This window comes from Nicotiana sylvestris, chromosome 2 (genome assembly GCF_000393655.2).
Source record: "Nicotiana sylvestris chromosome 2, ASM39365v2, whole genome shotgun sequence".
Lineage (NCBI taxonomy): Eukaryota > Viridiplantae > Streptophyta > Magnoliopsida > Solanales > Solanaceae > Nicotiana > Nicotiana sylvestris.
The window spans coordinates 216,523,402-216,665,880 of NC_091058.1; the positions used below are offsets into that span (position 1 = coordinate 216,523,402).

General features: G+C 37.8%; 13 protein-coding genes, 1 non-coding gene and 1 pseudogene across 21 annotated transcripts; 6 read left to right on the top strand and 9 right to left on the bottom strand.

Moving 5' to 3' along the window:
• Positions 1–83: 83 nt before the first annotated feature.
• Positions 84–512, top strand: LOC138886284 (uncharacterized). The gene has a single exon (XM_070167354.1). The coding sequence runs from the start codon at positions 84–86 to the stop codon at positions 510–512; it is 429 nt and encodes a 142-aa protein (XP_070023455.1).
• An 8,549-nt stretch (positions 513–9,061) lies between these two features.
• LOC104212485 (two-pore potassium channel 5) lies at positions 9,062–13,639 on the top strand. Of its 4 annotated transcripts, none has more exons than XR_011405611.1 (3): positions 9,062–10,206; positions 11,533–13,110; positions 13,220–13,639. XR_011405611.1 is itself a non-coding variant. In XM_009761764.2 (3 exons), the coding sequence occupies exons 1-2, from the start codon at positions 9,269–9,271 to the stop codon at positions 11,678–11,680; spliced, it is 1,086 nt and encodes a 361-aa protein (XP_009760066.1). In that variant the 5' UTR covers positions 9,062–9,268; the 3' UTR covers positions 11,681–11,729; positions 13,004–13,639. The 4 variants fall into 4 exon arrangements, 3 of the variants coding, with proteins under 3 accessions (XP_009760066.1, XP_009760068.1, XP_009760065.1); XM_009761764.2 differs by having other exon boundaries at positions 11,533–11,729; positions 13,004–13,639; XM_009761766.2 differs by having other exon boundaries at positions 11,533–11,729.
• A 3,999-nt stretch (positions 13,640–17,638) lies between these two features.
• LOC104212487 (uncharacterized) lies at positions 17,639–25,192 on the top strand. Of its 2 annotated transcripts, none has more exons than XM_009761768.2 (7): positions 17,639–17,823; positions 18,173–18,257; positions 20,129–20,221; positions 21,056–21,086; positions 24,227–24,253; positions 24,366–24,492; positions 24,593–25,192. In XM_009761768.2, exons 2-7 carry the CDS (start codon positions 18,192–18,194, stop codon positions 24,645–24,647), a joined length of 399 nt encoding a protein of 132 aa, XP_009760070.1. In that variant the 5' UTR covers positions 17,639–17,823; positions 18,173–18,191; the 3' UTR covers positions 24,648–25,192. The 2 variants fall into 2 exon arrangements, with proteins under 2 accessions (XP_009760070.1, XP_009760069.1); XM_009761767.2 differs by having other exon boundaries at positions 17,698–17,823; positions 24,218–24,253.
• A 7,530-nt stretch (positions 25,193–32,722) lies between these two features.
• On the top strand, positions 32,723–39,264 carry LOC104223341 (squamosa promoter-binding-like protein 1). The gene is made up of 10 exons (XM_009774765.2): positions 32,723–33,570; positions 34,344–34,525; positions 34,655–35,250; positions 36,151–36,225; positions 36,326–36,433; positions 36,520–36,637; positions 36,788–36,929; positions 37,061–37,208; positions 37,744–38,370; positions 38,492–39,264. Exons 1-10 carry the CDS (start codon positions 33,098–33,100, stop codon positions 38,924–38,926), a joined length of 2,904 nt encoding a protein of 967 aa, XP_009773067.1. The 5' UTR covers positions 32,723–33,097; the 3' UTR covers positions 38,927–39,264.
• A 210-nt stretch (positions 39,265–39,474) lies between these two features.
• Positions 39,475–39,547, bottom strand: TRNAF-GAA (transfer RNA phenylalanine (anticodon GAA)). Its single transcript has one exon. It is a non-coding gene; the product is annotated as a tRNA-Phe (tRNA).
• Positions 39,548–40,215: 668 nt separating this feature from the next.
• On the bottom strand, positions 40,216–42,708 carry LOC104223342 (uncharacterized). Its single transcript, XM_009774766.2, has one exon. It carries the CDS (start codon positions 42,424–42,426, stop codon positions 40,435–40,437), a length of 1,992 nt encoding a protein of 663 aa, XP_009773068.1. The 5' UTR covers positions 42,427–42,708; the 3' UTR covers positions 40,216–40,434.
• A 3,963-nt stretch (positions 42,709–46,671) lies between these two features.
• On the bottom strand, positions 46,672–47,405 carry LOC104223343 (ubiquitin-ribosomal protein eS31 fusion protein). Its single transcript, XM_009774767.2, has one exon. The coding sequence runs from the start codon at positions 47,290–47,292 to the stop codon at positions 46,822–46,824; it is 471 nt and encodes a 156-aa protein (XP_009773069.1). The 5' UTR covers positions 47,293–47,405; the 3' UTR covers positions 46,672–46,821.
• A 4,752-nt stretch (positions 47,406–52,157) lies between these two features.
• On the top strand, positions 52,158–53,057 carry LOC104223344 (mitochondrial import inner membrane translocase subunit TIM17-2-like). The gene has a single exon (XM_009774768.2). The coding sequence runs from the start codon at positions 52,215–52,217 to the stop codon at positions 52,872–52,874; it is 660 nt and encodes a 219-aa protein (XP_009773070.1). The 5' UTR covers positions 52,158–52,214; the 3' UTR covers positions 52,875–53,057.
• Positions 53,058–53,263: 206 nt separating this feature from the next.
• LOC104223345 (uncharacterized) lies at positions 53,264–58,089 on the bottom strand. Of its 3 annotated transcripts, none has more exons than XM_009774771.2 (9): positions 57,936–58,089; positions 57,201–57,234; positions 56,699–56,872; positions 56,092–56,181; positions 54,215–54,280; positions 53,995–54,086; positions 53,861–53,908; positions 53,676–53,783; positions 53,264–53,472 (listed from the first exon to the last, which is right to left on the bottom strand). In XM_009774771.2, exons 1-9 carry the CDS (start codon positions 57,986–57,988, stop codon positions 53,439–53,441), a joined length of 699 nt encoding a protein of 232 aa, XP_009773073.1. In that variant the 5' UTR covers positions 57,989–58,089; the 3' UTR covers positions 53,264–53,438. The 3 variants fall into 3 exon arrangements, with proteins under 3 accessions (XP_009773073.1, XP_009773072.1, XP_009773071.1); XM_009774770.2 differs by lacking the exon at positions 57,936–58,089 and adding an exon at positions 57,363–57,899 and having other exon boundaries at positions 53,264–53,594; XM_009774769.2 differs by lacking the exon at positions 57,936–58,089 and adding an exon at positions 57,363–57,897.
• A 1,436-nt stretch (positions 58,090–59,525) lies between these two features.
• Positions 59,526–66,500, bottom strand: LOC104223346 (uncharacterized). Of its 2 annotated transcripts, none has more exons than XM_009774772.2 (8): positions 65,815–66,500; positions 65,651–65,684; positions 65,154–65,327; positions 63,950–64,039; positions 60,526–60,591; positions 60,306–60,397; positions 60,171–60,218; positions 59,526–60,085 (listed from the first exon to the last, which is right to left on the bottom strand). In XM_009774772.2, the coding sequence occupies exons 1-8, from the start codon at positions 66,099–66,101 to the stop codon at positions 59,965–59,967; spliced, it is 912 nt and encodes a 303-aa protein (XP_009773074.1). In that variant the 5' UTR covers positions 66,102–66,500; the 3' UTR covers positions 59,526–59,964. The 2 variants fall into 2 exon arrangements, with proteins under 2 accessions (XP_009773074.1, XP_070024605.1); XM_070168504.1 differs by having other exon boundaries at positions 65,804–66,070.
• Positions 66,501–94,172: 27,672 nt separating this feature from the next.
• On the bottom strand, positions 94,173–102,051 carry LOC104237007 (SNW/SKI-interacting protein A-like; annotated as a pseudogene).
• Positions 102,052–103,331: 1,280 nt separating this feature from the next.
• On the bottom strand, positions 103,332–106,736 carry LOC104237006 (uncharacterized). Its single transcript, XM_009791064.2, has 8 exons — positions 106,292–106,736; positions 106,164–106,197; positions 105,765–105,971; positions 104,673–104,762; positions 104,332–104,397; positions 104,158–104,249; positions 103,812–103,859; positions 103,332–103,728 (listed from the first exon to the last, which is right to left on the bottom strand). Exons 1-8 carry the CDS (start codon positions 106,648–106,650, stop codon positions 103,608–103,610), a joined length of 1,017 nt encoding a protein of 338 aa, XP_009789366.1. The 5' UTR covers positions 106,651–106,736; the 3' UTR covers positions 103,332–103,607.
• A 439-nt stretch (positions 106,737–107,175) lies between these two features.
• Positions 107,176–111,516, bottom strand: LOC104237005 (probable protein phosphatase 2C 2). Its single transcript, XM_009791061.2, has 4 exons — positions 111,131–111,516; positions 108,654–108,827; positions 108,341–108,576; positions 107,176–107,980 (listed from the first exon to the last, which is right to left on the bottom strand). The coding sequence occupies exons 1-4, from the start codon at positions 111,209–111,211 to the stop codon at positions 107,410–107,412; spliced, it is 1,062 nt and encodes a 353-aa protein (XP_009789363.1). The 5' UTR covers positions 111,212–111,516; the 3' UTR covers positions 107,176–107,409.
• Positions 111,517–114,129: 2,613 nt separating this feature from the next.
• Positions 114,130–114,612, top strand: LOC138886285 (uncharacterized). The gene has a single exon (XM_070167355.1). The coding sequence runs from the start codon at positions 114,130–114,132 to the stop codon at positions 114,610–114,612; it is 483 nt and encodes a 160-aa protein (XP_070023456.1).
• A 24,011-nt stretch (positions 114,613–138,623) lies between these two features.
• LOC138886286 (uncharacterized) lies at positions 138,624–139,997 on the bottom strand. Its single transcript, XM_070167356.1, has 3 exons — positions 139,573–139,997; positions 139,224–139,362; positions 138,624–139,016 (listed from the first exon to the last, which is right to left on the bottom strand). Exons 1-3 carry the CDS (start codon positions 139,995–139,997, stop codon positions 138,624–138,626), a joined length of 957 nt encoding a protein of 318 aa, XP_070023457.1.
• Between the last annotated feature and the right edge of the window lie 2,482 nt (positions 139,998–142,479).

Genomic DNA, 142,479 nt, shown 5'->3' on the forward strand with positions numbered 1-142,479 from the left:
ACAATATATGGTATGCATACTATAAAAGATAGATTGGATATGTGACAGAAATTGAGGCAGATAAATAGCTTGCAGCAAGGACCATGACTAGTAATGGGAGAGATTTTAATGCAGTATTGACTAGTCAGGATCAATTGCATGGTACTATAATGCAAGATATGGAAACAAAGGATTTTAGGGAATGCATGAGTGATACAGGAATAAATGAATTACCTGCTGTGGGAAGGGATTATACATGGACAAATAACCATACATATAGCAGAATAGATAGAGGATTGGTAAACATGGACTGGATGATAACAATTCCTAGTAAGAGTATACAAATCCTAGAGCCATCTTTCTCTGATCATTCCCCACTTAAGCTGACGATTTCACAAATGTATGGGAAGAAAACCAGTTCATTTATATTTTTCAATTGCATTGCTGAGCATCCTCAATTTATACAAGAAGTAGATCAAGCATGGAACTCAATTGGAGAAGATAGGAAGCTACTGAGAGATGGAACAAACTAAAAAGAGTTAAGCAAGCTGTGAGCACGCGATTTTTGCCTCACAAGAATTACTCCAAAAAGAATTCCCAAAATTAGATTTTTATCTAATTATTTGCTAAAATTAGGAATTACTGTGCAATTTGCTTGAGTGTTTGCATATTTTGTGCATATTTAATTAATGCATTGAAAATACAAAAAATATAGCATCTGCATTTAGAATTTAGTTTTGCATTTTTAGATTAATTAAGTAAATTGTTGCTTTACAAAAAATGAAAAAAAATAGTTTTTTGCTTTTAATTTTAGTCTTGAATTTTAGTAATTTTTCCTTTAATTGATACTTAATTTAATCGTGGTAATTATAATTTGAAGTCTAGTTAATTTAATAAGATAATTTAATCAGGGATTAATTTAGGTTTGTATTTTAATTTTAGTTTAAAAATATTTTTTTTTTAAAAATCAGAAAATGAAAAAAAAAAGAATAAGAAATCCATTTGGGGCCACATTTAATTAAAAAATTCCAGGCCCAAGTCGTTTTACCCCAGTCCAGCCCAAAACCCAGCCAAACAAAGCCAAAAAACCAGCTCAGACCCGTCCCAACCCGATCTGCCCCCTTTATAATTCAAACGACGTCGTTTTACCACTCATTCATCTGAGCCGTTGATTTGATTTCATCCTACGGCTACGATTTTGCCCCTAACCCGCCTCACCTGAATCCGACCCGTTTCATCTGAGACCGATCCGGTCTCTAACCCATTCAAACGACGTCGTTCCTATTAAGTGATTGATCCAAGCCGTTGATCTCATTTGATCAAACGGCCTGGATCCAATTCCACCCCAGTATATATATATATATATCCCAAATAGACCCCCGCCCCCTCAGAACCCCCCATCTCGTCTGTCGTCTCCCTCACCCCAAACCCTAGATACCAGCCACCACCATTCCCCACCGCCTTCCGGTGGCGGCGCCGGCTCCTACCCACATGAAAATAACACCCCAAGACCCTCTACGTCTCCTCATCCCCAATCTATAGTTAGTTTCCCTTGAATCACCCTAGTATTTCTCGAATCTTCAATCGAAGCAGTCCGGTCCTAAAATCCCCGAACTCTAGCTCACCCAATCGGCCCCAAATTCACACCGTAGAACCCCCTCACTCCCATATTCCCTAATCCATAACCAGTTTCTTTCGAATGGGGACCAATCTGCTAGAATCTTAAATCCAAGAGCCAAACCCGAACTCAAGACTGATGATAATTTTAGAACCGAGTTCGTCACAAAATAGTGTTACTCACTTGTTTTGACAAAGAACAATTGACTAACATTATTTGGCGATGGAATCGGAAAGTCAGGATACCAAGCTTTTCCAGTTTAATCGGTAAGTTCTTGCATGTTTCTGTGTTTGTTTGATTAATTTTATTCCAATGGTCATTTCCTTCTTCTCATTTTCTTTGCTCAATTGAAATTCGATCAGTACTCTGGTATAAATTATTTCTGTTCACGGTTTGTTTTTTTAGATTGGTTTTTTTGGATTTGTTTCGTATAATTGGTATATCAGTAGACTTTGAAATCGTATTTCGTTTAATCACTTAGTCAGAATAATTAGGATTAGTTCAATAGTTTGGTTTAACTTCTTGTTTAATTATGTTGATAAGAATTGATTAAGATAAGTATAATTCAAGTGTTTACCTACTTAAAAAGCTTTTAATAGTGGTAGGGTTGGGATTGCAATAGCTGTTTAAATTAAGAAAGCACTAAGCTAGTGGGTAGTTAAAAATGAAAAGGTGAATTGATAATGGAGGAAACACTAAAATGAATGCCTATAAAAGGCTGAACTTGAGAGGTGTAGGAGGGCGGACAAGAGAACATTCTGAAAATACTGAAAAATACAGAGTGGAAAGAAAGGAAGAATTTCTGAAAATATTGAAAAAGACAGAGATTTTAAGATTGAAACATACAGAGATAGATATAAAGAGAAATTCTGAAAAAAATACCAGGCAGCTGTAGAAATTACTGTTTCATTAAGTTACCTTGGCGATTTCTTAGATTTCGAATTCCTGAAATGAATCCTAGTTTACTATTTCATTGATCTCTCTTGTTTCGATTTTTAAATTTTCAATCTGTCAAATCTATTTTGGTTCATTTGAGTGTTTGAAGTGGATTGGATTTAGTTTTGAGTGGGGGTGTGAATTTTGCTGAACAAGTCAATACTCTACTGGTTTCTGGGTTGATCTCAATACTTGGTTGTTTGAATCTGAGGCTTATTTGTTGTACTGCTGTCGCTTGAGCTTGCTGAATCTCATTTCTTCTTTGTTTATCCTCTTTTCCAGGTATATGATCCTCAACTCTATTGTTTTTGTGGAGTAAATTTGAAGAAATGAAATGAGAATGAGGTCTAAAGCATGGCTCTCATTTAGTTATTTAACAACATTATTTCAATTTGTCTCTTTTCAATAGGTTCTTCTTTTAACCATAGTTTGAATAAGTTAATTTTTCATTCGGTATCAGCTTTGGGACTGTTACAAAGCTTGAAAAATAAATTGTCAATTGAATTAGACCTTAGATTGTGTGTTTGAATATAAGTAAACTTGTATTGTGAATGGTATTGGGTCTTGTTAATTCGGTAGTTCACTCGAGCTTTGATAACATGATTAGTTATCTGGGATGATTATATATTCATGTGATGGTTTGAGTTGAATGTGTACTAACCATGGCAAGAATGAATGAACTCCAATAGAATAGGGTGAAGGCAGTTAAGGTTTGCTTTGTGTTTGTAAATGGTCCTTAAGGTAATTGTTAAACTTGCTGTCAAGAATACTTAGAATTGATATGGTTTGGGTGTTTGCCTTTATTCTTACTTGAAATGGTATTTTGAGTGTACAGTAGTACTAACTTCTGGAATTTGCTAGTATAAGAACTAGAATGGGGTTGAATCAAACTATGGTTCAAATGGATTATGGAATCTGTCTTTGATGTAATAGGAAATTCAGGCTAGGTTACGTATATCTCTTATATTATGGAATCGGTGTTTGCATTTCCTGTTTTGTGTTAAATTTGTTGGAATTATTGTCCAAGCATGTAATCAGAATGGTCTTGTGGGGATATCTATATTAGCAAAGGCTTGTCCTTTACTTGGGGAATCCTGATTACTGTGGTGTCCTTTGCTAGATTCCAGGAGTTAAAATCATTGTGTTAAAATGGATGTGATTAAGAATTGCATTAGATAAATTTAACACCATGAATAGACTTGTTTGAAATTGTAATTATATTGTTAAACATGTTGATCAGCAAATTTTTTTTAAAGGTGATTTGGACTCATTTACTAAAGTTGGGCTGTGGTTTCAGCCCAGTTATTAAAGGTCGTTGTGTGCTATGGGATGGTTTAGGCTTCACTCGAGCCCAATGGTTTATTCCAAGGTTAAGATGTTAAGTGCCCCATGTAGGCAGTTGGATCAATTTTGTGGTTTGTTCACTCGCATATATAAGCTAAAAATTTCATTCTCTTAGACTCCTCCGCTAAAATTTCATAAAATTGGAATTGAGGAGCCTCTTAGATAAGTCACCAATCTTGGGATTTTCCTTTATTTCTATGCAAATGTTGTCATGGGCCCAAGTCATTTTCTTTAAGCATTAAAAATAAAAAAAATAAAAAAAATTCGAATTCCGCTTAAGGTTCAAGTAATTAGATTCCTTAAAATAAGTTGGATGTGCACCATGTTAGATCATATAAATAGTTTACGGTCCTCCGGAGCTTAGTTTGAATACCCTTTTATATTATAATTGATTTGTGTCATGCCAAAATCACAATTGCATGACCTTCATTTAATTAATTTTAGTCTTATCCTTAGAACTCAGAGCGAGCCATTCAGTGAAATTTCCCTGGCCTTCAAAGATGTAGTTTTTTTTATGAATCAAATAATCATAGTTTGTTTTTAGGCGCGCCTCTAATAATTTATTTTCCTTAATTCGGGTGCACATTTATGTGACCCAAATCCAAATCTCAACCGAGTCGAGATATATCGATAGCCACGGGTGCATTGATGTAACGTGGTTCGAGATATGTTTTCACGACGTTGCAATTCTTGTAAAATAATAATAACGACAAAAGCGGTTAAAAGTTAAAATTTGCACATATGTTCAATTTGTATAAAATCAGATAATCAAGCCGAATATAACAGTTGAGCGACCGTGCTAGAACCACGGAATTCGGGAATGCCTAACACCTTCTCCCGGGTTAACAGAATTCCTTATCCGGATTTCTGGTACGCAGACTGTAATATAGAGTCATTATTTTCCTCGATTCGGGATTAAAATTGGTGACTTGGGACACCCTAAATCTCCCAAGTGGCGACTCTGAAATAAATAAACCAATCCCGTTTCGATTGTCCTTTAATTGGAAAAACTCTCTTGCACCCTCTCGGGTGCGTAAAAAGGAGGTGTGACAGGGTTGAGGAGCTAAAATGGGCAGAAAACTGGACAAGAAGTAAGAATGCAAAAACAGAGCTGTTCAAGAGTCTATTAGCAAGATGTGTATACTTTGTATGGCAGGAAACGAACGCAGGACTATTTCAAGCCAAAGCGAGGAACTGGGAGATAATTAGTAAGCTAATTGTACAAGAAGTACATTGTATAAGTAACAGTAAAATAAGAAAAGCTCTAAGTAGATTGAATTACTATCCAACATAATAGATAGAGTAACAGACGGATAGCAATAACGTACAAGGGAGGGAGGAGAAGAATAGGAATATCTGTAAGGGTTTTGTATTGATTGTAAATACTTTCCCTAGTATATAAAAGTTAATTACAAAAAAAAAAAGAATCCTAATTTCTCCCTTTCTTCTTTCTTAAAACTTGAAGCTACCACTGCATGGAGCAACAAGCTCCACCATTTTTAAATAAATAAAAAATTAATTATTTCAATATAAGAAATATTATCTTTCTCGCTTTCTTGACGGTGACAAAAAAAAATTGAATCCTCTGCTCCTCTTTTGGGAGAGAGAGAACCTTGGTTTCTTCTTCTTCTTCTTCTTCTTCTTCTTCTTCTTCTCCCCTTCAAAGTCGCCGCCAACCACCATTGTTGGAGCACCAAGCTCTGTTTTAAAAATAAATAAATTATTATTAGAGAAAAAATCTGAATTAAAGACTTAGAGAGAGAAACTCTAGTCTCTCTCCTCCCTCTTTTCTTTACATCACTGCCGCCGCTAGTTTTGTGGAAGAAGAAGAAATAAAATTTTCTATTCTATTCTTTGCCATGACTATTGGAGTAGTAAACACCAATTTTGTTTGGTTATCTGTGAAAAAGTGAGAAGTTTTTCTTCTCTTAATTTCTTTTTCTAGATTGGCAATATCTTCTAAAAGTAGTCACAGTCAGATTAACATGCAATAATAATTTTCTGGCGGCAATTGGGGATGGGGCTGCTAATCAATTTTGATAATAATTGGATTATAAATTGATTCAAAACTTATTTTAGGTCAGTATTTAATGAAACTTGTTGTTTTCTCTTATTTATTTATCAAATCTAAAAACTAATTTCAAATTAAACTGATAAAAAAATATTACAAGTTGGTTAAACAAATTAACCATACTCAATTACACAGTAAACATAAAAAAAATACATGAACTTGAAGTTCTAGATTCACATAGAAATTTAGACCTATCATATATATATATATATATATATATATATATATATATATATATATATATATATATATATATATATTTCTCGGACCAGAAGGGCTCTGATACCAATGAAGGAACGCGATAAATCTAAACACATTAGATAGCGCATAAATCATAAAACGAGAACTTACTTGTTCTTCGTGAAGTGGAAGCAAAAATCTGACGAGCTGGAATCACTAGTCGATGGTGGTTGTCACGATGTGTTGGAGCAACTCCCTATTCCGCAGTCTAAACCCTAGTCTGACTTTAGGAGAAGACTAGTACTGCAAAGTGTGATCCTTTATTGGACACAACGAGTTTACTTATATAGCGAATACTAGAGTTACAGTAAGTACTAAAATTATTGTGTTTTGCCCTAGTGGGCCCTAAGAGCACCCCTTATGGTTGAACTCTATTTCCTACAGGAGAAAAATGAGTTCATGAAGAAAATATTTTCCAAAACATTTAAGTCAACCAAACATCAGACAATAGAAAAATATTTTCTGAGAAAATATTTTCCTTTTATTATTAATTAAACAAAAATCATTTTAGGAGGTTCCCTCAAGAATTCACTTTTCTCCTTTTTGAAGTTTAGAGAAGAGTTATGAAGTGTTATGAATTATGTGACAAACGAATTGGAACTGTTGAATGGAGTATAAGATATTTTCCTAATAATCAGTATGACCAGCATCCTCTGTAAATTTTTGTTGTGTACATTTAGCCAGATTAACTCAATTTTTTTACAATTAGCTCAACCCCCTCCCGTTGCTGCAAGCTGCTCTAACTAGTATTCTAAAACTAAATAAAAGTTGAAGAAATCTATTTTTCTTACCTTAAATTTCTTTTTTTTCCCCGGACAAATAAATAATACGGAATATCATTTGCTTGTTCTAAACCAAATCAAATATTAGCTAGTCCACTTTTGCAAGAAAGGGTTTGGTTCAATAACTTATATCTAGTTTTGCAGTATTTGACTAATCAATTTGAGAAATATTTTTGAACAGTAATTAGTATTTGGCAAACATTTAAAAAGTGCTTCTAATAGGTTATTTGACCAAGCTTCTAAAATTAACTTATTTTGAAAAGTATTTTTCTCAAAAATACTTTTACAAAAAAGTACTTTTCCTGAGAAGTAGTTTGTGTTTAGCTAATTAATTTAAAAATACTTATGAGCACCAGTTAGTATTTAGCCAAACTTTTAAAAAGTGTTTTAAGTGTACTTTTCTGAAAAAAAAAATACTTTTCAAAAAGTAATTTTGGGAAGAATCTATTTTTTTTGTTTCTCAAAAACTACTTATGCTTTTACTTAAAAGCACGTTTTTCTTCTAAAAGTTTGGCCTAATATCTTAACTTTGGAAAAACGTACTTTTGGCTGAAAAGAAGTTTGACAAAATATGTCATATGTTTATTTTCTTAAAGTATTTTTCAAAAAAATATTTTTGGGGAATAACTAGTTTTTTGCTTCTCAAAAGGTATTTATGTTTTTACTCAAGAGTAATTATTGTTCTTTCTAAAAGTTTGACCAAACTGTTTAACTTTGAAAAATTACTCCACACTTCACTTTTATTTGACATGTATACTAAAAATAAATTTTTAATTTTACTTGTCACTTTAAGCATATTAAGAGAAGACAATTTTTTTTTTCCTATTATACCTAGAATATTTATTATTTATTTTAAATTATTTTTTTAAATCCAATAAAATATGCATTAGTTAATATAAATATCATAATAAATTATATACTTTATTTATTATTTTTTAAAGAAAATAAAAAATTAAAACGTGTCAAGTAAAATTGAACGGGAGAATTATTTTGATAAAAAAGAAGTACTTTTGGTTCAAAGTACATTTAGAACCAAAAAAATAAGAAAAGATCAAAGTCATTTAGTGGGGTCCGACCAATGATCTTTTTGAAATTACCAAATAGAGGTGTCTCAATCCAATCCAGTCAGCTCCTCTCTCTCCGCCGCTCGGTCCACGCTGTATTCTCATGTCCTCACTTCTCTACTTCCCTCTTCAATTTGGTAGGGCTACTGAATCAGTTCAACCGCTACTACAACAACGACAACGTCCCAGTATAAATTTTATAAGTGAGATTTGGGGAGAGTAATATGTACGCAGATCTTACCCCTACCCCGAAGGGTAGAGAGGCTGTTTCCAGGAGACTCTCGGCTCAAAAAAGCAACATGAGCCGATATATTAGTACCATAAAAATGCATAATAAAATAACAGCAATATAAGAGATATGAAATACAGAATACGAAATACGAAATAGATGGTTGGTATAGTAAAACTAGCAGGTAAAGCCCTGCATCAAAAGACGACCAATGACATTCTTAGTCTAACTCCTAACTAGGTTGTCTCACTCTATTGTGTTGTAGAAATATTCACAACTTTCTCCTAACCTACAACCTTAATGCTCGACCTCCATAATTCCCTGTCAAGGACCATGTCCTCAGTAATCCTAAGTCGCGCCATGTCCTGTCTGATCACCTTTCCCCAATACTTCTTAGGTCGCTCTCTACCTCTCTGCGTGCCCACTACAGCCAGTCGCTCACACCTCCTCACCGGTGCATCAGTGCTCCTCCTCTGAATGTGCCCGAACCATCTGAGTCTTACTTCCCGTATCTTGTCCTCCATGGGGCCACGTCCACCTTCTCTCGAATATCTTCATTCCTAATCTTATCCATCCTTGTATGCCCGCACATCCACCTCAACATTCTCATCTCTGCTACTTTCATCTTTTGGATGTGTGAGTTCTTTACCGGCCAACATTCAGTTCCATATAACATGGCAGGCCTAACCACTGCTCTATAAAACTTACCTTTTAGTAACGGTGGCACTTTCTTGTTACACAAGACTCCCGACGCTAACCTCCACTTCATCCACCCCACCCCTATACGGTGTATGACATCCTCGTCAATCTCCTCGATCCCCTGAATAATCGATCTACGTTACTTGAAACTACCCCTCAATTACTTGAGAGTCGAGCCTCACTTCAACTCCCCGCTTCCTTCAGCTCAACTCCAGTCAGCCTCGTCAACCGTTACTCTCTCCCAAAAACTAACCATCTATTCCTCCGCTGTACAGCAACATCGACACTCCGACCAATTTTGAGGACATGGAAGCTTCGTCCTCATCCTCCGATTCCGATGATGACTTTTTTGCTCCGTCTTCTTGGCCTTCTACTTCAGCTGTCTACAGCTTATTGCCTTCCAATAAGAAATTGCGCCGATCCAGAACTGCTCCGGCTATGGTCTCTATGGAGGACCTCTTTAAATCACCCACTCAATCTGTCCACCAATTTGGCCCTACTTCTCTCGTCAGACAGGCCGCTTTTCTGCTTGTAGTTTACCTCTCTCTTGGTGTCGTCGTTTATTCCTTTAACCGTGACCACTTCTCTGGAGTTGAGACCCACCCGGTTGTTGACGCCCTTTACTTTTGCATCGTCACTATGTGTACCATTGGCTACGGCGACATTGCTCCGATTACTCCCTTGACTAAAGTCTTTGCTTGTATATTTGTGCTTGTGGGATTTGGGTTCATTGACATTTTGCTGAGTGGGGTCGTCAATTACGTACTTGATTTGCAGGAGAACTTGTTATTGGCCGGCTTTAAAGTACAAGGGCAACGGCAATTCGATAATGGGCATGGGCATGGTGGCGGACTCTCCGCCTATATCGTCGACGTAGCCAAAGGCAGAATGAGAATCAGAATGAAAGTGGGTTTGGCTCTGGGAGTTGTGCTTTTATGCATTGGTTTGGGGTCAATGGTGTTGTATTTCCAGGAGAATTTGGATTGGATCGATTCATTTTACTTATCAGTAATGTCTGTTACCACTGTGGGATATGGTGATAGGGCTTTCAAGACCCTGCCGGGAAGGTTGTTCGCGTCAATTTGGCTTTTATTCTCCACCCTCGCGGTGGCACGTGCTTTCTTGTATTTGGCAGAGGCCAGGATTGACAAGAGGCACAGGAGGATTGCCAATTGGGTATTGCAGCGCGAAATCACCATTGAAGATCTGCTTGCCGCTGACATTAACAATAATGGTTTCATTCGGTAAAAAGCTTTTTTCCTTTCTTTCTTTCTTTCTTTGTTTCTTCCAAACCATATTTCACAGCACATTATCTTCTTACTACAAGTGTCTGCCATAAATTTTGTCACCTTTGAGTTCATTATTGACATTTGTCTTCCTCCTGCAAGAATATAGGTAGGATTCTAGAGTTAACAATTTATAAACTCAAACGAGAAGATGAAATATGAGTGTCAATCTTTAATCTCTTCCTCTCTTTAATGTTTGTGTAATATGATGGGACCAACACCCCTTTATATAGTGTTTGGAATGTCTCTTGATATGGTCTGTTCATCGATAGCCAAAATCAATAAGCCAATGAATACATCCTCTTAGTTAAAGGAACTAACATTTAAATACACAATTCAGTTATGTATTTGTATCTTGCAGGTGGACACAATGATCAAAATGGTCCTTAATGTATGAGGGTCGGACTATTTTGATCCTTAATATACAATGTAAGGGAACGGCGTCATTGGGTTTGTCTTGAGTTAACTTCTGTTGTAAGGGAGCAAGTATTAGTATTACTTGCTTCTTCCGAGATTCTTTGCTGACTATGAGCCATTATGTTAGACATTTTGACGATATTATTTTGCCTCACTGCTAAGCTAGAGATTGAACCATCATGGGTCACACGATAAAGTAGTATTGCAACGGAAGGATACATGTTAACAAAAATCCATTTTATATGCTATAAGCTAAGACCTGAAGATCACAAATCAGATAATCAAGGTAAACCAATGGCTTTTTCTCCATGAGAATACAATGGTACTTGACCATCTTGGAATGATTAGTCTTTCACTGAACTCAAACTTTCCACCATCAACTTCTTGGCTTGTGGGAGAACTAGTTGTGTGCACCTTAACTATTCCACTGGTACTTGCTACCTCCCACTACATAGGTATCCGGTAACTCTGTCCACCAAACCTTAGGCAAATGTGAAGAAATCACTTAGCTTTTTTGGTTTATGTTGAATTTGAACCCCGGTCTCCAAGGTTTCACTCACCTCATTGACCCCTAAGCCACTCTCTTGGGTGCCATATAATTTTTATAACATAAATATCTTTGTCTTATTTTATGACGGTTTTGTTTGTCATGAAAATAATAAGTCAATTTGACATACATGTTTTATTAGTATCACAAAAGAAAACATTAAATTAACCGTTAAGAAGTTGTTTTGATAGTAAAAAGCACTTCCTTGAATACCCTAAATTCTTAAATGAATTTGAATTTGAGTTTGAATTTTTGAAACACATGAAAGACATAATTGGCATGGAGGGATTAAAAGCCTCTTCTTTTGCAATGTATTACAGGAAATCAGAATATGTCATCTACAAGCTCAAGGAAATGGGAAAGATCAGGGAGAAAGATGTAATGCAGATATGCAATCAGTTCAACAAGCTCGATGAAAACAATTCTGGGAAGATAACATTACCCAGTCTCCTGCAGAGTCATTTGTAGCAAATATTCTTTTGCTACCATGAAGTATCTGCTAATTTCCAAGAAAAAGGTTAGTTGTTGCAAACGTTTGATTTCAAACTTTTGCTTTTCAACTTTTCTTTTCTTGGAAGACGGCGTTGTTCAATATGTATATTGTACATAAATTTGGCCCCAATGAAAAGGATTTGAATACCCTATAGAAGGATTCTGAAAGATGTGGATTTGTCGAGAAAACTTTGTTGAAGCTAGATGGTCTCCCAATTTCTGTTTCATAGGATATGAGACTCTCAAAGGTGAATCCTCAAGGGTTTGTCTTTATATTGTTCATATGAAAGCAATTAGTTCAAAATGAAAAGGCCAAGGGAAAGATTGAACTAGACTAAGATTTTTATTGCTTTTAGGTGATTCTTGTATGCTTTTGTTGTAGATTTTAGTAATATGAGAAGCAAGTAGAGGTTTCCTTTATCAAAAGAAGCTATATGTCAAATGATGAGAGAGTGACTGCTCAAGAATGCACCAATAGAACCAGGCCCCAACTCCTCGTGAGAGACGAAAAGGGAGGGAGAAAAGGAACGGGAAGGGCATAAGTATAACTTCTAGCATGCTGCACATAAGTGAACATTCATGATACACTTGTTACCTTCTCAAAGTTATAAGCTACGACAAAAGCAGCTCTTGTCCAAACTTAGGGTTTGTAGTTGAATTCCCTGATCTAAAGTTTCAACAGATGGATAGTTTCAATACAAATCCGCTGAGTTGTCATGTCCTCTCGTGAAATGAATGTCAGTTGACTGACAACTTGAATGTTGTGGCAAATATTGCACGAATATGCTCTCTTTTTCCTGCTTGGTCTGATCACTCTCCTCTTTTAAAAAAGAAAACAATTTAATAAGCGTGTCAGACATAACCTAGCTGATTTTCAAGAACATCTCGTCTCTTTTGGGTGGAATGTGGTTTACCTTTTATTCTGAGCATTAGTGGTTTGCATGGGTCTTAAAGGTCATGTTTAAAGGGGTTGGCTTTTTATGAGCCCCCAGAGCATTTTTCTTTCGCTTGATATCTCATGCTTCTATGTGTTCCCAAAATCATATGTTGAGAAATAGTTATCTTCCAATGTTTTAACTTTGAAAAGATAAACACCCCAAAGTGCTCACTCAAAAGGGCTAGTCTGCAAGAGTTGAAAGCAATATAAGATATCTGCTTCTCTCATATGTTAGCCATCATTCAAAAGTTTTTATATTTAGGTTTATACATATTTCCTGGCTCTATTTACCCGTTCGTTTGAAGATTCAGAAAGTGACAATAGATAATAGTAGCTTTTTGCATCCTTTTGTTCGAGAACAGAATCTTAACCTGTCCGGATCAAATGCATCACTTTACTGTTTGAATAATGAACCTTTTGCGGTTTCAACATGTATAACGATGAAATCCTCCCCTTTCGGGAGAATCAGGTACAAAAAATTTGGTGACTTATTTCTTTTCGGTATTATTTTTCTTATTGTTATCCTCACCTGGTCTTAAGTGTATATTTGTCTTGGCCCTTGTTTGGTTACATTCAAGTCAGCAAGAGAAGAACAGTAAATCTATAAGAAGTTTATGTATGGTTAGTTGGTACTCATTCCTCAATGAACTTATGATTGATATGGTCCGGCCTGCCACCATTGGACAAAAAAAAGGAGAGCAAACGAGTTCAAAAAAGAGAGAAAAAAGTGAAAGAGAAGACTCTTTGCCATAAAATAAATGGCTTGTAAGATAAAACAGCATACAGAATGGAGTACTAGAAGATGCATTTATAAATGTAGTGGATTGGGCTGCCCCTTATATGTATTCATAAATGACTATATATCCTGCAAATTCATAGTATTGACATGTCTAATGTGATACAATTGGAGTTGGTGACCAATAACAACTACTCTACTACTGCACCTCAATTTCAAATTATTTCAGGTGGATTTTAATTATATGAATCTTCACTATCCACTTTGTTGCATTTGGATCACCTAGTGTAATGTGTGCCTAGGTGAGCATGTTTCAACGCATTTTGTATATCGTGGATTAGGAGTAGGAGTATACAATTGAAACCGATAATTCAAGTCAAATCGGGGGAAAAAATCTGATTGTGGTTTGGTATTAGAAAAAAAATCCAATTATAATTGGTTTGGTTTGGTTTTAACTAAAAAAAGTTAAACCGAAACTAAACCTACTCGATAGTACATTTATACAAAATTTTAAAATATTTTATACATATAAATATTTCTTAAACTTTTTCATAATTTTATTTTTTAACGTATTATTTCAATTTGGACTTAACATTCTTGAATGGTAAATAAATTTTATAGTCCATAATGTAGTAACTCAAACAAAGTTCAAATCAATATTAATGCTAACAAAAGAAATACAATCTAACACTACGAATGATGATAGTATTGAATATTTATTTTTTTAGTTTTATGTTGGTTTACAACGAAAATGCACGATTTAGTTTATCTTTTTCTTTAGTGCTTAGTTATGTAATTAATAGTACTTATTAGCTATACTTATTTTAGCAGGATCTATATAGTATTTTTAGATTATGTTAATTTTCATTATGGCTTATTAATTAGCAATCTACTTTATGCAATTTTATTATCTTTGTTATTGAATATTTTAGTATAATGCTATGAGTTATCTCATATTATTGTGTTATTTTCTTGGAAAATAAATTATGTAGTCGTATTTTACTAGGACTAAAGAAATATTTGGAGCACAAGTTACGTATTTTGTGCTATGAAGACTTTACCGGAAAAAATCCGAAAACGTGAAAAATCCGAGAAAAACCGAGATTGAAAAACCCGACTTTGTTGGTTTGGTTTGGTTTATAGATTTAAAAATCCGACACTATTGATTTGGTTTAGTAATTGAAAAATTCGAACCAACCCAACCTATGTACACCCTTAGCGAGGATTCATTGTGAATTCACTAATTTTACACTGATTGACAACCTATTACATCCTCCTCTTTTATTCACCAATTACTTAAATTATCTTAATCGATGTATCTCATAGTATTGACATGTCTGCTGCTGTGCTGGAGTGCATGAAATGTTCGTAGGCTTTTCAGATTAAGTTGCGGGATAATTTCACATAAATACAACTCACACATATGACTTGCAACATAATAGCCCAGTTATAAATTTACAAATCTGTAGCCCAAAAATAGTCGGCTAATATTTGTAAAAAGAGTATTTTCTAGATTTTTTATTCGGCAACGGAGTTTAATCAGGATAATTATCTTATTTAGATGAAGTCATGAGATTTTCTAATTCTTTTGTCGTATAATTTCTCCCCCAATTTGTCTTTACTGCTGCAAGTTGTCCCCCAATTTTTCGTTGATTCTACTTATATGGTAAAATTTAGAAACAATTGCTGCAAGTTCGTGATTTGGCTGAGAATCAACAAGAAAAGTAGATTTATACATGAATTATTCCAAAAAAAGAAGAAAACATGAAAAAAAATTAATTTGATTATACATATGCGGTACATGTATAATGATGTATAACTATGTATAAACTTGTATATGGAATGTATAATAATGTATATCAAAAGAATAAGAGAAAGAGAAGAAGAAGATAAGTGATGTTATGAACATATATACACATTTATATATATTTATACACATTTATACACAATTATACAATAATGTATAAGTGTGTATAAATAGTGGTTATACAATATTTATACCAGAACACATCTAATATTCAATATTACACCTCTATTTCAGTATCAAAATATCAAAAGAGAGTTTTTCAGAGGAAGTTAGATCTGAAAATTAAAGAGGAGAGAAGATGGAGATGAAATTGTTTTATAAAAGAAGATAAAACTGGAACATCATCTGAAGAACTTGAAAAATGTCTGAATACAACACAAGACCTCTTTTTCATTCTTCGGTGACTTTACTGACTTCATCGTCGACCTATTTACCTTGAAAATTGAAGGAAAAAAATAGAGGATGTCTGCAACTCTTCAACCTCTTTCCAGCAATTTGAGAAGAAACAAAAAATTATTAATGAAGGATAAACGCATTTTGTCTTAAAAAAATTCACATTGCACAAAAAAAAAAAAGAGGACTGTGGTTATTACAGTATAGAAATAGCGATTTAGTCTCCTTGAGGAGATGTTTATTACAGTAATGGAAAAGGCCTTCCTGTTAGGTTGAATGAGAGAATGATTGTTGCTTCTAAAAGAGGAAGAAGCATTTGGATATAGGTTTTGGTGAAAAGTTGAAGAAATACAAAAGAAGGATAAAGAAGGCTAGGTTAACCAATGAAAATGGGCTATGCATTATTTGCAAAATGGGGTATGTCGGGTAAAGTTCCAAAATATGGGCTATTTTTTGTTCTGAAATTGGGTCAAATGACGTAGAGTGTAATTCTGTCTTAAGTTGCAAGCTTGAAGTTCACATTCCTTGCCATTAGCAACGTCAGTGTTAAACTGGTTGTCCAACGCCTTAGACTCTATACAATTGCAATTGAACTAATACAACCCAAACATATACCTTAATTAATTATTCATTTATTTATCAAGGTTTCTTTATTTTCTTGTTCCAGAACTTAGCGTGGGATGCATTGTGAATAAATACTTACATCGGATTACAAAGTGTCATTTTTTTAACCAAAACAAGTGACTAGTGTAAATAGTCTTCAAAACAAGTGATTTGTGGGATAATACTGGGTCGTTGTTGTTGTTGTTGTTGTTGTTTGTATTAACTCTCTACCCTTCGGGATAGGGGTAAGGTCTGCGTACATATTACCCTCCCCAGACTTCACTTGTGGGATAATACTGGGTCGTCGTTGTTGTTGTTGTTTGTATTAATAAAGTCCATTATTTCTCCAATCTGTTATCGCCAACCCAAAATCAATCGATTTAGGAAAAAGGAAAGAGAAAGAAAAGGCAATGAGAAGAAAATAGGATAAATAAAAAAGAGCTTGAAAAGAATAGAACAAATCTTATCTTATGATTAAATTATCTTCCATAAATATCTCTTTATTCTTGTTCTTGATGTGAGGATTTTCCCTCTACATCTCAAAACTCAAACACGTATGCAATTCTTATTCATTTAAAACACACACTATTTTATTTCTATTTTATTACAGAAGTATCTTTAAAATTGATATTCTCTTAAACACTAAATTATTTGTCCCTTGGATTTTTTGCTCTCAAGCGCAACTCACCTTGAGAAATTAACAAATACTTAACCCACAATCTGACAATAGTTTAGCTAAAAGAAGGCCAGTATTTTTATGAAATACAGAAACTATTAATTCCTATAATTTGAAATAATATATGTATAAACAAATTAGTCAAATCAATTCCAATGGGAACTTATGCTAACAAGAACCAATTCAACTTTTTTGTATCAAAAGAAACTCTAAAAGGAGGTAAATCAAAATAAAATTAATTTTTAAAAAATCGTTTTGTATCAAAAGTAACAAACAACAAACATGGGAACAAATATAGAAATTGAAAAAAGAGATAGAGAAAGAATCAAACATGTGATAAAAGGAATGAATTAGCAGAGTTGAATTAATCAATGTTGGTGGTAAATTCAGGCAAAAGCAAAAAAGATTGATTTTCAATATTTGCGAAAAATTGAAAAGAAATATCTTTTTCCACCAGACCTATTAAAAAAAGTTTTTAGTTTTTGTAAAACTGAAAAGGGTCTTCCGTTTGATTTTAAACAGGGAAAAACCACTCAGATTCTGCATACAAACGGGAAAATTTTATTTTGTGTCTTATACAACTGACACTAGTTATATCAGCCAACATTTTTGTGTCACAGTTTTGTCGATCCAGATTTTTGTGGACCCAGAAATATAAGATTGGGTCCACAAATTTATGAGACAAAAAAAAATCACATACAACTAGTGTCACTGGTACGAGACACAAAATAAAAGTTCTCGTACAAACGTGTACCACTATAATTTATAACTTGAGGTGGTATAGGATGTTACGTGTTCTGAAGCCGTAATAAACAAAAAAACGGCGTCGTTTCGCCGATTTTCGGTGTTCTCCAATATCCCCTGATTTATGTCTTTTGGTTGATTTTATTCCGATAATTCTTTTTCTTTTCTTTTCCCAATTGCAGTGGCTGTATTGTATCTCTTCATCTCTTTGAGCTTGTCGCTGGTAAATGATACATATAATGTCTTTTCTGCTTTTTCTCAGGATTTTAAAGCTCTGTCTTTTTCCCCTTTATTTTGATTGCTGATTCTCCTTCGCTTTTCTTCTGTAATAAATATGTGTAGTATTGAATTATTATGGCTTGAACCAATTAAGTCTCAAAAAAAAAATGAAGAAAAAGTTCCAACTGCTGTTATGTAGTTTCTCAAATGAGTTATAACTACTGAAATAAAGAGAGTTGATGTTTTTAATTCAAGTAATGTAGAAGGTGTCCTATAAATTCCCTGCATCATGATTGTGTTTCTAACTTGAATCCGCAAACCTGATTGGTTGTTTTTGCCTCAACATTTTGCAGGCACAGTTAGATACTTGAGATGCTGGTGGACGAGGCAAAAATCTTGCTAGGCTTTTCCACTAATTCTTGCCCCACTCCTTGTCAGGTATATATTTTTATGTCTATTGTATACATAAAAAGGTGTGTGGCATGCTTGTTTCTTATACTTCCTCCGTTTCAATTTATGTGAACCCATTTGACTGGGCACGGAATTTAAGAAAAGAGAGAAACTTTTGATCTTGTGGTGTAAAATGAGGCACATATATTTTGTGTGGCTATAAATCATTGTGTAAAGGTAAATTGTTTCCAAACAAGGAAAGGGGTCATTCTTTTTGGCACTGACTAAAAAGAAAATAGGTTCACATAAATTGAAACGGAGGGAGTATTATTTAGCATACTACATAAATACCAACACGAGGTGAATGTAGTACCGGGACAGTAAAACAATAACAACTGAGTAAGCGAATTACCATTCAACCAATAATTCAAGAATATTTTTTGAGAAGGTTTGCCCGGCCATTCAACCAATATTTTTACAAGGTAATAGAATTCTGTTCCCTTTCAACTACGAATGCTTCCTTTTATGGAGGAAAACCTTTAGACACTGTTAAATGTGATATAACCAGCATCAAGTTCAAAGGGCATCTCATGTGAAATGATCTATCTCATTTATCCGGTCACCTTCCACTGGAACTCTCACTCAGCAACCTCCTCTTTCCGTCAACGTACTTCAGTAGCTTAGCTCAATTATCTTTGTTCTTTGTTTTTCTACTATGCCATCATCCATGTATTTACCGAAGATTTGGGACGGCCCACTGATTATGACTCTTACTGCTTCCTACTATCTCAATCTATTGTTTTCTTGATTTTGTTTATCTTAATATTACATTTATATTATTATCCCAAACTGTCATCGCCTTTTTCAGCAGTCGTGCGACTTATTTAAAATTGGTTCCCCATCTCTTGAACTTTTTTTCTTATTTAGGTCATTTTGTAAATTCTTACTTCGAATTGCCAAAGGAAGAAACTTTTCTAAAATTTCTTGTCTAATTGCTGATACATCTTAACCAAATTATATAATATATCCATTAGAGGAGAGATGGTATAGTGAGCAGAATGAGGAAACTAAAAATTCTTGTCTAATTGCTGATACATCTTAACCAAATTATATAATATATCCATTAGAGGAGAGCTGGTATAGTGAGCAGAATGAGGAACTAGAGAAAAGCAGAGTGAATACCCCCCCCCCCCCCCAGGGTTTACAATGAGGGTTTTGTTTCCTTTTTCTCCCTTTGATTTTATTTATCATTTGGAATAAGTGGAGAATTAAACTGAGGATACTTGCAAATTATCAATTGTAAATATATTTAATTGCTTATCATTAGTGAATGGCAATAGACCCTTGGGTCACCCTTCTCTGGACCCCGCGCATTGGAGCTTAGTGCACCGGGCTGCCCTTATTATTAATGAATGGAAATTTTCTCCACAAACAAGTTTTATTTACGAATGGATAAGCGTAAAAAGGAGTGAATATATGCTCCCTCTGTATGTGCGTGTTTTTTTTTTCATTTCTTTATCTTATTTGCTACATTGATCACCCAATGCTAGTTCCAATTTGTTTGAAAAACATAAATGTTTTCATGAACTCAGAGGACTATTTTGTGGTCGGTTCAGTAATAGTTTAGTATCATTTATGAGTTCTGTAACTTGTTTCTAGAAGAATTAAGCTTAGGGCTATTTGAATGTGGTTGATGTTTGGGCACGAAACCAAAAATGATGCTTAAGCAACAATTTTCCTCAGATTTGTAACATATATTTGTTACTTTTTATTTCATTTTATTTTCTTTTTCGTTGTTTTGTCTTTATTAGGATTCTGAAAAACTTATGCAGGTAGTGATTTTTTGTAAAAGATATATTACTGCCTGTGTGCCGCCATTTATGAAACTAATCATAGTGCCACATTTCAAACAAATGTAGGTCAAAGCTGCTTATAGAAGGAAGGTATGGGAGACTCATCCAGATTGCTTTCCAGTTCATCTCAAACCTGATGCAGAACTCAAATTTAAGATGGTAAGCTTTCCACTTTGTTGGCACAACGACCCCCACCCCCATGCCTTTTCTCCCTTGAAACAACTACTTTATCGAATTTCATATTTTTCCAGTGTTTATTTTCGTCATTTCTACTTATGATACCTGGTGATCTTTTTCTTTGAAACTTCATTTTCATCAATATTGGAGCATCACAAAATAATGTTGCCCTTGGGACTAAGTTATATACTATGTAATGTGGTCTTACACGCTCTATGTTATAGTAAACAGAAAAAGCTATTGGCTCGTTCAACATTTTCTCCATTATAAACTTGCCTTAATAAGTGTGTTATCCCAAAACCAAGGTAGTCTTTTGGAACCATTTAGTAGAGCGAAGAAATAATTTTTGCTATGAGAACCAGTATCTTCATTGATCCTTCTGGTAACTCTCGTGCTGTATGAATTTCTCCCCTCTTTCTTCAACTACACACTTTCTTTTTTGATAACCATGGTGTCCGGGCCAACTTGTGCGCACCTCTACTAATTCCACGGGATACGGGCTACCTCCCACCAGCAACAGGTACCAGGTAACTCTATCCATAAGGCTTGGATAGAAGGAAAGAAATCACCTAGTGTTTTTCGGATTTGAACCTGAGACATCAAGTTCTCAACCCACTTCATTGACTACTAGGCCACACCCTTGGGTGCCAACTACACACTTTCTTAATCTAATAGTGTGGGCAAAAGCGTAATTCTTTGTCCTTCACCTTTCCTCTATCTGAATGATGAAGGTTCAGTTTATGTGTGTCATTTCTTTTCTATAAGCTTTATTTGATTGGTCATTGTTACTGAAGTTTAAAATGTGTGTGGATGCAGATTTCAGAAGCATACACTTGCCTGCTTTCTGGTAATTCTCATGTCTTAGCACATCTGCAATATGTGACAAGCTAAATAGATTCATTTTGAAACCTTTACTGATGAAATGGCAAATTAATATGATTTTCAACTAAAGAAAGAACCTCCTTCCACTTTCCGCTTACAATATTGTTTCTTTCTCCACTCATCTTGTCCCTTTTAAAAACATGTAGTGTATAATTCTCCATTATATATTCCTGCGAGAACTACTGTTAGATCTTCCTTATATTCCTTTGATGTTACAAGCTTTGATCCAGTTCCTGTTCTTTAAAGCATTGACAGAAAGCTAAATGTTCCATTTAGCCCCTGTGTCTTTAGTCTAGTGGAAAGAGTAGTACACGTGATGTGTAGTGTCAGGTGCACGTGACAAGTTCGGACTTGTCGCATGGCAAGGACTGGTATTTAAGTGGAAAAGGTGAGAGACATTATCCTCTGGTGGGATGAGATAAGGTATTTGCTCCTTTAGAAGTGTGAGCTTCTAAGGACCCTTAATTTGTCTTAAACTATTGATGCTTTGTGATGGACTAGTTTATTCATGGTTAGAAATGGAAATGGAATTCGTTTTTTGCTGGATATCCACTATGGGAATACCACTCTGAAAAAATGACTTCCCCCAAAACCTTTTTTACACAACTGATAAGAGTGTTAAAATAGCGGATCATCTTGTGAGAAACAGATGCCAAGTATCATCAGATATATCACTCACGAGGCTCAAGACTAGAAATGTGGCTGTGTTGCTGAATTTTCTTTCCCAACATTTCGTTGCGCAAATGGATGTAAGTTCCAGTTGAGTTATATGAATTATTTGTAATTGTGTCAAAAGAAGCCAAAAAATTCCAGAAGAAATATCCGAGCATATAATATCATATTTGCTTTCACGTCTTTTGGAGTTAAGCTTCATAAGAAATGGCATTTTCAAGGAAAGAAGTTTCTACTTTTAAGGCATATGGATAAAATATATCACGATCTTTCATCATCAGTCCCACGAGTTGTGCAACAGGGTGTCAAAATTCCAAGAAGCAAACTTATCAGATGAAGTGATAGAAATCCATATACACAATTCTTTCTCCTACTATAAGATTATTCGACATTTCGAAATGTACAAATTTGAACTGCTGCTAATGCTTCTTTAGATCGTGTGTATAACATCCTCAGTAGATTAAGTTGCTGCAATTTGAATAGATGGAAATAATGAACATTTAGACAACAAATATCGAGTAAAATACTATTATGGCTGTTATGACACGCTACCATTCGTGTTGATGGTTGCAACTTCATCTATGTAATGCTGCTTTTTGAATTGCGACATTTCCTTATTCTTTGATGCCGACCGCCTTCACCTTTCGAAAAAAGTAAAGGATATTGTAGCGGGTCATAATAACCATACTAATGTATTACTCTATGTTTGTTGCATGAATGTTCATGGATGGTAATATCTCTTTCGAGCACAATATTTGGATTGTTGTAGTCTATCCAAATTGCAGTAACTTGATCTATTGAGTGTGTTATACATATATTGATCTAAAGAAGCATTAATAACAATTCAAATTTATATATTTGAAAATATACGAATGATTTTTTGGCTGGCAAAGAATTGTGCATAAGGATTTCCATCTATTATTGGCCCGATTTCGCCCACCAGTTCCTCTGATGAGTTTGCTTCTTGTAGTTTTGACATCCTATTGCACAAATCATTATTTGTATTATAAAGTTGAAAGTAACATGGATCATCATTACGTGGGACCAATAATAGAAGATCGTTACCTGTGCCTTTATAGTGTAAACACCTTTCCAGAATATGTCATTTTTTTATCAAACTTAACTCCAAAAGACATAATTGTAAAGATGCTATTATATGCTTGGATATTTTTGCAAAATTCATTGTCTTCTTCTGGTCAGCTAACACTAGTTCATACAACTCAGCTGGAACTTTGGTGGTTACTAGTTTGATACATCAACTTGTGCAACAAATTGTTGGAGGCTTTTATTGAAACTTCTTAGCATGACAAAAGGTCCATTCAGGAGCTTTTTGCTACTTATTATTATATGATGATAATAACTGGTAAGTAGTATCTCCTAATTTCACATAGGAAAATATTATATAGTATTAAGAGTCTAAGACAAATATTTTCTAAAATGTCATAAAAACAAAGAAAGTCAATCTAGCTATTGCACTAGAAGTACCTCCATTCAGTACTCTTATGATAAATCCTCAAGTAACCAGCTTATTTTTGGCCTTTTCAGTTGTGCTTCTTCAAAGTGTACATCTTGTTGGTTGAGTTGATGATGCAACCAGCTTATTTTTGGCTTTTCAATTCATCTCACCTCCCTTCATAATCAGCACTCTATGTTACAATTGGTACAAGTTGCACTGTTATTCATAATGTTCACTCTCCTGTAGCATTTTTGGCAAGAAGAATACTACGGCTGAGTCTTTGTTCTATCAGATCCTAAAAACCAAAAGAACTATAATATCCGCGCAATTCCAAGCCTGCTCATGTTTTCCAATGCCTTTATGTGTGATGTGTAAGAGTGAGGAAGTTAGAACTTTTCACGCAAATCTCTTATATATCCTCTAAGAAGAACCCTTACCACTTTGAATAACTTGTTGGATATTTTTCTTGTGTAGCTTTACACAATGATCCCAGTACCACTTGTCTACAAAGCAAAATAGACAGTTTTAGGATAGCAATCAAATTTTGAATCCAGTAGCATTAAACCGGCCATTTTCCATCATCAATTGTCTCTGTCCCTAATATTTCAATAATTGAAATTAGGGAAACCAAATATGCAGTAACTGTATGGCCTATAGTTTAAGGGTTCGAGTCGTGGAATTAACCACTGATGCTTGCATTAAGGTATGTTGCTTATATCACACCTCCTTGGGGTGTGACCCTTCCTCATGCCGTACGTGAACGCGGGATGCTTCGTGCACTTGGCTGCCCATTTGCCAAATGTGCAGTAACCCAAATTTCTAGGGCTCACTAAATTTTACCCCAAGATAAATATGGTGTGTGCATTTTGTTGTTTAGAGCTCTATCAATGTACACTTATTTGTTATTACTTGCTGTTTTTATTTGTTCCTTGCTCTCTTAGTTGGGTTCATCGTCTCACTTTGAATAGCAATTACAGGTACAAGACACGAAGGTCAACACGGTGGTAAGTTACTCTAGAGCTCCATAATTGTGTCCATATACATGTGTGTGTTTATGTGCACATATAACATGGGATTAACCCCTGATCTAATGGAAAGATAATGTTTTGTTATCAGTTGGATATTCACGTGTTGTAAGAAGTGGAGTTCCTAGAGGAGGGAGGAAAAATCATCCACTGATTGGGCTTCCCTTTATTTTTATTATTTTGGGAACTGTAACATTGGGAGGAACAAATATTGCCAGGTAATTTGTCATGTTGATTGTGAGATGTTGTTTTGTTGCTTGAGGAAAAGATTAATGAGATGATCTGAATATATGCCTTTTATACCTTTTCCACTATCAGGGCCTACAGAAAACAGAGGGCGGATTGTCCTTCTCATAATCCTTTTCTCCCTTGATTTTTCCAAGTTTCTGCAACATTATGTACGTAGTGGCATGGTATGTACAAATATGGTGCGGCGTTAGTCCTCTATGAAAATGTAGCTGATCCAATAAGCTTCAATGAGTCTCATTCGCGGCACATTTATTAAGTTGTGTTTGTGAACTTTCAATTGTAATTCTGAAGTTGTTCATTATGTAAATTAGACGCTAGTTTAGGTGAAGGATGGTAAAGTTGCTGCCATGTGACTAGGAGGTCACGAGTTTGAGCCGTGGAAACAGTCTCTTGCAGAAATGCAGTATAAGGCTGCGTACGATAGACCCATGTGGTCCAGCCCTTTCCCGGACCCCGCGCATAGCGGAAGCTTAGTGCACTGAATTGCCCTTTTATTTTTTAGCTGAAGGATGCTTTCAAAATGAAAAATGTAAGCCCTTGCTCCAATTTGTCTCTATATCACATGAAAGGAGGAAGAGCAACTAAAAAGAACAGCATGACATGTAATAATCCCATAATATGGTCCAGATTGCCATTACTTTATCAATTTCCATTACTCATTTATATTCATGTGCCAAATTTTAGTACAATGTATGTGCATATTTCGTGAAAAGCTGTGGAAACGGCCAAAACCTTATAAATAAGTGTATCAGATGTACGATTATGAAATAGTATTATAGCACCACTTTTTTAATATTTAACGGACTTCAGATTCATTAAAAAGTGAAGTCCACTTTGATTCCATTGAAGCAATCTAATCTCTTATATATTTGTACTCCTAAATTAAATGTTTATGTTTCATTTTATTTTCTTATACAGTTTTTTGAAAACATTCACTTTTCTTAAGATAATCTTTAGTCGATCATTAATTTCCTCGCGCACTCTTAATTTTCTCGTTCTTACTACCAAAAGAGAATGAAACAACACACGACTGTCGCATGTTGCATATTTGATATGATTCGCTCCCTTCTTCTAACAACATTTGACTTTCAATTTTAACGTAAAAATAGCACGGTATAGCTTGTTTTCGGACCGGTCATTCAAAAATAGTTAGCGTTTATTAAGTCAATAAAAAATAGCCACTATTTTGTTACAACAGAGACCGATCCAGCATAATATACTGGAGTTCGGTGCACCTTTGTATGAACTCCAGCATATTATGCTGGATCGGTATACTTTATTGGCTCCAGTATAATATACTGGAGACTAGAGCACCGGTGCTCCAAACTCCAGTATATTATGCTGGACCGGTATACTTGCTGGAACTCCAGTATATTATGCTGGAGTTCTAGTGTACTTATGCTGGAACTCCATCATATTATGCTAGAGTTCCAGCATACTTATCATGGAACTCCAGTATAATATGTTGGAGTTTAAGTATACTTATGCTGGAACTCCAGCATAATATACTGGCGTATTTTCCGGGTTTTGAACAGTATTTTCGCTTAGATTTATCTTTACATAAAAAGTAGCTAAATTTCGATTACTTTTGAAACTGGGCTATTTTTGAACGACCTGTTGTAAATCTGGTTATTTTGAATTTCTCCCAATTTTAACTTGTGCTTTACTTAACTAAAGATTGGATATATATTTGGTTGATAACTTGAAAAAATGAAATTTTATAGATGAGATGAAAATGATTTTTGAAAGTTGAAATTGTGTTTGAACATGCATTTTATTTGAAAATAATTTGAAGTTTTTTGCGAGTAAAAACAAAAGCTTCAAAAACTACTCTAGAGCTGTTTTTGGGATTAGAAGAATTTGTTTTCAAATCTACTAAGAGCCCGTTTGGACATTAAAAAAAATTACTTTTTTTTTTTCTAAATTTTTTCACTATTTTTAAAATTTTTAATTTTCACTTGAAGATGAATTATGGAATTTTTGAAAAATTTGAAAAACCCCAAAAGTGTTATAAAATAAAGACTATAAAGTAAAGACAAGTATAGAGAGAAACTGATATATTATTCGAATTCAAACTGATGTACATAATGAATTGAAATCTCTTCTATTTATAGAAGAAAGGAAGCTGCTCTGTAAGCTGCTACTACAAGCTGCTGTGTAAGCTGCTACTACAAGCTGCAGTGTAAGCTACTATAAGCTGCCACTACAAGTTGCTGTGTAAGCTGCTGCTTTACCAGATATGGATAATCTTCTACTGAGAGCAATATTTATCCATAACGGAGTACTGAATGGATAAGCTTATTATACCCGGTATGGATAATCTTCTACCGGGGGTAATGTTTATCCATAACTGGGTACTGAAAAGATAAGCTTATTATACCCGATATGGATAAACTTCTACTGGGGGTAATGTTTATCCATAACCGGGTACCGAAGTGATAAGCTTCTTCAGGAAGCTTATTTCCAATATAGTACTAAATAGATAAATATATTTACGGTGGAGTCCCATATGGATAAGCTTCTTCAGGAAGCTTATTTACAACGGAGTACTAAATGAACATCCATAATATAATATATTTATAACACCCCCCTTGGATGTTCATTAAAAGATAATGTGTCTCATTAAAACCTCACTAGGAAAAACCACGTGGGAAAAAAAATTCTAGTGAAGGAAAAAGAGTACACATATTTAGTAATACGCATTGTTAGGTGCCTCATTAAAAACCTTATAAGGAAAACCCCATGGGAAAAAACCTTAGTAAGGGAAAAAGAGTGCATCGCGTATTTTACTCCCCCTGATGAAAACCTTGTTTCAAATATTTGAGTCTCCGCATTCCAATCTTGTATACCATCTTCTCAAAAGTTGAAGTTGGCAAAGATTTAGTGAATAAATCTGCTGGATTATCACTTGAACGGATTTGTTGCACATCAATGTCACCATTTTTCTGAAGATCGTGTGTGTAGAATAATTTTGGTGAAATGTGCTTCGTTCTATCTCCTTTTATAAATCCTCCCTTCAATTGGGCTATGCATGCAGCATTGTCTTCGTATAAAATTGTGGGTCTTTTCTCACATTCCAAACCACATTTTTCTCGAATAAAATGAATTATTGATCTCAACCATACGCATTCCCTACTTGCTTCATGAATAGCTATTATCTCAGCGTGATTTGAAGAAGTAGCAACAATAGATTGCTTTGTGGAGCGCCATGATATGATAGTACCTCCATATGTAAATACGTAGCCGGTTTGAGATCGAGCTTTATGGGGATCAGATAAATAACCTGCATCTGCATAACCAACAAGGTCTGCACTATCTTTGTTAGCATAAAACAAACCCATATCAAGAGTTCCCTTTAAATATCGCAATATATGCTTAATCCCGTTCCAATGTCTCCGTGTAGGAGAAGAACTATATCTTGCTAGTAAATTAACAGAAAATGCTATGTCAGGCCTTGTAGCATTAGCAAGATACATTAGTGCACCAATTGCACTAAGATAGGGTACTTCGGGACCAAGGAATTCCTCGTCCTCTTCTGGAGGTTGGAACAAATCCTTATTCACTTCAAGTGATCGAACAACCATTGGTGTACTCAATGGGTGCGCTTTGTCCATGTAAAAGCGTTTTAAGACCCTTTCTGTATAGGCAGATTGATGGATAAAGATCCCATCTGCTAAATATTCAATTTGCAGACCAAGACAAAGTTTTGTCTTTCCAAGATCTTTCATCTCAAATTCTTTCTTAAGATATTCAATTGCCTTTTGAAGCTCTTCTGGAGTTCCAACAAGATTTATGTCATCAACATAAACAGCAAGTATAACAAATTCTGATGCCATTTTCTTTATAAAAATACATGGACAAATAACATCATTTATGTAACCTTCTTTCAGCAAATATTCACTAAGGCGATTATACCACATGCGCCCAGATTGCTTTAAACCGTACAAAGATCTTTGTAATCTGATTGAATACATTTCCTGAGATTTTGCTTCAGGCATTTTAAATCCTTCAGGAATTTTCATATAAATTTCATTATCAAGTGAACCGTACAGATAAGCTGTAACTACATCCATTAGATGTATTTCAAGCTTTTCATGTAGTGCTAAACTGATGAGATATCGAAATGTTATGGCATCCATAACAGGTGAATATGTTTCATCAAAATCGACTCCAGGTCGTTGTGAGAATCCTTGTGCAACAAGGCGAGCTTTGTATCTTTCAACTTCATTTTTATCATTCTTTTTTCGCACAAAAACTCATTTATGACCAACTGGTTTTATACCAGCAGGTGTTTGGACTACTGGTCCAAAGACCTCTCTTTTAGCAAGTGACTTCAATTCCGATTGAATTGCCTCTTGCCATTTTGGCCAATCAGATCTTTGTCGACATTCTTCGACAGATCGAGGTTCAAGATCCTCACTATCTTGCATAATATTAAGTGCAACATTATATGCAAAAATATTATCCACCACTATTTCAAATCGATTTAAATTAATCCCATCACCGTTCGAACTTATTAAAAGTTCCTCACTCACATGAGCTTCGGGTTCATTGATTTCTTCAGGAATCTCAGAACTAATCAGATTTTGGGTCTCTTCAGGAGATCCCTTCATAGTATCGTTTTGATCATTTGTCGATTTTCTTTTTCGAGGATTTCGATCCTTAGAACCCAAAGGCCTACCACGCTTCAGGCGTGCTTTAGGTTCACTAGCTCTCATGCTAGTAGATGGTCCTACTGGGACATCAATTCGGATAGGCACATTCTCTGCTGGGATATGTGACTTAGTTATCCTTTTCAAATCAGTAAATGCGTCTGGCATTTGATTTGCTATATTCTGTAAATGGATGATCTTCTGGACCTCCTGATTACATATAGGGGTACGGGGATCAAAGTGAGATAATGATGAAACTTTCCACACAATTTCTCTTTTGATTTCCTTTTTCTCTCCCCCTAATTGTGGGAAATTTGTTTCATCAAACCGACAATCTGCAAATCGAGCAGTAAATAAATCTCCTGTCAATGGTTCAAGATAGCGAATAATAGAGGGTGATTCAAACCCAACATATATTCCTATCCTTCTCTGTGGTCCCATCTTACTACGTTGTGGTGGTGCTACTGGCACATATACAGCACATCCGAAAATTCGTAGATGGGCAATATTTGGTTCATGACCAAAAACTAATTGTGACGGAGAATATTTATTATAATGTGTCGGTCTAAGACGGATAAGTGATGTTGCATGCAAGATAGCATGGCCCCAAACAGTAGTGGGCAATTTTGTTTTCATAAGTAGTGGTCTTGCTATCAATTGCAAACGTTTAATAAATGACTCTACAAGGCCATTTTGAGTATGAACATAAGCTACAGGATGTTCAACTTTTATCCCAACGGATAGACAATAATCATCAAAAGCTTGAGATGAGAATTCTCCAGCATTATCAAGGCGAATAGCCTTTATAGGATAATCTGGGAATTGTGCCCTTAATCGAATTATTTGGGCTAATAGCTTTGCAAACGCCAGGTTGCGAGATGATAGTAGACACACATGAGACCATCTTGAAGATGCATCTATTAGGACCATAAAATATCTAAACAACCCACTTGGTGGGTGAATAGGTCCACATATATCCCCATGTATACGCTCTAAAAAGGCAGGGGATTCAATATCAACCTTCATTGGTGATGGTCTAGTGATCATTTTTCCTTGATAACAAGCATCACAAGAAAATTCGTCATTTGTAAGAATCTTCAGGTTCTTTAATGGATGCCCACTCGAATTTTCAGTAATTCGTCTCATCATTATTGATCCGGGATGGCCCAAACGGCCATGCCAAAGCACAAAAGTATTTGAATCCGTAAACTTCTGGTTTACGATAGAGTGTGCTTCAATTGTACTAATTTTTGAATAGTATAAGCCAGAAGATAAAGTTGGTAACTTTTCTACAATGCATTTCTGGCCAGAAATATTCTTTGTAATACAAAGATATTCCCTGTTCATTTCATCTATTGTCTCTACATGATACCCATTTCGGCGGATATCTATAAAACTCAACAAGTTTCTTCGGGACTTGGAGGAGAACAATGCATTGTCTATAATAAGTTTTGTTCCCTTAGACAGAAATATTATGGCTCTTCCGGAGCCTTCAATCAAACTTATATTACCAGAAATTGTTGAAACATTTGCTTTTTCCTTATGCAAATAAGAAAAGTATTTCTGATCGTTGAATATGGCATGAGTTGTTCCACTATCAATAACACACATATCTTCATGATTTGTCTTTGATCCAAACATAATTTGAGGGTTATCCATATTCTTCAAAATAACATAAATAAAATATATTATAGTAAATATCATTATCAAAACATAACTTTTATTTATGTACAATAATTACATAACCATACTATTTATTACAAACAACAAAAATTAAAATATTTACATTTCTACAGATTCACTACCGATTACATGACTTATTTCTCCTTCTGGGAGTGCAAAGTAATCAGCTACATCCAAATGCATGAAGTCTAAATTATCTTCAGAAATAAAATTTGCTTCAGCATTTTTCTCTGTCTTCTTCAGGGAGGCTTGATAAAGCTCAACCAGGTGCTTTGGCGTACGACAAGTACGTGACCAGTGCCCTTTTCCTCCACATCTATAGCATGCATTTTCTGCATTTGGCGCTTGCACCGCTTCATGCTTTTGTTCCTTCCTTTTCCACTGCTGGTGGTGAGGAGGCTTCTTTGGTGCATTATTATTACCATGATTGGGGTTTCTTCCCCGACCACGGCCATGACCACGACTGGGGCCACGACCTCTTCCACGTTTAGCTTGGTGGAAGTTCGTCTCATTCACTTCAGGGAATGGACAAGAACCAATAGGTCGGCTTTCATGATTTTTCATTAATAGCCCATTATGTTGCTCTGCTATAAGAAGATGTGAGATAAGTTCAGAATACTTTTTAAATCCCATCTCTCGATATTGCTGCTGCAGGAGCATATTCGAGGCATGAAAAGTGGTGAAAGTTTTCTCCAACATATCATGATCAGTAATATTATCACCACATAATTTTAATTGGGAAATAATTCTGAACATAGCAGAATTATACTCACTGATAGATTTAAAATCTTGTAGCCTTAGATGAGTCCAATCATAACGTGCCTGTGGAAGAACGACCATCTTCAGGTGGTCATATCTATCTTTCAAATTATTCCACAGTATGACTGGATCTTTAATAGTGAGATATTCCATTTTCAGGCCCTCATCAAGGTGATGGCGTAGGAATATCATTGCTTTGGCACGGTCTTGGTTTGATGCCTGATTTTTATCCTTGATGGTGTCTGCCAGACCCATCGCATCAAGATGAATTTCAGCATCAAGCACCCAAGACATGTAGCTTTTGCCCGATATATCCAGGGCTACAAATTCAAGTTTAGAAAGATTTGACATTATTTAGGAAAAGAAAGTTCTTACCTCAGATACTTTCAAAATATTTGCTCGAGATGGTAGAGCTTCGTGCTGATAACGTGTTATAAAATAAAGACTATAAAGTAAAGACAAGTATAGAGAGAAACTGATATATTATTCGAATTCAAATTGATGTACATAATGAACTGAAATCTCTTCTATTTATAGAAGAAAGGAAGCTGCTCTGTAAGCTGCTACTACAAGCTGTTGTGTAAGCTGCTACAAGCTGCTGTGTAAGCTGCTGCTGTACCAGATATGGATAATCTTCTACTGAGAGCAATATTTATCCATAACGGAGTACTGAATGGATAAGCTTATTATATCCGGTATGGATAATCTTCTACCGGGGGTAATGTTTATCCATAACCGGGTACTGAAAAGATAAGCTTATTATACCCGGTATGGATAAACTTCTACTGGGGGTAATGTTTATCCATAACCGGGTACCGAAGTGATAAGCTTCTTCAGGAAGCTTATTTCCAATATAGTACTAAATAGATAAATATATTTACGGTGGAGTCCCATATGGATAAGCTTCTTCAGGAAGCTTATTTACAACGGAGTACTAAATGAACATCCATAATATAATATATTTATAACAAAAAGCTATTTTTCTTAGAGCGATTTGAGTGAATTTTAAAAAAATAGCTTTTTTAAAAGGCACTTCACCCCAAAAACAAAATGAAAAGGCACTTCACCCCACCACTCACCCGACAATACAATACAATACAGCTCAGGTCGTTACTGTTTCTTCCCGCATTTACATTCTCTATCTTATCATTCATTCATTCATCCCTACCTTTCTGTGCCCAACTTTTGTCCTTTCTTCTTTCCTCTTCCGACCCCCTTTTTCCATTCTCCAGTTGTAGTCTTCGTTAACTAAGTGGGGGCTGTTTGTTGTTTTGGGGGTGGGTGGGTGGTGGGTGTCCATGTGGCTTACTCTTCCTAAGAATTATGCTTGTCTCACCCTACTCTTTTGTCATTTTTGGTGCCGAACTGAAGCTCTTTACTTAAATTTCTAGGATACTGATCATCAATTCATCTGTACTGACTTACCTTCATATTCCGGTCCTCTGTATTTTGATCTTCTAGCTACCTGTTACATACAAAAATGGAAGCGAGAATGGGAGGTGAAACTCAACTTTTCAAGAAAAGCTTAGAGTGGGATCCCAATGATTGGAAATGGGATGGTGATCTTTTCATTGCCAGGCCTAAGATTCCTTCTTCTAATTACCAGTTTTTTCCTCTCGAAACCGGTAACAGTTCCTCCTCGTGCTCCGATGAAGTAAATCATGGGGAATTTGAGAAGAGGAGGAGGAGGGAAACCGATGAAAATGTGGAATATGATTCTGCTTCTCTTTCACTGAAGTTAGGTGAACAACGAGCGCATCCGAGGGAATTTGGGAAAAGGACCAAACTAAATACTACTTCGAGCAGAGCAATGTGTCAGGTTGACGATTGTGGGGTGGATCTCAGAAATGCCAAAGACTACCACAGACGACATAAGGTTTGTGAGATGCACTCCAAATCCAGTAGGGCACTCGTTTCGAATCTTATGCAGCGTTTCTGCCAGCAGTGCAGCAGGTCAGTATCCACCAATTCCCTCTTCCTTTTACTTGTTTCTTGAACTACTCTATCTCTTCTTTCCATTTCATTTTGTAGCTTTATGCTTTACCTTGCTTCCCTGCTGCTCCCTCCGTCCCATCCTATATGGCATCATTTGAGAACGGAGTTTAACAACAACAACAACCCAGTATAATTCCACAAGTAGGGTCTGGGAGGGTAGTGTGTGCGCAAACCTTACCCCTACCCTAGGGTAGAGAGGCTGTTTCCAATAGACCCTCGGCATCCTTGCCTCCAAGAACTCCCCACCTTGCTCTTGGGGTACGAACTCACAACCTCTTGGTTGGAAGTGGAGGGTGCTTACCATCAGAGCAACCCACCTTGTCTTGAGAACGGAGTTTAAGAAAGAAAAAAAAAAATTGGAACTTTTGATCTAAAACAAGTCATAGACATTTGTATGGTTATAAATCTATCTCGTTAGGGGTAAAATGAGAAGTTTAAAGTTAAATTAATTCTAAATATAGAAAAGTTTCATTCTTTTTGAGACGGACCGAAAAGAAAGGTGAGCCACATAAATTGGGACAGAGGGAGTATTAAATAGCGTACTAGAGTGATATTTTGATCTATAAAGATAGCGCAAGTTGCAGGCTTTACCTTAGTACAGCATGTCTTGTGAATCCTAACAAAAATGTCTGTACCTTTTCTAAGTTTGATTGTTTCTGTTTGCTTCATTGGGGTTATTATCTTCGAATGATTCTTTGGTTTGATGTCAAGGATTATGCTATTACATGCAGATTTCATGCACTTGAAGAGTTTGATGAAGGGAAACGAAGCTGTCGCAGGCGTCTAGCTGGTCATAATAAAAGGAGGAGGAAGACACAAGCTGACTCGGGTGATAACAACAAAACTCTGAATGATGTCCAGGCTAGTGGTTATTCATTGATGAGCCTGCTAAAGATACTCTCCAACATACATTGTGAGTATTTCCTAGTTCTTCTGATTAGACAAATTACATATATGATAAATTTCTTGACAAATGTTTTGGTGCACCAGAGAATATCCTTATTGTATTCTAGAATAACTGCAATATCTCCATAAATTGCAGCCAACAGAACAAATCACATAGAAGATCAGAACCTGTTGTCTCATCTTCTGAGAAGCCTTGCCAGCCAGGGTATCCCGTATGGAGATAATAATTTATCTGGACTTCTGCAAGCATCTTCAAACTTGCTGAATAATAGGTCACCCTCCCGAAATTCAGATATAGTTTCACTGGTCTCAAATGGTTCTCGACGCCCTCCCATACCGAAAGAACAGCACTTTGCTACTACTTTGGCAGCTCAGGTGCCTCAGATAAGTTCAGATGTACATGATGTCAGGCTTGAAGATGTGCAAACAGAGTCTTATCAAAGTCCAGGCACTTCGTTTCCAATCCAGAACAGTTCTCCAGCTTATGCACAAGCCAGGGAGAGTTCTGCCGGGAGGAGAAATTTGATTAACTTTGATTTGAATGATGTGTATGATGGTTCAGATGACAGCAGAGAAAATCTAGACAGATCACCTTTGCCTGCAGATAGGGGGATTGGTCCTCTTGAGTGCCGTTCTTGGTTACAACAGGACTCTCAGCAGTCAAGTCCACCTAGTAGGAACTCAGATTCTGCTTCTACACAGTCACCTTCCAGTTCCAGTAGTGATGCTCAGGTACTCATAACTAGCATGAGAAACATGGTTTTACACATTAGTTTTTGTCTGTGACATAAATACTAAGTCAATCACTATCTTCATCGTAATTTCTACAACCATGTTGATCCCTTTTTCTAAGATTGAACTTTGACATTCTAAATTCTGTTTTTCTGTTCATCTTCCTCTTTGAAGGTCTGAGCTGGCTCAGGTGTATTTAGTGTCTCGAACTGTCTCTGGATTTGGCTTGTATTTCTTCCCCTAGTGGCTATTTTTCAGTTGCCTTCATCCCAATTCTTGGGGACCAAATTGTGATGATTAAAAATCCGAGCTTACCATAATCACCAGCTTGCCTAAGCTTTTGACATATTCCTACTTATAGCATGATTGCTATGTAATGTTACTTTGGTTTTAGAAAATGGTCACCTGTTGGTATTGATATCTCTTGTTTCTGCAAACGTTGATGCTACTCGATGCTAGTTTCATCATTCATGTGACCTAGCTCTTTTTCATTTTATCAAAGAAGCTTCAACATGGCCTAGCTAGCTTGAAGCACGCTATTTGTAGCTGTTACAGATATTAGAAATGTGTGTTTGTATAGAATGCGCTAATTCCTGAATATAACAAAAATCTTATTTGATGATAGCGTTCAATATGAGCCAGCTCATCCATTTGTCCACTCACCACCTTCTATTTAGTAACACAAATAGTGCCCAACTTCGTGCTTCAATTGTTTATGTTCAAACAAAAGATTGTCTTCGAGAATCCGCATCTTTCTCACAAAAATTCCATTGAAATAGAATCACCTACCAAAAGAAAGTCACTTCCAAGTGGTGTAACTTGGCATCTAATTCTTTTCCCTTGCTTTTTGTCACTTCCAAATTTAGTCTTTATATTTTCTTATATTTTTTTCTGTTGCAGAGCCGCACTGATCGTATAGTTTTTAAACTATTTGGAAAAGATCCTACTGATTTTCCATATGTCTTAAGAGCACAGGTATTTCTTCAACTTCAGCTTCTGGAAGTTTCTTCTGTGTACCATCGGATAGTTGTACTCAGTCTTATAGGTTCTTTTTCTTTTTGTCTTGTAATTGCAGATTCTTGACTGGCTATCCCACAGTCCAAGTGAGATTGAGAGCTACATTAGGCCTGGTTGTATTGTCTTAACAGTATATCTGCGGCTTCCGGAGTCTGCATGGGAGGAGGTATGTTTGTTGAAAGCAATAAATTGAACTTGTTAAGCTGTGTCTATGGTCTCTGTTGACATCTATTATTATATTGCTTCATACAGCTTTGTTGTGATCTGAGCTCCACTTTGAGTAGGCTTTTGGATGTCCCTGGCAATAGTTTCTGGAGAAAAGGATGGATTTACATCAGGGTGCAAAACCAAATTGCATTTGTGCATGATGGTCTGTTCTTGTCTTGAGTTTTCTAACATAATAAATTCCTTCCAAACCCCGAGATATAAAATCGCTAAAGAAAACTGCTTCTGTTGATATATTTTACATTATTGCATTCACGCAGTAAGTTGTATTACTTTGTGCTATAATGTGATGCAGGGAAGCTTCTTTTAGATGTCCCCTTGCCGTTTGAGACTATTGAGCATACTTCAATTTTAAGTGTCAAACCCATAGCTGTGCCAGTATCTGACAGAGCTCAGTTTATAGTTAAAGGCTATAACTTAACCAAGCCTTCTACAAGGTATGCATCATTATTCAGGGCGATATATTGATCAACTCTGATTTTAGCATTACTGTTCTTGCACACTGTGGTGCAGTTCTCCAATACCATTGAGTCTTGCTTATCCTTCCTTAACTTATTTCATTTTTCAGATTACTTTGTGCTTTAGAAGGTAATTATCTGGTTATAGAAGCGAATGATGAGGTAGAACATGTTGATGGTGTCAAAAAGCACGCTGAACTTCAGTCAATAAATTTGACATGTTCTATTCCAGCAGTATCTGGAAGAGGATTTATTGAGGTGAAGTCATGTCCTAAGTTTGTTCTTGTTCCTCTTTTAACATAATCTGTACAAATGGAGAAGGAAAGATGGTACATATGTACCTCTTTTAACATGACCTACACATGCTGCTATTGAATGGTAAAAGCTTGGGGCTATATTATGATATTTTAATCCGATTTTATTGCACATGAGTATATCTGGATATGTAGTTGGGGTTCAAAAGATGGTGAGACAGGTGAGACCACACGTTATTTCAGAAGTTGAACATGAGATTAGTGTACATATTGGGAAATATGACTTTTGTATCATTCACCTGTTTATCTTGCACATTAGTTTGTTTGTAGTGGATGTTAAAAAAAAGTTGATAAAATCTGGTTATATATTATGCAAATTGGAAAAGGTGCAACCTTGACTTTATAGCATTTCTGACTATATCTTGTAGAGATCTGTCTCATCCCCTAATTTATAGGCTCACAGCACTAAAGCAGTAACCTATATTTTAAAAGTATAAACCATAGCCTATATTTGTACTGAGATTCTATTATTCGTCTAGGTTGAAGATCATGGTCTTAGCAACGGCTTCTTTCCTATCATAATTGCAGAGGAAGATGTTTGCTCTGAGATCTGTATGCTCGAGAGTGCAATAGAGTTGACTCCAGCAGATTATGTTAATGGACTGACAAATAACGTGGAAGTGAAAAGTCAAGCCATGGATTTTATTCATGAGATGGGTTGGCTTCTTCATAGAAACAATTTGAAGGCTAGATTGGGGAATTCCAATGCAGTCCTCTTTCCTTTGAAGCGGTTCAAGTGGCTTATGGAGTTCTCTATAGACCATGGTTGGTGTGCAGTTGTCAGGAAACTGTTGAACCTTCTTCTTGACGGAACTGTTGGAGGAGAGGAGAATTCTTTCCTGAAAGTTTCACTATCCGAGATGGGTTTACTTCACAAAGCCGTGAGGAGGAATTCCAGGCCTTTGGTGGAGCTGCTATTGACATATACTCCAGAGGAAGTAGCGGATGAACTATGTTCTGAATACCAATCTCTGGTTGGGGTAAACGGGAAATTCTTATTTAGACCAGATAGTGTTGGGCCTGCAGGATTGACTCCTCTTCATGTTGCCGCTGGGATAGATGGATACGAAGATGTGTTAGATTCATTGACTGATGATCCTGGAATGGTATTTAAACTCCTCTTGTTGCAAAATAATGACTATAGTAACTTAAATGGAGTAGTTTTTTAGCTATACCCTATTTGCCAATCCTTATCCCGTGAAACATTCTAAATTTGGACTCGTGCAGGTGGCCATTGAAGCGTGGAAGAACAAACGTGACAGCGCAGGTTTCACACCAGAAGATTATGCTCGATTACGAGGACATTACTCGTATATCCACCTGGTCCAGAGAAAAATAAACAGAGTAACTGCCAAACATATCGTGGTTGATATTCCGAATAACCTGTCAGACGGGAATAGCAACCAGAAAGATGAGTGTGCAACGGCCAGTTTTGAGGTGTCACAGACCGAGAGAAGACTCATTCAGCCCTGCGGAATGTGTGATAGGAAGCTGGTTTATGGAAGACAGAGTCGATCCTTGTTATACAGGCCCGTAATGTTCTCAATGGTGGCGCTGGCTGCTGTATGCGTTTGTGTTGCTCTCCTCTTTAAGAGTTCGCCAGAAGTTCTCTACATATTCCGTCCCTTTAGGTGGGAAATGTTGGATTATGGATCTAGCTGATTTTACCCAATAAATCTGATAGTTGTACCATAGGTACATGTACCTGTATACATCTATGTAAAATGTAGGGTCTGAAATGTGCTGTAGGAATGCCCCTTCAGACAATTCATATCCTAGCGATTAACTTATTTATTTTGTTTGATTAGTTAGTGTTCTGTTCGGTTCGGGGCCTAGTAACTAGGTCCCCCGTCCGCCTCTTCTATTTTTGTACGTTGTATTTTATGAGATTGGATTCACAACATGGAAAAATTTGTGTTATGTCGGTCGAAAATTACACTATGTATGTATATAAGGTAAATAATTTTTATGAAAGTATATTAGATGTTATCCTTTCAGCTTCTTGAGTGTTCACTTTTTTCTTTTTTTTTTCTTTTTTTTTTTTTTTTGCATCCCTTTGGTGAAAATCTTGATGTTCCAAAGTAAAATAGAGACAACTGTAAATTGTAATGCCTTATATACAGCAGGGATTGCACCCTTTAGTAAAAGCTTAAAAATATCGAGCCACCCGAACAAATTTTTTGATTGGTTTATCGACTAAAATAAAAATTTGCGGTGAGCGTGGATCGAACACGCGACCTTCAGATCTTCAGTCTGACGCTCTCCCAACTGAGCTATCCCCGCTTAATGAGCTATTCATGTTTTGGATAGATAATAATCAAATATTCACAGGGAAATATAAGACAATGCACTACTCATCCCTCTCTTTTTTAATTCTCTTCCTTTTCAGATGAATATGCTACTATCATGAAATTGTTATCTTCTGCTCATACAATATTTACTTTTACAACTGAGCTCAAGCCTTAAAGCTCCTATCCTGCTCGTAACATGCTATAGATTAAAGGACATTTTTGTTACTACAATACAGTTATGTCCCTATGACCATTAGCAGTGATTTTTAGCCTAGCTTCTTGTATGTGTGTTTGAATGCAACAGATATTTTCTCCTGAGCATTGGCTTAAAAGGATTCAAGTAATGGTATTCACATTCCTTGATTTAGAGGATGAGAACCTCTATAAATACAGAGAATGAAGCTTGATTATTGAGTCCATTTAGTACTCTGCCATGTAATGTTGCTATCCTATCTCCACTTAATATGAGATTACAAATACATACAGTTTTGAGTCTAAATCTTGAATTTAAGACTCCAGCTTATGTACACATTGGCTTTTCATCACACGAGATAAATACGCTCAAAGAATAGTGCTTTCAGAATTATAGAGTAGCATTCTTCTCCTTCATATTGCTGGTCAACTCTGGGGACAGTGGATAGAGCTCAATATACAAGTAAATACCTCAAAATCAGCATTCTTTATTATCATTACAAAACTTGCATAATTTATTCCATGCTAAATCCTACAGATACTTAACGTGGACACCACCCACTAAAAATGGACAAGAACGTGGTGAAATACTTTTGTTGTCAGCCCACACAAATGGAGGTCTTAACTCTTCAAACCACCAGAAACAACATGATATCTGATTGATCTTCACTGGCCACATCTTCTGCTTCAACAATTCATCCATAGGACATCATCAAATTCACCCCTTAACTTATCGCCTACTAGTAGGCTCCGTTTTACTTCCACCGTAGTTGTTGCCGAGGGGTGCCACGCAGGAGTTCCATTCTCATATCCGTTCCATGTGAGCCGTTGCAATCCACTCCCATCCAACTTCACCAAATATAAGTCGCCATAAGGCTGGTACTGGTTCGGCAGGGACACGGGTTCTGCCGTCACTCCACCCAAGTTGGCAGTGAATAGCAGCCACTCACAGTCCTTACTAAAGCACACGTGATTAAGCCTCTCCTTATCCGCTTCATCGGATCCCTCCGGCCCTGCCACATAGATCCGCCGGAGACCTGTGCCATCCGGATGAACGACGTAGATGCTGAAGCAAGTGATGTTATCAGGATTGTGCCTATTGGAAGAAAATGCAATCAGCTTTCCGTCAGGTGACCAGCTCGGCATTGTATCAATCCACGGTCCCTTCGTTAGCTGACGGATTTCTCCTCCTTCCAACTCTCCCTTAATGGCGTCCACAATGTACAAATTTTTATGCCCCGAACGCCCTGAACGGAATACTACGTGCTTCCCATCAGGCGAGCAAGAAGGGAAGGCATTATTTCCAGTCTCCTCTTTTGTGAGAACTTTTATTTCTACTGGAATTTCCCCAGCGCAATCCTCGTTAGTAAGGTTTAATGGGTCGAATGAAACTCGCGCAATTTGAACAGTTGCTTTTACAGAGTCGAATACAGGTCCAACTGATGTAAAAATCACATTGGGTTCAGCTGGAGACCATGAGTTGCCGAAAGTTGTACGACCTTTGAACAATGTCCACCTCTTAGAACCATCTGATTTGACGATTTTGAGGCCTGAATTAGCATTAAAATCTTGATTGAATGCAATAAAATCACCCGAGGGAGAGAAGGAAGGGAATGATCCGTTAAGCCTCAGCATTCTCAGTCCTTTTGTCGGAGAAATAACCGGGTCCAAGTTAGGAATAGTTGCATCTCCTGGTGATGATTCACCCCTGAATCTGTGATAACTGAGAAACGTAGCTTCAGGAGAGAAGAACGGATTGTAATGGTGAATGGTAGGATTAAGCAACTCAGTCACAGGATAGAACTTGTGTGACTCAACATCGAAAATCTCAATGTGGCGATGGCTCTTACCGGGTCTTCTAGTGGCAATAGCAATTACAGCTTTGGAGCTGTGAGTGGCAGCTGCAGGAGTAAAGCAGTGCACGCCAGGAGGAGTGACTCGAACCGGATCAGCACATTGCAAAGTCGAGAGACCCTCTGGCAAATCAACTCTAAAAATACTCCACCAACCATCGTCAGCTTGGCGGTGAAAATAAATAGTCGAATCACCTGACCAAGTTGGCCAGCCACCGTGTTGGCACACGACTGTCCGCTTGCTGGGATTGGATTCTGAAAAAACAACAATATCAGTGGTCAGATCATGGAATTCACCAGGCCAGCGACGGTCTCCATAGGATGCAACTGCAATCAAGTGTCCAGATTGCGAAATAGCTGGACTGTAATCAACACAGCCGTAAGGAGTCAAGCGGACAGCAGTCTTTTCATCGTCGAGGGTGGTGGAATAAAGAGCGGACCAGCTAGTGAAAATTTGTTCGGGCGGCTGGTGAGCGGAGATATAATAGAGGCGTTTATTTCCAAGAAGAGGACGGTCGAGAAATAGGCTATCAGGGCTCCCATCAGGAAGTTGTTCAATCTTTAATTGGGAGGGACGTTGCAAGTAAATGCGAGGAGAGCCTGATCTCTCGGAAACAAAGACAAGAGTCTGATCTTCGTCAACGAACTGGCCGTTGAAATTAACGGAGGAACCATCCGTAAGGCGGTGCTCTGTGGGATATTGGGTACTATGGAGTTGAGAATCAAGAAAAGAAAAGGGAGATTTGAGGCAGAAGATATCGAAGCCGTAATTGGTTCTGCCAACGGTAGAGAAGATAATAGAACCATGTAGTGACTCTGTATCCATAATGTTGTTGATTTGCTCTGCAGCAGCTGGGAAATGGTAACTGTTGTTATAGAGAAATCGGAGCTGCAATTGTAGTACTTGAGTCTGCCATGTTGTATGCAACTTAGTGTTGGCCGGTAAAGAACTCACACACCCAGAAGATGAAAGTAGCAGAGATGAGAATATTGAGGTAGATGTGCGGGCATACAAGGATGGATAAGATTAAGAATGCAGATATTCGAGAGAAGGTGGGTGTGGCCCCCATGGAGGACAAGATGCGGGAAGTAAGACTCAGATGGTTTGGGCACATTCAGAGGAGGAGCACTGATGCACCGGTGAGGAGGTGTGAGCAACTGGCTGTAGTGGGCACGCGGAGAGGTAGAGAGAGACCTAAGAAGTATTGGGGAGAGGTGATCAGACAGGACATGGCGCGACTTAGGATTACTGAGGACATGACCCTTGATAGGGAATTATGGAGGTCGAGCATTAAGGTTGTAGGTTAGGGGAGAGTGTGAATATTTCTACAGCACAAGTGAGAGAGACTATCTAGTTAGGAGTTAGACTAGGAATGTCAGTGGTCGTCTATTGATGCAGGGCTTTACCTTCTAGTTGTACTATACCAGCCATCTATTTCGTATTTCGTATTTCGTATCCTGTATTTCATATTTCGTATCTCTTATATATTGTTGTTATTTTTATTACGCATTTTTATGGTATTAATATATCATCTCCTATTGCGTTTTTGAGCCGAGGGTCTCCTGGAAACAGCCTCTCTACCCTTCGGGGTAGGGGTAAGGTCTGCGTACATATTATCCTCCCCAGACCCCACTTGTGGGATTATACAAGGCGCCGGAGCGTAGGTCGGTGGAAAGTGTTAGCGTTGGCGTTGGGCATGACGTCTGTTCTTTTGACCCCAATGGGAAAGAAAAAGGTTTTCCGAATACTGACAAACGATTTAAAGTGGACACGTCAAATATGAAAAAAGATGCCTTATCCCCAAGAAAGAAAAAGACAACTACACAAGTGAATTCTCTTCTGTTAGTCGCTGGTTGCTCCTCCAAAGTCCACAATGTCCGGCTTTTGGTAAAGTTGTTGGACACTAGTTCACGTATTAACAATTCAAACCCTATCTACTCCTCTAGTTTTAGCACTATGTGATAATGGGTCCTCTTCTCATTAACACTAGTGGTATTAGATCCGATTTTATCCTTGACTGCGTCGATTCTGTGCACGGATCGGATAGAATTTAGCACATTTCGGATTCGAATTTCGGATTTCGGATTCTAGAAAATGCAATCCGAATCCGATCCGAATTATATTGGATTGGATCGGATTTCGGACCGGATTATTATGCCTCAAAGTTGCAAACTAATATGTATATTTTCTCTGTAAAAGAGGTAATACATTAAGAAAAATTCATGTTTATTCAATTATGAGAGTACTATGGTGCCAATATAGTTAAATCTAGCAATTGTAAAGGTAATAACTTGGAGGAAGATGTAAATGAAGTAAACTATCCGAAATTAAAGTGTAGTATTTATACATTGCCTAATAATTTCGAATTTTGGATCAGATCAGATTAAAATATACCAATCCGAACCCAATCTGAAATCCGAAATCCGATCCAATCCAAAATCCAAAATTGAATGGATCGATTCGGATTTCGAATATCTGATCCGAATGAACAGCCCTACATTAGAGAGTCCACGCTCGAAAAGCAATAATATCTAAGGGGTGCAAAGTGCAAACTTGCAGCGTCTTTGTATTAACGTTTATTCCCAAGCGATTAAAAAGATTAGTCTTGGGGAGAGATACTTCGCACATGAAACAATTCACCCGCACCTCACCGTTGCCCTACACCAATGATGTGTTTGCATAAATTTTTGATAACTTTAATTGATATGCATTTTTTACTTTACTCACTCTTCCGTTCACTTTTACTTTGACACATTTTGACTTTTCACACCCCTTAAAAAATAATAAATAAACTGTATAATTTACATTAATAATTTATACATATTTTATTAAATTTGAGAATATAATTTGAAATGAGTAATAAATACTGTGGGTATAACAGGAAAATTTTTTTTGTCTTACCTTGATATGCATAAAGTGACAAGTAAAAATGAAAATCTATTTTGAATATACATGCCAAGTAAAAGTAAACAAAGGGAATATAACTCAACCATGATAAATTGATTTAATGTGCATGTAAATATGCATTCAATTGACATTTGATTTAAACAATTTATCCATGCAAATGATGTAAAGATGAGAAGCCAGATTCACACTTAGCATATGTTGAAACTCATGCCAACGCCTTCGAATTAATCGCCGCACTCCCATTGATTACATTTTATCCATAAAGCTGAATGCCGATAATAAGATGAGAATCCAGAATCACTTAGAATACGCAGAAAGTCACCCAACAATCCCCAATACATGGATGATTGCATCTGAAACAGTAAAGTGTCAAACTCCTAACATAAGGAGGATTGTGCTGAGAAAAACTGAGAAGATGAAACAATAGTCTAAATGGACTATTCAATATTTCAAGCTCAAAATTAAGGCCTTAAGCGGCCTTCAACCTTGCATTTTTGTACCATTGAACTCAACAAGATGGAATATGTTAAGTTCAATGGATGTCTAGTCATATAAAAATTCAGAAGACCAAATTCGCAGCCTTCTCTAACAAAGAGGGACTGTGACTTGCAAAAATACGAGATGATACAGATAAGAAAGAGGAGCAAATTCTTACTGGAGCTGCTACCTGAGACGTTTTTTTTTTTTAATAACTGAGAAATTCCAAGGCACAAGGTTTGAAACTCCGGGGAAAACGAGTCCACCCCTCTACCCTTCTCCACTCAAATACCAAGCTTCTATTTGCAATAGGGCTCGAACACGTGACATGTGTCTAATCCACATATCACGTGTTGCACTCTTACCACTAGACCAAAACCCTGGGAGCTGCCCAACCATTTTGCAACTGCTCCCTGTTGGCAAGTCCATCTAAAAATACTAAGTGCCCTTGAGGCAAACTTTTTTAATGATGAGCTGAGATGGATCAGCTGTCTATTCCACTTGATCCCCTCCTTTGACACTTCCCAGGTCTCAACACTACCATACAAGACTATCTTTAACCATGATCCTATCAAATCTTTTCTTCCCTATTGAATCTATATCGACAGATTTCAACTAGGTCCTTGAGAAAGATGTGTTGTTACTGGTATATTCTTCAATGTTTGTAGTAGTAATCAATTGTAAGGAACAGACATAGAAATGAATCAACTCAAGTTTCTATTCTTTATTCTCCTTATGGTTAATAAAGCAATGCTCTTTGTTTCAATCCCTTTTCAGCCTAAAGAAATGCATGAATAATTCAGGAGCATGACTTCAAAGGGCAAACTCAACAAGAAGTCATCTTTCATGTATCAATTAATGAAGAAAGAAACTACCTATCAAGCCACATAGGAAGAAAAATGAGAAATAGGACAAGTGCAAAAGCTTTCCAGGAAAGAAGCTTGACAAAAGTGAGTTTCCCAGCATATAGAAGAAGATTATGTAAACTTGTAGGTTAAGTAGAAACCCTCAGTAAAGGTTTCATTCATAAGCATTAGGGAGATGACATCTAGCTGTGACAAAAATTGGAAGAAAGGAAGAAGACGCATAATAATGGCTTGATTGAGACTAAAACAACAAATCCAGTATAAAAGTCATGTACGCAGGGGGGTCGAACCCTGGACCTTTGCTATCTAAATCAAACACTTGACCATTGAACTAACACTCGGTGTTCGCCTGAGACTGCTATGACATTTTTCTAATAGGCATATGGAAATTGGCCATCGAAATGAAGTTACATTGGTCAGAGAAAGATGAATCCAAATCATAGATTTCAGGGCTGTCTTATGACTTCTAGGTTCAGGATCAAAAGGAAAACTCTTATACATATAAGAACGAATCCAATTGTCTTGTCACGTAACCATGCCACACTTTTATTGAAGTTGACACTTACATGACACCAAAAGTAACCTAGAAATGTAACCTTGAAGTACATTTAATGGTCAGTGAATTCAAAGGAATAAGATAGTTTGAACCTCCTAGTTCATTTTCTGAAGAAAAACTAGTAATCTAAATGCACAGACTGATTTTCTTATGTCAAATATTGCCACAGTTCCTAGTAGCTAATACTACCCAAAGAGTCACCATTTTGTATACAAATGTACTAACATTTGTCAACAAACAAATCCAGAAACATAAAGAAGGATAAAATAGGAATATAAATTTCACTTTGATAATCCAAAACTGAGAACAATCCAGCAAATACTGTTTACTGAAGTTTCCAAATAACTACAAAATACGGTTCTAGAATATAGAGAAAATCCACGACATCACAAAAACATGGGCTAAATAGAAGAATCAGTCGGCGCCGGCCTTGTTGTAAACGTAAGTGAGGCCACACTTACCACAGTAGTGACGGTCAAAGTGGTTAGCCATGAAAGTACCAGCACCACACTCAGCGTTAGGACACTCCTTACGAAGCCTCTGGACTTTTCCAGAATCATCCACCTTGTAAAACTGCAACACAGCAAGCTTAACCTTCTTCTTCTTATGCTTGATCTTTTTAGGCTTGGTGTAAGTCTTCTTCTTCCTCTTCTTAGCACCACCACGGAGACGGAGCACCAAATGGAGAGTGGACTCCTTCTGGATGTTGTAATCAGCTAGAGTTCGACCATCCTCGAGCTGTTTTCCGGCGAAAATGAGCCGCTGCTGGTCCGGTGGGATGCCTTCCTTGTCCTGGATCTTTGCCTTCACGTTGTCGATTGTGTCGGAGGATTCGACCTCAAGGGTGATGGTCTTACCCGTCAGGGTTTTCACGAAGATCTGCATCTTCGCTGTTCGATAGCAAAATGGGATTAGGGTTTGTCAGCCGCCTCTCGCCTTTAGCTTCTGTTAATATACAGGGGAAGAGAAAGAGTGGACACCGCACTGGTTTATTAGGGTTTTACGAAGCTGCAAGGTCGTTTCGCAATTACTATTAAACCCTTGCACTAGTTGGGCCTGGCTCGTGCAACGGACCACTTATTGGGGAGAAATTAAAAAATAGCCAGATTTACAAGTGGTCATTCAAAAATAGCCACAATTTTAAAGGTAATCGAAATTTAGCCACTTTTTATGCAAAGATAAATTTGAACGAAAATATTGTTCAAAATCCGGAAAAATACTCCAGCATAATACTCCAGTATATTATAATGGAACTCCAGTCTAATATAATGGAGTTCTAGTATAATATACTGGTCCAGCATAATATACTGGAGTTTGGAACACCGGTGCTCCAGTCTCCAGTATATTATACTGAAGCTAGTAAAGTATACTGGTCCAGCATAATATGCTGGAAGTTCATACACAGGTGCACCGAACTCCAATATATTATGTTGGACCGGTCTCTGTTGCAGTAAAATAGTGGTTATTTTTCATTGACTTGGTAAACGCTGATTATTTTTGGATGACCAATCCAAAGCTGGCTAGACCGTGCTATTTTTACCACTTATTGCCCTTCAGACATGCATTTCGGGTTTAGGCCCGCTGGATAAAATAGAAGAAATGACTGACTCAAGTAGAAATGACACCAGGTAGCCACTTTAAAGGGCTGCTATTTAGAGATTAGCTAGTGTATCCTTAATTTCAGTTTTTCAGTTCAATTTTTAGGCAGAGATGTCCTCAATTGTCTTGAAGTTAAGATTTTTATATCAAAATTTTAGGACAAAATAAGTATTAGCTAATCTTTAAATAGCAACAATAACAAAAAATTAGTATAATCCCACAAGTAAGATCTGAGGTGAGTAAAGTGTAAGCAAACCTTATCCTTATGTTGTGAGGGTAGAAATATGTTTTCAATAGAACCCTCGACTTAAGAAAAAACGACAACTGAGCAATAGCAATAACAACACACATTAAACAACAACACATAATAGCATCTCTAAAAATGGTTGTTTGTGCACCTACCCGACCCAATTGCTTAGATGCTCCCTTCAGCTCCGGTGACAAAATTAATGCTTCAGTTTAGCAGCTAGGCTGCTGAAGCAGAAATGGTTCAGATATTTGCACCACTGATGTGTTTTTTTAATGTGCAAATCAGGTTTAGTATATTAATACTTGTGCTAATAAAGCTTTACTCTCTTCATTTTAATAAGCTGAATTCTTTTTCCCCTTTTACATGGGAACTGCAAGGTTAGTCATTTTTGGATAATAGTGGGAGTGGACATTCTTTTAGTTGTATGATGTTTTTCTTTTTCCCAATTGTCACATTTTGACATTTTTCTTTTTCTAATACTAGAATAACTTGTATATGGGTAAAATCGGGGGAATTTTTTTTCTCGATTACCTGATAAGGAAACAAGAGGGAAGCACTGCTCGACGCAACTACAAGAAAGACTGAAGGATTTCTCGTATCGGAACTCGGGAGAAGTGAACAATGTATTTGGATCAGGCACCACAAAATAACGGACCCGGACCAAGTAAATTTTCGAGACCACAGAAAAAGGAGGAACGGTTGGTCATGATAAATAGGGAGTCGTAATATTCGCCCTCAACCGAATATTACAGCGTGGATCCTGTCCGATATCAACTGCGGATTGATTTTTACCGAAATTTTTTTTTGTACCTTATTTAGACTTGTATTAGGACTAAAATTCCCCTATTATATAAAGGGGAGATTTTTTTATTTTGCACACTGTTAACACGCATATCAAAGTAATACAAATTTTGTTTTTGTCTTCTAGTTATTATTCAAAGCGTTCTTCGGTTATTCTCTTCTTTAATCGCAGCCGAGCTTATATTGAGGGTCTGATCGAGGACGAATTTCAATTAAAGAATTACAAGAAAATACACTTGACTTCACACCATAACAAAAAAATAGCCTATGTTTTAAGTTTTACCCGACCTAGCCCATATTGTACATATTTTTAAAGCATTAGCAAATTCAAAATCTATGTTCTTACAACCATTGCTTCTAAAAACTATGGAGTTAAATATGTGTTCTCACAATCATTGTTTTCACTCTCTTTTCTTCTTACATCTTTTACATATGCTTCAAGGGGTCGTCCGCCATTACTGTTTCTCCCCCGTGTCACCTGGTTGCAATGTAAGAAAATTGAAGAGTAGAAGTCCACTTTTGAAGGTCATTCAACGCTTTGCTTTCAAAAATAAGATTTTTTGAGTTTGTTAGTTGTTTGGATTAAGTGTTATTCCAATTGATTGAAAATATCAAAAGGAATTCAAAATTTAAGTTTGAAGTGATTTGGAGTAGATTTGAGTAAGATTTGAGTTAAATTTCAGAAAAGATGCAAGGAAGAAGATGAAGTCAGTTTTTTGTATAATTATGTATAATCTTGTATAATAGTGTATATGAGTGCAGAAACACATTTTATACACTTTTATACACATTTATTCAAGCGTATGTAAACGAACTTCTTTCATGTTTTTCAGTTGTAATTCTTGTTCAAAACTAGTCCAAATCTCCATTAAATGACTTCAAATATTATATATAACCTCCTTATACTATTTTTAACAATTCTAAATAACACCCACTCCAAATTTATCACAAAATCAAATTCGAAATCTAAACCCACATATTTAAGCTTGTTAAAAATCTAATTTTCACCACTCAAATGGATTTGATTTGTTAAACTAATATTTGAGTTACAATTATTGATCTGAAAATTAATTTAAAAGCTTGAGCATTTTTTTAAAACTAAATAGTAATTTCGAGAACCTATTGGAGTTGGATGTTGAATCCTAGCCTATTATTTTTGGGTTAGTTGGTTGTAAATTGAAATATGAGCTATACAATTGAAAAGTAGGGATCTCATTTGTTCTTATGTGAAAATTTTCCAATTTCAATGTTCAAACTTAAGATCATGCTTGATCATCACATCACGATTGATTTGATCGTTCATTTTTCTTTAATTTGATTACTTGTTATTCTTAGACATTCGTAATGAATTAAATCACGTATCCTTTAAATCGTGTACAAATTTAATTATTACTCATTTTGAGGGGAAACATAACTCTTAACTGTGATTTACTAAGGAATATAAACGGTTTATGCCATATCAAGTTAGACGCAATGTATGTAATATAGCTTACGATATAGTTGTTACAGGACATAGTACATGTATCTATACTAGGGACTTGATTTAAATATCAGCTATATTTAATTAAATCTGCTGTTTACACCAAACTATACTAATTTATCATATAAATTTTAAAATAAGGTAGAATATATAAACTACTCAGTTAAGTAATCTTAATCTTTGTTTTTTTATTTGGTTCCTGTGGCAATTCCTCGGTGGGAAAAGCCATTGAAATTAAACTAAGAAGAAACTAAGAGAAAAGAAAGGAAAATACATAGATAAAATTGGTTTTTATTCAATATGGACTATAAAAGGTAACTACACTGTATTTAACTAGAAAACACATAACGGCCTAGACATGTGTCGACTAACAGTAGTAACACCTTTACGGACCGAAAAATAAGTTTAGTTATTATTATTTGAATCCTTGTTATTTATTTTTCAGTCCCTAAAGGTGTCACTATTGTTAGTCGACACGTGTTTAGGTCGTTGTGTTGTTTTCTAGTTAAATACCGAATAGTTACCTTTTGTAGTCTATATCGAATAAAAACCAATTTTATCTCTGCATTTTCCTTTCTTTTCTCTTAGTTTCTTCTTAGTTTAATTTCAATGGCTTTTCTACCGGGGAATTGCTACACTTCCTTGATAATCAGGAGCATTTCCTTCTATATATTTCCATATCGCGATTCCACAGAAGTGGTTGATATTTAATTCCTAACTTTTAGGCAAAGTAATGCATTTACTATTTTGCCATTTGCCTTTTCAACAACAATGACCCGGTATAAATCCCATAAGTGGGGTCTGAGGAGGGTAATATGTACGCAGACCTTACCTCTACCCCGAAGGGTAGAGAGGATGTTTCCAGAAGACCCTCGGCTCAAAAAAAAAAAGAAGCAACAGAAGCCGATATATTAGTACCATAAAAATGCATAATAAAATAACAGCAATATAAGAGCAATATAAGAGATATGAAATACAGAATACGAAATACGAAATACGAAATAGATGGCTGGTATAATAAAACTAGCAGGTAAAGCCCTGCATCAATAGACGACCAATGACATTCTTAGTCTAACTCCTAACTAGCTAGTCTCACTCTATTGTACTGTAGGAATATTCACAACTTTCCCCTAACCTACAACCTTAATGCTCGACCTCCATAATTCCTTGTCAAGGGTCATGTCATCAGTAATCCTAAGTCGCGTCATGTCCTGTCTGATCACCTCTCCCCAATACTTCTTAGGTCGCCCTCTACCTCTCCTCGTGCCCACTACAGCCAGTCGCTCACACCTCCTCACCGGTGCATCAGTGCTCCTCCACTGAATGTGCCCGAACCATCTGAGTCTTACTTCCCGCATCTTGTCCTCCATGGGGGCTACGCTCACCTTCTCTCAAATATCTTCATTCCTAATCTTATCCATCCTTGTATGCCCGCACATCCACCTCAACATCCTCATCTCAACTACTTTTATCTTCTGGATGTGTGAGTTCTTTACCGACCAACATTCAGTTCTATATAACATGGTAGGCCTAACCAATGCTCTATAAAACTTACCTTTTAGTAACATTCAGTGCCATTTGCCTTTTCATTCAAGTAAATTAAAAGAAGTATAAATACGACGGCTTTCAACTCCTCCCCAAAACCCTTCCAAAACCCTATTTTTCTTCTTCTCTCCAATGGGAACGCCAGAAACTTCTAGAGAACCATGTCCAGATCGCATCCTCGACGATCTCGGCGGCGCTTTCGGCATGGGCGCTGTAGGCGGCTCCGCTTTCCACTTCATCAAAGGAATCTACAATTCACCCAAAGGCGAGCGGTTCATCGGTGGAACACAAGCGGTTCGAATGAACGCGCCGAGGATCGGCGGTAGCTTTGCCGTATGGGGCGGTTTATTCTCCGTGTTTGACTGTACCATGGTTTACGTCCGACAAAAGGAAGATCCTTGGAACTCTATTTTCGCGGGCGCCGCCACCGGAGGGTTTCTTCAGATGCGGCAAGGTGTACGTGCAGCGTCAAGATCCGCGATCTTCGGTGGAGTACTCCTTGCGCTCATTGAAGGTGCTGGTATTATGTTGAATAAAGTTATGGTTCCTCCTCAGGAAGCCCCAATTTTTGTTGATGATCCTTTAGGGTTACCAGGTGGGGCCCAAGCCCATGTTCCGGGTAGTCAGGCCCCACAAGAATCGATGGCGTCATATTCGTCTTCATCGTCGTGGTTTGGAGGGTTATTTGGGCAAGGAAAGAAAGAGGAAGAGAAGAAGACTGGCGGAGGATCAAAGGTGGAGATTTTGGAGAGTTTTGATTCGTCTATACCTCCCACTTTTGAATTTAAGTGAAATTAGAGGTGATGTGATTCAAGCTAGTAGCTGTTGTGGTTGGAATATAATGGGAATGAGCTTCTAATCAATAGAAACAATTTTAAAGCACTGATCTTTGTTGTAGGATAAATGTGTTTCACTTTAATTTATAGAAAGAGCTGCTTATTCTTACCTAATTGAATACATTAGTTTGCATGTCAATTTATTCTGTTTTGCTTACACTGTGGTCGTCTTCTTGAGGCGAGTTCTATCGGAAACAACTTCTATGCGTACACACTATCCTCCCCACACCCCACTTTGTGGACTTTGTGGGATTTTACTTGGTCGTTGTTGTTGTTACACTGTGTTCATAAGTATCACAAGCTTGAGGTAGGTTGTTTAACAGCAACCCTGAAATTGGACTCATCTAAGCATTGCTTTTGGGCAATCACATGGTGCGTAAGAGTGGGCACCATTTGTATTATATATTGAAGTTTGTTTAGTATAATTGTGTCGCTGAGAAAAGCAATTATATATTGTTTCTTGTATATGCATACAACAACAGCAACCTCAAATTAGAGTACTTTTTCGTTATATTCTGCTTCAAGTGTGCTTCTTCTCCATAGCAATCCTGCCACTGCATGCCATAAGATAGATGATAGATTAGCAAAAGGTGCATTTTGAGGGGCATGTTGCAGTATGCCAATGCTATTGTGATCATGCCGTGAAGTTTGAACTCCGTGTTATCCTATATCACTCCTATATGACCAAGAAAATCTTGAAGATTTAGAGATTGAACTGGGAAGTTTTCAAAAAAGGCAGGAAGATCAATAATATGACCTAAGAAATGCCTGTGGAAACATTCTCGAGAACAGTCGGCCTTTTGCTTTGATAAGCAGAGCATATATTCCGTAACAGGGGATGTGGACCACAGCCAAACCAAGATACCTGAAACCAACTTCTCCATTTTAGGATATCTAAATTGTAAAGGATTCAAGAATGTCAACAGAGACTTTAGTCATTACCACAAAGGTGCCCATGGAGTGTTAAGTTCCAAGAAAGGATATGGCCACCTGCGCGACAAGGAACTTCAATTAACCACAGAAAAAGAATGCTTTTTTACATATGAATGTGCGTATGATGGTACATGTTTATTTACCAATTTAAGCAGCACGCGTGTAGAGTCCACTGGAAAACAACATAACAACAGCTCCACAGGACAAAATAAGTGAGACCAAACCAAGTAAATTGCTGAAACACAAAACAGCCATCTCCTTTTAGATTTTACAGGATATCGACAACTTATAGCAAGCATTGTAAGGGTTTCCAAAAAGCTTGCTGCGGTTGGGCATGGACATGGGAGAAGCTGTTGCACTTACAAGATTGTTCAGGACTGAATCAAGAAGAAGAAAAATAGCATTTACAGAGTGCATGCATCCAATTAGCTGTCATGTCAACAAAAATTAACAATTAGAGAAGTTATTGAGTAAAATAAGCTGCAATTTGAAAATGATTCAGACTACTTCCATGAAAAAAAATGTCCTTGCAAAAGAAGCTAAGAAAACAAAAGGAATAACACCTTCGACGTTTCAACTATGTGAATTCTTTCAACGACTAGGAAAACATTTCAATTTACATCAAAGGTTATTGAACTTTAGAGTCTTCTGATAGAGCCATATGTGCAAGTTTAACAATGGAGCTCCATTTTTGCTGAAAGCATGCAATCTTATTTTGTAGTCACAAGAGTATTTGCTGATTTCAGTATTAACTACAATAGCAAGTTGAATTCCCTTTGCTTGACTTTGTAAAATTACATATTTGTGCTCAGAAAGAAATGCATTCTTAGTCCACCATCATGGTCCCTCTCTCTCTTCACCGTTTAAGAGCAATAAGCAACACTTGCATGGATTATCAGAAATTCCAAAGGGAAATCACAAGCTTCTCAGATTTTTCGAATGGTGTATGCTGAATGTGTGCATAGTATTTGGATAGAAAGAAACAAGAGAGTCTTAGAGAAATCAAGTAGAGGATGGTAAAGTATTGCCAGGGAGATTGCATATATTTGCAGTATTAGAGCCTCACCTAGAAAAAATAATGTACTGCAAAAATATATGTTCTAGCTAGATAGCACGGTTCCTGATTTGGTTTTGTTTGTTTCTTAGTTTCTTTGGATAGCTAGCTGTGTTGGCTAAGCTATGGAATTGTATTGCTGCTTTGGTAATTAATAAAATTTGTAGTTGCCAAAAAAAGAGTCATTGACCTACTGTTGCTCCATTTTTCTGTATGATTTTAGAAGGAAAATGCAACTTGTTACCTAATAAAGGGCAGGCATCTTTGGATCATCCATTTACTTTGAGTTAGAGCTATATTTTGACCAATACATTTGAGGTTGTAACTTGAGTTTTGCACAGTCTGATAATGTTATGAGAACTATGGAATTTCATCTTTATAATGTTGTTTCAGGAAATAAATAGAAACTTGTAACTATGGAGCTAAATCATTAAAAAGTTGGTATTCAGAATGCAAAATGCTATTTTTCCAACAATAGTGTAAATTCTTAGACGGTTAGGAGGTAAGCTTGCAATTAGTTAGTAACTATGCTCTGTGTTCTAAGCTATGTCGCGCAGACTCTCCAAAATGGCGCCTCACCCGTGTCGGATCCTCTAAAAATGTACTATTTTTGAAGGATTCGACAAGCAGCCACTGATATTTTTGGAAAGTCCGAGCAACATAGGTTCTAAGGTGACAACAAAGATGTTCCTCAAGGATGTTAGGGAACAAAAGCATTGTGGTCATCTAAAGTTCCAAACTTTCTCATGCAAATACCATGATCATAGCTGAGTTCGCCCGTCCCCTACCTGTTTCTCTCCCTTCTTTCCAACCTTTCTCCCCCCATCTTTTTCTGGTTTAAAGGTTAGCATGAGGTTTTAATGAAGTAGAAAGGACTATCAATACGCCCTATTTGCATTTTCTATGCATGGGAGCTTTCTGTAATAGTTGACGATATCACGCTCCTTTGAGAAATAACCATGATTTGGTGCATAATCTAGATGGAACACGTTAAATGACTGATACTTTGATCGTATAAACTAATATTCTGAATTTTTGACATGGAAAAATGCGTACCCTTGATAAAAACTTGAACTAAAAGATTTTCTTTAGATGGTTAGAGGAAGAGTAACATTCTAAAGGGAATGCAGTGAGAGCTAAACATGATGCATATAATGCTGCAGCATTTCAAATAAAGATGACTCACCAGGGTCAGCTTAAAGTTCTCGCCCGTCATAAATGGGAGCAAAAGACACCAAAATACAATATCTGTCAACATTACAGCACCTGCACTAGTCTATGAGAAAAAGATGAAAAAACTTGTGTCAAACTTCTAACTACAAACTCATATGAGTTGATCAATTTAAAAACAGCTTTTAGCTATTTGGATTATCGTGAAAGATTAGCTTATACATCAAAACAGAACTCTATCATTTACTTGTCTTGCTTCTTCATTTCCTTCATTTTGGAAAAAAGAAATACTATTCTTTAAATGCAAAGTGGGCCTCTCTTTTGCCTGGTACCGAATAGTGATGTCGGAAGAACCGTATCACAGATAATTTTGGAAGCATACTATATTATTTTGTTGCAACGGTTGGCTGAATTAAGCAGTTGTTATTGAAATTAGGCCAACAAAATTGTTTCAGTCCATCCACCAAAATGAAACCACAAGAAATATCCTGCCTTTCTAACTTGCAAAACTTTGGAATTCATACAAGTTTCATAGCAACCAACTACCACTTTCCATAACTGTATACTCTCCAGGGATAGAGAATTCATAAAAACATCCAAATTTGACAGTTTCTAACGCTAACCTGATAAATAATTTGCATTAAGTTTTCCCAAAATCCAAGTCGTTGCTCACAGGATGCCCCATTGCTGATGTTCTCTTCAGCAGCAGTTTTAAGAAATTTCTCTCTCCCCCCGTGCCGGGAGAGGGGATTTCTTGTATACAACCAGCATCCCCGCGCCGATATAATGGTTCCCAGCTGCAATACAAGCACATATTATGGTCAGCTATCAACCGCAAACATATTAACTCTGTAAGTATTCACTAAATATACAAGAGAGCGTTGCTCTGGTGGTAAGCACCCTCCACTTCCAACCAAGAGGTTGTGAGTTCGAGTCACCCAAACAACAAGGAAGGGTGTTCTTAGAGGGAGGGATGCCGAGTTTGTATTGGAAACAGCCTCTCTGCCCCAGGGTAGGGGTAAAGTATGCGTATACACTACCCTCCCCAGACCTCATTGGTATTATACTGTATTCACTAAATAATGAGCTGCAAGAAATTGGAGAAATTATTATATATGTCCGTACAGCAAAATAGACCCCAACCAAAGCAAACGTCCACCTGGAAATTAAGCAATTAATTAGAATATCAGATCAGTTAAATTCTATTGAATTGCAGAATATATTCTGAATTATGAATAAATACACAAGTATATTTAGAGAATTAGGAAAAAGCAGGTGATTAAGTACTGTGTGTAGAAGAAGAAGACGAAGAAGCCTAAGTTAGAAACCGTCTGATAAAGCAAGAAAGCCATGGAAAGAAAGGCGAAAGCTCTGTAGAAGAGAAGCCAAAGAGGATGGAGATTTCGCCAACATGGGACCCACAGATCAGTGGACTTAGTAGGGTACTCTGTGTCCTTTCGCTGCCTATTGATGAGCCTCAAAGCTACAGTAGTAGGGATGATGAAGATTAGAGCACACACGGCAACTTGCCATTGAAGCCAGTACTCTAAACCCAAGCTTTCTTTGGCCGACATCACTGTTATCTTCTTTGGAGCAGATCAATTAGTTGAAGAAAAAAAAAAGAATATGAGAGGGAGTAGTAGCAGCCAGCAGTTTACTAGCTGAGCTACTGGATTGAAATTTTTCTCAGTGGAATAGTTGAGAGGCCATGGAATTGGAGATTGGAGGAGGAGTTTCCATTTTATTACTACTTTGGAAATTTCAATTTGGGTACAGGCATCTTGAATACAGCTTACCATAACCAACAACAACAACCCGTTATAATCCCACTTACCTTACCCTAACGTAGGGTCCCCTTACCTTACTCTAACGTAGGGTGGTAGAGAGACTGTTTCCAAATAGAAACCCGGCATACTTCCTCCAAGAATTTTCCATCTTGCTCTTGGGGAGACTCGAACTCAGAGCTTGTCGATTGAAAGTGGGGATTTACCGTCACAACAACACTCTTGTCAGCTTACGACAACCGAAAAGTAAAAAAACGGTGGTTGGTAGTTGTCATTCTGAATTTCTCGATTCAATTTTTTTTTTTATTTCAAGAGGAGAAAAAATGGGTGATGTAGGGCCAACAAGGTTTGTTTATATATTTATTCCATATAATTCATATTTCTTTCTTATATAATTATTTAATATAAAATTATTTTATACCTTTAATTTTTAAATAATATAACCTATAAGCAAATATTATGCATTATACATAGTAATGTATAACTCAAATAAAAATAAAATCATTGATGAGATATAATTAAATAAATATTACATTATCATAAAATTTAGTATTATTTTTACATAAATATTCAACTTACAAGATTAGTATGTTGCTCCCATAAATGCTCTATTAATGCATTATAAAGTGCAAAATGAGTATACACTCAATATTTTAATGATATTGGTGGATCTGGAAGCAGCCTTCCAAAGTACTAGATTATTGTTGTAATTTTCTTATCACATTATGTTATTTAATGTATTTTCAATTTAATCTATGTCAGTCTCTATTGAATTAAATATTTATTTTTATGATAATCAATGAACATTGTGCTATTTATTAACAACATATTATATTTCAATTTTGCATTTTTTATTTTTTTGATGGTTATATATTTTTATACAATTATAACATAAGAAAATAAAATTAAAATTTTATATAAAAATAAAATATACGACAATTAATTTATAAATTTTAAACACCAAAATTAAAATATAAATTAATATTATAAAGATATTATATAAAATTATAATTAATTATATAATTATAATATGTTAAATTAAAAGTGTTATATGATAAAAGATAATATTAAAATAACGGTGAATAGTAATGGTGTTGATGAATAGTGTTACACCAAATTTGGTGTAACACTATTCACACACCAAAATGGTGTAAGAAATGGTGTTGGGTTGGAGCAAAAAACACCAAATCTTGCACCAAAATGGTGTTTGGTGTCAAGATTGGTGTTGGGTTGGAGATGGTCTAAGGATAGCCCGGTGCACTAAGCTCCCGTTATACGCGGAGTCCAAAGAAGGGCCAAACCACAAGGGTCTATTGTATGCAGTCTTACCCTGCATTTATATAAAATGTTATTTTTAGGGGGTGACAAATAGACGGGTCGGATCGGATATGGGCGGACCTAATTTCAGCCTTTTAGTGGGTGGGTTTGATGGCAGGGATGCGGTCTAATTTTGAGTGGTGCGATATTTACTTACAATTTTGAATCTACCAATCATTTTTATGTTAACGACTTGTATATCTCTATTTCTCTGTAATTTAAGAGATTACGAGCTGCATAACGTGGGCTTTAATTTCTATTTTATGCACAAGGTGGAATATTGATGAAATATCTAGAAGAACTGGTGAGATTTTTTTGAAGAAAATAATTTTAAAAAATTCATGGGACCTGCAAAATACACATATCACAAAGTAATGATAGGAGAAAATTAGTAGGACCACATTTACAAGTGTCAAAAAACTATGAATGAGTGGAAGATGTGGTAGTAAAAAGTATTAAACTTTGTCCACATCAGTAGCAATTGAACACCACCACAACAACAACAACAACAACAACAACCCAGTGTAATCCCACAAGTGGGGTCTAGGGAGGGTAATATGTACGCAGACCTTACCTCTACCCCGAGGGACAGATAGGCTGTTTCCAGGAGACCCTCGGCTCAAAGAGGTTGTTTCCACATCAGTAGCAATTGAACACCACGAAGGTCATATGTGTTTAATAGTACTCAATCATTAAGTAAAGGACCAAAGTTGATGTTCCGGCTTTAAAATCTGATGCAAGTTTAGGGGCTGTTGGGCCTTTTTGCCTTTTCATAAATGGCAGGAAGATCAATAATATGACCTAAGAAATGTCTGTGGAAACATTCTCGAGAACAGTCGGCCCTTTGCTTTGATTAGCAGAGCATATATTCCGTAACAGGGGATGTGGACCGCAGCCAAACCAAGATACCTGAAACCAACTTCTCCATTTTAGGATATCTAAATTGTAAAGGAATCAAGAATGCCAACAGAAAAGGCATGTCTTTAATCATTACCACAAAGGTGCCCATGGAGTGTTAAGTTCCAAGAAAGGATATGGCCACCTGCGCGACAAGGAACTTCAATTAACCACAGAAAAAGAATGCTTTTTTACATATGAATGTGCCTATGATGGGTACATATTTATTTACCAATTTAAGCAGCACGCGTGTAGACTCCACTGGAAAACAACATAACAACAGCTCCACAGCACAAAATATGTGAGACCAAACCAAGTAAATTGCTGAAATACAAAACAGCCTTCTCCTTTTAGATTTTACAGGATATCGACAACTTATAGCAATCATTGTAAGGGTCTCCGAATAGCTTGCTGCAGTTGGACATGAGCATGGGAGAAGTTGTTGCACTTACAAGATTGTTCAGGAGTGAATCAAGAAGAAGAAAAATAGCATTTACAGAGTGCATGCATCCAATTAGCTGCCATGTCAACAAAAGTTAACAATTAGAGCAAGTATTTGAGTAAATAAGGTGCAATTTGAAAATGATTCTGATTGCTTCCAAAAAAATGTCCCTACGAAAGAAGCTAAGAGAACAAAAGAACAAGGCCTGTGACGTTTCAACTAAGGTGAATTCTTTGCAACGACTAGAAAAACATGCGAGTAATTCAATTTGCATCAACTCATCAAGATTCATGAAATTTGGAGTCTTCTGATAAAGACATATATGCAAGTTTAACAATGGAACTCCCTTTTTTGCTGAAAGCATGATATCTTCTTTTGTAGTGACAAGAATATTTGCTGATTTCAGTATTAATTACAATAGCAAGTTGAATTCCGTTTGCATTGACTTTGTAAAATTACACATTTGTGCTCAGAAAGAAATGCATTCTTAATCCACCATCATGGTTCCTCTCTCTTCACGTTTTAAGAGCAATACACAAGACTTGCAATGGATGATCAGAAATTCCAAAGGGAATCACAAGCTTCTCAGATTTTTCGAGTGGTGTATGCTGAATGTGTGCATAGTATTTGGATAGAAAGAAACAAGAGAGTCTTTGAGAAATCAAGTAGAGGATGGGAAAGTATTGCCAGGGAGATTGCATATATTTGCAATGTTAGAGCCTCACCTAGAATAAAAAATGTACTTCAAAAATATATGTTCTAGCTAGATAGCCTGGTTCCTGATTTGGTTTTGTTTGTTTCTTAGTTTCTTTAGACAGTGATGTTAGACTAAAAATCCATGTTTATGCATGTAGTATGCCCCAACCTTGTTAAGTTTAGTGCAAATATTTGTGACTCGAGCTTAATAATAATATTTTTATGCGTATAGCTCAATCGGAGGTGATATAGAAGGATTATGCATAAATTGAAGAATTTAGATAAGTATGGTTTTCGGCGTCCAGATTTGAGCCAGGAACAGTTCAAAACGCAAAAGACAGCACTACAATGAATTGAGCGCCCAGCTTTGCGCCAGGCGCGATTCAAAATGTTGACGCGAGAAACTTTTCCTATTTCGGCCAGGGCTTGGTAGTTTCAACCCTGCACTCCCCCAACATGTATAAAAGGGGTTCTAAACCTATATTTTTTTTTTAGAGAGAGACATTATTGGAGAGGTAAGAAGGCTACAGAAACACTTGGAAGCAACGAATCACAAGAGCTTTTTCTTTCGTTCTTCCTTAATCTTTATTTTAATGCTTTCAATTATTATCATGATTGTTAGTATGGTTATGAGTAGCTAAACTTTTTCATCTAGGTTTGATGGAACCTCTTGGAGGATGATTTTTAATTACGTTTAGTATAATCTAACCTTTGAATTTCTCTACTTATTTAATTACGTGCTTATTTTAGTTGATTGAATGTCTATCAACTGATTATGCCTATTTAGTGTGTGTTGCTTGATAAAGAGTGCATATTTAGGTTGTTGTCGAACAACGTCACTCCCAAGGTATATGAGAGATCAATATGCTGGGTTTAAAGGTGGCTTTAGAGATTATGAAACCTTGGTGTGATCTTAGTGAGCGGTGAACTAGTGCCAACAAGTGTAGTTCGAGAGAATATGTCTAGTAAATTGTGGTAGTTGCTCGAAAGAGAATTACGATACCGGAAGTGCTCACGATCAGTAGAGAATACTTAGGCAATATTATAGGAGACGTAGCGGGAAGGATTCCGACAATTGAGGAAATCATAACTCTAGACCTCCTTAATCTTGCCCCCAAAACCTTAGTATCTTTAGTTGTTAATTTACAATTTTAATTTGCTAGTTAATTAGTAAGAAAACAGAATCTTAATATTTATAACTTAGGAATTGTTCGAACTTGTCTTCTTAGTGATACTTAACAGTTACAGCAAAACCTTAGTTTTCTGTGAGATTCGACTTCGGACTATATTTGCAATGACCGCTTATCCTTTTTAGGACTAGAGTTGGGCGTGATGTTATGGAACTGTATTGCTACTTTGGTAATTTAATAAAATTTGCAGTTACCAAAAAAAGAGTCATTGACCTAATGTTGCTCCATTTTTCTGTAAGGTCTTTAAAGGAAAATGCAACTTGTTACCTAATAAAGGGCAGGCATTTGGGATCATCTATTTACTTTAAGTTAGAGCTGTATTTTGAACTATACATTGAGGTTGTAACTTGAGTGTTGCACAGTCTGATAATGTTACGAGAACTATGAAATTTCATCTTTTATAATGTTGTTTCAGGACATAAAATAGAAAGTTGTAACTATGGAGTTAAATCATTAAAAAGTTGGTATTCAGAATGCAAAATGCCATTTTCCCAACAATAGTGTAAATTCTTAGACGGTTAGGAGGTAAGCTTGCAATTAGTTAGTACTATGCTCAGTGTTCTAAGAAGATAACAATTTCCTCAAGGATATTAGGGAACAAAATCATTGTGGTCATCTAAAGTTCCAAATTTCTCATGCAAATACCCTGATCATAGCCGAGTTCGCCCGTCATCTAAAGTTGACGATATCACTAGATTTGGTGCATAGTCTAGACTGTCCTAGATAGAACACGAGAAATGACTGATGCTTTGAGTCATATTGACTGCTATAGTCAACTAGACATGTTAAATGGGTCGACCCGACCCGTACCCGTTGACTCTTGGCCCGTGGGTCCTTAACCTGGTCGATCCGGTTCACTTTCATATAGGGGCCGGTCCGGATTAGACCCATTAACCAAAACATGTTGACCCGATCCGAACCCGTAACCCTTAACCCGGGCCCTAATGGGCCAAATCTAATTTAATTAAAAAAAGTTAAAAACTAATAAATGATAAAAATTTCAAACTTTTATACATATATACGAACTTGAAATTACTAGCCATCGTAGATAGCACCGGGTTGAATGGATTTAGTTTCTTTTTATAAAAAATATATGTAATATTTTTATTAAAATAAATCTTACTGAGCTGGTCGACGTCCAATTAGTCAATTAATCGCTCTACTACCACATTCATAAGGGTGGTCCGGGCCGGTTGACCCGTGGGTCAGTTAACGGTTCGGGTCCGGTCCGGTTCAGTGGGTCAAAATATTGTAGCCCGGCCCAGGCCCCTTAAATTAATGGGTTGGTCTGGTTAGGGTTCTGTGGGTCACGGGCCGGTTAAAGGGTCAATTTTAATGGGTTATGTGGGCCGGTTGTGGGTTGACCCGGCCCATTTGACAGGTCTATAGTCAACTATTGGACATGGAAAGATGCGTGCCTTGCTAGAAACTTGAACTAAAAGATTTTCTTTAGATTATGAGGGGAAGAGTAATATTGTAAAGGGAATGCAGTGAAAGCTAAACATGATACATATAATGCAGCATTCAAATAAATTAAAGATGACTCACCAGGGTGAGCTTAAAATTTTCGTCTGTCATAAATGGGAGCAAAAGACACCAAAAGACAATATCTGTCAGCATAACAGCACCTGCACTAGTCTACGAAAAAAAAACTTGTATCAAATTTCTAACAGTAAACTCATGTGAGTTGATCAATTTTAAAACAGCTTTTAGCTATTTGGATTATCGTTGTATGACCCAAAATTTAGATTTAGGTTTTTATACAATTAGAATTATAGTAAAAAGGTTAATCTCCGTCAATATTAATGTCCAAATGATAGACTTGTGTATTTATGAAGAATACCGCATGTGTACTATTGGATAACAATAGTATGGAGCAATAATGGAGTAATAAATGACTCAAGAATATGAAAGAAAGCAATAAATGATAATAAACATTTAAGTAAATAATGGAGTAAAGTTCACCCGACAAAGGTGAAATTTCCCAATGATTCTTCTGACTATGATGGATAATGATAAGCCTTTTCTTCTTAGATCGGGTTAGAAAAGACAGATAGATAAGTAATAAAGGTAAACTTTGTATGTATGTGATAGAGTGAGAATCTTCAGAGAATGTCAATATTGTTTTTCTACAAAAAATGTCAAATCCCCTTCTATAACTACATATCTTCCTCTTTATAAGGGTACATATGCCACAAAACCCTATATAGTACAAGAAGAATATTCATTAAAATATTCTTTTGGGAATATAAATCTTGGAACTAGCCATTAATGCATGCCGAAGAGAGGTGCTCGTCCTCGTCCACGGATCTCGGACCACCTCGACCTCGACCCCGTCAACGACTCGCCATCTTCTCGTGACATCGACCTTTTGAAATCAAGTTAACGTGTCATATCGACAACACATGGCAGCCTCCAAAGGTTTCATTTCCGTTGACCTAGTCAACATATGATATGAAGTTTTTTGCATATACAATCGTGACAGATTAGCTTATAGATCAGAGATAATACTATATTATTTTAATTTAATTGTTGCTGAATTAAGCAGTTGTTATTGCAATTAGGCTAACAAAGTTGTTTCAGACCATCCACCAAACAATATTCACAAGAAAAATTCTGCCTTTCTATCTTGCTAAACTTAGGAATTCATACAAGTTTCATTGCAGCTAACCCACACTTTCAATAACTGTATGCTCCCCAGAACCTAGGGTATTTGGGAAAACATCCAAAATTGATAGTCTCTAACACTAACCTGATAAATAATTTGCATAAAGTTTTCCCAAAATCCAAGTCGTTGGTCAGAGGATGCCCCAAAGCTACTATTCTCTTGAGCAGGTGTTTTAAGAAATTTCTCTATCTCCCCGCGCCGGGAGAGGGGATTTCTTGTATATAACCAGCATCCCCGCGCCGATATAATGGTTCCCAGCTGCAATGCAAGCACATATTATGGTCAGCTATCAACCGCAAAACATATTAACAACAACAACAACAACCCAGTATAATCCCACTTAGTGGGGTCTGGGGAGGGTAGTGTGTACGCAGACCTTACCCTACCCTAGGGTAGAGAGACTGTTTCCAAATAGACCCGACATCCTTCCTTCCAAGAACTTCCCACCTTGCTCTTGGGTAGACTCGAACTCACAACCTCTCGGTTGGAAGTGGGGATTACTCACCATCGGAGCAACCCCTCTTGTCAAGTATTCACTAAAAATTGAGCTGTAAGAGAAGACTGATATTATGTGTCCATACAGCAAAATAGACCCCAACCAAAGCAAACGTCCACCTGGAAATTAAGCAATTAATTAGAATATCAGATCAGTTAAATTCTATTGAATTTTGAATATAGTCTGAATTTTGAATATACACATAAGTATATGTAGAGAATTAGGAAGATGGCGCAGCTGATTAAGTACTGTGTGTAGAAGAAGAAGTCGAAGAAGCCAAAGCTGGAAACAGTCTGAAAAAGCAAGAAGGACATGGCAACAAAGGCGAAAGCTCTGAAGAAAAGAAGCCAAAGAGGATGGAGATTTCGCCAACATGGGACCCACAGATCTGTGGACTTAGTAGGATACTCTGTGTCCTTTCGCTGCCTATTCATGAGCCTCAAAGCTACTGCAGTAGGGATGATGAAGATTAGAGCACACACGGCAACTTGCCATTGAAGCCAGTACTCTAAACCCAAGCTTTCTTTGGCCGACATCACTGTTATCTTCTTTGGAGCAGATCAATTAGTTGATGAAAGAAGAAAGAATATGAGACGTAGTAGCAGCAGCAGGTTACTAGCTGAGCCTACTGGATTGAGTTTTCTGCCATGGAATTGGAGATCGGAAGAGGAGGAGTTTCCATCATATTACTAGTTTGGAAATTTCAGTTTGGTACAGGCATCTTGAATCCAGCGCACAACAGCAACAACAACCCATATAATCCCACTTAGTGGGGTCATATGTACGCAAACTTTATCCCTACCCTGTGGTAGAGAGACTGTTTCCAAATAGAAACTCGACATACTTCCTCCAAGAACTTTCCACCTTGCTCTTGGATAAACTCGAACTCACAACCTCTTTTTTGTTGTAAGTGGAGGTTGCTTGCCTCTGCTCATTTCTCATTTCTGAATTTCTAGATTCAACCTTTTCTTTTTCCTTGTTTTCTCCATTGTTTTTCAAGAGGAGAAAAAAGGGGTGATGTAGGGCCAACACGGTTTGTTATACTATTTTTTTTAAAACAGAGACATACAAGAACAATCAGGTGCACTAAGTTCCCGTTCTGTGCGGGGAAGGACCCGACCACAAGAGTCTATTGTTGTAGTCTTACCTTGTATTTCTGCAAAAGGTTGTTTCTATGGCTTGAACTCGTGATCTCCTAATCACATGACAATAACTTTAACAGTTTTCAGAAGTGATCTTAGAAACCAATCACTTTCCGGAAAAAAAATCTCAAATATTGTATTCAAAAATTGTGTTTTCTTTATGGTAGTCACCTAGTCTTTAGGATTCTTACGACTGAGCAGAAATACAAATTGTAGGTTTACAAATTGTAGGTAATTCCTTATCCATATCAATGGCATTTGTCACTACTGCCAAGACTCCCCTCCAGTAATAGAGACGTATAGGAGTAGTAATTTATACTACAAAACTATTAATCCGTCAAACTTCTTAATTTTAACTGTGAATTTAGATATATAATCTTTAAATTAATTTTTAAAAACTTATATATTTAAAAACTACGTAAAAAGTACAATAAATCACAATTATTAATAAGTCAAAATTTTCAAAAGGCATATAAAAAGCTCACAGTCAAAGAAAAACTAATTTGACTATCGAAATTCAAACGATGCTACATAAATTGGAACAAATGAACTACTTTATTTGTCTTGTTTTATATAATACTAAGTAAAATATAGTAATTAAAAATAAAGTTTAATATAATAATCTTTATATATGTATTACATTACTAATAATAAACAAAAATATTAAAGTTTGGTGAAAAAGTTAAGTAATTTGATAGAAATACTTATCACAAAATAAAGTATAAAAATTTGAAAAGTTAATTGGATTTGAAGCATTAAAAGTTGATGGTCTCGCCGTTCAGGCATATTTCACCGATGAAGTAATCAATAATATTGCACTTGTAGATTAGTCATTAGAGTGGGAGAGGAACTAACTTATTTGGATACAGTAATGAAGTAATTAGTGACGCGGTCGGGTGTTTACAATTAACTAAATAATTAATTTTAAGAATCAACAAATTAAAATAAAAATGCATATCAGTTAACAATGGTTAAAGTGTCAATTACATGATACGTTATTCTCTATTTCTTGTTCACAAATTTGCTTCTAGAGAAGTAATAAATGCCTTCATTTGTGCTTTTAGTTTCTCCTTTGTGACCCATGGTACATTGGTGAGAGTCACGAGTGGTTAGATTTTGACATATAATGTTTAGAACCAGACGATTGGACTGTGTATTGCCAATTTACAACAAGATGATTGTTGAGTTTAGCAAATTGCAAATTATTCTTGTCCAATCCTGATTTCTTTGCATGTAGCTACTTTTTTTACAACTTTCGTTATAATATAGTGGAAGGTTCTTTTAAACATATGATTGTGGACAACATATCAAGGACTCATTTTTCATGATTAGTATGATCTTTTGGAATATTAGGGGGTGAGATTCAAAAAGACCATTCATAAATTGAAAAATCTTATTAGCATCAACAACATTTTATATGTTGCTATCCTTGAACCTATGGTTAGTAAGGACAAGATTAAGGACTACATGAGATTCTTGGGATTCCAGGAATGTATCTCTCACGACAGTGGAAAAATATGGTGAATGTTAAAGAACATCTGTCATACCATTGTTTCTACCAATGATGAACAACACATTATTATCAAGATTGAGGAAGGTCATTCCAACACTACTACTGCCATTACGGCTGTTTATGCCAAATGTACTTTTAGGAAAAGAAAAGACTTATGGTCTAGCCTAGAAAATAACAGCAATGGTATTAATGCCCATGGTGCATTGAAGGAGACTTCAATGTTATCTTAGAACCTGATAAAAAACTTGGTGGTAACCCTCATAGAATGTCTAAGAGCTTAGATTTAATGAATTGTATGGATAACTGCAGGGTGACAGATATTGATTTTTCTAAAGCTAAGTTTACTTGTGTAACAATTAGAGGCTTAGTAAAAGAATTTGAAAAATACTAGATAGAGTTTTTATCAATGATATATGGGCACAAAAATTTCAGAATACTACTATCAAACATCTAGTGAGAACATGCTCGGATCACAGGCCTTTGCTTATGAAATATTTTGATAAGACCAACCACCACATTAATTACTTTTGATTTCTTAATTTTTAGATCAAACAAGACGACTTTCTCAACATTGTTAAAGAGGTATCACTGACAACAATATATGAAGACTCCAAGCTAAGCTGAAACTTCTTAGAAGAAAGCTAAGTCAATGGTCTAGAGAATCTATAGGAGATATCCAAAGTAATATTATCAAGTGGGAGGAGCAAATTCAAAGCCTCGAAGAAATGGATATTATCAACAACACAGAAGCAGACAGAAGCGAAACTAACAAAGCCCATGTGAAATACATTAGATGGCTAGATATGCAGGAGTCCTTAAACACTTGGAAGGATAATATAAAGTGGTTTGGAGACGGAGATAAGAACACAAGCTATTTCCACAGTTTGCTTAGAGAAAAAAGGAGAAGACTTCAATTGGATCGGAGTAAAATCATAAAGGGAAATAGATTCAGGGAGACGAGAAGATTTCTAAAGCAGGTATCAAATATTTTAGTGCCATATTTAACCCCCTATCTCCAAGAAGATCCTTCTATTTTGAATTGCATCGCTAAGGAAATTACAGAAGAAGACAATGTATTTCTTAATGCAATTCCAAGTGAAGAGAAGATTAGAAATGCAATATTTAACCTGTCAACCACCAGTAGTGCTTGGCCAGATGGGTACAATGGATCCTTCTTCCAAAATTGTTGGGACACCATCAAGAAGGATATCATAGCCTTTGTTATTGACTTCTTCCAATGTAAGCCTCTGACTAAATTCTATACTCATATTTGTCTTGTTGTTATCCCCATGAGTGTTTCCCCTTTAACTTTTAATGAATTTAGACCTATTAACCTTTTTAGTTATACTAACAAGATTATCTTTAAAATCTTTTATATTAGGCTGGACCTTTTGCTTACTAAGTTAATCTCTGCTAATCAAAGTGGTTTTGTTAAGGATAGACTCATTACTGAAAATGTTCTTTTAGCTCAGGAAATTATTCAATCTATCTCTAATACTAATAAATGTGGTAACGTTGTAATGAAATTGGACATGGCTGAAGCCTATGATAGAATGTCTTGGAACTTTGTTACTACTGTGCTTAGGAAATTTAGTTTTGCGAAAATTTGGGACATGATCTTTAATCTTCTGTCTAGTAATTTGATAGGTTTTCAATATCTTTGCCTTATATTTTGATGATCTAACAAACTTAATGTCAAGAACCAGATAGGAAACCTGACTCACTTGGATTACACTGAATCTAACGGATTCCAGCCAAATGTGAACTTGCTACAATTTCAGGAGGTATGAACCCAGACAAGGACCTGATACTCTTGTTGGCTCCTCACAGCAGTACAAAGTCAATTGGACACAACTGAAAACGAAGAGTATGTCGCACTGCACTGTTTCTAGCGCTCACTCATTCTCGGACCAACTCAAGTGCTCACATCACTTCAAGTGATCATTCTCAAGGTGTACTTACAATAAGTCTATACAAAGCATCATTCAAGTTACTCAACTGAAGTCTTTGAATCTGTGCGGTGTGCACAAGAACCAAATTAGGAACCTGATCCCTTGGTACTTCTCTGACAAAAGTCCAAGTCAACTATACAACTGGAACGCAACTGAGTGACTGATCGCAACTATACAAAGAGGAACCAGATCAGGGACATAGCCCCTTAGGGTTCTCTGACAGAAGTACAAGTCAACTACAGCTGGAAAGCAATTGCAGAAAGTGACTGACTGCAACAACGCAACAGACAGTGTAGCAGTCACTTCCCATTGAGATTGGACATCACTAAGGATGTCTTGTATAGTATAAACCTTATGCAAGGCCCAAGTTTCAGGTTCTAATGCTTGAAAAACTCAAAAAAATAAAATATTCTCTCAAGTGTTCAAGAACCTCTCTCAAGAACAAAGCTGCTGCAACCTCAAGGACCTGATCCAAGATCGAAGATATTTTAAGTCCTTAGGTTTGTAGAGTCTTTGTCATTTGTTCTTCATTGTAACTCCTATCTAGCTTTCTTAGAAGTATTGATTAGGTTGAGTCATAAGAAAAATCCTTTGTAACCGTAGGGTGACAAAGTAGCTTGTGGTGGAAACATCACAAGTTAGTCAAAGTCTTTGTAACCGTAGTGTGACAAAGTGGCTTGTGGTGGAAATACCACAAGTTAGTCAAATTCTTTGTAACTAGGATAGTTATAGAGTGGCTTATGATGAGAGCATTACAAGTTAGTTGAGGTCTTTGCAATAGAATTATTGTAAAGTGGCTTGTAATACGGAGATTGCAAGTTAGTGAAGTTAAAAGCCTACAGGTGTAGGTCATGGTTTTTTGATCCCCTTGTGTGGAATTTTTCCACGTAAAAATCTACGGCCTTATTTACATTCTGTTTTACTAGCATTCACAACAGAACCCGATAAAGGACCAATTACTCTGCTATTTGGTGGACTCACACAAACTTAGTACTGTATCAAACTGATATAGGACCAGATCCCTATACAGTTTGGTTCATTTGTACTCTCAGGGGAAACACATAGAGAAACTGGTTCTCTATACAATCTGGTGGACGCACAGCTTCTAACAAGTGGTATTAGAGCAGGTTCTTCCTATCAGGCTAATACCTAGGAAGGATCCTCATGGCTGCTCCACCAACTCTTGAAAGGAGAGAACCAAAGAAGGAAAAGTACCGGGTACTTAAAGCTGCTAACAATGATTCGAGTGAGGAAGACAGTTACATAGCTTACTTTAAGAAAAAGTTTCAGAAGATGGTCAGAAGAAATGGAGAAATGCTAGAAAGGGACAACTCTAACAGATCAAAGAACAATGATCTTTGTTACAAGTGCGGAAAGAGTGGACACTTCATGAAAAATTGTCCTCTCTTGAAGCAAAGATTCTCTAAGAACTTCAAGAGAAAAAGATCAGCTGAATATGACTCAACTGTTGCTTTAATGGCTCGATCAGATGAAGATAAAGACCATCACAACAAAGAGGTAAATTTCAGGGATGTTTAGAGAAATCTGAAATCCTATTCTCCAAGAAAGCTCATGTCTTTAGCTAAGGTATTAATCAATGCATTTCATAGTCTTGTGGAGAATAGGGATTCTTTGACCTTAGAGTTAGCAGAATCTGAACAAACTAGAGTCGACTTAGTGGCTGTAGTTACTGACCATAAGAAAACCATTGAAACTTTTAGAAAAGAAAAGAATGATCTTTTGGCAGAAATTACAGACCTAAGGGAAACAATAGTAAAACTTGAGATTAAGTCAAAACCTGAAAAATCTGGAAAAGGGAAGGAGATAGCCATTGAGGAACACATTAGGCTTGAAAATGAGTTGAAAGCTGCTAGAACTAGGATATGTGGTGAATTCGAGAAAAATAAGCAACTTCAAGCTAATTGAAGAGAGTAAAAAATGACCTTGATAAATCTCTCAAGTGGACCTGGTCCTCAGATGCTGTCACTGCCATGTACTTCAAAAATAGTGGAAACAGGCAGGGAATCGGGTTCCAATAGGAGAAAACTCCTTACAACCCTCATAGCAAGTACGTCACAGTTCCTGATAATTGGCTGTGTACCTATAGTGGGAACAATGGGCACTTCAAAGAAAATTGTCAGGCCAGGGCTCAATCTGTTCAGAAAAAAAAAGTGTTTGCTGACAAAGTGACTACTAACAAGGGACTAGGTACCGCTCGCAAGAAACGGATATTGTGCATGGACTAGAAAAGCACTTATACATTCCTTCTATCATAATAAGGGACCTAAACTAGTTTGGGTTCCTAAATCTAACCCATAATTTAGATGTGCAGGGAACAGTGAGAGGAAGTGGACTGCAATGGATCATGGACAGTAGATTCTCAAAGCACATGACTGGAAATACCATGGATTTTCTCTCACTGAAAGCCCCCCAAGGAAGGGATGCACCTTTTGGAAAATGGAAAGAAGGGGTACGTTCTAGGTATGGGAAAAAAAACAAGGTAGAAGTTCGTGTCTAAGCTGGTGATATGGGCTGCTTGAATGCAGTTGATAATGATTTGAAGACCTGGCATAAAGGATTGGGGGGATACAAGTTTCTCACTTCTGGATATATTGATGAAGAAGGACCTGGTCCATGGTCTGTCAAACTCAAAATTCAAAGAACACGGAGCATGCAATTCCTATGGGAATATTGAGCAGGAGTGAAAAGAGGTGCATGATCAGACCTTTCCTGAACAAAACCCCCTATGAGTTGCTCAATGAAAGAAAACCAAAGATAACTCATCTGAGAACCTTTGGATGAAAATGCTATGTTTTCAACAACGGGAAGGACCAGCTTGGGAAGTGTGATGCAAAAAGTGATGAAGGAATCCTTCTGGGATACTCCTCTCAAAGTAAAGCCCACAAAGTCCACAACAAAATGGCACATTGTGTGGAAAGAAGTGTTCATGTGCTATTCAGCGAGACATCCTCCTCTAAAAAGGAGAAAACAATGATGATTAAGATAATGAACCACTTTTGGTCCCTGGGAAATATCTGGAGTTTCAAATGGGAAGGCTGATTTGATGAGTAAGATGAATGAGACGGGTGAGAGACAATACAACATCCTCTTCTACTTCTCAAGAGGAACCTGGTACTTCCATTACTAACCCGAGCCTTCTCAGCATTTCTATCCCAAATAGAACCTAAAAATATCAAGGAAGCCTTGTAGGATGCAGACTGAATTATCGAAATGCAAGAGGAACTGCATCAATTTAAAAGAAACAAGGTATGACACCTGGTACCTAGACCCTCAGACAGAACCATCATAGGGACCAGGTGGGTATTCAGTAATGAGCTAGATGAGCATGGAAATGCTACAAGGAGCAAAACAAGGCTTGCTGTCCAAGGATTCAATCAGGAGGAAGGGATCGATTATGATGAGACTTTTGGCCTAGTAGCTCGCTTGGAAGCTATATGGATCCACATTGGCTTTGCTTCACATATGGAATTCACCTTATTCCAAATGGATGTGAAAAGTGCCTTCCTAAATGATTTTCTTAAGGAAGAAGTCCATATCAAGATACCTCCAGGTTTTTTAACGTCATATATATCCTGAACATGTATTCAAATTGGATAAGGCACTGTACGTATTGAAGAAGGCCTCTAGAACCTGGTACGAGAGACTATCCAAGTTTCTCTCGGAACATGGCTTCACAAGAGGAAATATTGACTATACATTGTCTTTAAATAAATAGGGAAGGAACCTGCTCATTGATTAGATTTATGTGGATGACATCATGTTTGGAGCTACAACTAACTCATTATATGAAGAATTTGCTAAACTCATAGGAAGTGAGTTTGAAATGAGTACGATGATGGAACTGAATGTCTTCCTGGGTCTTCAAGTGAAGCAGTCCATAAAGGGAACATGTATCAGTTAGAAATACAAACTTTTGAAAAGGATTGATATGGAAGCATGAGAATCATTGGATCTCTACTCTACCTTACTGCCAGCAGGCCAGACATTGTATTCAGTGTGGGATTACATTCAAGTTTCCAATTAAATCCTAAGGAATCTCATCTGAAGGCTGCTAAGAGAATTCTGAGCTATTTGGGCACACAGAACCTGGTTCTGTACTATCCTTCAGGGGACAGTTTTTCAACCTTATTGGTTATGCTAACGCTGATTATGCAGGTTATCTGGTGGATAGGAAAAACACATCTGGAATAGCTCATTTCCTTAGATCATGCTTTATTTCATGGGGTATAAGGAAATAAAACTCAGTAGCTTTCTCAACAGCTGAAGCAGAATATGTTGCAGCTGCCAAGTGGTGTGCTCATTCACTGTGGATCAAGCGACTACATGGAAAAGGGTCTTATTTGTATAAGTTTTTGTTGCATAGAAGATCAGATTGCAGACATCTTCATAAAGCTCTGAGCAGGGAACACTTTGAGAAACAAGATGGCATTGGGATTACTTGAACCTAATCGAGAACCTGTTTCTGCTGACATGACTGTGATAGTCACACTAAGATAAAATTGGCTAAAGTGTTTTCTGACTAGGCCTAACTCACATCTATACCGTTATAGGTAAACACGCATGATGATCATAGAAGCTAAAGGTACAGTGTTGAACTTCAGAGGAGAGCTACCAAAACCCTTTTACAAAAATAGGCCAGGAACGTGGTTCCTGCACCACAGGTTAGCAGTAATGTATTTTTCGCATGCTTGTTCAAAGAAAAAGGATAGCAAAATTAATTCAACTACCATATCATCCGACTTTTCAGACTAGTAGTTCTAAACCATTGTCTCCCTCTGCATCACTTTAATTTTTCCTTCAGAACTCTCTACCACTTCTCTCACCATGGCCAACAAATAATCATCTTTTTCTCTTGCCATCAACATCACTCCCACATCTCCTCCTCCCTTAAAACCATCACCGGAAACCCACTTCTTCACTATCCCTGATACTACTGTACCCATACCGGTTTCCTCCTCATCTCCAGTCACCTCATCTCCAGTCTCACTTCCATGTGTTGCAAACCCTACTTCTCCTCTATTCCTGAATCTCAGGGGGAAGAAACTCCATTCTTAGGGGAAGAAACTCCATTCTTAGGGGATGAAACTCTGGTGCTTTTTGAGTCTCCAGTTCATGACACCGTCACAAAAGAACCTACTAAAGAACCTGATTCTCTTTTAGCTGAAACAAACCAGGTGGTTGTAGAAGAAAAATGCTTTTGAGTCTGCCTTGCAGAAGAGTAAGCAGAGTATTAAAAAAAAGAGGTTGATGAAATAGGGGAAGCTGTGGCTGATAAACACATTCCAGTGGTTGAGGTTGATAAAGATGCTGTGGAGGAACCTAGTTCCTTAGTGAAAAGATCTTAAAAGGTTGTGGCTGAGAAAGATTTGTTTGAGGGTGACATTGTGGCTGTTGCAAGCAGGAATGGGAAGTTTATTGAAATATCTAGAAAACAAAAGTGGGAAACTGTGGGAGGACCTGGTTCAATGAAGACCATTCTAAGTGATAGTGGCCTTGGGCAGGAGAGTTAACTCAGAAAAAGTCTTGTGGGGTCACACGCTTGCCCGACAATCTGGGAGATGGCAGGTATGAGACAAGTTCTGGATTTAGGCAACTAGTGGAGAACCTGCGGGAGAAACTGCTTGACTAACAGTTGTCTGCAACTACCCGCATGGACCTAGCTCTCAAAACCATTGCTGCCTCCTCTTCCAAGCCACCCTCTTCTAGTGCCCCCTAGGATCCTCTTAGTGGCCAGTTATCTTTTTCTCTGATGGTTTTGTGGCTGTTGTTTTTCTTTTTGTTTGTCTTTTTGTGATGGCATGTTGGATTTCACCGTGCTTCTCCTGTTGAAATAGTCAAATTTCTTATCAATAAAACAACTCTTCTTTTGCTTGTACAATGCTTGTTTTCCTTTTTGCTTCTCTTTTCTATCATAATTGTGTGCACATATGTGGCATGAGTTAGCTTTGTTGGACTTCATTATGCCTTTTTGTCTGACTGTGTCTTTTTGTTGATGCCAAAAGGGGGAAGAATAGAGTCAAGGGGAACATATGTCAGGGGGAAGAATAGAGTCAGGGGGAACATATGCAGACATATGTCAGGAGGAAGAATAGAGTCAGAGGGAACATATGTAGTTGCTGGTACCTTATCTGGTTAAGTCAAATAGTCATCAATGTTAAAAGTTTGTCATCATCAAAAAGGGGGAAATTGATGGGCTTAAGGTCTTTTAATCTATGTTTTAATGATCTAACAAACTTTCTGTATGGAACTAGATAAAAGACCAAGAACGATAGTAAAAAGTCAGGGGGAACATATGGGAAATATGTGTAAGTAAGGGCATAAAGTCAGGGGGGAACCTGTGGTCTCATGATATTCAATCTGGTTCTCTAAACTCTAGATCCTTGTTTTCAATGCTAAGTTTATCATCATCAAAAAGGGGAAAATTGATAGGATTGATAGGTTTTCAATATCTTTGCCTTGTGTTTTGATGATCTAACAAACTTAATGTCAAGAACCAGATAGGGAACCTGACTCACTTGGATTACACTGCATCTAACGGATTCCAGCCAAATGTGAACTTGCTACAGTTTTAGGAGGTAGGAACCAAGAAAAGGACCTGGTACTCTTGTGGGTTCCTCACGGCAGTACAAAGTCAATTGGACACAGCTGGAAACGAAGAGTATGCCGCACTGTACTATTTCCAGCGCTCACTCATTCTCTGACCAACTAAAGTACTCACATCACTTCAGGTGATTATTCTCACGGTGTACTTACAATGAGTCTATACAAAGCATCATTCAAGTTACTCAACTGAAGTTTTTGAATCTGGGCGGTGTGCACAAGAACCAAATCAAGAACCTGATCCCTTGGTACTTCTCTAACAGAAGTCCAAGTCAACTATACAGCTGGAACGCACCTGAGTGACTGATCGCAACTGTACAAAGAGGAACCAGATCAGGGACCTGGTCCCTTAGGGTTATCTGACAGAAGTACAAGTCAACTACAGCTAGAAAGCAATTGCAGAAAGTGACTGACTACAACAGTGCAACAGACAGTGCAGCAGACAGTGCAGCAGTCACTTCCCATTGAGATTGGACATCACTAAGGATGTCTTGTGTAGTATAAACCTTATGCAAGGCACAAGTTTCAGGTTCTAATGCTTGAAAAACTCAAAAAAATAAAATATTCTCTCAAGTGTTCAAGAGCCTCTCTCAAGAACAAAGCTGCTGCAACCTCAAGGACCTAATCCAAGATCGAAGATATTTTAAGTCCTTAGATTTGTAGAGTCTTTGTAATTTGTTCTTCATTGTAACTCATATCTAGCTTTCTTAGAAGCATTGATTAGGTTGAGTCATAAGAAAAGTCCTTTGTAACCGTAGGGTGACAAAGTGGATTGTGGTGGAAACATCACAAGTTAGTCAAAGCCTTTGTAACCATAGTGTAACAAAGTGGCTTGTGGTGGAAATACCACAAGTTAGTCAAATTCTTTGTAACTAGGATAGTTATAGAGTGGCTTGTGATGAGAGCATCACAAGTTAGTTGAGGTCTTTGCAATAGAGTTATTGTAAAGTGGCTTGTAATAGGGAGATTGCAAGTTAGTAAAGTTAAAAGCCTACATGTGTAGGTCGTGGTTTTTTGATCCCCTTGTGTGGGATTTTTCCACGTAAAAATCCACGGCCTTATTTACATTCTGCTTTACTAGCATTCATAACAGAACCTGATAAAGGACCAGGTACTCTGCTATTTGGTGGACTCACACAAACTTAGCACTGTATCAAACTAATATAGGACCAGATCCCTATACAGTTTGGTTCATCAGTACTTTCAGAGGAAACACATAGAGAAATCGATTCTCTATATAGTCTGGTGGATGCATAATAACTAACATAATTGGTATTCTATCATCATTAATAGTACTAGGAAGGACTTTTTTAAATCTAGTTAGGGTCTAAAATAGGGTGACCCCCATCTCCCTCCTTATTCATCCTTGATGCTGAAGCACTTTCTTGCTCCCTGAATAACCTTTTTCTAGATAATAATTTTATTCCTTTCCTATGCCACTTAGATGTCCACACATTAACCACCTAGCATACACCGATGGCATCTCTGGTCAAAAGGTTAACAAAGATAAAAGTTTTTTCTTAATTGCTGTTAGAATTAATAGAATCAGGGGCTGTACTGGTTTTATGGACAATGAATTTTCTTTCATCTATTTGGGATGCCCTATTTACATTGGAAGAAAAAAGACTGCCTACTTTGATGGCATGGTTAACAGTATTGTCAAGAAGCTTACAGAAATCCAATAATGCTCTTCACAAACTTGCTCTCCAAATCATCCCTATTATGATATGTTGGAAGATGTAGAAGAGTAGATGTTCTTGCAAATATGGTGATAAAAAGAGGTTCAACTACTACAAGTTGATGCAATGAATTTACTGGAATACTCAAGCTGTAATCAATAGAGCTTTCCCGAAATACAAGCTAACATTGCCTTGGGTCAAATTTTGTGACAGCATAATGAAACTTCAACCTATTCCTAAGGCTATCTCAGTATGTTGGAATAATCCTAAACAGGGAGCCATTAAAGTAAACACCGATGGAAGCTTTATTCATGGTAATGGAAAAGCAAGATTGGGAGGAGTAGTGAGAAATGACCAAGGAGATCTCATTATGGCCTTCTCAATTCCTTCAAAATGCAACAGCAATAACATGGCAGAGGCTCAAGCTTCTCAATTCCTTCAAAATGCAGCAGCAATAACATCGCAGAGGATCAAGTTGCTATGTTTGACATTAATTGGTGTGTACAAAATGGGTTCTCAGACTTCATAATTAAATTGGACTAAATGCTGGTGATGAATATGCTCAAGGAGGGTGATACCTATAACTATAGGTTGAAGAAGATCATAAAGGATACTTCACAAATAATGAACCAGGCCAATATTAGCCCCGTGCATTGCTTCAGGGAGGCAAATCAAGTAGCAGATTCTTTGGTAAAATTTGCGACTACTAACTCTGAAGCCAAAGTATACCTTTCTTTCCCAACAACTCCTAAAAGGAACTAAAGGTTCTTTTGTGCTTGACAAATACCAGATGCCTACTGTTAGACTTAAGTATGACAAAACAAATTTTTTTGTTAGCTAAGTAGTAAATGTCTTGTACTTTAACAGAGACGCAAACTTATGTAATAACATCTGTTAGATGTATATCACTGTATTGTAATCCTTGGAGGTAAGGCTCACATCCCCCTCCTATCTTTTGGAAATAAATACAACATGTTGCGACCAAAACACTCACGCAAGTGTACGCGATCTTCAAGTAATATAGTAATAAGTAGAGTATCGTTCCCACGAGGACTTGTGATTAACTTAATGACTGATGCAAACTCAAACAATTATCGATTCAAGCTAATTCATCACAAAATACATAAATAACCAATTTACAATTTAACTAGTAGACAAACAATAATACAACGCAAAGTTACTACGCCACTTATGAATTTTTCTTTTAACAATTAATAAAAGAGATATCCCGGGGTTATGGGCTTGCTAGAGATCATGCTACGTTTTTAGCTTAAAAATGATTTATTCAATTATCTGGGTTATTGATTATTTGGTTGATAATACCCATAAGAATCTGTGGATTTCTTATGCGCCTATTCAAGTTAAATTAATACCTATATTTCTATGGTATTAATATTAACTCAAATGCATTTACAAATCCTATTTCTCAACCAAACAAGGCAATTAAGTATAGTTCTATCTTAATCGCGAATCTTTCACCCGATGCCCAGGATCCAGATCTTGCTCTATTTGATTCTATATGCAATCAAGAATTTCCTTTTTCAAGTTTAACTCAAGATTCGTAAATAGTATTTCACTGTTAGCTACGCAGTAAAATAATTAACAGCAGAATCAAATAAACAACCCTTAACGATAATTTTAAGATCATCAATCTAAGCTTCAAACAACATAATCATCTAACACCCATAACCCCAGAATATTTGGGTTTTTAGCCACTCATAATTATACAAACATCAACAATATAAGTCATAAACATAATATGAGTAAATACTAGGAGAAGGTTTAGAAAAACTCTTTTAATCCTTGCTCCAATATAAGTCATAAACATAATATGAGTAAATACTAGGAGAAGGTTTAGAAAAACTCTTTTAATCCTTGCTCCAAGTTGATGTTCCTCCTTGATCCTCTTCTTTAAGATGAATCTCCTTCCTCTTTTTCTTCTCCAAAAACAGGTCTCCCCTCAATAATGGCACTGCTTTTGCCTTTTTAATCGTGTAGGAAGGGGTTTTGACAAGTATGCCCTTTTTAGTCCGAAATAGAATAATTTTGTGATTTTTACACACCCGCGGCGCGCCCCGCGATGCCCGTGCGACGCGTACATGGATTGAACAGAGGCAGAATGCATTTTAAGGGAGCAAAACAATGCAGCAAAAATATTTGCACTGGCGCGGCGCCCCCTGCGGCGCGACAGTGCAATATTTTGTGCTGCTTCATTTTTTCATTTGTTTTGCTATCTGGGCTTGCTTTGCGACCTTCGAACACGATCCCGACTTGATTTATTTAGCTTTTACTCAGACTATAAAGCCCCAAATCAATCAAATTCATCCCAAAGTTAGTTCTTAAGTCGGATTAGCTTCCTACAAGGCATAAAGCATGAATTTAGTATAATTCATTATCATTTAAGCTCAAACCTTTGTAAAATGCAATAATTAAAGTGTTGTTACAACGACTAAAACCCAAGTTTTTAGTCTATGATCAATACCCCACACTTAAACTATTGCTCGTCCTCGAGCAATTAACATACATTGCACATAAGGTCGACCTTTTTATCAAACAATTTCTCTAACAACACATGCCAACACTTAAGTACCAATTCATAATAGTTCAATCCTCAAGATATGACTCACAAGTGCCACGCATTTTTCATAACTTGCTTACTTACTCTAACACAAAGGTCAAAACGTTTCCTTGCTTTCACAAATCATGTGCCCTCCCACAACTAATATAGACTAGTTCCTCTCAACATAGTATTCATAAATATTTAGGAACTCAAAATAGGAAGAATTAACTCACTCTCAGAATTGAAATTCATGTGCAACAGATGACATACCATATGCTTGCCCCTAGTGTAATACTCTACTAATTGAGCTTATTCAATCAAGGATCAAATAGGACTTTAATTGGTTGTAATGCAGGCTGAGGAAGGGTGTGATAAATATAGAATGTAGTAGCTACATCTCTTTGAGCACTTCATATATACACCATTTCATTTCACAATTTCAGCATTACTCTTATCTTAAACCATCTCCAACCTTTTTGAGATTTTTCATACTAACAACAAATCCCTTTTTCTTGAGGCACCATAAGTTAGAGAATGTTACTACTGAAAATTCACCCCTATATATATACATATATACACATATATGAATTATTCTTCACTCTTTTTTTTAAACTCCTTCAATAAACCAACAAATTTTTTCTCAACTCTAACAATATTAAAACAAGACTAAGTGCTCATAAGATATAGAGGTTCAAACAACTGATATATTTACATAAATTGGTAAGGTTTATAATGCGGATGCCAAAGAAATAGGATTAACAGCTCAAAAGGTTTGACTAAGATATACAATTAGGTGGAGATAATTATCAAACTGGTTCAACAAAGAAATGCCTATATCATCTCCTAAACTGAATAATGCTACTATTTCGCTTTGCAAAACACTTGAGGGCAAGTTCTAGATGTCAACTGTTACGCACAGAATATTTCAACAACCTCACTCACACATTGGCACACAACTCATTCAAGCTTGGATCTTTCTTGACTCTCTAGTCAAAGTAGTTAAGCATAGTTATAAATACACAATTTAAGACACTTACTTTAGAATCAAGAATTGAGATTTGAACATCACAAATAAGGTACATATAACTTCTAAAGCATGTGCGTTTGAGGAGATCAACTCTGTAAGTTAGGAACTTTTTATTCAATTGAAAAAAAAAATTAAACTATACCCGGTTCAAATACACCCCTGGAAAAGAACCGTGGTGTAAAGAAAAACCAAGGGAAAAGTTTTAATTTAAACCAAAACTAGCATATACTAAACTGAAAATAAAACAAAATTGCAAACTCAATAATTTTGAATTTTTCTGATGGATTTTTTTTTTTGAGATTTTTTTTTCAACAAGAAGATCTAGGAGGGATCTATACCGAAATTAGGATTACTTACTATCTATCAACACTATATTCTAATAAAACAAAATAAATGCAATTTTAACAAACTAAACAAAATCAAACTAAAAAAACTAAACTCAATCAAACAAAATACGAAAAATATAAAAGTAAGTACATTAAAATAGGGGCCAACTACTCCACACTTAAAAAATTTGCATTGTCCCTAATGCGAAAGATCAAAAATAGATCAGAAAAGACTTCCCGAGGCCATTGGCCTAAGCATCGTCATCCTCAAAAGTGCGCAAATATTCTTTGTCATCTGAGGGAATAGAGTTCACATCTTCATCCGGTAGGATTTGTCCATGCTGAGTCATTCCTAACCACTGTTGTGTGAAAGGAGATAAAAGGTGATTTTGTTGCAACTCTTCCAAGTTCACTTCCCCTCTAGAAGCGCGAAGGCGCAGGTCAGAAAATAATATCTGCAAAGTCTCTTCCACTCGGACAAACCTTTGATCGGGGTTAAGTGCAGCTGCAGGCAGATCTATCACAGTCGTGACATCAAGTACCCTGATAGGATATATTACTTCTATCCGCTGATCATAGTGATACTCTTCTTCAATGAAGTGCGTCCGCAATAACCGAGTAATCATACTCGTATAGTGTAGGCGGTGTCCTCGAAAAGGTCTCACCTTTGACATGTGTTCCAGCATGATTTTTCCAAGATCCACCTGCATTCCTATTAAAAATGCATAAATCAAGCAAACCTTTAGTTTTGATATGTCTGTATCACTTTGTGTTGGCATAATTTTGGCATTTATTATCTTCAAAATGACTCGTGCATGCCGCTGGAATGTTCTTTTTTTCATTTCCTTGTGACACTCATTTGTATCTCTAGTCCACACGGCAAAGGAATCTTCACCACATAGCTGTCTGCGGATGTCTGGGTAATCTGGTCTACGCACGAACCTCTGGAATAGCTTATGTGAATGTTCAGTGAAACCTATTATTTGATTTATGACCTTTGACGAAAATGGGATCACTCTATTTTTGACCCTGACTTGATAGCTGACATCTAAATCACCGCCCGATTGCTAATTGGCATAAAATTCTTTTACCAAGTTGATGTTCACACTATCACCTTGGCGAAATATCCCTTCAAAACCCAAAACTCGAATGTTAGTATATATGGCATTATACTTACGGGCAAGATTTGCTTCATCTATGGCAACTTCTGGGGTTGGTGGCACAGCAGGGACGAAGGATTGAAACCATTGTATTGTATGGGATGGAATAGCCCTGATGCCATATTTACACTCTAGCACCTCATCTGCATCAGAGTCAAAGTGTTCCTATTCCTCCTCCACTAGTTCCGGAGGTGGTGCCCTTCTACCTCCACGTCGGCTAGTAGATGCAGCCTCAGTTAGGCCAGCGTTTGATCTTTTGCTTGGGCGCCGAGACATTTTACCTACACAACATGATATATTAGTTAAAGATACACAAAATTATTTTAAGAGCAAGTGGAGTAAATACCCCACACTTATGTTATATCATGTTGACACTTAGGATGTATAACAGGGATTCAGACTATCCTGTTCTTCAATTAGAATGATATAATGCTTATTAGCCTACCCGATCATTAAAGAGACTTACAACAATTAAAAATAAAATAAAAATAAAAAACTAAGCTAGATTTTACAAGCTAAATTAATATTAAACATAAACATAAAAAGAAATTTGTCTATTTTACAAAATTCAAAATTTACATGCAAAATATACTACATAGGCACATTAGCATGAATCTTACATCTCATTTTTACATAAAGAAAGCGAAAAAATCACGGGTTGGCCTAATGTTATAGTTGTTATTAATAATAACATCTCACAATGCAATTTGTTTCTCAATTTGCAACATTACTCAATTTTATGTCACTTAGACATTTTAACAAACACATTGTAAGCTTGTCTTTTTTTTTTCTTAAAATTTTAACTTCAAAAGCGGCCTAATCACCATATCAACAACACCAATATGCCTCTCATCACAACTATAACATCACCACATCTTCACAATAATATTCAATACACAATTTTTCACCTTTTTTATATGCATTTTCGGATTAGTACACTCCTTAATAATCTTCAACAAGAAACTCAACTCATTTCACCTCAACACACCTTCAAATCCTCCATTACCCCATAAAGAATATACAAGCTAAGTTTCTAATACTATTTTTAACAATATTAACAAAGAAACTAAAAGAAGATTATGAAAATAATTCTTGCTAGGGTTTATACAAATATACTTAAAAATAAGAAATAAATACAAAATGAAATACTACTAGTTTGAAGGAAAAGAGAGAAGAGAATACTTACCTTGCAAGAAGAAGAAGGATTTGTGGATGAATCCTTGAATGAATTTGTTTGGTTGGGGTGCTTGAGTTTGGTGATAGATAAGAAGAGAGTTTGGGGAGTGAAATAATGAAATAGAGGGAGGGGGTTTCAGATTTAAGTAATTTTTTTTATATAAAATTGGCCTGCCGCGGCGCCCCACGCGGCGCGGTAGGCCATTATTTTTAGCTGCTCCGAAAATTTTGTATTCTGCCTCATCTGTGCAATTTTGCCTGGCGCGGTATGTAGCATGACACCCCATGCGACGCAGTAGGCCAATTTTTCACAGAGGTAGCATATTTTTTGATTTTTAGCTCACCATTCACCCCTACATCATTGTACACTAATTTTATGCCAAATTCATGCTTGCACCTGACTAAAAACATTATACATATAAAATCTAATAATTCTAAACTATAATTAAACGTTAGTGATGTTAGTCATTGGGTTGCCTCCCAACAAGCGCCTAATTTAATATCGCGGCACGACTCAACACGTCATTATGCATCAACTAAATCTATCGAGGTCTTGTGACGTTTAATATCACCACCCCAATAGTGTTTTACTCGCTGCCCATTCACCAAGAATGTACCACTTGAATTTATGTCCCGTAATTCAACTGTTCCATGAGGAGTCACATTTACCACAACGAAAGGGCCTGCCCAACGAGACTTAAGCTTTCCAGGAAAAAACTTTAGCCTTGAATTAAACAAGAGAACTTCTTGACCCGGCTCAAACTTACGATGTTGGATGTGCTTATCATGCCACCTCTTGGTCTTTTCTTTATATAACTTGGCATTTTCATAAGCATGCAACCGAAACTCATCAAGTTCATTGAGTTGTAACAGTCTTTTGTCACCGACTAAGTTCATATCCATATTTAGCTTTTTGATTGCCCAATAAACTTTGTGTTCTAGCTCAACGGGTAAATGACATGCCTTTCCATAAACCAACCTGTACGGAGAAGTACCTATTGGAGTCTTGTATGCAGTTCGGTAAGCCCACAATGCATCTTCTAACTTACCGGACCAATCTTTCCTATTTGCACTCACTGTTTTCTCCAAAATCTGTTTTACCTCCCTGTTTGACACTTCAACTTGACCATTCGTCTGAGGGTGGTATGCAGTAGCAACCTTGTGTCTTACCCCATATTTTGCTAGAACATTTTTCAACCATTTGTTGCAAAAGTGTGCTCCTCCAGCACTTATCAACACCCTTGGAGTTCCAAAGCGTGTGAAAATGTGCTTCTTTACAAAGCATACCACTACCTTTGCATCACTAGTAGGAAGAGCAATAGCCTCCACCCACTTAGACACATAATCGACTGCAACCAAAATGTATCTGTGCCAATTAGAATATGGAAATGGTCCCATGAAATCAATTCCCCAGACATCAAAGAGCTCTACTGCCAAAATATTTTGCAAAGGTATTTCGTTCCTCTTCGTGATTGTACCTGTTCTTTGACACCTGTCACAATTTTTAACAAAAGCATGTGCATCTTTAAACAATTTTGGCCAGTAAAAACCTGATTGCAAAACCTTTTGTGTAGTTCTGTCTCCACCATGATGACCTCCATACAGAGAAGAATGATTGTCATGCAATATTGCATTCATCTCCTCCTCAGGGACACACCTTCTTACCAATTGATCTACGCATTGCTTGTATAGAAAAGGCTCGTCCCACATGTAGAACCTCACGTCATGTAAGAATCTTATTCTATGATCAGCTGTGAATTCTGGTGGAGTCACCCCACTTGCAATGAAATTCACATAATCAGCATACCACGGGGTTTCATCTGAAGTGATGGCTAGCAAATGTTCGTCAGGAAATGTTTCTTTGATTGATTCTCCTTCAGTGACATGGCCTCGATTTTCCAGCCTGGATAATGGATCTGCAACCTGATTCTCTGTCCATTTTCGATCTCGAATCTCAAAATTAAATTCCTGCAAAAGAAGAACCCATCGGATTAACCTTGGCTTGGTGTCTTTCTTTGTAAATAAATACCTGATAGTTGATTGATTTGTGTAAATTATGACTTTGGTTCCCACTAGATAAGACCTGAACTTATCAAATGCCCATACTACTGCGAGCAACTCTTTTTCAGTAACAGTGTAATTCATTTGAGCTGGATTAAGAGTTCTGCTCGCATAATGAATGGAGTAAAAGATTTTCTCCTTCCGCTACCCCAAAACAGCTCCAATGGCTATATCACTTGCATCACACATCAACTCAAATGGAAGTTTCCAATCTGGAGCAATGATAATTGGTGCAGTAGCTAATCTTCTTTTCAGCTCATCAAATGCTTTCAGACAAGCATCATCAAACTTGAAGGATGTATCTTTCTCAAGAAGCCTGCACAAAGAAGATGAAAATTTTGAAATCTTTAATGAAATGACGATAAAAACCTGCATGGCCCAAGAAACTGCGAATGCCTCTAACTGATGTCGGTGGAGGTAATTTTTCAATTGCTTCCACCTTTGCTGTATCCACCTGCAATCCATTCTTGGACACTTTATGCCCTAGGACTATGCCTTCTCTTACCATGAAATGACATTTTTCCCAATTTAGTACCAAATTTATTTCTTCGCACCTAGCAAGTACCTTGTCAAGATTTATTAAACATTCATCAAAAGAACATCCAAATACAGAAAAATCATCCATAAATTCTTCCATAAATCTTTCAACCATATCAGTAAAGATAGCCATCATACACCTTTGAAAAGTCGCAGGTGCATTGCAAAGACCAAATGACATTTTTTTAAATGCATATGTCCCATAGGGACATGTAAATGTGGTCTTCTCTTGGTCCTCTGGGGCTATAACAATGTGATTATATCCCGAGTAACCATCCAAAAAACAGTAGTATTCTTGCCCAGCTAATCTATCAAGCATTTGGTCAATAAAGGGGAGAGGAAAATGGTCTTTTCGGGTGACATTATTCAATTTTCTATAATCTATGCAAATCCTCCACCCAGTAATAGTTCGAATGGGAATCAGATCATTGTTTTCATTTGTCACTGCGGTTATTCCTCCTTTCTTTGGAACACATTGGACTGGACTTACCCATTTGCTATCAGAGATTGGAAATACAATACCTGCACCAAGCCATTTAATCACTTCTTTTCTTACCACCTCTTTCATGTTGGGATTTAGGCGGCGTTGTTGTTCTATGCTCGGCTTGTGTCCTTCCTCCATGAGAATTTTATGCATGCAAAAAGATGGACTAATACCTCTTATGTCAGACATTGTCCACCCAATTGCTCTTTTATGCTCATGTAGTACTCTCAGCAATTTTTCCTCCTACAATTCAGACAAGTTAGAAGAAATAATAACAGGTAATGTATCAGAACTACCCAAATAAGCATAATGAAGGTGAGAAGGTAAAGTCTTTAGTTCCAATTTTGGAGCTTCTTCAATTGATGGCTTCGGAGGAGGACCATTTGGTTTGTTTAAGGTTCAAAGGGATTTAAACCTTTCATATATTCACATGATGCATTCAAAATATGCTTCATCTCTTCAACCTCATCATTAATCTCCAAACTCTCGAACAACACAATTGTTTTCTCTAAAGAATCCTTCAAATATACACTTGGGGCAATAAGTTGCTCATCCATCTCCATGACAGATATCATAGACAATTCTTCATAATGGCGAGGAAGTTGAATTGCTTTGTATACATTAAAAACAGCTTCCTCGTTGTCAACTCTCATGATCATTTTTCCCTCTCTTACTTTAATTATAGCATCACCTGTAGCCAAGAGAGGTCTTCCCAATATAATAGGAACTTTTTCATCTGCTTCAAAATCTAAGATAATGAAATCAGTCGGGAAAATGGATGTCACACACCGTATAGGGGTGGGGTGGATGAAATGGAGGTTAGCGACGGGAGTCCTGTGTGACAAGAAAGTGCCACTGTTACTGAAAGGTAAATTTTATAGGGCAGTGGTTAGGCCTGCTATGTTGTATGGGACCGAGTGTTGGCCGGTGAAGATCTCACACATCCAGAGGATGAAAGTTGCAGAGATGAGGATGTTGAGGTGGATGTGCGGGCATACAAGGAAGGATAAGATTAGAAATGAAGATATTCGAGAGAAGGTGGGTGTGGCCCCCATGGAGGACAAGATGCGGGAAGCAAGACTCAGATGGTTCGGGCACATTCAGAGGAGGAACACTGATGCACCGGTGAGAAGGTGTGAACGACTGGAGGTAGTGGGTACGAGGAGAGGTAGAGGGAGACCTAAGAAGTATTAGGGAGAGGTGATCAGGAAGGATATGGCGCGACTTAGGGTTACTGAGGACATGACCCTAAACAGGGAATTGTGGAGATCGAGCATTAAGGTTGTAGGTTAGGGGAAATTGTGATGTCTTTTTTACAGCGCACGAGAGTGAGACTAGCCAGTTAGGAATTAGTCTTAGGATGCTATTGATCAACTACTGATGATGGGCTTTATCTGCTGTGTATTAATACCTTATATCTTTCTCGTATTTCCTATATCGCTTATATTGCTGTTACTTTGTTTTTTATGGTATTTATGGTATGTTATGGATTTTATGGTATTTTATGTTGTTTTATTATGAGTCTATTGATAGTACTAATATAATGTTTCTTGTTGCCTCTTTGAGCCGAGGGTCTCCTGGAAGCAGCCTCTCTGCCCCCTCGGGGTAGAGGTAAGGTCTGCGTACATATTACCCTCCCCAGACCCCACTTGTGGGATTACACTGAGTTGTTGTTGTTGTTGTTGTTGTTGTTGAAGTGCACTCCTCAGTAAGTGCAACTGTTTCAAATTCAGTCAATCTCCTCTTGTTAGCCACAATATCTTTTATGTACTTGGCATACTTTGGAATATCACGAATCGCATCTACTAATGGAATATTCAATTGAATCTGACTCAACATAGAGAGAAATTTGTTGAACATGTGATCATCATTCTTTTTCTGCAATCTTTGTGGAAAAGGTGGTGGTGGCCTTGGAACATTCACAGGTGCTGAAACTGTATCATCTTTCTTTGCTTCCTGTGTTGCTTTGGGAATCAATTCACCCTCAGGTATTGGTTTGTCTTTTCTCTTCTTTGGAACTTATTCTAATTCCCTTCCAGTTCTAAGTGTAATTGCACTAACTTGCGGATTTTTTTCTATATCACTTGGTAGAGCACCTGCAGGTCTAATGTTTTGATTTGCAGCTAGCTGTCCCATTTGCCTTTCAAGATTTCTGAAATCAGTTCTGAGTTGTTGATTGTCATGCAACAATTTCTTCAACAAATCATTTGTACTTTCTTCTATCTGCCGGGGTGGCCTTTGAGGTTGATTAAAATTTCCTTGGGGTCTATATTGATTCTGATTTGATTGATTTCCACCCCAAGAGAAATTAGGATGATTTCTCCAATTTGCATTGTAAGTGTTCCCATATTGTGCATATTGGTTCATCGGACCTCTGCTTTGTTGTCCCACATAATAAATAGATTCAGGATTCGTTGGGCACATGTCATTTGTGTGATTGTCACCACACATTTCACAACAAATCGACATTTGTTGAACATGTTGCAATTGTTGTGTCTGGTTCATTGTCATTCTATTCATTTGATTTGCCAATTTTGCTATATCTGCTCTCATGGCTGAAAAATCATCCAGTTCAAGTACCCCTGCTGCTTTCTATTTCATTGATCTCCTTGGTTCTCCCTCACCTTGCCAATTATGATCATTAGCAGTGAAGTTGTTTAGTAGAAGTTGTATTTCACTATATGGTCTTGCCATGCAACTACCTCCACAAGCTGAATCAAGATTCATCTTTGAAGTCTCATCTAATCCATCAACAAAAGTATGACCCAATACCTCATCAGTTTGACAATGATGTGGACAATCTCGGAGTAGTTTCTTGTATCTTTCCCAAGCTTGGCGAAGAGTCTCACCATCCCGTTGTTGAAACCCAAGAATCTGGCTCCGCAAAGACTTTGTCTTTTTAGTGGGGGAAAACTTGATTAAGAATTTCTTTGCTAAATCATCCCAAGTATGGATTGAATTAGCAGGCTCCTTCTGCAACCATTCTTTAGCTTCCCCCAACAATGAAAAAGGAAACAAGGTTAGCCTGACATAGTCCTTGGAAACATTTGGATAGTTGTAAGTATTCGTGATTTCCAAAAAATTCTGCATGTGCCTCTGCGGGTCTTCATGAGATAGACCTACATATTGCCCAGTGGACTGAATCAGCTGTACCATGTACTGTTTAAGCTCAAAGTGACCAGTGATATCAGGCTTGACAATAGCCTGGGTCATATTAGCAAGATTTGGCCTTGCAGCTTCTATAACCGGACGCCCTCCATTACCTGCCATCACTGTTGGTTGTGGTTGAACTAAAATGTCCAACTCTCTTTCTGTTTTGTATCTAGCTTCCAACTCCTTCCTCGCTCTATGAAGTGTTCTTTCAATTTCGGGATCAGGAGGGAAGAGATTGCTTGTGCTTATACTCCTCCGCATTCAAGAGAAGAGCCTGCGTGACACAAACAAAGTGAACTGAAAATTAATACTTAAACCAATAGCTGATAAAAGCTTAACTTAGTCAAGTAGCTAATTTCCAAGTCCCCGGCAACGGCGTAAAAAACTTGTTGCGACCAAAACACTCACGCAAGTGTATGCGATCTTCAAGTAATATAGTAATAAGTAGAGTATCGTTCCCACGAGGACTTGTGATTAACTTAACGACTGATGCAAACTCAAACAATTATCGATTCAAGCTAATTCATCACAAAATACATAAATAACCAATTTACAATTTAACTAGTAGACAAACAATAATACAACGCAAAGTTACTACGCCACTTATGAATTTTTCTTTTAACAATTAATAAAAGAGATATCCCGGGGTTATGGGCTTGCTAGAGATCATGCTACGTTTTTAGCTTAAAAATGATTTATTCAATTATCTGGGTTATTGATTATATGGTTGATAATACCCATAAGAATTTGTGGATTTCTTATGCGCCTATTCAAGTTAAATTAATACCTATATTTCTATGGTATTAATATTAACTCAAATGCATTTACAAATCCTATTTCTCAACCAAACAAGACAATTAAGTATAGTTCTATCTTAATCGCGAATCTTTCACCCGATGCCCAGGATCCAGATCTTGCTCTATTTGATTCTATATGCAATCAAGAATTTCCTTTTTCAAGTTTAACTCAAGGTTCGTAAATAGTATTTCATTGTTAGCTACGCAGTAAAATAATTAACAACAGAATCAAATAAACAACCTCTAACGATAATTTCAAGATCATCAATCTAAGCTTCAAACAACATAATCATCTAACACCCATAACCCCAGAATATTTGGGTTTTTAGCCACTCATAATTATACAAACATCAACAATATAAGTCATAAACATAATATGAGTAAATACTAGGAGAAAGTTTAGAAAAACTCTTTTAATCTTTGCTCCAAGTTGATGTTCCTCCTTGATCCTCTTTTTCAAGATGAATCTCCTTCCTCTTTTTCTTCTCCAAAAACAGGTCTCCCCTCAATAATGGCACTGCTTTTGCCTTTTTAATCGTGTAGGAAGGGGTTTTGACAAGTATGCCCTTTTTAGTCCGAAATAGAATAATTTTGTGATTTTTACACACCCGCGGCGCACCCCGCGATGCCCCGTGCGACGCGTACATGGATTGGACAGAGGCAAAATGCATTTTAACGGAGCAAAACAATGCAGGGAAAATATTTGCACTGGCGCGGCGCCCCCCGCGGCGCGGCAGTGCAATATTTTGCGCTGCTTCATTTTTTCATTTGTTTTGCTATCCGGGCTTGCTTTGTGACCCCCGAACACGATCCCGACTTGATTTATTTAGCTTTTACTCAGACTTCAAAGCCCCAAATCAATCAAATTCATCCCAAAGTTAGTTCTTAAGTCGGATTAGCTTCCTACAAGGCATAAAGCATGAATTTAGTACAATTCATTATCATTTAAGCTCAAACCTTTGTAAAATGCAATAATTAAAGTGTTGTTACAACGACTAAAACACGAGTTTTTAGCCTATGATCACAACACCCCAGAAAACCTAGGAAAATCTCTCTATAAGAAAAATATCAAGAACCCATGAATAGGTATTAAAACCGACTGCCACCCAGGATATGTTAGGTGCACCTTTGCCTTGTCCTTAGGATTCAATAATAGCTCTGGCAACCTGGAAAAAACCACAAAGAAGTAATGATCCATATTAAACTCCAAACCTTTCAGTCCAAAACAAATTATCAGATCACTTACCCCCTGTTTGGATGGTTATTTCCCGCGGTTCATTATTGTATTATTTTCATTGATACCATGTTTTTTTTTAAAATTATATTGTATGGTGTTGTAAACTCGTTGTAACTCTGTTGTTATATAACCATGTAAAAGTTCAATTTTTGTAACCATGGATTTGGTGGTTTTTGCATGGTGACTCATAAAAATTGTTATTAAACCACAACAAACGATACAATCTATCCAAACACTGTATTCATTAATACATTACTATACAATAAATACGATACTATACAATACAATATTGTACATTATGAAACCATGGGTAACGACCATTCAAACAGGCCATTACTCTATTACTCTATCACACAAGTAAAAGAGTTCAGTTTATTCCAGAAAGACAGAACAAGGGGAATGGGAAAGAAAGAGAAACTCTACCTCAGCCAAAAGTAACACATCTGGGGTAATCCGAGCGTCACCAGCAAGCATTCTAAAGCTCTTACATTGCCAAGTTGGTATTAAAAACAGCCCTATTTATGGAAGGACCAATGTATAAGTCATTTGGGATGAAGCTTTAATTTGAAAGCATGAATAAACCAATTCCTATTGAAATTAAATAATGTCAAAGTTCTTCGATGTAACTATTCCAAAATACAGATTATATTGATGGTAGTAACTAACGATTACAACTCAAAGAAGTAGAACAACACTAATGGAAATGCAAATGAAGAAGCTAAGTAAGATAGGAGAGAACCAGAGAAGGGGATGAGAAGTTAGACTCAGAATTAGGAATGAGAGGACTAAGACACTTTACTCAACAATAATCGGCTACCTATTTTTGGCCTAAGGTACTGCTATTCGACTAAAGCATCAAATTTTAACTCATCTCTCACTTAAAAGACATGAAGAAATGAATAAGTAGCCTCAATAGAGAACTTAGAAAATTGGATTTTAAATGTTAACCAAGATTAGTAACACAAAATACTAGTACAACCAAAGAAAGGAAAGAACCACAAAAGTTTTAGTTCCCAACACTAAAAGTCCTTAACACATTTACCTAAGTAGTGTATTAGATAGTATAAGCATAAAGGAAATCAGTTAGTTGTTCAAGCAACCAAAATAGGCTCAGGTATTCAAAGATTTGCTTGAAAAATATGCAGATATACACCAAGAAAAAGGATTATAGAACTCTCCCAGTGAATCAACCTTCTAACTTTAACTTGGAACTTGGAATCTAAAACTAACTTTCCTTAGCATAAATCTCACATTTAATTTATGTTGTGTCCAAATTTGATCAATTATTCAAATTTAGCAAACCTTGACTGGTCTTCATGGTGCCTCCACTACCCCAATATTTGCCATGGTTTCAGTAAAGAACTGGTCCAAACCAAATGGATCAGCTTCCTTGTCAAATTCCACACTTGGACCAGCCCTCTCATATGTTCCAGCAAATGCTTTGTCAGGCTTAAACCGATGTGTGTTGACGATTTGCTCATCAGCAACTCCATAAATATCAGAATCAACATTGTCTTTCTTGGGTTTGTATAGAGTAGAAAGAGTAGGCTGAGCAGTAAATAAGCCTTTATCATATACATTGTAGGCATCATCATTGGCAAATCCAAATCCAGAATCCTGTTAGGACCCGGTGGCACTAAACACTACTGCACAGCGGAATAAAATAAAAGATCAACGAAACCAAAAATAAATGACACAATATTTAACGTGGTTCACCTAAAACGTTTAGGCTACGTCCACAAATCCGACACCAACTTCCACTAAAACATTTAGCAGGCATACAAAGAGAGACTTCCCCAATAATTTGGAGGTACAACAATTCCTGAGCTCTACCCAAAATAGTGGCGCACACAAAAGTGTTTCCCGAAAAATACCCGACTAGTATTCTACTCACTATTTTGTCACTCCCCTGTTAGGAAACATTCCTAAAGGAACTATATCTCTCTCCCTCTCAAACTCTTTCTTCTTGAGTTTTGATATATTTTTTTGGTGTGTTATACAATGAAATGGAAGGGGGTATTTATAGTTTTGAGATAGGGACCAAAAGTGCAAATCTCACCTACCAAGAAGGATCAATTTGCAATATTCCCATCTCACCTACCACTCATTGCATCATTGCTTATCTCACTAAGGAGAGTTGCATCATTGCTTACCTCTCCCATACATCACCATAATTGTTGGAAAAACTAACAATTCTCCCCCTTCCAACTATATGGTGGATCCACTATCCCTGCAGCTTCTCTACAGAACTCAAACTTCCCTTTCGGTAAAGTCTTGGTCAACATGTCCGATCCATTTTCGTCTGTATGGATCTTTTCAAGCCGCAACATCCTCTTCTCCAACACATCCCTGATCCAATTATATCTCACATCAATATGTTTGGATCTGGAATGGAATGAGGCATTCTTCGCAAGGTGGATAGCACTTTGACTATCACAAAATAACTGATAACCGTCTTGCGAAAATCCAAGTTCAGTTAAGAACTTCTTCATCCATATCAATTCTTTGCAAGCCTCCGTTGCTGCGATGAATTCAGCTTCAGTAGTTGATAATGCAACACATTTTTGCAACTTTGATTGCCATGACACAGCTCCCCCTGAAAAGTTAATCAAGTATCCTGAAGTTGATTTTCTAGAATCAACATCTCCGGCCATATCTGCATCAGTATAGCCAACCAACACAGGGTTGTCTTCTCCAAAACATAAGCATAGTTTGGAGGTTCCTCGAAGATACCTGAGAATCCACTTAACAGCATCCCAATGTTCCTTTCCTGGATTAGAAAGAAATCTACTTACCACTCCTACAGCGTGAGCGATATCTGGCCGTGTACAAACCATGGCATACATCAAACTTCCTACTGCTGAAGCATATGGAATCCGCTCCATCTTTCTTCTCTCATCATCTGTTGACGGGCTTTGCTTGGTGCTCAATCTAAAGTGGTTAGCAAGAGGACAGCTAACTGCTTTAGTTTTCTCCATGTTGAACCGTTGAAGTACCTTCTCGATGTACTTCTCCTGAGACAACCATAACTTCTTGGCTTCTCGGTCTCGCATAATCCTCATCCCAAGGATCTGTTTTGCTGGCCCCAAGTCTTTCATGGCGAAGAACTTGCTTAGCTGTTCTTTTAAGCTATTAATTCTGGAAACATTCCGGCCAACAATCAACATATCATCCACATAGAGCAATAGGATGATGAAATCATCGTCAGAAAACTTCTGAGCGAACACACAATGGTCTGAAGTTGTCTTCTTGTAGCCGTGTTGCCCCATCACCGACTCGAACTTCTTGTACCACTGCCTTGGTGCCTGTTTTAAGCCATAGAGGCTTTTCCTCAATCTACAAACGCAGTCCTCTTTCCCCTTTTGCTGGAAACCGTCTGGTTGCTCCATGTATATCTCCTCTTCCAAATCACCATGTAGGAAGGCGGTTTTTACATCCATCTGCTCAACCTCCAGGTTGAGGCTTGCTGCTAATCCCAGCACCGTGCGTATTGAGGTCATTTTCACAACTGGTGAGAATATTTCATCAAAGTCAATGCCTTTCCTTTGATTGAAACCTTTGACGACCAATCTTGCTTTGAATCTCGGAAGGGAATTGTGTTCATCATGCTTCATCTTGAACACCCACTTATTCTTCAAAGCTCTCTTGCCTTTCGGCAACTTCACCAGCTCAAACGTCTTGTTCTCATGCAAGGATTTCATCTCGTCTTGCATGGCTTCTATCCACTTCTCCTTATGTTCATCATCAATAGCTTCTTCAAAGCTGTCGGGTTCTCCCCCGTCAGTGAGTAACACATACTCATGTGGAGAATATCTGGTAGACTGTTGCACAACTCTTCCAGATCTTGTGTGATAAGGAGGGTTATTGAGGATTGGTGGTTGAGGTTGATCCTCCTCGTCTGCATCATCATCACCATTGTCCTCGTTACCTTCAGTATCTGCTGGTTCATCTTCATTAGGAAGATCAGGGGCTTCAGGTTGATTATCCTGAACATCATCTCCAACTTGTCTCGGCACCACTGTTGGAGGCAACTCAAACTCAGCAGAATCATCAGTGGACTTCTCTACTTTGTCAATGTCTTCAATTGTTTGGTCCTCAACGAACACGACATCTCGACTCCTGACGAGCTTCTTCTGCACCGGATCATAGAACTTATAGCCAAGCATGTCTTGACCATAGCCGATGAATACACACTCCCTTGTCTTGACATCAAGTTTGCTCCTTTCATCTTTCGGAACATGGACATAGGCTTTGCAGCCAAATACCCGTAATTGATCATAAGAGATATCTCTTCCTGACCAAATCTTTTCTGGAGCCTCGTACTGAAGAGGGACACAGGGTGAATGGTTCAGCACATAGGCTGCTGTAACTAGAGCTTCACCCCAGAAAGCCTTTGGTAACTTTGAATGAGAGAGTAAACATCTGGTTCTCTCGATCAAAGTTCTGTTCATCCTCTCAGCCAAGCCATTCAACTGGGGAGTTTTAGGAGGTGTGAACTGATGTCGAATACCATGCTCTTTACAGTAAGCATCAAATTGACCCTGGTATTCACCGCCATTGTCTGTCCGGATGCACTTCAACTTCTTACCAGTCTCTCTTTCCACCAAGGTCAGAAACTGTTTGAAAACTTGAAACACTTGATCCTTGGTCTTCAGCGTGTATACCCATGTCTTTCGTGAATGATCATCAATAAAGGTCACGAAATATCGGGCACCACCGAGGGACTTCTTGAAAGGTCCACATACATCTGAGTGTACCAGATCCAACACATTTTGCCTTCTGGAAGGAGGGAATCTTTTGAACGAAACTCTGTTTTGTTTCCCAGCTAAACAGTCAGCACACTTCTTCAACTGGATCTGGTTTAGACCTGGTAAGGCGTTCTTCTTTACCAAACGCGCCATTGACTTCTCACTCATGTGGCCAAGACGTCTATGCCACAACTTGATATTGCTATCATTCTCCGCAACATTTATAACTTGTTGGGAGATGCTCGCCTGGGTCACGTACAACTTTGACTGCTTCGTGCCCCGCGCCACCACCAATGAGCCCTTCGTGAGCTTCCATTGGCCATTATGGAAGGTATTGCAGTAACCTTCCTCATCGAGCTTGTCTACGGAGATCAGATTCAGGCGCATATCTGGAACATGCCTGACATCTCTTAAAAGTAGCTTCATCCCATTCATGGTCTCTAGGCAAACATCACCTTTGCCTACAACTGTTGAGAAATTGGCATTTCCCATCTTTACACGACCAAAGTCTCCAGGTGTGTAAGATGAGAAGAGTTCTCTCCGTGGCGTCGCATGAATGGTAGCCCCACTATCAATCACCCAGGTCATCTCTTGGGTTGTCAGATTGATAATGTCGTCATCGTAGACAACGTTGAACTCACCAAAGGAGTTCGTTTCATCATCACTGCTTTCTTCGGGCTTCACCTTTTTGCCTTTGTTCTTCTTCTGGTCATTCTGGAACTGTCGGCAAAATCTTTTGATATGCCCCTTCTTTTTGCAGTAATGGCACTCAACATTTGCAAATTTGTTGGATTTACCTCTGCTCTTATCTCTGTTACTCTGGCTCTTATTTTGACTTCTCCCCCTGGTCGTAACAGCCAACACCTCTGACTGTGAAGAAGATGTTCCTTGTGATCGGCGTCTCATTTCTTCATTCAGAATGCCACTCTTGACTGTCTCCATGTTTACCACACCGTTGGGTGCAGAATTGGTGATTGAAACCTTCAAGGTTTCCCATGACTCTGGGAGTGTTGCCAGCACCATAAGAGCAAGTACCTCGTCATCGAACTTTATGCCCATTCCCGACAACTGGTCGACAATCCCTTGTATTTCATTAAGGTGATCTGCCACAGTTGTCCCTTCTACATATTTTACTTGCATTAATTTTGTCAAGTAAAATAATTTGTTGTTACCTGTTTTAGAGGCATACAACTCTTCGAGCTTGTCCCATAACGACCTTGCATGTGTCACACCAGAAATGTGGTTGTACACATTGTCTTCAACAAATTGCCGTATGTAGCCGCACACTTGGTTGTGCTCAAATTCCCAGTCCTCGTCTGACTTATCTTCAGGTTTCTGAGAACTGAACACCGGCAGGTGCATCTTTGTCACGAACAGGAGATCCTTCATCTTGTTTCTCCATAAGTGATAATTTGTGCCATTCAGGTTGACCATCTTGCTTGTCCTCGCCTCCATTTAGATCAGAATTTGACAGACTTCTGCAATCTAAAAAAAATTCCGACGGTGAATAGTAACCGTGGATATGAATAGTGCCCGTATGGATGAATAGTACTCGTACGTATGAATAGTACCGTACGTATGAATAGTACTCTAACCAAAGCTCTGATGCCACTTGTTAGGACCCGGTGGCACTAAACACTACTGCACAGCGGAATAAAATAAAATGATCAACGAAACCAAAAATAAATGACACAATATTTAACGTGGTTCACCTAAAACGTTTAGGCTACGTCCACAAATCCGACACCAACTTCCACTAAAACATTTAGCAGGCATACAAAGAGAGACTTCCCCAATAATTTGGAGGTACAACAATTCCTGAGCTCTACCCAAAATAGTGGCGCACACAAAAGTGTTTCCCGAAAAATACCCGACTAGTATTCTACTCACTATTTTGTCACTCCCCTGTTAGGAAACATTCCTAAAGGAACTATATCTCTCTCCCTCTCAAACTCTTTCTTCTTGAGTTTTTATATTTTTTTTTGGTGTGTTATACAATGAAATGGAAGGGGGTATTTATAGTTTTGAGATAGGGACCAAAAGTGCAAATCTCACCTACCAAGAAGGATCAATTTGCAATATTCCCATCTCACCTACCACTCATTGCATCATTGCTTATCTCACTAAGGAGAGTTGCATCATTGCTTACCTCTCCCATACATCACCATAATTGTTGGAAAAACTAACAAATCCATCCCTTTCTCCTGGTTGAACAATCTCTGGTCATACATAACCTCTTCTCCTCTTGATTTTCTAGTAGCAGAAGCCATCCCAAGAGCCACTTTTTCGCTAACATCACGGTCTCTATCTCTGCTCATCTTACTCTTTTTAGCATCTTTTGCCTCGAATCTCCTCTCCCGACGTCTCTCCTCACAAATCTTCTTTCTCTTTAATCGCGCTTCTTCTGTTGCACTATCATAATCAACAACAGTAGTTCTGTCAGTTCTTGCCTTGCGAGCCAACTCTTTAAGTTGCATCTCTTTTCTTTCCTTCTCTTTCATTATCATCTCTCTCTAAATCTTTTCCCGCATTGCAACAGCTTGTCTGGCTTTCTCTTCTGCAACATATAGAGCCTCTGATATTTTTGTGAAATTATCATTGATCTTCACAGCCTCATTAGCAGCAACAAGACGCTAATCAAGTGGGATTGTGTAACCTTTGGGATTCTTCCAGTTTGATATACAAGGCGGAATCTTCCAATCTTGTTGATCTTTCACCGTAACAGGACGAGGAGGAGAATGCATAACCGGCACAGGTGGTGAAGCAGAGGCGGCGCTAGGGATCTTCTTGTGCTTGAATTTGGGCAAGTGAAAATAACGATGGAGTAGTTTGACTACTATATATGACTAATCACACCCATAATATATAGGGTCAAGTCATAGAACTATAGAATTTTAATGTTAAGAAAACTCAATCAAATATATAGACCTACTATATCAAGGAATGTTATGCATGTAAATTTATGTATAGATTTAAAATTATACAAGTGAAAATCAAGGATTTAATTGAAATTTGATTCCTATTTATAATTGAAAGTCTAATTCCTATTTATAATTGAAATTTCTGTTTCTTTCCTAAATATATAAGGATTGGGCTCTTGGTAAGCCTAATTCCTAAACTCCTAAAGAAAAAGAAAAGTGATATTGTATGAACATTCAAAAGGTTACTTGTAATTTGACTTTAATTGTGTAACTTATTATATGAGTCTTACCACGAATTTGATTGGTAGGTTCAATGGCAACGAGAAGGGGATTCTTTAGCTCGTTATTTAGTACGAATCGGTAAAATGATAGAATCCATAAAGATTATTCAAGAGGCCCTAGAAGGAATTCCAGGAGAGCCTTACGAAAATTTAAAAATCTGACGTTTTTACAGATTAAAAGATCCTGAATGGAATGATTTTGAATATCAGTTTATTAGTAAAAAAACCTTCTCCAACTTTTGAATTGTCGAAACAAGAACTTTATGCGAGAGTTGAAGCCCCAAAAGGAGAATTGGAAATTTTTCTCATAGGAGATCAATTCAATCGTCCACCAGGTTTTATCAATTTGCAAATTCTTCCTCGGTTAGTTAAAAGAATGAAATTGAACAGCTTGTTTGCATGGTTGTTACCTATTATATCGTATCGTATTGTTACTTTAAATACAATGTTTGTTTTGATTATTAATTAAATTTTATTGTATCGTCTTGTTAAATTCGTCGTTACATAACGATGAACAATGCCACTTTATGTAACGATCGATTTGGTGTAGTCACGTCATTGCCTCCCCCCCCCCAATTTTGCCCTTTTTTATTATTAAATAATTTTATGTTATCATTTACCTTACTTTTTTATATAATAATTCCATCTCGTAACTAACTTTTCATTTGTAATATTACAAGTTTATTCTTCATATTTTTGGTGCATGACATCATGAAACGACGACAATTAATACAATTTATCCAAATACTGTATACATCAAACGATATAGTACAATACAAGAAACAATATCTAGCAACCATCCAAACAAGCCGCAAGTGAAAATAACGGAGTAGTTTGACTACTATATATGACTAATCACACCCATAATATATAGGGTCAAGTCATAGAACTATAAAATTTTAATGTTAAGAAAACTCAATCAAATATATAGACCTACTATATCAAGGAATGTTATGCATGTAAATTTATGTATAGATATAAAATTATACAAGTGAAAATCAAGGATTTAAAGTGTGCGAAAAATAATGGGACAAAATATTTAATGAAACAAAGATGGAGTTCCAGAAATGATGTTAAGAAATACAAAGCCATCTCCAACCCTTGCCTCCATTTTCTCATCCAAAATAGGGTAAAGTTACTTCAACTTATTACTCCATTTTTTACTCCAAAAAAAAATATTTCATTTATATTCTTCTCTCTTTTTAATATTATATTATTATCTTTTATTTTCTTATATCTATTAAAAAAATTCTATCTTTTTTTTACATATTCATCACATATAATTTAATATAAAATTATTTTATACCATAAATTTTTAAATAATATAATTTGCAAGTAAATATTATAGATTATATATATTAATGGATAATTCAAATAAAAGTAAAATTATTGAGATACGAGATAATTAAATACATATTATAAATAAATGCACGAAAATTAATTTATCAAAATTATACGCCAAAGTTAAGATGTAAAATTAATATTATAAAGATATTATATAAATATAATTAGGTATATATAAAGAGATAAAATAAAAGAGTTAAATAATAAAAATAATAATAAAGTAAGGATGAATAGTAATAGAGGAGATGAATAGTGTCGTTCCAAATTTGGAGTAACACTATTCATCCCCATTTTGGGGGAGCATTGAAACCACATTTTGACAAAAATTGATTGCATTTTGAAGAAATGGGGGAGCTTTGGAGATGCTCTAAAGGATGCAATGTTTTCTGTAATTTTTCTTTCCAAACAAAATCTAATTAGCTGCCTTTAAAAAGGCTATTAGGCAAATTCCGACGAGAGACATGGTGACACTAATTATTCTTCTTAGATCGAAATACAATGTAGTTTTTTTTGTTGGGTTTCCGCTCGTACCAAGACAGAGGTAGCGCCAGAATTTTAAATTTATAAATTCTGAATTTAGATTAACATCTTTAAGTGATAATGACTGGGTTCTAAATTTAATATTTATACATATTTGATGAATTTCTTAATATATAAAATACACTGTTTGAGCAAAAACTATTGAGTTTGATCGAACCCGCACCTCGGCTCCTTAGGCCCCGACCACAACTACATAGCTTTTCTCATCTCAATAGCATGCCGGTCTAGCAACGATTTTTCATCATTATCTGCGTACTGTATACCATTTCCTTTAAGAGCAAATTAAATTTGTCTCTCAAATTGCCATTAAATATAACTATACATTCGTCCGTTTGATTTTTTATGCAAATATAGAATTTTCATACAGGTAAGTGTTACTGTCTTACATCACACAAATATAAAGTCAAAGCACACCCTTCCCCGTTAATTAAGCAGCAGCTTCAACCACAAAACAATTAATGAAGGCAAAATGTAGATTAACTCGCCACCAGAAAAATAGATTTTGACTAGAAAAGAAAAACAGTAAAGGTTCTTTAAATTAACACAATATTTCAATCACGCACTAATTAAAAGTCCAAACACTCGGGGTGTATCCAGTGTAGAGCCTATAGGTTCACTTGAACCCATAGTTTTTGCTCATATTCTATATTTTTGCTAAAAGAATTATTAAATAAGTATAAATAATAAATTTTGCACTCATTAAATTATATAAGATATGGTAGAATCACGAATTTAAACTCATAAAATTCAAATTCTTGATCCGTCTCAATACTGGCTCCCATTCTAGCAGGAGTGTCTTACAAACGCTTGGGGGAACAATGTAGAGAAAGTTGAGTTTTTGAAGGCCACAAGCAACCAATAAATTCCATAGCAAGGCAAGTGAAACACCGCCAAGCAAAAGTACCTGCCGTAGCACGTAAGCAATAAGCATTAGTTTCAGTGGAAGATTGAACAAAAAAATGTACAAAATTTATAAAGTTTACGTACCATAGAGGAGCCCACGGCGTTGAAAGTTCCAAAAAGGGGTAGGGCCACCTTAGAAAAATTCACAATATTAAGTTCAGAGTTGACGTTTATGGAGAAACCATATAGTAAAACTTCATGCGTTTTTTATTTATGTAAACTTATTTGGCATAATATTTTGTGATTATAAGTCTTTTATAACATGTAATCTTAAATATGACATACTATTTGTGTAGCCGTTAACACTTCTTATTACAGGTAATATTGAAATATTAAAACGAAAATAAGTTCACCTAACTTTAAACAGAAAAAATTACATTCTATTCTTCTATGCAAAAATACATATATAGGAGGAATAGTATATTATTACCAAATTAAACCGCAGGCATGGATAAGCCACTGAAAAATGACATAGCAGCAGCTCCACAACACAAAATATGCAAGCCCCGACCAAGGTAATGGCTGCAAATTAAGTGTACTCAGATGAGCAGGAAATGTTAAAATAAGGCTCAGAACACAGAAATTGAACAATATTGTGTCTTACCAGGGTATTGAGACAGGTATCAATCAGAAGAAAAATAATGTTGAGAGAATGCATACCACCCATCAACTGTCAGGCAAACAACAACAAAATGATAAATATATGTTCAAGTCTTAAGGTCCTTAACTAGAGCTAGCTAGCTAGTGCTTGTGGCTAGCTGTACGAGATATTTTGATGAAATAATACTTAGAATATTTAAGACATGAATAAACAAATAAGATTCTCGAAACATTTGAAATGGAACAATTTCACATAACATGTATCATCAATATTTGCCCTTAAAGTAACTTGAAGAAAAAAAGACGTTCACTACTGAGGAAAGAAGCATGCATGTATATATATACCAGGTTTAGCTGAAGATGTGAATTTGACGAGTAGGGTAGTATAATGAACCAAAAGACAATGTCCGTAAGAATTACTGAACCTGCACATGTCTGTTCAGGTGAGAAAATCTCATTAGAATAGCAAGCAGTAAATTCGATGCGTAATGCAGAATATATATTACTCCTATAGAACACTGGAATAAACCTGACAACATTAATATTTGTAGGATGATGATGTACCAAAAGTTTTTTTTTTTTTTTTATTATTACAGTACCTCTATCTTTGTCCCATTTTTTATGTCATTAATTATTATTATTTGGAGATCAACTTTAACTCAATAAGCAGTGGTGGATCCAGAATTTTCATCAAGGGGTGTCAAAATATAAATAATTAAATACATCGAAAAGTTAAGGGGAATCAACGTATAGTAAATATACATAATATAAAAAAATTTATCTAGCAAAATATCGTAATTTTCCGTTGAAGGGGTGTCGCTCTGCCACTGTCAATAAGTTATAGATATGAAAAGTGAAGTAAGCAGACCAAATGTCACATTAAGTTCACCTGCCATTTGAAGTGAAGGATAGTTTGTTATAATACAAGTTGGAAAGCATGTGAAAGGCCACTTTTGGTGCCTTTTAAGTCCTTATCATTTTATGTGTTTAGTTTAGAACACATGCTCTTATATGTGTGCAAATACATGCATATATACATATATATGCATACATATATTTTTATGTATTTCTACAATTAAAATCCGTTTTAAACAGATGTGTCCGTTTGTGAAAGAACATATCTTTTTGAAAAGGTACGATGGTTGCTCTATAAATAGAAGTTCTTCGAATAAAGTGGATATAGAAAAATATGCAAGTATATTCTTGGCTTGTTGTATCCCGAAGAAGATTGTTTTTATTTTTCCAATTTGTATACAAGCAATATCTTCTTTAAGGAAAGTCGTTCTCACTCGTTTTCAATTATTATTTTTTCTAACATGAAGTACTACTAGTTAAGATGCATATTCTACCACAAAGATAGGGCTTGAGAAAAACAAGGTTCAACAACAGAACGAAGCAATCAAATATTAGACCGGCTTCAGGTCTGGAGGGACAAACCTGATATGAAATTTGGAGCACGTAACTCCAAAAGCTTGCTCGTTGTGGTACTGTGTCTTCATTGTAATATTGGCCTTGCAGTTTGAACATACTCTTGTTGGTCTTTGCCTTGTTGTCAATCTCATGATCAGCAGTGTCGCCAGGACGTGGAGCTAATTTGTTTGAGTAGTAGCGTACACATCCATATGCAGATATGATGGTTCCAATCTACATTTAAATAATTAGTTGCAGAGGGAGACAAATTAAAAAAGACAATGCAGCTAAAAGTGCTCATCACACGAAGCAGAGAGCTCTTGACTTAGTTATTCTGAAAATTGATACAATTAATTAAGAGGTCTCAGACCAATATATAACTGGTGATGGAAATAATCATTGCTTAATTGTCGATATTTTACTTACTGCAAAATAGACGATTAGCAACGTAAAAGTCCACCTACATTCAAATTTTTGGAAATCATTAGATTTCAGACTGACTAATTAGTAAAACACAAATACGGTTCAAAGATATACACACGTAAAGAACTTACTCGGTGTAATAGACAAAGATGGAGTAGTTGTAAAGGAGGACATCCCAGGTTAAAAATATGCAGAGAACAACTAAAGATACAAAACGTGTAGCCAAGAGCCATACAGGGTGAATCCCACGCCAACAACTACTTGAAAAACTCCCAATTTCCACTGCTGATGGCGACAACGACGACTGATCGCAGCCTTGCAGGGGCAAAAGGATCTCATGACGACTAATAATGTTGTGGTCGTCAATAAGTGTTTGGTAACGCTGTTGCTTAATTTTGCAGCAGCAGAGCACGTAAAGGGCGCCAAACATGGCGATGCCTACTATCCCGAAACAAATAAAATCATACCACTGTATCAAAATTCCTGCCATAGCTAGTTGCAGATCAATATGCTAGCCTAGCTACCCTGGGAATTTTGGCGTGAGCTCTGCAGCCACCTAATTATATCTAGAGTCATCGCTAAATTTAACATATATTTAAGTTGCTAATAAGGGAGAAGGAAGACTATCTGGTGGTACAATAGCATGTTGTTCTTGTTTCATGTAGCTTCATACGACTGGTAGCTTTGACCGTTTGACAGCAGAACTTTAGCTTGCTTTAGTTCTCTTTTCTTTAATAAACCGATCAATTTTCCTTTTCTTGTTACTTTTTTTCCAGACTAAAAGCTAGTATAAATTGATTTATTACTCTATAATCTTTTTATGGTATGTTATGATGCTATGACGTTGAACAAAGTCGTAAAGCCCAAGAGAAAGAGGAGACTGTGCTGCAACAGCATTTGTGTGCGCACCTACGATATTGAGGTGTACAAGGGAAAGACAAGTAAGAATTAAGAAGAAAAACTAAGGTCTCGTCAAAAGAATGAGAGAAAGGGAAAGTTAATTTATGACGATGTGTATGTTGAATGGAGCACAACTTAAATGCATCAATGGTGAATTTTACGAATTGAAAATTAGTTGTTATATACAGCTAATAAAATGAGATACATGTTCCATACAACAAAGAGCACCAAACCGAGCCCATTCTCTTTGCCAACCAATTATATGTACAGAAAACCCACCCAAAAACAGATAAAAGAAAGGAAAAACATCCACAAAGGTTGGCTTTTATCCCTGCAGAATCATCTAAACTCAACGGCTTCCACTGTTGTCCAACCAACTCTGTAAGCTGCACAAGGCTTCTGCAGAGAAGCTGCAGCATCTTAATCGCCTCTGTCGTGACTGTGATGGTTCAGAATGATCAACGGAAGTAAAGCAAACAATTACCACAGTAAGATTGTCGAAAGTATTGAGCCGCAGGGCCTCCATGACAAGATCCTTGGCACACTGTTCAGGATCATCATGCCGTCTCAGACCACGACGTACCAGATTAACCGCTTGTTGACTTGACATAACATCCCAGATCCCATCACAACCAATTATAAGGAATTCATCATCCTCGCTCAAGATAATCTGTCGGAATTCAGGCTCTGCTATCAGAGGAGAGGCAGAGCCACGAGGCAGCTTCATGTCCCAGTCCCCTAAGGCCCTAGTCACTGATAGGACACCATTGAGATAGCCATCGTCAATAAATCCGCCCAACTCTTCGACACGCCTTCTCTCCGATGCATAATTCGGTCTATGGTCTTGAGACATATTAATCGCCTCTCCCTTATGGCAAAGAACTGCTCGGCAGTCTCCCACATTTGCCACCATTAGAAGCCTAGAAGAGAACAGAGTAGCAGTTTAGTTAACAAGAATACAGTAAGAAAGCGCAGTTTCCAAAAATTTCATAGAACAGAATCAAATCCTATGGTTCGATACTTGGCAAAGCAATTCTGCGGAACTCAAAAATAAAGACAGGTTGACTCTCATCCATCAAACAGCATCCTCGACTAAGGAATGAATAACTTATATTACCCGCTTAAAGAACTGAACACCGTATGATGCGGCTAGAGTGACAAGAAATAAGATTGAGAACATAATAGGGCTACAAGTGAGACCCAGAGGCAATCATGAACATGACAATTTTTGTACAAAAGGAGAAGCATTTACGTGCGAATACATAATATTAAAAATTTACCTTCCCAATACCAGAGCTGTCAATGCAGTAGTTCCAGAGGAACTACACACATTACACTCATCAGCCAAAGCAAGGTCAGCAAGAAGAAACCCTTCTCTTAGAGAGTTTTCCACCTCTTTTAAAAATGCGTCATCAACTTCTGATGTCTGAGGGAAATTGGCGTCCTCAAAAAGGAGTCTGAGGACATGTTTTCTCACATAAGCTGCTGCCTCAGGTCCTCCATGACCATCAAATACCTACAAGATGGTGAACACGAATCAGTTAGACAAGCTCCCCAATGACCAACGTGTAATGTTCCAGAAGTGAAAATTACCCCATAGAAGGCACAAGGCTGAGGAAACCTGACTAGGGAGCCTAGATGTTCGGAAAGATCATCTATCCTTATATGCTCATCTTCCATGAACCTCCGTGGACCAATATCTGCAAAACTACCTGAACGAATGCTAGGAACAAACTGCAAAGTTGTCGTATCTGGGGATTTAAAATCCTGAAAGAAAGAATTGATAGAGACACATCATCTCACAAACGACAAAAGAAGGTTTAATACCGAGCACTAATTATAATGTACATATTTAGCACAAATATTGTTGAACATTGAGAAAAGGTACATCAGCTGAATACACTTAACTTTAAAGGAAGCTCCACAAGTGGAGGGATTCCTCTCTTCCACTCAAAAAGAATAAAATATTAACTGGTCATAACAGGCTTCACTCTGCACATGATGTGGGCAACTTGACTGTTCGTCCAAAAGGGATGTGGCTGAACAGTATAGCAACACAATTAACCAGAACACGGACCTCTAGGCTAACGCTAGTGTGGATTCTTGTCATTATGAAAATCAAGCTTGGTCCTAAAATACTTCAATCTTGCAATGTCTCTGATATGTTTCAAAGTATATTAACCTTGAGAAGAGCTCAAAATGACATGGCATGGTTCATATGCAAAGGTAAATATGGAACAGAAAGATGAACACCATAGGAGAAGAGACCTAATCCATCTTCCCTACCCTGCAGGTCATCTGTCCCCCCTCCACGCCCCACCCACCCCCAAAAAAAAACTTACATTACCTTTTGGTTCCAAAGAGACATGTATCAGTAACTCTGTACTCCTGTCCCCAATTGCAATATACACAGTATTCTAAATAAATTTGGTTTTGCGGCCTCAACTGTTCCAGAAATATCAAAACCACAACATACTTAAATGCTATGACAATCATTGCTATAAATATCCTACACGTTTCCCCTCCCTCCACCGAAAACATTTCAAGAAGAAAGATGTCAGAAATGAGGAAAAAAGTTGTGAATGCCAAGAGAATGCTGATAAAAAATGAGAAGAAACATGTCCATGCTTGAGAATGGCAAGGCAATCTTTTTCTAGTAGACCAATTGAAAGCCCAAGATTTAACATTTTGAGTGGACTTCTATCATCACAATGTTGTGAAAATGCAACCTTAAAAAGCCACTGATCGAACTAAGAGAACGAGAACAATTTCAAAGAAACAAAGAGAAAAACTGATATCCATGTAAATGAGCTTTACAAACTATATCTGAGCACATTTTACTGTTGCAGAGAGAAGGTAGCTCCACTTTATCGAAGAGTCAAGCTACTTCTTGCCTAATTAATATGTTCATTAACACTTAGATACCTTACGAACTGCGTTGAAGTGCATCTTTCCCTGTTATGGGGAAGAGGCTCAATAAGTGACCTTTACATAAGGCTAACACTATGGCTTTGCCTAATTAAGCACACAAAATTAACACTTAAAGGAGCTTCACGGCAACGTTTCAGCACAGATTTCCCTATTGTAGAAGAAAGGCCCAGTAGGTCCCCTTATACAAGAGCCAAGCAACTGCTTTGCCTAATTAGAATACAAGGAGCTTTACAAGCAACATTTTAAAGCATAAATTTCCTCTTTGAACACCAAGAAACATTCTATGCTTTGTGTAGTTGCCATCCTCCAAATTCCACTGGAAGCTTTTCTTAGAGGCACCTTAGATATAATATTAACTATACTTATCAATAGTCCAATAGCATGTCATAATACCTACAGAAAAACTTGGGCAATCATTTTAGCTTCAATAAATAACCTGAACATAACAATAACCACTATGCACAAAAATTTCTGCCTTTTCTAGTGTTCTCCCGCAGACATACGCTAGACCTTTTTTTACATTATGACCGAGAAAACCATCTGTGGCCAAACCTTATGACCAACTGCCACCTTCAAATTTCGGGGATATGGGTTCACCCCTCTTCCCTTCTCCACTTAAATACCAAGCTAAGTTCGCATGCCGTAGGGCTCAAACCTATGACCTAAGACACAACCTTTGCCGACATACCCGGGACTTGTTCTCATGTAATGACTCTTATGATAGTATGAAAGCTCCTAAGTTAGTCGTAAATGACTTAACACTTAAAGCCAAGACCTCAATAGGTCAGATGTTCAACACTTCACATCTAACTCCTCCCTAAAATCTAAAGAAACCCAACAACTAAGCTTAAATAAGTTGAAACGAGACAAACATGTTTTCCTTTTATTGCTTCCCTTTATAGTTCCATAACTTTCTACAAGCATTTATGAGGTAATAATTCAAAGTCCAGGGTGTTGAATATTATTCTTTAAATGTCAAATCTTCAATTAAATCTAAAGCACGGGACTTCACGCTGAAAAACATGCTCTTTTCGCTAATTCTTCAAAGATCACAAGATGGGTATCCCATAAAACGTAAAAAACACAATTAAAAAGCAAAAGGGGAAAGTAAAGAAGAATGTTAAAAGAGAAAAACGCACCACATCAGAACAACAGGGGACATCTAAGACCGTGGTGATGGTCTGTTGTACTGGTACAATAACCTCAGCTTCAGCTCCCATCTTTAAAAGTCCACAACTTTTGTGATCATAACACAGAAACACAACTGAATTGGGGCTTCTTCACGAAACACAAAGAGAAAATTTTGACCAAATGAAAGTAAGAATTCGAGGAGTTTTGGGAGTTTGTGGAAGTTTTTTTTGGTGTGTGTGGAAACGGCAAATACCAAACTTGGCACAAGTCGGGTTGAACTTGGATATATAAGAAGCGCTGACCGGCGGTGGGTAACCGGCGGTTAAATGTAAAAAGTCGTAGAGTAGGTGGACACGTGTATGTTATGTGGGTACGTCCACGCTCAGAATTTTGGGTCTTGGACTATTGGTTCGTTGAGCAAAACGCACACGCAAATGTAATGGCATGGCCCATTGAGATTTGAGAAAGCGAATGGAATCAATCAATAAGGAAAGGAAACTTCGGTTGCTGGACACGTGACTGTTTCTTCTACCACTTGTGTGACTTCTTCAAACCGTGTACCCTCGCTTCTCTTTTAAGGGGAAAAAAAAATATACTTCCTTCGTTATAGAATCTTTTCATAGTACGAAAGTTAAATTACTAAATTTTAGTTTAAATTTGGATATAATTTTTTTACAGTTTGTTTGGATGATTGTTATATGTCTTTTCATAATATATCGTATTATATTGTGCTATATTGTATTATATTTGTTTGATCCAAAATTTAGATCTAGGTTTAAATTATTAGATTTTCAAATAGAATATATTTAATTTTCGCCAATATTAATATCCAAAAGATGTATTGATCGTTTTTGGGGAATGGTGACACTACTGTTATGTTTAATGATCCAAAAATGAAGGGGACTGCAATAAATAACAATAAATAGTAATGAATGACATTTAAGTAGACTGAAATTTTCTCTCTCTAGATTTCTCTCTCGGCGCACGATTTCGTGTATGCTAACCTGCGCTGATCGGAAATGGGGAGGGGACGACCAAAGAAGATGGTAACAAAGGTTCAGCTAGCTGAATTCATAGCATCAAGAAGTTGGAGTGGAACTCTGGAGAGGAAATGTGAAATTGATTCACAAACAGTAGCCCTAAGTAGTGACAAAAGAGCATTAATGAACTTGACAAATTCTGCAGGATCGAGCTACATGCAAATGGAATTAACACAGAATCTGGGACTTTTAAGCCCTAACATGAGGAATTCTGCACCTCAATCAGCTGCTGGGAAGACAGGTAAGGGGAATTTAGGAACGAACACTGTTTCATTGACTACTGTTCCATCAGTGAAAGCAACGAGTAGTATAAAGGAGAAGAGTACCATAGATGAAACGAGCAAAACAAAGCTTCCGAAAGAACAACAAACACAGATCCAGAACTCAGCAAAGGCAACAGATCCAGAGGCGACAAGAACAAAGATTGGGCAAAATGACAAAAAATGGACAAACTTATTAACTGGGAACAAAATGGCTGCAAGAGGAATGGATCTAGTTTACATCCCACCTGCCATTCATGATGGAGTAAAAAAGGTTCAATTGCAAAAGGAGGAGATGGAAGTGGAAATGTGAAATGGCAAAAGGCGATAATAGTATATGTTATTGGAGAAACACCTTCAATAGGAGCCATGGAGAGATTCATAGCTACACAGTGGAATTTTGCTGCGAAACCTACAATTTTCTGTCATAATGAGGGCTACTTTGTCATTCTATTCAGCAACATGGATGATAAAAATGCAGTACTATATTCAGGACCATATACCATGGGAGCAAAGCCAATGATCCTGAAATCATGGTCAAAGGATTTCAACTTGTACAATGAAGTCTTAAAGACTATTCCACTATAGGTGAGTTTCCCTAATCTTCCTTTGAATTGCTGGGGAAGGATAACACTAAGTAGAATTGCTAGTAGATTGGGATCTCCTGTATATGCTGATGAATGCACAAGTAATGCATCCAGAATCTCTTATGCCCGAGTACTTATTGAAATGCATATCAGCAAGGAACTACCCAAAAGTATCATAATACAAGATCCTGCAGTAAAAGAGAGTGACCAACTGGTGGAATATAATTGGGTGCCAAAATACTGTAAAAAGTGTTTGATGGTGGGACATGACTGTCATGGAGAACAAGAAAGAGTTGGAGCAGCCAAAAGGAATGGGCAAGGTGAGCAACAACAGCAAAGACCAATAATGCCTAAACAACAAGGAAGGAATGTCAATGTTAATGATACTACGCAACAAACCAAAGAAATCGGTAACTCAGTGAGTGGCAATAGGTCCAGGAAAACAAATAGAGAAGGACACAGGCAAACAGATAGCTCAAGAGAAACAGAATGATCCATAGAAGGCCAATAAAGATCAGCAAATGTGGACAAAAGCTAAAGGCAGAGGAGGAGTGACAAGTCCAATACAGCAAGTACTCACTACTAATAATGACTTCTCTCTATTAAGAGAAGAAATAATTGAAGGCAGTACAAGTTGGGCAGATGAAGTTGAAGATGAAAAAAGTAAAGGAGAAGGAGGAAGGAAAATACCACTTAATCCTAAATCTTTATGAAGATAGCTACTTGGAATGTGAGGGGCTTCAATAAGATACATAAGCAAAAGGAGATGAAAACTTTCTTGAAAAAACAAAAAATCAGTCTTATAGCAATAATAGAACACAGAGTACAGAATAATAAAGAAAAAGAGATAATCAATAAATGTGCACCTGGATGGAGTTGGTGTTCCAATAGATCAGCTAGTGAGAAAGAAAGAATATGGATTCTATGGGATACTGATAGTATCCAGTTCACTTTGATTCAGACCCATGCTCAGTACATCCATGGCATAGTTCAAAATAGCTGTTCTAGCAAACAGTTTGCTTTTATAGCTATTTATAGATTGCATACCATTGCTCATAGGTGTGATATGTGGGAAGCTCTAAGAAGGATAGAGGCTCAGATGACTAACTCCTAGCTAATCATGGGGGACTTTAATGCAATAATGGGCATTGAAGATAGGGTGAATGGCACAGTAGTACAGGAAAATAAGATCAAAGACTTTAGATCTCTAATGGAGGAATGCAGACTAAATGAACTTGGAACTGTGAGTAGATCTTATACATGGACAAACAGTCATGTATATAGTAGAATTGACAGAGCCATAGTCAATGCTCACTGGATGATAAACATGCCTCCAATGCAAGTACATGTAATGGACCCTCAGTTTTCTGATCACTCCCCATTGTGTATAGAGCTGGAAGCAGAAACAGAACATAAAGGGAGACCTTTCAAATTTTTTAATTGTCTTGCTGAACACCCAAGCTTTGAAAGTATAATTAGAGAAGGATGGAATAAGGATAACAGGAATATGAAGGATGTCTGGTACAATTTGAAGAGTATCAAACCAAGCCTTAAGAGTCTGAACAAAAGGGAGTTTGCCAGTACAACAAATAAGGTTCAATAATTAAGGGAGCTGCTAGTCAGTATTCAAGCACAGATGAGAACCACTACAACAACAGCTGACATGTTTGAATCAGAGAGAAACACAAAAAAGCAATTGGAGAAATGGAGTACAATAGAGGAGAGCATCTACAGACAAAGATTTAGAATCCAATGGCTCCAATTGGGTGATTCTAACACAGCTTTTTTCTTTGCAAGCATGAAAGGGATACCAACACAGAATCAGATCAAATTCCTAAATGATGAAAAGGGAAGACTGATCAATAAACCTGAAGATATTGAACAAGAAATAGTGGGGTTATACAAAGGATTGCTAGGGAGATCCACCAATAGCATACCTGCTATTAACCCTAGTATAATGAGGAAAGGACTAGGACTTACAAGATCTCAGCAACTACAACTTATAGCTCCTTTCAATAATGAGGATGTGATAAAGGCATTGCAGGGGATAGGAGATTCAAAGGCACTATGTGGAGATAGTTTTAACGCATATTTCTACAATAAGACATGGCACATAGTTGGTAAGGATATTACAAAAGATGTGTTAGAGTTCTTTAATGAAGGGATAATATATAAACCACTAAATAGCACAACTATCACTCTGATTCCAAAGGTGAAGAATCCTTCTTCTGTCAAACAATTCAGACCAATATCTTGTTGTACCATCATTTATAAGATCATTTCCAAGATGCTCACAAGCAGATTACAAACAGTAATGGGGTCCCTTGTATATATGAGCCAAGCAGCATTTGTACTAGGCAGAATACTGAGTGATAATGTTTTATTGAGGCATGAACTTGTTAAAGGATACGGGAGGAAAGGTGTATCACCAAGGTGTATGGTGAAAGTTGATATGCAAAAGGTGTATGATTATATAGAATGGAATTTCCTTGAACAAGTTCTCACAGAAATGAATATCCCAGGAAATTTTCTCTCAAGGATTATGGCATGTGTTACTACAGTGTCATATACTATAGTTGTAAATGGGAAACCAACAAGTCCATTTGATGCAAAAAGAGGAGTCAGACAAGGAGACCCATTGTCACCATATCTCTTTGTTCTAGCCACGGAGTATCTCACTAGATGTTTAAAGACTCTGAAGGAAAAGCCTGATTTCAATTATCACCCCAGGTGTGAGAAGCTGAATATTGTTCAACTTAGCTTTGCAGATGACTTGTTGCTATTCTCTAGAGGTGATGTGGTATCCATCAAGCTACTATATGAGTGTTTTGATCAGTTCTCAAGAGCCTCAGGTCTGATTTCAAACCAAGATAAAAGTTTAATATATTTTGGAGGGGTGACAAAGGATGTTCAACATCAAATTACTCAATGCTTAGGTTTCTCTACAGGCTCCCTACCTTTTAGGTATTTAGGAGTCCCATTGAGCACTAAAAGGTTATCCATAATTCAATGTCAACCTTTGCTGGATAAGATGCTAGGCAGAATCAAACACTGGACAACCAAATTCCTATCATACGCAGGAAGATTACAATTGATCAAAAAAGTGTTGTTTGCTATTCAATCCTTTTGGTCCCAAATCTTCCCTCTGCCTAAGAAGATAATTCAAGGAATTGAGATGATTTGCAAAAGGTTCTTGTGGATAGGAGAAACTAGGAGTAGGGCTAAGGTCCTAGTAGCTTGGAAGCAACTGTGTTGGCCTAAATCTGTAGGGGGTCTGAACATAACAGATATCCTAATAAGGAATAGAGTTGCTTTGATCAAACACCTATGGAACATAAACAAGAAGAAAGTCCGCTTGTGGATACAATGGATCCACACGTACTATATCAAGCAACAGGTAGTATGGAGTATGAAGGTTAAATAGGCTGCTTGGCTCACTCAGAAAATATTACGAGCTGCTAAATACTTGAATGAGGTAAGTATAGGAGTAGAAGAAGTGATGAACATGCAGGAATACTCCATCAGGCTCGTATATGATAAGCTCAGAGGTGAACTACCTAAAGTGGAATGGAAGAGACTAATTTGTAACAACATCAGTAGCCCAAAATGGATTTTCAATTTGTACTTGGCAATTCTTGGAAGGTTATACACGAGAGACAGATTATTGGGATGAAGTGTAGCAATTTGTTCAGACTCTTGCTATGTGGAAGAGCAGCAGAAAGCCATGATCATCTTTTCTTCAAATGCAGCTATTCAACAATAATATGGGGTAAGCTACTACAATGGTCGGGAATAACAAGAGATGTGCAGGGGTGGAATGCTGAAATTCAATGGGCTATAAGGCATGCAACATGGAAGAAGCAAATATATGTCATCTATAGAATGCTATTAGCGTGTGCTGTGTATTGCATTTGACAGGAAAGAAATTAAAGAACATTCCGAGGAACACAGAGGAGTTGCGAGGAACTGATCAGAGTAATAGTTCAAGAGATGCATTGTCAAGGAAATTCGAATTCTAAAGTAGCTAGGAAACTACAGGAATTCAACTATTATCCAGACTGTAGTTGAGTAATCATGTAGATTGAGGACTTTGGATTTAGGGCTGCATGTCCAAATCTAAGTGAATTTTGAGAGGGTTTTTGTTATACTTGTAAATATTTCCCTGGTAATAATAAAATTAATTACCAAAAAAATGGCATTTAAGTAAATAAAAGTATGTGAGTCACCCGAAAAGGATGAGATTCTTTAGTGTTCTTTCTAACAATGATGAATGATTGATGAGCCTTTGAATGTTCGGATTCTTCTTGGATCGTGAGGGGAAAGTTAGACAAGAATCTTAAGAAAAAAGTATATTTTGTATGTGTGTGATAAAGCAAGATTTTTCAGAGAATGTCAATGTGTTCTCTTATAAATGAGTATTCAATGTGTCCTATAACTATGTCTCTTTTTCTTTATAAGGGAATATATGCCAAAAATCCTAATAGTACAACCATAGAGAACATTCTCTTTAGAATCTTATCCTAAAACTAGCCGTTATTACTCTATTAAAGACGAATGCTCGTCCTCGATAGTGTTGTTCAATACCGAACCGTAACCGTTAATCGAACTAAACCAATGGCTTATTGGCTCATTAGCTTATTGGCATCGGGTTATCAGGGTAATGGATGGTGCATGGATTGAGATTTTATAATTATCGGCTTAACGGTTTGGGGGCGTATTACTCATTTTTCTTATCGGATAAACCGTTAACCCGTTAAGAATTTTTATATTTATACTTTTATCATCATTGAATATTCAACAAATTTGTTCCAGAGTAACAGATTCCACAGTATACTATGTACATGTTGGATATGAGAACAACATATACATTAGAACAGAGAAAATGCAGCAAGATGCTATGATAAAAAAAAATGGCCAATGGGAAGTGATCACAGTCCTTTTCTTTTTTGCTCCATTCCTGTTATTTGGCTCGATAATTAAGGTTGTTGCTTCATTTGGGTGCGGCAATTGAGATAGTCTCATACCCAATGTGTACATAATATACTGTGGGATTTATTGTCATGTGTAGAGAAAGTGCCTCGAATACACCTTAGAACAACATATGATCGAGTTGTGAAGCTAGAGCAGCAAGATGCTATGATAAAAAAAATTCGATTTAATTTAGCCAATAAACTGACCGATAATTGATAATCTAATACCAATCCACCCATTGTCTTATTGGATGGCTAGCAGATTACTACATTTATAATCCGATAACCGATAAGCCGAACTGTTAAACATAATTATACGCCCGATCCACCCAATAAGCACCCCTAGTCCTCGATCTTGATCTATGCTAACTCCTCGAGTCCGCCCTTTATCTCTTATGAGACCACTTCGACCTTGAGCATGACTTTTTTCGATGTCATATTGGTGACACGTGGCTGCTCTTTGAAGGCCCTCTTAGTGATGGTATGATTTAATCATAACTAAGATAATTTTTAGCCCATACAATTAGTTTCTCTACTTATTGAGGTCGTCCTCATGGGCGAGTTCGATGAGCAGATAATGTCGTTCATGGTCGAGCTTGTTAAACAGATACCACGGGTCGTAGTGGTTATAGCGAACAGGAGACGTGGCTCTTTATGGGCCGCATATCAAATCCCTTAAATTTCTTGGATGATTTGTTAGAGTCATTTGGTCCAAAAGAGGAGGTGATGTCATGACATCATGTGTCATGACATCATGAGTCATGATGATGCATGTTCCCGATGCATTACATCAATTTATATGTGCCCTTTGATGGGATCTGCCGTTTCAATTCCGGTGTTAATCATAATGATCCATTTCGGGTTTGGTGCCCATTATGACAAACCGTTTCAGATTTGGTGCCTCAATATCTAGAAATAGGGATAACCAAACCTGAATTTGAAATTTTTACTCTCCCAAACTTTCGAGATTTCAAGCTTTCTCTCTGAACCCATATCTTCTATATATTTGCTCTCTTCCCAGTTTCTATCTTTACTTTCTTATAAACATGCCAAATTTATTATCTAATGCCGGTGAAGGGAGTCATGCCGCTCCCTTGGCGGTTATGTTTCCTACTCATGGGGAGAATGTTGATGCCATTGTTGAGGATGTAGTTTTTTCGTCGGTGGAGGATATACTTCCCCGCAACCCTGAAGCCAGGTCTAATCTACATTGATCACCGGACGCGTTGCCTGAAATTTCCTATCGACGATGGCATCCAAACAGTTAGCTGACTTTAAAGCCAAGTTCGGCCTCCCCAAAACACATCAAACTGATCCCTACTGAAGGGGACGAAGTACATGCTCACCACCCTGGGTGTTGCGCTCTATACGCTTACCCATTCCTTATTGGTTACTCGTTTCCTCTTTCCCCGCTAGTGGAAGAGTTTTTTTGCCACTACGGCATTTGTCTCGCTCAGCTCACCCCTTACATCTACAAAGTCATCAAGATGTTGACCAAATTTGCTGGCCGTGGTTGTTGCACCTTTTTGTTGTATGTACGCTCGCTCTACTAACTTCTATGTCTCTTCCTTTCCTAGGGAGGGGGTTTTCTTAAGGGAGCCGGGCGCCTTTGCCCTTTTTTCGGAGGGGGAGTGCTACGCCTTCAGTTTCTGCACTCGTCGTGGTTGTTGGGCCTATTGTACCTGCCCCCGTCCTGGTTAATGCGGCTTGTGGTTCCATCTCTATCCCGTCTGCTGCTCCTGCTCCTCAACTTTTCTCGCTGGTTGATAAGGATGATGACATCTTTGTCACGCCCCAAACCTGGGGGCGAGACCGATACCTGGTGCCTCACTTAACCTAACATACCAACTTACGACTGAGGGACTCTGAACATATAATGTCATACATCTGCCATAGGGCCACATTGTAAGACAATTTGTGAAACAAAATATAAAACCGAACAGAAACTGGCTCTGACTGAACATCAATATAAAGTTGGACCGACAAGTTCGTCATAACTAGTACAACTGACAAACCAACAAAAATATATATACAAGGCCTACAAACCCAACATACTGCACTAACTGATAGATATATCTACAAGCCTCTACTGATGGATGTATTGTGGTCGGAACAGGGCCCCGACCTATCTATAGTATATATACATATGTACACACTATGTACTCAAAACCCTAGACCCCGCAACTCCAAAGGACGTGGAGTTTATCGATCAAACTGATGGACAACACCTACAGAGGAGGTCTACTAGGCTGTATATCCGAACCTGCATATATGAAATGCAACGTCCCCAAGAATGGGACGTTTGTACGAAATAATGTACCGAGTATGTAAGGCAATAGAATAACTAAAAGTTGAAACTAAACTAATAATATAATAACTGAAATTAACTAGGAGTCAAAGATGATCTGGAAATATACTTATCTGCTGATACTAACTCAACTCTCTCAATATAGTAAGTAAAATAGTTCTCCGACCCTATAAGGCTCAGAACGTGTAACTATTCGGCCGTAGTAAGCTCGCTCATAGGCGCTCGGTCGTACTAGGCTCGGTATCTCATCCGTTCTGGGCTTGCTCATAGGCACTCATCCACAGTAGGCTTGGTATATAACGTACCATCTGATCAGAGGTTGCCCAATAGCTCGATGATGGTGAAAATACTATAATATTGTATGTATATAGGCCCTATACCCTCTTGACTGAAAGAAGATAATACTTAACTGAATAGAAAGTCCCAAAAAGGGAGAATACTGCAACTTCTAAGTCTAGGATAATGTGAATAAATTCAGGAATACGAACTTCTCTTTATGTCTAACACATGTAGTTACGAGATCATGCCAAAATGAAGGAAAGGTTTAGCCTTAACATACCTTATCACAATCTTTCCAATAACCACACTGAGCTCGTCTCTTCATACCTTAATCTACAACAATGATAATAATACTATCATTAAGTTACAAAAGGTACAGCTAGCGCATAACGACCGATAGACTTATTTTATATTATAACGAGCAGCATCTCCCCTATGATCTTTACTTACTCCAAATTCAAGATAACACCAACAACACAAGAACACAATAATAACAACATATATACATTATTTTCCAACATTATATACACCATAAATTACTACAAAATATCCCAACACACCCCAATCTTTTCATACACAAAACGACCACCGTAGTAGTGTCAAACAACACGAAAATGTTACGATATATGACCAACCCACCACCCTGTATTTATGTGGTGTTTATCCACACTCTTTCTCCTTCAAAACTCCCTAAAATAGTAGCAAAACACGCAATCCAACAGCAACACAAAACAACCCACAAAATAGTTCACTACAAGTTGAATAACTCGAACTCGCGATTCCCGATCACCATCCCATGAGTTCTTACAACTATAGAACGACTTCCTATACATTTCTAGCAGAAAAAATGGATGAAAGAGAGAAAGTAAACCTACCTTATTTGTTGAATCACTCAACTCCTATCTTGGTTCTTCAAACTCTAGGTTTTTCTCCAACTAGAACTTGAAAAGGAGAGAAATTCAATTAGGGTTTGTGTGCAATTTTTTGGGAGGACTTTTTCAAGGGTTTAGGTCTGGTTATTATGCCCTATTATCAGTGTAATATATGAAGTAAATATGCCAAGTCAGCCTTACTACACTCAAGATTGCTAAGAAATGTTAGAACACAAGAGAATTGCCAAAGGAAGCTGTTGTACTAGAGAGAACTTGATTGTTTTGCTTGGTGAATTACAAATGAATGGCCCTCTTTATATACTAGTCACCTAAGAGCTAGTATGGAAATATTAATTGTTACCCAAGTCCTTAATATTTTCAAGTAAGTCCCTTCTCTAGAATTTTCTACTTAGTTAGAATCTTCTAAGGACTTTCCTAGAAATTTCATAGGGTTCTAAGGTCTTCCATGAGAAATCTCCATATTTCCTCTACAACCTTCCAACATGTGCTAATCTATTTCATATGTAAGCTTTCCATATGGCAAAAAAATATGCCAAGTGGTACCCCAATGCTATGATGATGTGGTGGTCCATGACATTCTTAGAATTAAACTAAGTGCACGTGCGATACTTGACAACTTGCTCACGATCTTGCTATGCCAAGTCAGTTTTACTACACTAAATATTGCTAAGGTATTATTAGAACACAGGAGAATTGCCAGAGGAAGCTTTTGTATTAGAGAGAACTTGATTGTTTTGCTTTTTGAGTTATAAATGAATATCCCACTTTATACACTAATCTCCTAGGGTCTAGTGAGTAAATAATAATTATTATACATGGCCCTTATTATTTACAAGCAATTCCCTTCTCTAGAATATTCTACATAGCTAGAATCTTCTAAGGACTTTCCTAGAAATTCCATAGGGTTCTAAGGTCTTCCATGAGAAATCTTTGTACTTCTCTAGAACCTTCCTACATGTGCAAGTCTTTTTATTATGTAAGCTTTCCATATATCAAAAATATATGCCAAGTAGCACCTATGTGGCATGATGATGTGGCAGGCCATGACACTCTTCCCCACCTAATTTTATCCCGCCCTCGGCACAAATCATCGACACGAACATGCGCTCTTCGGGTGTCGCCGTAGATCTTTGTCCATTAGCTATGATGCCCTATGAAGGGGTTTGTCTTCCCATGTCACAAGGTACTTGTCACCTTTCTTCTTGCCCCATTTGTACTTCGGACGACTACCTATGATGGCCTCAATCCTCCGCCCATCGGATGCCTCTTCTTGATCGTGGCCTGAATCTCCCCATGACTCAACCAAGTCTAGAAGCTTCTCAAGCATTGGGTCCATGCTTTCACTCCCTATTTGGATACCCTGCATGGTCCCAGCCTTGATAGAAAACTTAACCCCTCTGCTTGGTGCATCGTCTAAGTCCGATAGTGTGCCATCACTTTGTAACTTGCCATCCTTTTCAACTATGTCCATCCATCTTTTCTTGCTGCCACCATGCTCCATTTACATGGCACCAAGATAGGCTTTGGAATCTCCTACTTTTGGCATAGATTCCAATTGCATCCCCCCAATATAGGCGGTCCCTCCTGTGTTACCGTTGTATTCCTGAGTAGAGTTTCCGATCATTGTAGCAAGCTTCCCTAACTCTAGGAATTCACTTGACCGGTGTGATCATTTGTAGAAGTAGCACCCTTCCTTAGGCACATACTCGCTATCATTTTTTGGCCCATTGCCATTTCTCTTAAACCCCTGTCCATTATGTGATGGCCCCATGCCATCGCCCTTCTATACCTCGGCTATGCCTTTTCCCTTGTCCTTGTTATGATCTCCCCCACCCCTTTCAGCGTTGCCTTCTTTAGACTTGGCAGGATCCATTTTGAAGTCAACGAGCGACTCGGCTACCGCTATGGCCTTGTTCACTTGGCTACTTAATGTATTCTTAACTCCTGTTTTTCCCAATTTTGCAACCCATCCATGAAGTAGAAGAAGGAATCTTCCTCGCGCAACAATGAGATTTGCAGTAATAAGGTAGTGAACTCGCGCACATACTCTCAAATTGTGGTCGTCTATCGGAGCTCCCTTAGCTTCAGCCTAGCCTCGTATACTATATTCATCGAGTAGAATTGCTCTTCAACTCTTTCTTGAACTGCTATTATGTCTCAATCTTGCATAGCCCTTTTTTCCATGTTGGCACACTTCCGACACCACCCAAGTGCGGCAACCTCGGTCAAGTACATTGATGTGTTGCATACCTTAACAACTTCATCCTCCTCCTTGACTACCTCAAAGGACTTGTCCATCCTCCAAAGTAAGTCGTCCACCTCGCGTGCGTCTCGTGCACCGCTATATTCCTTTTACTTAGGGACCTTCACATTTGTCTCTTTTGAAAGTACCACGCCCTTGTAATCCCAAACATGGTTCGCTATAAAGCTTCCTTGTAGCAATCTCTTGTATTCTTTCTAACATTTTTTTAGTCATAAATATTGCTCTGATACCACATTATCATGTCCTTAGACTTAAACTAAGTGCATGTGCAACACTTAACAACTTGCTCACAAACTTGCTATACCAAGTCAGCCTTACTACGCTAAAGATCGCTTAGGGAATATTAGAACACAAGAGAATTGCCAGAGGAAGCTTTTGTATTAGAGAGAACTTGATTGTTTTGCTTTACGGGTTACAAATGAATATCCTCTTTATATAGTAATCACCTAGGAGCTAGTGAGTAAATAATAATTATTACATAAGGCCCTTATTATTTACAAGTAATTCCCTTCTCTAGAATATTCAACATAGCTAGAATCTTCTAAGGACTTTTCTAGCAATTCCATAAGGTTCTAAGGTCTTCCATAAGAAATCTTTGTATTTTAGAGCCTTCCTACATGTGCTAGTCTATTTCATATGTAATCTTCCCATATGTCAAAAATATATGCCAAGTAGCACCTACGTGGCATGATGATGAGCGGGCCATGACATACAACAATAACAACATACCTAGTATTATTCCACACTGTGGGGTCTGGGAAGGGTAATATATATGTAGACCTTACCCCTACCTTGTGAGGATAGGGAGGATGCTATTTCCAATAGACCCTTGGATCAAGAAAGCATAAGCACCACATTAATAAAAATATAGACAAGAAGGGACAGTACCAAAAAACCATATAAAAGCAGAATAAAAACAACAAAATGGTTAGATGATCAATAATGAAAGAAAACAATAGAAACCTACTACCAACAGAAAGCGAGACTGCGTGCCAATACTACTGTTATGAACACTCTAGACTACCTACTCTACTACCCTGATCATTGATCTCCATACCTTCTTATCAAGGGTCATTTCCTCGGTCAGCTGAAGTTGCACCATGTCTTTCCTAATCACCTCTCCCCATATCTTCTTTGGCCTACCTTTACCTCTCCTTAGGCCTTCCAATGTTAACCTCTCACACCTCCTCACTAGGGTGTCTATGCTCCTCCTCCTCACATGACCAAACCACCTAAGACGCGCTTGCCGTATCTTGTCCTCAATAGGGGCCACACCCACCTTGTCGCGAATAACCTCATTTCTCATCCTATTTAACATGGTGTTCCCGCATATCCATCTCAGCATCCTCATCTCTGCTACCTTCACCTTCTGGACATGAGTGATAACTAGGGATTATGATGCAATTTACACTCCTTCTTGCTTAAGTTTTGATTAGAAATATGTACAAAATATCCCCAAAGGCTCACATGTTGTACTTGATTGCAGGGTTTGGTCAACAAGGTGACAATTTGTCAAAAACCAGCTCAAAAAGGAGTGAAACATGCACAAGTACCAAGAATAAGGCCAAGCTCAGTCTAACAGGATTAGTGCGGCCGCACACCATTTTGTGTGGTCCGCAAAGCTCAAGTTCAGAGAACATGCAATTCAGGTAGCCAGGCAATGCGGCCGTAGAGTATTTTGTGTGGACCGCATTGACTTCATTGCAGCCGCACTCGACTTTGTGCGGTCCGCAAAGCTCAAGTTCAGAGAGGTGCAGTTTTGGAGGAACCTGGCCAATACGGTCCGCGGTCCATTTTATGCGGACCGCAATAGAAGCCACCTCGGCTGTGGAGCATTTTGTGCGGTCCGCGGTGGGAAACTTTAGAGAGCAGATTATTTAGCCAAGAGCCTTAGTGCGGGCATACTCTATTTTGTGCGGTCCACATTAGCCCCGCAAGGGTATTTTTGTCCAGAATTTTTAGCCTAGTATAAATAGTTTCTTTTCCCTTTTTTAGGTCATGAGTTGTATTTAGAGACAGAGCTGCGCTCGTGAACACTTTTTCTTTTCCATTTTGAGTAATTTTAGCTTAGTTTCATCATTGAATCTTTAAGTTTTATCTAGTAATTAATTATTATGGGTTTTTCTTCATCTATTTCTTTGTTTTCTTCTATAACCATAGGTAGCTAGACCCATTAGCTAGGGTTGTGGCTCAACCCTAGTGTGGGTAATTGATGGGTCTTGTGTTTTGATGCTTGATTGTTTATGGGTGTTTGATATTTGGACCAATTTAGGGTTTTAATGTTGAATTAGTGGTTGCAAACACTAGTTTATGCCTAGTTGACTTTGGCTCTTTTTGAGAAAGAGAGCCTAAGTCTATGAAATAGGTCCAACAAGGAATTGGGGCGTATTCAAGAGATTGATAGCCCCAATTAAAGGGTTAAACCTAGAGATAGTAATACTCGACTTGAACCTCAATTGCTTGCACAGATTATCATACCCAATTGGTCTTGAGAAAGTCAATTCGGTCTAAATCACTCAAACTACCGAGAGGTATAGAGTGAGTAGAATCGTGCAGTTGTTATATCATACCCCCCAAATATGACAATCTAGCCTTAGACTCAAGAATCCGTCAATTAGCCACCTAGGAGAAAGTCACAACCCTAGTGCCTTTTATCTATTTGAACAACTTCCAATAGTCTAATCTAGCTTTACTTATCCTAATTTAGCATCTTAGTAGTATAAAATTAGAAGTAAAATCAAAACCAACAATGTTTAGAAGTGTAATTAGGAACAATTACGCAACACCAATTTAGATAGAAACTTAACTCCAATCTCTAGTTCCCTGTGGAAATCGATCCTGACCTTCTCGGGTAAAAGCTGCTTCGACCTCTCTTGCTACTTTGTAGTAGTACAGGGTTGGCCTCGATCACCTTTTGGCGCCGTTGCCGGGGAGCTAACGTTTTTGGCTATCTATCTAAATAGTTTTGTGTATTGTTCTTCTTTCCTTCCGTGTTACTAATTTGTGTGTGTCACAACTTCAGGTACAAAATGGCACCAAACTTAAACAACGGACCTCTTGGAGATCTTCCGCCGGTGGGAGGAGGTAGATGACAATGTTGATGATGAGGTCCCTATTATGCCTCAAGGACAAATGAGAGGCCGCCATGCCAATGATAATATTCCAGACCCTTCCCCGCCACCTCTAAGAGTGGCTCATCGAGTGCTTCCCAACCAAGGCTATGCAAGTGCAATTGTCCCACCCCGGATCCCGGCGGGCAATTTTCAAATTACCAATGTGCTGCTGACATTGCTGGAGCAGCATGGGTATTTCACGGGCGCTGCTAATCAAAATGCTTACAAACATCTCAAAGGTTTTGTGGATACCTGTTAGGGGAGCAAGCAAACTAATGTGTCCGAGAATGCACTTTGGTTGAAACTCTTCCCATTTTTACTTAGAGGGAAGGCATTGGATTTTCTTGAGCGACTTCCCAACCATTCCATCACTACTTGGGATGAGTTGGTATACAAGTTCATTGCAAAAATTTTCTCACTGGGGCATATGGCAGCATTGAGATATGAGATCTTGGCTTTCAAGTAGGAGCCCACTGAACCATTGCATGAGATTTGGGAGAATATAGAACAATGGTAAAGGAATGCCCCAACAGTGATATGACTGAGGCGATGATCCAACAGACTTTCTACCAGGGCATTAACACAACAAACCAGTGTATAGTGAACCAACTTGCTGGGGGCAACTTCATGAAGCTGACTTATGATGAGGCTTGTGACATTCTTGATGAGATGGATAACACTTCTTCTGCTTGGTAAATTAGAGCCAATGTTCCCCAGGGTGACCCCACGGTCACTCATTTGCACAAAGAGCTATATGACCATGGATAGGCTATAACTGAGTTGACAACTACAATGAACCAACTAGAAAAGGCACAGCTGCAACAAGTTCAAAATCCTCGCCAAGTGAATGTTATGGAGGGTGTCAACATGCTAGTCAACAAAAGAAGACAAAGGGGTTAACATAACCAAGGGAATTCGGAGCAATTTGACAATGATTGTGGTGGATTCCAAGATGATGGTTATGATTGGCAGAATGAAGAGGTGCAATACGTGAACAATTATCAAGGCCAAAGGGGCAATTCTTCCAACCAACAACAATGGAGACCTTGAGGCAATTGGGGCAATCAACAACAACAAGGCAATGATAATTAGGGGAACAACAACCAAAATTCCAATTGGGGGAATCAGAATAACACTCAGAACAATCATGATAATTGGAATAGTAACAGCAACAACTGGGGTGGTAACAACAATCAAGGTGGGTGGAACAATGACAATCAAGGAAATCGGGGGGGAAGGCTTTCAAAGGCCCCCAATGTACCAACAACCAAACAACCCGCCCCCATTTCTATCCCAAGGTCCTAGTTTTTCTAACAATGATATGGGGAGAATTGAAATGATGTTCGAACAGATGATGAAGAATAATGCGGATTCTGATGCTCAGTTGTCTTCCCACAATACATCAATTAGAAATTTGGAGGTTCAGTTAGGCCAAATCTCACAGTCCTTGAATACTCGCCCTAAGGGGGATCTACCAAGTGATACCGTAGTAAACCCGAAGGGTGGGAGCAATCATGTTATGGCGGTAACTAGAAGGAGTGGACGAGGCGGTGATATGAATGCCTCCAAACAAAAGCAAATTTTGAGTGATGTAGTTGAGTTGCAAGAAGATGAAGTTCCATTGGTGGTTGAAAATGTGATTGATGGGAATGTGAATGAAGAAGTGAGGATTGGTATTCAAGATGCCAAGGTGGAAACTCAAAATGACATGAACCTGTCTAGGGAACACGTAATAGACATGCCGGAGCCGATTGTGCCTAAAGCCAAGGCTTCTATACCAAGGCCACCTCCACCTTATCCTAAAGGGCTCACAAAGCAGAAAAATGAGAATCAGTTTAAAAAGTTCATTGATATGATAATGAGCTTATCCATCAATGTGCCTTTGGTGAGGCTCTTGAACAAATGTCGGGCTATGCTAAATTCATGAAAGACTTGGTGACAAAGAAACGATCCATGGATTTTGAAACTATAAAGATGACCTACCAAGTTAGTGCAATAGTGCATTCAATGGCCTGAAGCTTGAAGATCTCGATGTTTTCACCATTCCTTGCACCATTGGGAGTAAGGACTTTGCTAAGGCTCTATGTGACTTGGGGGAAAGTATCAACTTGATGCCTTACTCAATTTTCAAGACTTTAGGTATTGGGCAACCAAGGCCGACTTCCACGAGATTGCAAATGGCAGATAGAACGATGAATTGACCATTGGTATTATTGATGATGTGCTTGTCCAGGTGGACAAATTTATCTTACCAACTAATTTTGTGATCTTGGATTGTGAGGTGGATTATGAAGTTCCAATCATATTGGGGAGACCTTTCCTTACTACTGGGAAGGCCTTAGTTGATGTGGAAGCAGGGGAACTCACCTTCCGGGTGGGTGATGAAAAAGTGGTCTTTCATGTGTGCAAGTCAATGAAGCAACCCAACAGTTCCGAGGTGTGCTCTTTTGTGGACCTTGTCACAGTAGTGATAGTTGATGACACTAGTGCAATGTGGAGGACCCTCTAGAAGCTGTATTGTTGAATATTGATGTCAATGATGATGGGAGCCGAGTGGAGTGTGTGAATGCTTTACATGGGATGGGCTTTTACTCTTGTGAGCCTAGAATACTATCTTTGGACCTTGAGAATAAGAAGACTCCACCAACAAAACCTTCAATTGAGGAACCTCTGGTGTTGGAGTTGAAATGGTTGCCTCCACACCTCAAGTATGAGTTCTTAGGCCCTAGTTCTACTTTTTCACTTATTCTTTCCTCTTGTCTTACTAACATGCAGGTTGATGCCACATTGGCGGTGCTTCAAAAACAAAAAAAGGCAATTGGATGGACTTTTTCTGATATTCGGGGGATAAGACCCGCATTCTGTATGCACAAGATTATTCTGGAAGATGATGCAAAGCCCTCCTTGGAGTATCAAAGAAGATTGAACGATGCAATGCAAGAATTTGTGAAAAATTAGGTAATCAAGTGGTTGGATGTCGGGGTTGTGTACCCCATCTCTGATAGTTCGTGGAATTCACTGATGTAATGTGTATCAAAGAAGGGTGGCGTGACCGTGGTTGCAAATTCACAGAATAAGTCGATTCGTACCAGAACCGTCACCGTATGCATGGACTCCCGCAAGTTGAATAAGGTGACCCGCAAGGGTCACTTTCCATTGCCTTTTCTTGATCAGATGTTAGACCGACTTGTTGGGGGTGCCTTCTACTATTTCTTGGATGAGTATTCTGGGTACAACCAAATCTTGATTGCTCTAGAAGATCAGGAGAAGACCACATTCACTTGTCCATATGGAACCTTTGTCTTTCCACGGATGCCTTTTGGGTTGTGTAATGCACCGGCTATATTTCAGCGGTGTATGATGAACATTTTCATCGATATGGTGGAAGATATTTTGGAGGTGTTCATGGATAACTTTAGTGTTGTGGGTGATTTATTTGATGAGTGTTTGAAAAATCTTGATAGAGTTTTGGCCCATTGTGAAGAAACCAATCTTGTTCTTAATTGGGAGAAAGGACACTTCATGGTGGAAGAGGGCATAGTTCTTGGGCATAAAATTTTAAAGCATGGTATTGAGGTAGAAAAAGAAAAAATTGTTGTGATTTTAAGGCTCCCTCCCCCTACCTCTGTCAAGGGAGTTAGAAGTTTTCTTGCGCATGCGGGGTTCTACCGGAGATTTATCAAAGACTTTTTGAAGGTAGTGAACCCCTTATGCAAGCTATTGGAAAAGGATGCCAAGTTTGTGTTCGATGAGAAATGTATGCAAGCCTTTGAACTTCTCAAGCATAAGTTTACCACCACTCATATCATTATCGCACCTAATTGAAGCTTGCCCTTTGAGCTCATGTGTGATGCGAGCGATGTTGCAGTTGGGACGGTTTTGGGTCAAAGAGTGAACAAAATGTTTCATCCAGTGTACTATGTGAGCAAGACAATGAATGATGCTCAAGTTAACTACACAATGACCGAGAAAGAATTTTTGGCTATTGTGTTTACGATGGAGAAATTTTGGCCGTATCTTATGGGTGCCAAGGTCATAGTCTATACCGATCATGCCACACTCCAGTACTTGATGACGAAGAAGGATTCCCAAGCTAGACTGATGCGATGGGTCTTGTTACTTCAAGAGTTTGATTTGGAGATTCTGGACTGGAAGGTTGGTAAAAACCAAGTGGCGGACCACTTGTCCTGCTTGGAGTAGGAGGGGAGGCCTCGTGACGGCCTAGATATCAATGATTCATTTCCCGACGAACAACTCCTTTCGATGTCGGTGAATAGTATGCCATGGTTTGCGAACGTTGCTAATTTCCTTGTGACTGGTATAATCCTGTGTGAGCTCTCTTCTAACCAAAGGAAGAAGCTCAAATGGCATAGTTTGGATTTCTATTGGGATGAGCCGTATTTGTTCAAGATTTGCATGGATGGTATAATTCGAAGGTGTGTCCCGGAGGAAGAGCAATTGAGTATCTTGGTGGCTTGTCATTCATCTCCCTATGGTGGCCATCATGGCGGGGTGAGGACAGCTTCCAAAGTTCTTAGTTATGGGTTTTATTGGCCAACTTTGTACAAAGATGCAAGTGAACTTGTGAAGAGGTGTGACGAATGTCAAAGAGTGGGTGGAATTTCGAAGAAAGATGAGATGCCTCTCAATACCATTCTTGAGGTTGATATTTTTGATGTATGGGGCATCGATTTTATGGTCCCGTTTGTTAGCTCGTGTGGGAACACATACATTCTTGTGGCAGTTGACTATATTTCAAAGTGGGTTGAAGCCGTAGCTTTGCCCAACAATGAGGCCCAAAGTGTTGTTATATTTTTCAAGAAGAGCATTTTTACAAGGTTTGACACCCCTCGTGCAATCATAAGTGATGGGGGTCTCATTTTTGTAATAGAGCTTTTGACAATTTGCTTGCAAAGTATGATGTCAACCATAAAGTTTCTACTCCTTATCATCCTCAAGCGAGTGGCCAAGTTGAAGTCTCAAATAGGGAAATCAAGAGTATATTGTCAAAGACGGTCAATGCAAATAGGACCGATTGGTAAAAGAAGTTGGATGATGCTATATGGGCTTATAGGACTGCTTACAAGACTCCGATTGGTATGTCTCCGTATCAGTTGGTGTTTGGGAAAGCTTGCCATCTACCGGTTGAGTTAGAGCACAAGGCCATGTGGGCTTTGAGGAAGCTAAATCTTGAATGGGATGTGGCAGCAAATCTTCGTGTGGAGCAGCTTAATGAACTTGATGAATTCCGATTCCATGCATGCTCTAGTTTGTCCTTGTACAAGGACAAGATGAAGTACCTTCATGATAAATATGCTCGTAACAAGAAGTTCAAAGTGGGTGATTTGGTTCTCTTGTTCAACTCTCGGTTATGTCTGTTTCTGGGAAAGCTTAAGTCAAAATGGAGTGGATTTTTTGAAGTGGTGTTTGTGATCCCGTTTGGTGTACTTGACTTGAAGAACAAAAATGGGGAAGTTTTCAGAGTGAATGGGCACAAGGTCAAGCACTACCTGGGAAAAATTGATGACAGCCACGTGGTGGCACTTCTTCATCTCAAGTGATTTGATGGTAACCTGCATCGTGCCGCGGCGTTAAATCAGGCGCTTCTTGGAGGCAACCCACGTGTTTTTCTTCTTGTTTTTCTTTGATTTTCATTGTAGTGTAGGATTTATTTTTTGAATTGACTGGTTGTGAGATGCTGTAGGATTGTGTTGATGCAGTGCAGGAAAAAGTTGGAAAATGACCACTCTCTGAAGTTGGAAATGCGGACCGCACTCATTTTGTACGGCTGCAAAGGCCTTTTGTGCGGGGGCAAGAAATCAATGCGGACCGCACTGGTGATTTGACAAAAGTTGGGGTTCTCTAAAGTTTACCACCGCGTCTGCATTGCATTTTGTGCGGTTCGCGGTGGTCCACTCAGCCGCATTACATTTTGTGCAGTCCGCAGTGGTCAATTTGTCAGTGCCCTATGGTTTCGAGCACTGCGGATTGCGGTGCCATTTTGTGTGGTCCGTGGTGGATAGGTAAGCTGGGGCCTAGGACCTTTTTCTATAAATAGGACCTGAGGCCCTCCTTTTGAACTTTTCGAACTTTTTAATCTCAGAACCACAAAAATTACTGTTCATCTAACTAAATTGCACGTAATCAACTACTAAGGCACATTGATCATCACTACATCTCACTTCTGGTACCATTAATCCCCTCTCATTTATTTAATTTTATTATTTTCTTTGAATTTTCGTTTTTCTTCCTTCCCTTCCCGTTTTTCCTTCAAGTTTTTACCATAGGTTAGTTAAAAAACTGTGTTAGTTAGGGTTAGGTAGTTAAAACATTGTGACAACATTAGGGAAGCAATAATAGATGTATAATTGGACAAAAATCAAACAAAACATGAACCCTAGGTTAGTATTGCTGTTGGGCACTCAGTGCGGACCATGGTGGATTTTGTGCGGTCTGCAGTGCCCCTGTGAGGTCCACAATGCTATTTTGTGCGAACCACAATGACAAAGATTTGAATGTTGACTATTGAGGACCGCAACAACAATGGATTTTGGGCAGTCCGCGGTGCCTCAATGCGGACCGCATTGGCATTTTGTGCGGTCTGCGGTTCATAAATTCAAAGAGTGGGTAGTCTGAACCCCAACTCTGTGCGGACTGCAATGGATTTTGTGTGGTCCGCACTCTGCAATATTGAAACTGTCTGCAATATACTTTCTTCTGCAACTTTGAATTTCATTGCTTCTATTGATACTAACAAAGCATGACTGAATGTTGTTTGCAGACAATGGTGAAATCAAGAGGCAAAGGCGGTAAACAAATAGGAAGAGGAGAGTCCTCCCGAGTGGGAAACAAGGAATGATAAAATTAACCCCCAAAGTCAGACAAAACATAAAAAACACAAGGAGAATCATAAGGGCTGCAGACAGAGCAATTAACCAGTCGGGGAGTGAGTATGAGCCTTCCCGGAGGCCTCTTCAGGCTCCGTGCCAGAGTATGTTCCTGACTGGCCGGAGAGAAACAGGTTGAGAGATACACCTCCAGCATCCCCCACTGCCCAAGCCTCAGTTCATATATCTTCTGAGTCGTCTAAAGGCTTAGCTGAAGGCAGTGGGGATGAGTACTCCACCTCTCTTACAGCTTCATTATCCGGAGAAGGTGTAATAGGAGAGGAATAGGAAGAAGTAGAATGGGGTGAGCCCCAAGTAGGTGGGGTGGAGAGGACTAGGAACCCGAAGGCATGGGAGGACCGGTTTGTCAGTGAGATTGCCTACCACAAATTCAGAGAGTGGTGGCCCGAGAAGAGATTGATACCTGAGCGAAAAATCATCACCCGGGACCTTCTACCTCACAACCCTAATGTGATGAGGCAATTCAGAGAGAGCTAGATGGGACTACTTCATAGGCAATGTGAAGGACGCCAACGAGCATTTAGTAAAGGAGTTCTACACAAATGTGGCCCACATAAAAAAGGGCACCATAATCACCAAAGTGTGGAACTTGAAGGTGAAATTCGATGGCAAGACCATAAATGATTACCTGGGCTTCTTGGAGGAGGATGAGTCCCTATACTTGGACACGATGAAGTTGGATGAAGAAACCCGTTCGTGGTTGGCGGAGTACTTGGAAATCCCAGGTACCACCCTTGAGTGGTTGACTGCAGGGGTGAAGATATTAAGGAGAATGTTGAACTTTGAGGCTAAAGGGTGGGAGACATTTGTGTGCACCAGGCTAGACCCAACCACCCATGACAACTCACTCCCTATTCACCGACCAATTTTGGTAGCATCTATCATGGCGGGGTACCCGATTAACGTTGGGAATGTGATGTCCCGGGTTATTACACGGGTAGTGAACGAAGGTGACAGATCTTATCCCTTCCCCAACTTCCTGACCATGTACCTGGAGGACTAAGATGTGGAAAAGCGGAAGTTTGATATGAAAGTGAAGGCGAAGGCACCTTTCTCATGGTATAGCCTACATGGTGATGACAACCCTATGAGCAAGCACTTCAAGGGTAAAGCCACTACTTCGACTGGACAGTCTGAAGAGCCAGTAGTGGTAGTGGCTCCTACTCAGCCTCCTTCCACCTCAGCAGACATGGCCCCAGGTCCATCCACTTCTATATCTCCATAGATACCGTCCACCACTATATTCCCATTGACTACCCACCGCTTGAGCCAGGACCTTGCCAGCATCAACAATTGGATGGAGACAACTACTTCTAAACTATCTGTACTATCTACCACGGTGGCAGCTCAGTCAGCACCTCCTCCTCTACAGGTCCCACAGTCCATTGAGGACACTTCCAAGGATCTTCTGGACAACCAGAAGAAGATCCTTGAGAACCAGAAATTGCTCACAGACGTTGTTGATTCACATGGAAAGGCTCTCAAGGAGCTTGCTCGGGAGGCAAAGAAGATGAGGAAGACTCGGGCTTACAAAGAGTCGGTGAAGGCGTTACGGGTCGAGGTTGAGAGATAAAAGGCAGATCACCTGCCTTTAGATTTGCTACTACATGACCCAGCCCCAGCAGCCCAGCCCCAGCCAGAGCAGTCCGAGGGGCCTCCTAAGAGGAAGAGGGTTATCCCCTAGTCTGACGGTGCAGTTATTCAGTTGGCAGACCCGCCGGAAGATTCCTCCAGTCAGCCCCAGGATGCAGCCCAGGAACCAGTCCAGGCCCAGGTCCCAGCAGAGCCACAGACCACAGGGAGCCAGTCACAGGTTCCCAAGCATACAGAGGACCTAGGGACCCAAACTCAGGATCCCATGCAGACGGACGACCCATAGGGAGTCTATTTTTCCTCTTTCCTCTATTTTTGTTCTTATTTTGGTTAGTTGGCATTGAGGACAATGCCGACTTTCATTTCATGAGGTAGCCCTATTTGGATTTGGATGACTGTACATATGACAGATTTTATGATTTCTTTCTTTATTTTTTATCTTTGGTATGTATATAATTTCAGCATTTTATTACATTTTTCGTACTTTTTTACCTTGGGTCTGTATATAAAAGTTATGTTCTTATGTATATATTCACCTCCCCTATTGTATATTCGATTAAATTCCCTCTTGTACATATTCATTTTACTTTTGGCATTTTTCCTTTTCTTAACTTCTTATTTTATGTTCATAGCTTCTTGTTTTGAGTTTTTGCAATAAGCTTTTGGTTTTCTTAATACCACGGTTCTTTCCAAAGGTGGAATTTGTGTGAACCGGGTGGCTCTTCCCGATGATGGATGGCATGACAACCTTCTTAAGGATTTGAGTTTGTTTTTCTTTTTACTTTTTAGTAGTTAGTTGATAAGGGTGCCTCAAGCAAAGCTCCACTTGGGCCTAACACATTTGCCTTTGATCCTATGGTCAAAAAATAAATCGTTGTTTATAGGATGGTGAAAGTTGTGACCTTGAGACTCTTGTGTTGGCCGATAATCATCAAGTGGTTTTTCGGGACCATTGTGTGCTCAAATCTTATCTAAGGTTGTTGGGGCCCCCGACTCTGTGTCTTTAGCTATCCCATAGCTTGTGTGGTGAGAATTTGTATTGCAAGTCCAAGTCCCGAGCCATTGGTCTAGAACTTGCCCTGAATGTTTATCGAGGCAAAATTCTAAGTGTAATTTGACTTGAGATGTGATTATAGGCTCTCCTTGATCCAAATGATATCTTGAACACTTCTATAGCCTACCAATGATAAAATCCCTAGTCAACCCTTTTGAGACTTAGACCTTTTTCCTTCAAGAACCATGATACAAGCATTTACCCGTTCTAAAGATACCTTCTCTTGGCACCCGATCTTTCCTTAGCACATGGCAAAAGTATAAGTTTGGGGGGATAGACGAGGATTGCAATAAAGTGGTAAAAAGGTACAAAATGAAGAAAAGAAAAGGCAATGAAAAAGAAAGAAAAGCAAAAAGACAAAAAGAATGTTCAATGTAGAAATGTGTACAAAATAGACCCAACGGCTCACATGTTGTACTTGATTGCAGGGTTTGGTCAACAAGGTGACAATTTGTCAAAAACCAGCTCAAAAAGGAGTGAAACATGCACAAGTACTAAGAACAAGGCCAAGCTCAGTCTAACAGGATCAGTGCGGCCGCACAACATTTTGTGCGGTCCGCAAAGCTCAAGTTTAGAGAGCATGCAATTCAGGTAGCCAGGCATTGCGGCCGTAGAGTATTTTGTGCGGACCGCATTGACTTCATTGAGGCCGCACTCGACTTTGTGCGGTCCGCAAAGCTCAAGTTCAGAGAGGTGCAGTTTTGGAGGAACCTGGCCAATGCGGTCCGCGGTCCATTTTATGCGGACCGCAATAGAAGCCACCGCGGCCGCGGAGCATTTTGTGCGGTCCGCGGTGGGAAACTTTAGAGAGCAGATTATTTAGCCAAGAGCCTTAGTGCGGGCATACTCTATTTTGTGCGGTCCACACTAGCCCCGCAAGGGTATTTTTGTCCAGAATTTTTAGCCTAGTATAAATAGTTTTTTCCCCCATTTTTAGGTCATGAGTTGTATTTGGAGATAGAGTTGGGCTTGTGAACACTTTTTCTTTTCGATTTTGAGTAATTTTAGCTTCGTTTCATCATTGAGCCTTTAAGTTTTATCTAGTAATGAATTATTATGGGTTTTTCTTCATTTATTTCTTTGTTTTCTTCTATAATCATGAGTAGCTAGACCCATTAGCTAGGGTTGTGGCTCAACCCTAGTATGGGTAATTGATGGGTCTTGTATTTTAATGCTTGATTGTTTATGGGTGTTTGATATTTGGACCAATTTACAGTTTTAATGTTGAATTAGTGGTTGCAAACACTAGTTTATGCCTAGTTGACTTTGGCTCTTCTTGAGAAAGAGAGCCTAAGTCTATGAAATTGGTCCAACAAGGAATTTGAGTGTATTCAAGAGATTGATAGCCCCAATTAAAGGGTTAAACCTAGAGATAGTAATACCCGACTTGAACCTCAATTTCTTGCACAAATTATTATACCCAATTAGTCTTGAGAAAGTCAATTCGGGCTAAATCACTCAAACTACCGAGAGGTATAGAGTGAGTAGAATCGTGCAATGGTTATATCATACCCCCCGAATATGACAATCTAGCCTTAGACTCAAGAATCCGTCAATTAGCCACCTAGGAGAAAGTCACTATCCAAGTGCCTTTTATCTATTTGAACAACTTCCAATAGTCTAATCTAGGTTTACTTAGCCTAATTTAGCATCTTAGAAGTATAAAATTAGAAGTAAAATCAAAATCAACATTGTGTAGAAGTACAATTAGGAACAATTGCGCAACACCAATTTAGATAGAAACTCAACTCCAATCTCTAGTTCCCTGTGAAAATCGATCCCGACCTTCTCGGGTAAAAGCTGCTTCGACCTCTCTTGCTACTTTGTAGTATTATAGGGTTGGCCTCGATCAATGAGCGATCTTGACTGGCCAACACTCAGTCCCATACAACATCGTTGGTCTGACCACCACTTTGTAGAACTTACCCTTAAGTTTCAGTGGCACTTTCTTATCACACAAAACACCGGAAGAGAGTCTCCATTTCATCCATCCCGCCCAATACGATGTGTGACATCTTCATCAATCTCCCCATCCCCTATGAATAATAGACCCAAGGTACTTAAAACTCCCTCTACTAGGGATGATCCGCGAGTCCATCCTCACCTCCTCTTCCCCTCCTTGAGTCTCGCCACTGAACTTACACTCCTAGTGTTCTGTCTTGGTCTTGCTCAACTTGAAACCTTTAGATTCCAGGGTCTGCCTCCATACCTCTAACTGCGCATTCATACTGTCTCATGCCTCATCAATCAATACAATATCATCTGCAAATAGCATGCACCACGACAACTCCCCTTGGATGTGGCGCATCAGTACGTCCATCACTAGAGCAAACAAAAAAGGGCTGAGTGCCGAGCCCTGATACAACCCCATCATAACTGAAAAATGGTCTGAATCCCCACCCACCGTCCTCACTCGGGTCTTTACTCCATCATGCATGTCCTTAGCCAACCTAACATAGGCAACATGTAAACCTCTAGTCTCCAAACATCTCCACAAAACCTCCTTTGGAATTTTATTGTATGTCTTTTCTATGTCCATGAACACCATATGCAAGTCTTTCTTTTTCTCCTTATACTGCTCTATCAATCTCCTAACTAGGTGGATGGCTTCTGTAGTCGAACTCCCCTGCATAAAACCAAAATGGTTCTAAAAAATAGACACACTCTTCCTCACCCTTAGCTCTACCACTCTCTCCCAGACTTTCGTAGTATGGCTAAGCAGCTTGATATCCTGATAGTTATTGCAATTTTGGATATCACCCTTGTTCTTTTATATAGGAACCATCGTGCTCCACCTCTATTATTCGGGCATCTTTTTCATTCTAAAAATGACATTAGATATCCTAGTGAGCCACTCCAAGCCTGCCTTGCCCGCACTCTTCCAAAACTCCACCGAAATTTCATCCGGCCCGGTCGCTTTGCCCCTACTCATCTTACGCATAGCCCTTTCAACTTCATTAACTCTAATCCGCCTACAATACCCAAAGTCACAGTAACTCCCCGAGAGTTCCAAATCACCCAGTATAATGCTCATGTCCCCCTCCTCATTCAAGAGACTATGGAAGTAGGTTTGCCATCTCCGACGGATAAGCCCCCCATACAACAAAACTCTACCTTTTTCGTCCTTGATGCACTTCACTTAGTCCAAGTCACGTGCCTTCTTTTCTCGCACCTTGGCTCACCTGAACAACCTCTTATCCCCACCTTGGCCCTCGAGTTCCTCATACAAATGACTAAAAGCTGCAGTCTTGGCCGCCGTAACTGCTAGATTTGCCTCTTTCTTAGCCAACATATAATGCTCCCTATTCGCTCTCTTCTCTTCCTCGTCTACACTTTCCACTAGCTTCAGATACCCTGCTATCTTGGTTTTCACTTTTCCTTGCACCTCTCCGTTCCACCACCATTCTCCATTATGACCACTAGAGTAAGCCTTTGAGACCCCTAATACCTCTCTCACGGCTTTCCTAATGCACCGCGCAGTCGTGGTCCATATAGCTTTTGCGTCCCCACTACTCCTCCAAGCCCTCATAGTCACCAGTTTGATCCCCAATTCCTGCGCTTTAGCTTCCGTCAAGGCTCCCCACTTGATCTTATATTGGCTATACATCGCCCTCTTCCTATCTTCCTCGTGATCTCAAGGTCCATGACCATAAGCCAATGAAGGGTCGAGAGGTTCTCACTCGGGATGACCTTGCAATCCGTACAAAGACCTCTATCAGATTTCCTGTAGAGTAAATAATCAATCTGAGTCTCGACCACCGAACTCCGGAAGGTGACCAAGTGCTCCCTCTTCTTCGGGATACTCGAGGTGCTATCACCAAATCAAATGCTCTAGCAAAGTCCAGCAGAAACGCTTCTCCTTCATTTCTATCTCCAAAACCAAAGCCAACATGCACATCATCATATCCCCCATACGTCGCTCCAATGTAACCGTTGAAATCTCCTCCTATGAAAAGTTTCTCGGTATGCGGGATACCACGCACCATCTCATCCAAATCCTCCCAGATACGCCACTTGGCTTCCTCATCCTAACCTGCTTGGGGTGCGTACGCACTGATTATGTTCAAAGTAAAATCTCCAACAACTAGCTTAATAGTCATCAACCTTTCATTCACCCTCCTAACCTCCACCACTAGTTCACGGAGGTCCTTATCAACCAAGATACCTATCCCGTTCCTTCCCCACCCTCCCAGAATACCAAAGTTTGAAACTGCCATATCCCTCGTTTTATCTCCTACCCACATAGTCTCCTGTACACAAGCTATATTAATCTTCCTTTTCTCGAGAATCTTCGCTAACTCTACAGATTTTTCAGTCAAAGTTCTTATGTTCCAAGACCACTCTTAGTCTAGTAGCTCCTTTAACCCTCTTAACGCCCTTAACCCCTCCCTGCGCTGACACCCCCTTAAAGGGCGGGCCATGACATAACGCCCTTAAATTGTATCATTGTATGTAAGCGTCCAGTAAACAAATACCCGAATTTAGGGGTATCGTTTAAAACGTAATTAGTTTTTCAAAACTATTTAAAATTTAACCACTTTATACTATACGAATCAATTTTATACCTCGTGCATGTCTGAAGTTTCCACTATTACAACTTCTGACACATTACTTTAAACTTTAAAGTTTGTCCTACTATAACTCTATAAGTTAACTTCAGACTCACGGGCCTTATATAAGATCAAACAATCGAAAACTTCCTACATCCTTAATAATAATAATAATAATAATAAACTAATCTTCTCCTAGAGCAAAGTGCACTACTTAATTATTTAATACACTCATATCCTCCTCACACAATATATGATCTCATTTAATGATTAAATGATGTGATTATATTGTTCTTCATGCTATAATATGATTTGTAATTTATTTCTTTAAAATGGTGGTGACTAGCATATCCTGCCGAAGTTTTGATTCATTGTCAAAACTGGAAATAAAATTTGCAAGAAGCAATTAGGCCTGTTGTAATATCCAGAAGATTAATTTCAAAGCAAACAAAAGCCAAAATTAAAGGTTATATGTTTTTTTCCAGAGGATAACTAGCTTTTTCTTAAGATATATTTATTTGCGATTTCAACACTTGATTTCTTTCTTAATCATAGTTTGAGAGCCACTAGGATCATGAGACTGACCTTAATTATCACCAGACTTATTTGGCTGGCCATTATAACTATCTGAATGTGAGACTAGCCATGTGTCTTTATATGAAATTTGGGTCAACTTTTTGTGTAAGAGGAAAATTTAGTTGATCTAAACGAACTAATACGGTTCCCTACGCTCTCACCTTTCTCTTTTCGAATCCTTCTTTTCTCTCTCACACAAATAGTGATAAGCTTAATACTCCATTTATCTTTTTGCACATTGTATGTTATTTTAAGTCAGTCAAACTACTCATGAAGGAACCTTAGGGATTGATACAAACCAAAAAATTATTAATAAAGGTTACAGCCATGTTACTAATTTCATGATGTAATTACGAACCTTTCCTACAAAATTATATTTATGATAGATAGGAAATCAATCAGGTTAATAACCTATCTTATGCAGCTTAATTATTAGATTCTAAGAATTTTTGTCCAATGAAACTTAAGTAGTCCTTCATATTTCCATCATTCTTGATTACACCTTTTATATGATCATATATAGATCTCTTTCATGATCATAAGGCTCTATTTGTTAGCCTGCATCCATTTTTCATATTTAGCTTTTTCTTCGAGAGTGCTACCAGTAAAAGTTTCAATAATATTCAATTGAGTAATCATGTTGTTAACACTTATAGGCAAATCATACAAAGCTTAGAGTAAAATCATTCCTAAGCATTAATATATAAATCAGAAGAGTCAAAAAAAATCTATTGCACTGCTTTTTTGGGTAGAAAATACAATTCTCTCCCTAGTAATGAAGTCCTTTGTGATAGAGACATAAAACCTGCTCTTATTACAAATTGTCCTTCTAATTTTATATATGTGAGAATTCAAGATTAAATTTCCTCCATTGGGTGGAGAACATAATATATCTTCTTATTAATTAATTTAACGTCACTAGTAGCAAAGTTGAATTTTCTTTAAATAGATAAACCCCAAATA

What these genes read in the sequence shown, in the direction of transcription:
- LOC138886284 (XM_070167354.1), top strand. Translation starts at nt 84, where the DNA reads ATGACTAGTAATGGGAGAGATTTTAATGCAGTATTGACTAGTCAGGAT.
- LOC104212485 (XM_009761763.2), top strand. Translation starts at nt 9,269, where the DNA reads ATGGAAGCTTCGTCCTCATCCTCCGATTCCGATGATGACTTTTTTGCT. An exon ending in AACAATAATGGTTTCATTCG is followed by an intron (nt 10,207 to 11,532) that starts GTAAAAAGCTTT and finishes AATGTATTACAG; the next exon opens with GAAATCAGAATATGTCATCT.
- LOC104212487 (XM_009761767.2), top strand. Translation starts at nt 18,192, where the DNA reads ATGCTGGTGGACGAGGCAAAAATCTTGCTAGGCTTTTCCACTAATTCT. An exon ending in ACACGAAGGTCAACACGGTG is followed by an intron (nt 24,254 to 24,365) that starts GTAAGTTACTCT and finishes TTTTGTTATCAG; the next exon opens with TTGGATATTCACGTGTTGTA. An exon ending in GGAGGAACAAATATTGCCAG is followed by an intron (nt 24,493 to 24,592) that starts GTAATTTGTCAT and finishes TTCCACTATCAG; the next exon opens with GGCCTACAGAAAACAGAGGG.
- LOC104223341 (XM_009774765.2), top strand. Translation starts at nt 33,098, where the DNA reads ATGGAAGCGAGAATGGGAGGTGAAACTCAACTTTTCAAGAAAAGCTTA. An exon ending in CGGAGTCTGCATGGGAGGAG is followed by an intron (nt 36,434 to 36,519) that starts GTATGTTTGTTG and finishes TGCTTCATACAG; the next exon opens with CTTTGTTGTGATCTGAGCTC. An exon ending in TGACTGATGATCCTGGAATG is followed by an intron (nt 38,371 to 38,491) that starts GTATTTAAACTC and finishes GGACTCGTGCAG; the next exon opens with GTGGCCATTGAAGCGTGGAA.
- LOC104223342 (XM_009774766.2), bottom strand. Translation starts at nt 42,426, where the DNA reads ATGGATACAGAGTCACTACATGGTTCTATTATCTTCTCTACCGTTGGC.
- LOC104223343 (XM_009774767.2), bottom strand. Translation starts at nt 47,292, where the DNA reads ATGCAGATCTTCGTGAAAACCCTGACGGGTAAGACCATCACCCTTGAG.
- LOC104223344 (XM_009774768.2), top strand. Translation starts at nt 52,215, where the DNA reads ATGGGAACGCCAGAAACTTCTAGAGAACCATGTCCAGATCGCATCCTC.
- LOC104223345 (XM_009774769.2), bottom strand. Translation starts at nt 57,649, where the DNA reads ATGTCGGCCAAAGAAAGCTTGGGTTTAGAGTACTGGCTTCAATGGCAA. An exon ending in TAATGCAAATTATTTATCAG is followed by an intron (nt 56,182 to 56,698) that starts GTTAGCGTTAGA and finishes TTTTTCTCATAG; the next exon opens with ACTAGTGCAGGTGCTGTAAT. An exon ending in CACGCGTGCTGCTTAAATTG is followed by an intron (nt 53,909 to 53,994) that starts GTAAATAAACAT and finishes CTTGTCGCGCAG; the next exon opens with GTGGCCATATCCTTTCTTGG.
- LOC104223346 (XM_009774772.2), bottom strand. Translation starts at nt 66,101, where the DNA reads ATGTCGGCCAAAGAAAGCTTGGGTTTAGAGTACTGGCTTCAATGGCAA. An exon ending in ATTCACTCCTGAACAATCTT is followed by an intron (nt 60,398 to 60,525) that starts GTAAGTGCAACA and finishes TTTGTATTTCAG; the next exon opens with CAATTTACTTGGTTTGGTCT. An exon ending in CACGCGTGCTGCTTAAATTG is followed by an intron (nt 60,219 to 60,305) that starts GTAAATAAATAT and finishes CTTGTCGCGCAG; the next exon opens with GTGGCCATATCCTTTCTTGG.
- LOC104237006 (XM_009791064.2), bottom strand. Translation starts at nt 106,650, where the DNA reads ATGGCAGGAATTTTGATACAGTGGTATGATTTTATTTGTTTCGGGATA. An exon ending in TGCTAATCGTCTATTTTGCA is followed by an intron (nt 105,972 to 106,163) that starts GTAAGTAAAATA and finishes ATTTAAATGTAG; the next exon opens with ATTGGAACCATCATATCTGC. An exon ending in CACATCTTCAGCTAAACCTG is followed by an intron (nt 104,398 to 104,672) that starts GTATATATATAC and finishes TTTGCCTGACAG; the next exon opens with TTGATGGGTGGTATGCATTC.
- LOC104237005 (XM_009791061.2), bottom strand. Translation starts at nt 111,211, where the DNA reads ATGGGAGCTGAAGCTGAGGTTATTGTACCAGTACAACAGACCATCACC. An exon ending in TCCCCTGTTGTTCTGATGTG is followed by an intron (nt 108,828 to 111,130) that starts GTGCGTTTTTCT and finishes TCTTTCTTTCAG; the next exon opens with GATTTTAAATCCCCAGATAC. An exon ending in AGCCTTGTGCCTTCTATGGG is followed by an intron (nt 108,577 to 108,653) that starts GTAATTTTCACT and finishes ACCATCTTGTAG; the next exon opens with GTATTTGATGGTCATGGAGG.
- LOC138886285 (XM_070167355.1), top strand. Translation starts at nt 114,130, where the DNA reads ATGGGGGACTTTAATGCAATAATGGGCATTGAAGATAGGGTGAATGGC.
- LOC138886286 (XM_070167356.1), bottom strand. Translation starts at nt 139,997, where the DNA reads ATGTATAGCCAATATAAGATCAAGTGGGGAGCCTTGACGGAAGCTAAA. An exon ending in GGGGATAAGAGGTTGTTCAG is followed by an intron (nt 139,363 to 139,572) that starts GTGAGCCAAGGT and finishes TGGGTATTGTAG; the next exon opens with GCGGATTAGAGTTAATGAAG. An exon ending in GGCTCACTAGGATATCTAAT is followed by an intron (nt 139,017 to 139,223) that starts GTCATTTTTAGA and finishes GGTTTTATGCAG; the next exon opens with GGGAGTTCGACTACAGAAGC.